At 39.9% G+C, this 144,179-nt stretch overlaps 1 protein-coding gene across 3 annotated transcripts; it reads right to left on the bottom strand.

The window, feature by feature from the left end:
• Window positions 1-3,832: 3,832 nt before the first annotated feature.
• Window positions 3,833-86,118, bottom strand: ST18 (ST18 C2H2C-type zinc finger transcription factor; the record flags this gene model as incomplete). Of its 3 annotated transcripts, XM_080938506.1 has the most annotated exons (20): window positions 3,833-3,973; window positions 6,424-6,567; window positions 8,459-8,562; window positions 14,526-14,614; window positions 17,679-17,900; window positions 18,967-19,047; window positions 19,154-19,216; window positions 21,015-21,083; window positions 21,751-21,813; window positions 26,948-27,063; window positions 31,802-32,047; window positions 39,126-39,337; window positions 40,357-40,544; window positions 46,146-46,250; window positions 47,359-47,449; window positions 48,835-48,969; window positions 53,561-54,346; window positions 60,837-61,027; window positions 84,131-84,161; window positions 86,064-86,118. In XM_080938506.1, 20 exons carry the CDS (start codon window positions 86,116-86,118, stop codon window positions 3,833-3,835), a joined length of 3,132 nt encoding a protein of 1,043 aa, XP_080794632.1. The 3 variants fall into 3 exon arrangements, with proteins under 3 accessions (XP_080794632.1, XP_080794633.1, XP_080794634.1); XM_080938507.1 differs by lacking the exon at window positions 31,802-32,047; XM_080938508.1 differs by lacking the exons at window positions 31,802-32,047; window positions 53,561-54,346.
• Window positions 86,119-144,179: the final 58,061 nt, after the last annotated feature.

Genomic DNA, 144,179 nt, shown 5'->3' on the forward strand with positions numbered 1-144,179 from the left:
TTCAGAGAAGGTGGCAGGGACAGGAAATGAGGTTTCAGAAATGCAATGTAGAAACTCTATAGAAGCAGGGGATGGGGGATGGGATAGGAGGTCTATGGAGGGGAAACCGGGAAAGGGGATAACATTTAAAATGTAAATAAGATATATCTAATATAAAAATTAAAAAAAAAACCCTCTACTATCTAATCACACCTAGACTTTAAATCCAGTCGTTCTTTGCACTGGGAATTTGAACCCCAAGGCCTGGCATGTTACACTGAATCCTTGTCCCACCTTCCTGGACTTTCTGCCTCCAGTCATCTGCTTTCTTCTTATACTTTCATGGCCATCCATGGGTTTTCCCTTCATACTATGTACTTGTGGTTCCTCTGCCTACCATGACATTTACCAAAGTGTCTCAGCAAATCTGGAACACCCACTTTTCCAGGAAATCAGAGTTGCCTAGCAAACCCTCACATTGTTTCCACAGGAGTTTGTAAATTTACATATCATAATACCTGTCATTTTCTTCACTATCCCCTCTAAATTGAAGAACTCTAAAAAGAGTGTTCTGATCAGAATTCTGTGATGGGCACCCATGGTCACTTGATCTTTGACAAAGGAGCTTAAACCATGCAGTACAAAACAGACAGCATTTCCAACAAATGATGCTGGTCCAACTGGTGGTCAGCATGTAGAAGAATGCTAATAGATCCATTCTCATCATCCTGTACGAAGATCAAGTCCAAAAAGATCAAGGACCTCCACATAAAACCAAATACACTCAAATTAACAGAAAGGAAAGTGAGAAAGAGCCTCTAACACATGGGCATAGGGCAAAATTTCCTAAGTTCCAGTAGAATTAAGACAATTCTATGACAAATTTGTTGCTCAAACTGTAGACAGTAAATAGCCAAGGTAGGATGTAAAGCTTACTAAATAAAGTGGAAACTAAGATTCCAGCCGAGCAGCTCTGCGTTTTCCCAGAACATATCACAGGAACATTTTGTGTAAGCTTAGTGACTGAAGGTATGTGATACTCTGTGAAAGCAAACCCAAGTTAAGCCCACCTCCCTCTTCAAACCAGACTTCTCTTCAGTGAACTTGATTGGCTATGAGGGACAATTAGATTTAAGATCTGTGTAAGTCTGGCTAGAAACTCAACAGCAGAGAATCCTGATGACTTAGATAAGAAGAGAGAGGCAGGCAGCCTAGAGTTATCTACATTTTCCCCACCTACCTTGCGTACATATAAGCTATATGCAGGACCTCCACCAGTTTGGTATCAGAAAGGACTTCTTGGGTGCTGTTCATTAGACCTGGGCAAAATAAGTTCTGGCAAAGGCACATCCCATTTTGGAGATGTGTTCTACACCAAGGTGCCAAGCAATCATCAAGTGGCCAAGAATCCTCTCAACCAAGGGTAAAAGTGTTTAGCTCAAACTGCTCTGTGTTGGAGGGTTTCTACCGTATCAGGAGCTGTGGGTCATAGGGATGGTGACATCTATCTTGATAAAGTAAATATCACAGCAAAATTCATTATCAATTTTTATTTTCCTACCATACACCAAATGTACAGCACTGAACACAATTTTGTTGCATTGATGTAAGAAATATTAATCATTTGGAGAAACAGTATACAAACAAACTACTTCAAATAAAAACGCATACATCACTGCCTTTGATTTTGTTTACAAAAGACCCAATTTACAATATTAATCATTAACATGGTTGAAAAGAAAATAATTCAGTGCATGTTACAAAACACAAGTACCAAGGAGGCAAATAAATACAGACACACTTCATAAAACTATGTCAACACAAATAAATTAACCAGAGCCATGTAAATTATAGTAATAAATATGTAGGATTGTAAGGGATCTCTTTAAATAAAATATATAACAAACTTGTTAAAATATTTAGCAAAGTAAACTTCCGTCTTTGTAATAAGTGAGTCCGTTTGTGTGCTTCTTTGAAGAATTGTATAGCAAAATGTTCAAAGACATACGTTAATAGGAAACCTTGTGTCCCGTTTGTAGTAGACACTACTTGTGGTAGCTGCTTATTTTAAAATTGAGCTTTAAATAAACACCTTTCCTACCTAAGAAACAGACATCTCATTCTCACTAAACTAAGATTCAAGAGTTCAAATGAACCCCAAGCCAAAGATGAGCGCCACTTGATGCCCAACAGTACCCACAGTTCCACGAGAGTGGAGTGACGGCCACTCTTCATGTGTCTGAGCAAGTGACAGTAGTAACAGTGAAGTCAAGCCTGCGATGCCACCACACTAAATCTAAATCTTCATGAGGCTAATAAAAAATAAACACTTTTATTAGAGCACAGAAAATTAAGCCCACACTAAAGTTCATGTGTACTTTTACATAGAGGCACATCTGCACATGAAATGTGTGTGCACACCAAAAAGGCAGTTTAGCTGGTTGTCTATACCTTTTCCTTTATAAAAAAAATAAATATAAAAAAACCTTTGAAACAATGCTTAACTACTTTACAATCCCTGAAATAGACATTGCCTTTACTACAGCAACTTCTAAACTCTGATCCAGTTGAGACTGTAGGTTGAGTTTCATGTGTGAATAAATGTGTGTGCATATGTGTGTGTGTGTATGTGCGCATGTGTGTGTATGTTTGTGTGTGTGGGTAGCATACTTTGTGTCACTTGTATTTCAAGAGTTTTATCGAATTGAAAACTGTCTTATTTCCTAGGGAAGCAAAGACTAATACTGCCAATATTCAAGGTAACCACTCAGATTGGAATAACATTCTTTTTTTTTTTTTTTTTTTTTTTTTTTTTAGGCCTTCTGTTTTCCGTCCTTTTCCAGTCAACCCAGTAAGAAAAATGCTATTTCAGGGGATATGATATCTACAGAATTTCCATTTGGATGTGTCTGTATTTGTAAGTACAAATCTACACCAATATTGTCACTTGTGTATTGTACTAACGTGTAGCAGGAGAAGCCTGGCTGGTCACATCGAAGCTTATTTCTCGTCTTGGGAAAGGGTTGCCAAGTAGCCAACATGACTTGAAAAACAAAAAGACAAATCTGACTCACTTAAAATGTATGCTTTAAATAGTCCAGATAAATAATTCATATTAATTAAATCCGTGCAGCCATGTGGACTACTATGTTTTTCTATTTTATTTAATTATTGCTATCAAGTTCTGAGTGCGCTGTTTGCTAACATCCTGTGCTTTTGTGAGTGTGGATTTCCCACTAGTGGGCGCCATTTATCTTCATAATCCTTCACAAGCTCACATTACCAAAAACCATTTGTAGAAACAAAACCAGTTAAGAGGAAATGGAAGTGCACAGTAGAAACCAAGCTTGACCAGAGTGTAGTCCTGACACTGGGATTTCCTTCACACATTTGTTTTGTTTTGCTTTTCTCATTTAAACCCAGAAAGATATTTGATTTGAGAACAGCATTTCTATTTAAATCCTATTAGAAGATAAATTAATAAACACACCTGTAAAAATAGGGTAAACTTCAAAAATGCAGTTAAAAGATAAAAAACTCTTTGATTAGTAATAAATAAAATATAAAATGTCACATTTATTTTTTACATATACTTTACAAAATAAAGAGAGCAATGAAGAAGGAAAAGAAAAAGATATGAAAATAAATGAGATCCAATAATTGACTGCATTGCTTTCAATCCAAAGAGTTTATCATAGTTTTTCTTTCCTTTTTATGTCAGCTGGGGAAAAATTAGTGCAATGAAGCGATTATAAACACAGGGGACAGCCTCCAGGCTTCAGGGGTATCAGTCCCCTGCGGATCTGTGGGAGTTCATGGCTGTAGTGACCTCTGTTTCCTGCATTCTGTTGTCTTACACATGGATGCCCTTCACCGCCTGCTTGATGCTTTCCAGTAGAGCTTTGCATTCTGGGGAATAGTCCCGTTCCAGATTGCTGTACATGTCTGTGAGAGTATTTACATATGCTTCAAAATTCTGCTCATTGATAGGCCCCTGATGGAGACAAAGCACATGGAAACCAGTCACAGAGGTTCAGCTTCCCCAGGGAAAATCAGGAGATAGTGATGAATGTTACCAACTTACGTAAGTAGGAAGACGAGGGTTTATAGGACTGTTGTAGTTTGGGATAGGACCTAAAAATGTGTGTGTGGTTTATCTGTTCACTCTTAATTCAGGGCATTAATGAAATGTGATTAATAGTATTGGGGATTAACTTGGAACTATATAACAAATGCATCCAGCTGCCATGCTATAGGTCCCCAAACTATACGTCTTGTTTTGAGAAGAGTCTGGGCTTCATTTGCACTTGCTCAATACCAAACAAGCTGTCTGGAAGGAATGGTCAGAGGATGAAAATTTGCTTTTGCCAAGTGGTCCTTTAACAGTCCTAGGTTGGAATGACAGGGGTTGTAAATTTAAGCCAATTGTTCACTAATAGTTGTGAAGGAGATTTTTCTACTATGGCAGCTCTGTTCATTTTGCCCTCTCTGTTTCTTTAGGGGAGAGTATCAGCATTAGAAGGGTATTTCAACTTTACCCTTGAGCGTATTTTGGCATCTTCTTTGCCTAATATGATGGTCTAATTAATTAGTTTGTTTGATTTTTGGAGACAGGGTCTTGTTTTGTAATCTTGGCTGGCTGGAAACTTTTTTTATGTAGATCAGTCTGGTCTTCAACTCCCAGAGATCTGCGTGCTTCTGCCTCACAAACGTTAGGATAAAAGGGGATTCTCATGATGCTGGGACAGATAAGTAGACAGACAGACAGACACGATGTATATGGATGCTTTGTATGATGTTGATGTTTATTTGTGCAATACATATGTACTTTGTGCCTGTGGAGGCCAAGAGAGGGGGTCAGACATCCTGGAACTGGAGTGACAGCCCTGATCTGCCTCATGGGTGTTGGAAATTGAACCTGAATCCCCTGGAAGAGCAACCAGTGCTGTTAATTGCTGAACTATTTCTCCACCCCTGTAATATGTTTTATGGTGGGTACATACTAGATGTGTGTAAACTGTATGCACAAGAGGCAGGGAGTGCATGACGAAAGGGAATATTACCCTGCATGTACAGTGCTTCCGTGTTTCCACCTTTTTGAAAATTCATGGTAAATGAGTTACTTACTCCAAAAGGTACTTGGAAGAAAGGACTTAAAAATGAATAAATAGCTGAGGTATCCAGAAAATGACTATTATTACTCCCATTTAGAAAGTAAGCCTTCTAGAGCTGCAGATGATTTTGTGTGCCCAGCACAGTTCAGGTCTGGAACATATGCACTGTCTAGTTGTGATTGTTCCCTTTCAATTCCTACCTCTGCTGTACATGTGCTTCTTATGGTAACACGAAACTGGACAAAGAATCGGGTGGCAGAGTCGATAAAGACCATGTCAGGAAGTTCATTGTCCCACAGCTTCCTGACTCATGCCAGCTATTAATCTTGACCCAGTGATGGAAGCTGAGCCATGACTTTCTCCTCTATGACTGGGAATCTCAAGTTTTCAGTGACTAAGGAGCTTTCATGGGCTCTGTCCTATGGTCACTGCTATAACATCTTGGAGGGTCCCTGGGTGGTAGTTAGGCACAATTATCTTGTTTTCAGCCATTTCTGCAGCACTGACAAAGAACCAGTCTTAAGGAATATACACTTGGAGGAGCTAGAAAAACAGGAAAAAGGAAGATGACAATACCCAGTAATCTCCTAGACATTAGCTAAAGTTAAACTGATTTTTTTGTGGGGTTGGGGAAACATGTAGGATTGAGTGATATAAAGACTTTGTGTTAGAAAGTTGGATAAATTGAGAATTTTAGTATTTTGAATTATATTTTTATTACATTTCTGTTGCTTTAAACCTCTTAAGTGTTAACTAACAATTTTGGAATGAGAATACAGGCTCAGAGGAAATTAACAGAATCAGCAATCCATCTCTGTCTCCAAAGACTGATTTATATTTGTGAAAATGTAGAATAAATGTTTTGTAAATTCTAAGTAGTTGCACATTCACGAATAAGGCCTAAGTCATAAGGGATGAGGATGCCTCGGTCACACACATGCATTCTATGTTCCATGAAAAGAAGTTGAATATTACAATGAGTTTATTGGGAATGTTAGAGTTCCTGGTTTGAGTAGATGATTCTGAGGGATGTATAGAATCATCTGTTTGGAAACCTGTTTTCAGGGAGTAAGCTCTGGCATCCAGCTTTCATGTAACTTTATAAAAATAGCTCCAAGCAAACCTTCATCATTAAAGAGCTCAGGCCTTTTGGAATGTCACTGGCCTTAAATTATCTGGATATATGTATCTACCATGTTCTCAGATGGTGAAATCATTGAGTATGAGAATGAATTGGGGATAGGTGACTGTTAACAGTTCAGCCACAGGATAATGGAACATCTGAGCTAGATGAGATGATGGCATAGCAGAGCCTTGCTCCTGGTCTTACCATCTGTGGAAGCTGGATGTCAGCAAGGCTGGAGATGAGTGCCTGGCTAAGCCCTGCCAGCTCCTTCAGTAGGCTCTCGTTGCTCTGTTCTATAAGCTTGTTCTCCTCCTCTATGGTCTTCAAGTTGCTCTCCATAGATGTTATCTAAACAGAGGCAATGGCATGAGAAACAGAGACGAGTGTCCTATAAAGGCCTCTGGGGGAAACCTGAGGCTAGATGTAAGTGCCAAGGGTTGCCCCCATCGCACACTTCAGCCCTGCCCTTGCACTCCAAGTGTTAGATTCACACCTCGACACAGACTTTTCCATGAATTGCAGGTATAGCTTCTCTATATGGCTGTATATGGTGGATATCTTAGAGTCAATACACCTCAGGCTAAATCTGCTGTTTTCCCAATTCTTGCTCCAGTAGTAGGTCTCTTCTTCACAGTGAATGGCAGCCTGAATGGTGCCCAGATTCAAGGTCTTGCCCTCGAACTGTATTTCAAGTTCACCGAGAACTTCTTGTAAACTATGCAGGACGAGGCCGCTATCCACCTATCTTGTGGCCACCTCGGCCCAGTCACTTGGTGTGATGCTATCACCTTGTGTCAGCTTTGCTCTGCACATGCTTGGTTCTCATGATACACTATCAAATTTAGACTTTTCCAGGTCATGTTAGAATGTACATCGAGGATGACAGAATTAAGCCCAAATGCTAAGAAGGCTCCTTGTTCCATCAACATAAATGCCAAGGCCATCAACATCAAGTAGGTCATTCTATGTGAACAGCCCAGTGTCATCTCTGGTACCCTTCAGTAACTTGCCCGATCCAACTATATTACCTCCAGACATATTCCTCTTATTGCTTAAATCTCTACATTTCTTATGATTAGGGCTTTGGCTCTAGTCTGTCCGAAACAGTCTTCCCCATCAGAACTGGCAAGCACCTTCATGTCTAAAACATTGCTGACACATTTCTTTTTTCTTGTGGTTCAGCTATCCTGTTTAATATTAAATCCCCCTTTCTTATGGCAGCAGATTACACACAACATACAACACACACACACACACACACACACACACACACACACACAGTCTCTCTCTCTCTCTCTCTCTCTCTCTCTCCCCCTGTTTAGCTCCCCCACTGAGATCAAGATTCATGAGGAAGGGGCTTTGTATTCCTCACCAATGGTTTCAAGGGGAGCCTCAAACTTTCCAAATGGAAGCATCAAGCTCTATGCGTGGACTTGTGTGGCATTCAGAAGATGAGATGAAGAAACGAATTCAGAGGAACTGAACTGCTTAGGTGACTGAGGACCGCAGAGAGCAGTGGGGAAAAGCTTCCACGTTGGGGGTGAGGGAAGGAGAGGGAATGGGAGCAGCAGCGTGAAGGAGCCTCTCTCCTCTGCGTGGCCTTGGTTTTTTCCCCACTACTAACTTGTTGCAATGCAGCTAATTTTTGCTTTTGGAGATGCTGAGGGTCGAGCCCAGAGTCTTGCTATAGACAGGCAAACAACCTACCACCAAGCTACTTCCTCAATAACAGAATCCGTGGCAGCATCGTAAAAACCGTGGACCGAATGAACATTTATTTCCCAGTGGTCTAGATTTAGAGATCCCTTGAAGGCTTTGTATAAAATATTTGTAAGATCTGCTTTTGGCATAAACATCACTGTTCTAGAAGAACTGTATTTAAAGAGTTTAATGTCACATTTGCATTTTTAATAAAACTAAGGACTCTCAGCCTTTTTGACACATTCTACAAGGCACTGCATGCTCTACCTCAGTCAGTAAAACCATCTGCTTTATCTGCTCATGAATGGGCTGCTACAGCAGCTAGGTGGAGGGGTAACTCTTGCTGCTGAGTCAATAGCCTTGGGCATGAGCCACTCATTCAAGATTTACAGTAAGTGCCTGACAGAGAGTCACATTTCTCTATGGGACCAGCGATGCTTCGGATGCAAGATTCAGGAAGGATAATGTTCTGTACCCACTGGAGATCATAATCATTTTAGAAATAACTAATTAGTGTTTTGTTTTATTTTTTTTTAACCTGGGTCTGAAGTTTCATCATATCTGCTTCGATTTTAAGGTTGGATTCATTCAGTTCCTTTATCTCTTCATCCAGATGCCTAATTTCTTCATCACCATCAATACCTGGGAAGAGTTTACAGTTCACATTGAAAACGGAATACAAGGGCAGCAACATGTTATTTTATGTTTAAATATGAGACCTTAGTTTAGCTTTTTTGTTTTTGTTTTTTTTTTAAACTCAAACTATATTAGGATTCTGGGGGGAAAAAGGAAACAGTTTTGGAATTTAATGCTTTCTAAGAAAATGAAGTGGGAAAGCACTAGCTTTCAGGTGTTCCCACTGCGCCCCACAAGACCCGGTGAACTCCCATTACAGCTCCTACAGCATGTCCCATTGTACTCTAAAATTAAAATAGCTTGGCAGAAGTTAAAAGAACTAACGGTGTTCAAATCCACACAACCTCTTGGACAGTGAGGGCATAAGGGATGCCCAGCAATTGAATATCTGCTTAGTTGAGGTGACCCTTAGGAGCCATGCCTACAGGCAGAGCTGGGGTGACCAGGAACACAGGTTTCTCTGCATGTGCCTGGCAGGGCAGTACTTGTAGTTTAGGAGAAAGAATACTGTTTGGCTGTTCCACTTGCATTTGATCACTTACTAATCCTTAGACTTTAATTTCTGTAAAAACCTGCATAGTATCTATGTGTGAGAATACTTGTAGTCAAATGTAGCCTGTGGAACAGTGTCTGTCTTCATCATTGTGCAGTGAGTGTGGATACATTTCACACACTTGTGATCTGGGTAAGATAGAAGTGTGCCACAACCTGGGCCGAAGTTAATCTCACCAGTCTGGAGAAGCATCTTTACACTAGTGCTGGCCACAGAAACCTGCTGCGTACTGGTCCAAGAGCAATCTCATAGGAGCATTTTCAAATATCATTTTACCAGGACTAAGCTACTGTTGTTTGCTGAGTGAATAGTCCATATCTCGTGATGGCTCAGGCATGTCCCCTGAAAGTTCATGTGATCAAAACTTAACCTCTGGTGTCATATTTAATGGCTGGAAGTAGAATCTTTAAGGAGTGACTGGAATTAGATGGAGTCCTGAGTACAGTCCCTGTGGTGGCACCAGTAATTCTTAATGAAGAGAGACTGGAACTAGCACCCCTGTCCCCCACAATCCCCTCCACTATGCAGTCAGGCATCAGAGCAGGTCTCTCCCTTACCAGATACCCAGCAGATGCTGGTGACATGTTCTTGGTCTTCCCACCCTCCCAAACCAGGAACCTAAGAGACTTCTCTGTACAAATTAACAATAGCAAACATTCTTTATAACAACTGAAGATACAGTAAGCTATATGCTGAAGGTGAAGGTTCATTCCCGCTCTCTGTGACCCAGCAATTTCATTCCCAAGGGCATACCTAAAACAGGAAGTGCACACAGGTTGTACTAAAAAGATGTGCACAGCTAGACTTCACAAAAGCCTGATGCTGAAACAAGCCAGATTCCTCCCCCACAGCCAATGATGATGTGGATGACTCTTGTAAAAATGATTTATTTTAAACTCTGGGTATGTGCGTGCATGCGTGGGTGTGCAGATGTATATGTGTGCACACATACATACATACATACATGCGTGTAAGTATGGGTGCTTGTGGGGTCTTCCTTGGTACTGGAGTTTTGAGCTGCTGAATGTGGTACTGGGAACTGAGTCAGGTCCTGTGCATGACTAATAAACATTCTAAAGCACCGAGCAATCTCTTCAGCCTTTGACTAATTTGTCATAATATAATGTGAAGTAAAATCCCACAAGACCTGAACTTTTACCCACAGTGTTATAAAACAGGTGACTATTTTGTGGGCACTTAGGCTTTTGAAAAGTGGGCCAGGCAGGGGTCAAGGAGAGAACAAAACATGCCACCAACTGATTTCACACTTGATTCTGACACTCAATGAAACAAGACAACCGAGATGTTCCTAGATCAATCTGAACAGGAAGCAGCAGTCTGACATAGCTCCACAGCAGAGTGGACAGGGACAAAGGCCCATAGGAATGTAACTGTGAAGCTGCTGTGGGAAGAGGCCCACATTACCTAGAGAACTCTGCTGAATTTCCAGGCATCACACATCTGTAGGAAGATCATACACAGGATCTAGGGAAGCAGGGATTCTCATGACTCACATTTGAGGACTGTCAGCACTTGGAGGTCCTCCGATTTGAGCAAGTAAAAAGCCCCCCCCCCCCCCCCCCGCTACATTTCGCGGACACAGCATTTTTCCTTTCTCTCTTTCTCTAGTCTTACTTTGGGTATTACATTTTTTTTTTCAAATAGTGGGTGAGGTGAGTTAGGCAAATGTATGAAGATTTTTAAAAAGTATGTTGTACAAGCTGAGTGTTACAAGGCCCCTCCCTGGAGAATATTCTCACTCTGACTTCAAAGCTAAGAAGGCAGGCCGTTGACATGAACAAGATGAACAACCCAGTGGGGAACAGAAAGCTCATGGATGCAGGCAGGAGAGAAATAGGTCTTCCCAGCTCTGTAAGAAAGTATACTAGGAGAATAGGTCATGGGGACCTCATAGGCCTTGGACCAGGATCCATGGAATGAATTTAAGACAGAGCGTTGCTATGATCCCTCCCCCCTCTATCTGTATTCCCCATCACCCTTCCAGCCTTCCTCCTTCCCTCCTTTCACAAATTGCTGAAAATCAAATGTAGGGCCCTGTACACGCAATGCAAGTGCCTCCAAGTTGAGCTGCATCTACAACGGTCTGGCTGGTCTTAAAAACACATCTGGATTTTTGTGGAGCAGGAACAGATGGTGGGACAAGGCAGAGGCTGGAAGATGCAGAAATATTATTCCTGGAGTCCTGGTTAGGTGTCAGTGCCTGACCATGTGATAGGAAGTAAGGGAAAGAGATGGATCCAAAATGAAACGTGTTAGGTTAGATTAGGAGGCATTGTGAGGAAGGAGCTAGGATGAGTATTTTGCTATAACAAGTGGTATAGTTTTAATGAGACACCTTCACAAGGAGAAGGAAAAGGGGGCCAGAGGTTTGCAGTAGGACGTTTATATGTTCAATTTGACTACGTTGTGGGATGCTAACGTCCAAGCGAGAGCTCGATACTGGGATTCAGTTACGATTGTGTTTCCCTGATACTCACTGTTGATAAAGGTGGCTGCTACAGTTCGGTTCTTGTCTGAAGTCCGAGGGCCCTAAGGCACAGTCTCTAGGGCAAGTACTCTGGAGAGACTGTGTGGATGTTAAGAGGTTAGGCCCTGTAGGAGGGCATGCCCTCACAGGGGTCATGAAATACTAGCCACCTCTTTCCTGCATTCATGGTTATAAAGCACTTGAGTAGCTTTGCTCTGGCACATTTTGTTACCATGATATGCTGCCATATCAGTGGCCATGGCTGAGACCTCCAAGGTTGTGAGCCCACCCAAATCTCAGTTCTTTTAACTTCGAGATTTCAGACCATTTAAAATCACATTGGAAAGCTGACTAGCAAGCACACAGCTCCTTAATCAATGGTGTGTGATCTGGAAGATTCCCGATAACAAATGTTTTCTAGAGCTTCTTGGGAAGTCTGAGTGTGGGAAGAGAACTTGAAAAAGATTATCAGAGTGAGAAGCATGACTCAGCAGGTATGAAGTGCTTGTGGAGCAAGCCAGACAACCTGAGTTTGATTCCTAGAGTCCACATGAAAAAATAAGACACCATAGTACCCAGTAGTAATTAATGGCAGTATTCCTATGGGGGTGGAGAGGCTGCGACAACTCGCTTGGAGTATGTAGGAGAGCAGCATTAACTAGAGGGGAGACTGACTCGTAGACTTCCATGGATTTGAAAGAGTAGGGAGAGGCATGTGAAGGGTTTCAAGGGAGGGGAGGGGAGGGGGAGGCGTATGTATGCATACATACACAGATGATAGACAAATCAACTGTTCCTACAGGACCTGCTATGATTCTGGCTCTATAATTTTTATCAAATTAATACAAGAAGGGGCTAGTATATTATCAATTCTGAGATCTAGTATGTATTTTAGCAACCGTGTTGAATTTGGCTCAGAATCTCTACTTTTCTCAGTAAGTACATCACTTACATCCACAGAGATGTTGAACCTCTCCACACAGGGCCAGAAGAACCTTCTTTCCTCACTGGACCTCACAGAGTGGGGCTGAGAAGAGGACTCCCATCTTGAATTTCACTTTGAACTACCAGGCAGTAACTCATATGTTTCATGAGACTCCCACTCTCTCATTCTATAGATGAGATCTAAACATCAGAGCTGGGATTCAAACATGAGTCCTCTGCTTCCAGAACAACCTCTCACAACCTTCCTCGGGGCCTCTGCTCTCTGTGATGTACCAATAGCTAAGTTCTTAAAGACCTGGATCTATAGCAAGTGGCTGTGACTGTTCTATTTTATCATTATTTGTTGCTAATCTCTTACGGTGCCTGCTTTATAAGTAAGCCGCAGCACAGCTGTGTAGATATAGGACTAACCCTAGCTGTGGTTTAGAATCCACTGGTAGGGGTTTTGTAATGTCACCTCTAGTCACAGATGTCTAATGTGGTTTTTAGAAGCATAAGAAGATACACACCCATGGTGCTCCTTTAAGTTCATTGTTGGTACAATGTTGGACTAGCTAGGTATTGTTATAGATCATAGAAAATGTACAAACACCTTATTACATGTTTCTTCAGTGAGGTTGCTGAGGTTTGTGCACTTTACCCTCCCCCAACACCACACATATATACTATTTCTTTCTTTCTTTCTATCTATCTATCTATCTATCTATCTATCTATCTATCTATCTATCTATCATCTGTCTGTCTGTCTGTCTGTCTGTCTATCTATCTATCTATCGCGCTAAGGTGATATATAGACAAAAGCACATTAAAGTGTCCTAATTTCACTGATGGAGTGGTATGGGGGAGAAACATGCTTCTAAGAAATAGCCAGAGCACTAGGCAAAGCTCAGCTGCTTAGCATTTGGAGCTAGAAATGGTGGAGGTAGCTTGTCTGTTGCTGACATCTAGGGGCTTAGGCGTTGGCTTTCTGGAGGTCGTAACAGTGGGCAGCCTGGGAGCGGAGAAGCACCTAAAGGATGCTGTAGGTAATGCAGAGGAAGGCCTCCCTAATTAGGAAGTAACAGGCAGCTGAAGAGAGCTCTACTTTCCACACATCTCCTACACAAAGCCCATATTCGCATCAAATAAGCAAAAACGACTTTCAGAAAAGCAATGTGAGAACAATTAAAGGGCCCCAGCTTGAGCACAGCAGGAGAGTGAACACTCAACATGCAACAGACCTGGGCTTCCATCCCCTGCAGCAAAAGTGAAAAGAAAATGGTTCAGCTCTAATCATGCACCAAAGGCAACAGCAGATATAATTCAGAAGCACAGTACCGCTTTGCCATGGTGTATTTGATGCTTTAGGAAGCTCCTTGAGGGGGAAGAAGTAGGCCTGAGAGAACCTGAAACAATGCTGAGAGAAACACTTGGGAACTACTCAAAGACGAGCTAACAATGGGAGTCTCCTAGGGAACTCTGGATGAATACATCCTAATAACACTGACAAGGAACTGACTCTAAGGACTAGGTAGAGAAACAGATATAGATACTTGGGTACCCACGCTCACCGTAAACCATCTGTTTTTAAACAGAAAACAACTTAAAGGCTCAAATATTCAGCTGCTAGAAACTTTTTTTTGAGTATTTATGGGCAATGTACACTGGGAACACATACGAATGCACATAAACATGCACACGAACACGCATGTACACGCAGGTACACATAACCTTGGGAGAAAAAACTGTCATTGGAAAGACTGAGTTCATGTGTCTCTCAATTTGTCTGTGTGGCCTTTCATGCCTTTTCTTGCAGGAAAGTCTTATTGAATAGTAGAGGAGACATAGGGAAGTTGTTTCTGAGATAGGTTATGGTTTTGGCTCAAAGCTGAGGAACCCTCCCTGTTTTTGCACACATACTTTGTGCTTTGACACAGTGCCTCCTTCCATTTTCAGAGGCCTGTGGGACCTAGTGCCCAGACCTTGACTGAGATGGTGACTTACCCCCAGTTGCTTTGAGCTTGATGGTCATTAGTTCCTCAGAGACCTTGACTTTTTTGATAGCTTGTGCATTAAGAGGGCATCCTGATAAGCTGTGGGAAGAGGGTGTATACCAATGTGTAAAATGGATGTCATTTCTCATTAAATGAATTTCTTGCTGCTTACTCTCGATAGTTTTGCCTGCTCATTAATTATATATATCATAACCCATAGTCTATTTATAGGAAGGAACCAATAGATTATATAGTAAATAAAATCCACAATAATGTAAGGCATTTTGCATTTTTTTCTCTTAAAGGGCAGGTTGTCACCACTGACACCAGCGGTCTTATTCACTTGGCAGAACACTGGTCTTGCACACTCACAAATGCATGGTGAGTGGTACAAACTTTATTTTCTGTAGATTCAAAACTGCCCACAAAAGTCATGAATACAGACTGCTGTCACCTGGCCAAAGTCCATGAAAAACACGACAGAACCTGGTTCTTCCTGTTTTCATGCAAGTTACAGTCTGATCTTTATAGAGTGACTCAGTTTTAATAACAGTCAGCAACACATCTTCTCTCACTACAGACGATTCAGTCTGCTCATGGGAAGTTTCTAAATTTGTTCTTAAACCGTTAAAAGTATTATTTTTCATTTTAAAAATCTCTCCACTGAAATGGAAATAAAGTCAGCTACGGAGGCGCAGCCAGGGCAAGGAGATCTATTATCTGATCTGGTGCACATGACCCTGCCCATTGAATCTCTGCTCTGTGCTGTGGGCTTCCTTCCTTTAATGCCACTTGATTATTTAAATAGCACCAGCGTGACAATGACAGCCCTGAACAAAACATGGTTTCCATTGTTCATTAACAAATAATTTTCTTGTTCTAAGTGGTCATGAATCCTCTTATGGCTTTGTTGTCTTTGTAGAAACCATTTTTAGATTCAAACAAAAACGAGAATCATCAACCATTTAAAGTATTTTTTCCCCCACAGAAATACGGCTCTTCAATTCGTCAATCAAACAAATCATTTCAACCTGAAGTTCAAGATGTTGTGCCAAGTAGAAGAAAGGTTTCCTGGAGTAATGTGCTTTCATAAATGTGAGCCATTGCATGCTTTAAGAATAAGGAAACCATTCGACATTAATATTCTATAAAGTAAAGGAACTGATATCACAGTTTAATGGTCATATAGAATGGGTAACATTATAAAAATGTTATATGGTTAGGTCATCTTGGATAAGTGATAAATTATGTATGAAGAAAAGGACAGTGAGAGGCAGAACTTGAGGTCAAACCCACTTTGGAGCCTCATTCTGACTTTCATGGCCCGTGTAAGAGTCATAAAGACTAGTTCTCACTCTGTGGAGTGTGTATGAGTTTGTTTTACTGTCACATGCTGTGGTCTAAGACATGAGAAGGGGATAAATACTTAACTGGTGAAGGCAAATGCTGACAGTGTCTTTTTTTTTTTTAAGCATAGTATCATTTCATTTGAAGCTTCACATCTTCTTCCTTCTAACACCCGCTTTACACTTTACAGTGCATTTCTGACAGTCAGTTACAAAACTGCTAAGGAACCATTAGCCATCACCACATGGCTTAAAAACAGTATGTGCAGACATGAAAATGAGGCTTTGGAAGGTAGAGGCCTGAGAGTGGGTCCTTGGAGCTCATCAGCCCATTAGCTTAGAATACTTGTTGAAGTTTCAGGCCAATGAAAGACCCTCTGTAGAATGAAAGAGAGAGTCCAGAGAAGAGACTTCTGAGGTTGTCCTCTGGCCTCTACACGTGTGTGCAGATCACACGTCACTCCTAGGTATCTTTCATCAGCCCTTCACAGGCATGCGCACACATGTATCACCCTACCCCTATCTTCCATGAAGACCTTTATGGATCTGGAGGTAAAGTGTGGCAGGTCTGGAAGCAGGCCTATGGGGTGTGGATTCCATTCCAGAAAAACAAAACAAAACCAACCTAAAACACAAGTCTTCTATCATTTCCATAAATTAATAATCAGTTAAGGCATATTAAAGCCAAGGTAAGCTCTTTCTTCCTTTCTTCTCATATTAGATTATGTATATTCTGGGCAGTGTGACCACAGACTAGTTTGCCTTTTTAAAACAAAATGGTAGGTGACTCAATTTAGGCAATTTTTGGTTTGTGACTTCTGCTCCTAGATAAGAAATCACGATACGGGAGCTTGTACTGAAAGCCATGATTTTTCCCAAGCAGGTTTTACTGACAATTTGAAGACAAGCAATCGCTGGAAAGATAATTTTCTGGTATCAATGTTAAGGGTTTTCTCTGACCTCCTCTCAGAAAATTCAAATTTCTCCATAAACTGGTTTTACTGGCAGCTTGAAAGTGTTCATTTCCTCTAGGGATTATTTTCTGTTAAGACTGATTTGTTCCTTTAAAACTGAAAAAGTTTCCAAATGTCCTAACTTTGCTTAGTTTGTATAGTGAGAATAAGGGAATCAATGTTTCCCTAAGACTGTAAGCAGTAGCCTACAAGATTTACAAGGGGGTGGGACACTCACTGAGTGGAGAAATATATCGAGTTTTCTAGCTTTTTTATTTTAGGTGGAATGTGAGCCACATAGCTGGGCTAAGATCATCCTGTGCAGCAGAATTCCCTTGAGAGTTGGTGGTTCAGTGATGAGGTAGTGACGTCATTGCAGAGCTCCAGGTCCATTCACCCAGCAGCACCCACGCATGCTGCTATGATCCAGGCTGCTGCGGGTGAATCACATCTTCCCAGAAGCAGAGCACTGTTGCACTGGCTTGGGCGGATGCAAGAGAGGGAGGATGATGGAAATACATAAGTAAAAGCTCACAAGTGCCTGACGTAGTTAGTAGTGGTAGAGTGGATGGTAGCACTTGGAAATGGAGCGAAGCATTAAAAGACCGAGCCACTTAAAAATAGCAACATAAGCAATATTTTAGGATGTAGGGAACAAATGGAGTTTCTAGAGCACTTGAAATCTGTGCAGTGTATTTTCAGAAACAGAGAAAGTGCATTTTTCATTCTTCAGGCTCGTCAAATATCTACTTAGCAAGACTCGGTGTTATGTATCTAAAGCGTTATAAATAATACGTTTAGAGTTTTGACCTTCCCATAAGTAACTCACATCACAACAACAGAAAGACAGAAAACAAGCATTACCTTCTGTGGGTGACAAAAACGTTGTTTACATGACCCAGACCGTTGCATCCTGGCAGAGGACAGTGGGGAAGTTCTTGCTTGTTCAGTTTCCAGGAGAGAGGAGCCCCATTGAGGGGATTCTCCTTCTGTCTCTTGGCAGCCAGAGGACAGCCAGAAGCTGTGCGGTGTGATGTGTATTTGCCTGATATGTGACCTTGGCCATCACACCCTATTACAGGACATCTACAGAAACACAATAGAGCCATTATCAGGAAGTAACAGCTTCATATGACATTGAAACAACCAACAGCAGAGAGTTTCAAAGGACACCACCATATGCTGGTAGTTTTATGTAAACTCAACAGGCTATAGTCATTAAGAGGACAGAACCTCAATTAGTGATTGATGTGGGGGGCCCAACCCAGTGGAGGTCCTGAGTTCTGTAAGAATCCATAGAGAGCAAGCAAGTAAGCAACACCCATCTATGGCATCAGGTTCCTGTTTGAGTTCCTGTCTTGACTTCTTTCAATGATTGACCATGATCTGAAATTGTAAGCCCAATTAACCCCTTTTCTTCCTAACTTGCTTTTGGTCTTGGTGTTTCATTGCAGCAATAAAAACCCTAAGACCACAAGTAATAAAACAGCTTTGTGTTGGCAGTAAGAGTTGGCAAGCGCTAGGGTGAGAAATTTCCACCAATCACCTCTTTTAATGTTCACCGCAGACTCTTGGAGGAGAATATTATTCCATTTTGCAGGCGGGGAAAAATGAGATTTGTATAAGAGCTTAGGTTGATTGCCACCCAGTTATCAGGAGATGTAACCAAGCTCTTACCCACTCTTTTTTTCAAAATTGAAAATAGATTTAATATACAGTATATTTTGATAGATTATCATTTTCCTTCCCCCAAGTTCTTCCATATTCTTCCCAGTATCCTATCCTATCCACACAAACTCACACCCCTTCTCTCTATTATTATTTTTGATGCATGTTTATATTCTAATAATAAAATAGATAAAATAAACCAGAATTGGACAAAACAGAGAAGGCTCAAGAAACACATATAGACACCAAGAGAAATACTATAATAAAACAACTTCTACATGCTTAAATCACACATTTCTCTCACTTCATGCGGTTATGAATGAGAATCTAGTTTTGAACTTCTGAGCAGTTTTGAGTCTTTAGCCATAACTCCTGATTCTTAATGATTTATATCCTCCAGGACTCAGTGTGTGGCATTTCAAGGCTCCTCCCAGTTAGACAAGATACAGCCCAACACAGATCTCGGTCACCTGTGATTACTTACCTAAGTTCAGAGTCTTCTTTTTCTTCTTTTGTTGGAGTCATTTTGATGCCACCTTTCCTTGCACGAGGGCAACCGGACAAGCTAAGAGGAATAACCAAGAACAGTACAAGCCCTGTGATTAAGAGATTATGACTGGGTGTCACTGACAACACATCAGTTCCCTTTTGAGGAATGGGGGTAGCCTTACCTTCTGTGGGAGGCATAGTTTCCAGTCACGTGACCAGATCCATCGCAACCTGGGGTTGGACACCTAGAAAACACAGGAACACAGTGGGGTGCCTAGTTATGGGAGAGATGGGCATCACGACACATGCATGTTGAAAAGGATGAGCTGGTACTCTTTTGGTTTAAGCATTTGGCTTTCAGCTAAGGATTCATGTTGAAAACAAATACTTAACATATAAAACTGCTATGTGACTTTTGGTGGACAATATATTGTTATTTATTTATACAATCATTTCTTGAGATGAAGTATTACTATGTAGCGCTGGCTAATCTGAAACTGTATATAGATCAAGCTGGCCTTGTACTTACAGACATTTGTGCTGGGAAAAAAGGCATGTGCTACCACAGCAGGTAGATTTTCTTAAATTCTATCTCAATGACTATTCATAGGATGTTTTTATATCATAGGATACCATTCCTGAGACACAAAGTAGGAAATACTACATTTTTTTTCAGATAAAATAATTAGCAAGCATCCAGTTACTCAGAGAAGCAGTCATAACTTTAATCAATAACACACAAATGTATCATTAGACATGCTTGCTTTGCACCCTTTTCTAATAATTTTAGTTATTTTAAATTACGTATACATGTTTGTGTGTGTGAGTCTGTGAAGGCAAGGGCAGTGCTGCTAAGAGACCAGGAAAGGCTGTTGGAATTGGAGTTACACGTGGTCATGAGCTGCCTCACATGGGTGTTAGCAACTGAACCTGGGTCTTCTGCACGATCCGTAGGAGCTCTTAATCACAGAGCCATCTCTCCAGCTATTTATTAATATTTTCTTTTAGGGCTTTAGAAGTCTATACATCTTCTTAAATATGAAACACACATGTTTATATGTCTTCTATTATGTCAAGATGTATTTTTTTTAGAAAGTTTTTTCTTGAGTATATAAACAAGAGATTAGTGAAAAATATTTTTTTCTTGAATGGATAAAACAGATAAGTTATTTGTTGACATTGCAATAGGTCTTCTCAATCTATGCGCTTCCAGTGTCTGTATGATTTTTTTTTGTAACATTAATTTTATAGGAAGTACGTAAAGTGACGGCTATGATTGTGATGTGACAATGGAAAAGTTAGACTGAGGATGGAGTTATGTTGTACCTTACAGTTCAGTCCATTAATTACTAAACCCAAAACATCTTTATATTTCAATCTAAAAAATGACAGTTAATATTCAAGACTGTACCTTGACATGATAAATTGTACTTTAACATTTGAAAATGAGAAAAATATTTGCGTATTTCCAAATTCTTGTTTCTCGATTAAAAAGACTTCAGGGTTTTATGTTGTACATTACTAAGCCTATAAGATGTAGTATAATGTGAAATTCTTTTATATTTACTATAAATATATTTATATAAAATATCAAATGTCAGGATAATAAAACATCGATAACTAGATATTAATCTATATGCAACCTAGAGACCTTGTAAACAAAGAAGTTCACAAAAGTGAAAGGCAGGTGGGAGATCTCAAATTCTCATCATTTCTTGAAATTTATGGTGAATATTTTTGCTACACCTTCATTATTAGTCTGACTGAGAAAATATGTTCTGAAAGTAACAGCAAAAAGATTGTATTTTTATGCCATTCGGTACAAATCACTATAAAACATAAGCACCACCCCCTTTCCTTCCAATTCCCGGCAAGTCAGTCTGGGCAAGATATACAGGCTCAGCTTCAGTTCTTTCAAAGCTTTTACACCCGTTCTTTTCTGTTACTAAGTTTATGCTCTTTCACAAGGCAGCATGGGCACTGAACAAGGAGGGCTCCACCAGGGTGAAGAAGGGCACAGAGGTCACGTCTCCCAGCACTTACTTAAGCTCTTGAGAGTTTGCAGCCATGAGGGACTTCAGAGTCTTATCTGCTAGAGGACATCCAGAGACACTACAGAGGGAACAGGAAGGAAAGAACAGCAGTGACAAGGACGAATCGGATACAAAGTGGGCCCAGCATTTGTGATATACGTTAAGTTATGGTGGCCAGGGGTGGAAACGAATTAACTGGGGTTGAATCTCGTCTTCCTATTAATGAACATGGCCTTAAGGCGGTTTCAGTTATTTGTCGTAAACTAGGTTTGGTATTTATCTCAAGAAGGGCGTTCATTTAATGAGAACTCGGTGGTCAGTAGTGGCCCAGCCTTCCATTCACACTGCCGCACCAGCCACTGCCCACAGGAGAGGAGATGCCCCCCCAGGAAGACAACAGAGATCCTTTCATTGTTCAGTCTCACAACACCTGTATTTATCTGCTCAGGACCAGAAATGCCGCCCGCACAGTGAGAGGCCCCGGTGCTTTCTTTGTTTAATGTGAGGTAGGCTGTATCCTGACATGAGCCCCCAGTTGGTCTGTAACCAGGACCAGATCACTCTTTTGAACGAGAATCATCATTTCCATGTGCCATATCTAAACCTATGAAAAGATAAAATAACCTCCACTGCTTACTAACTCACTCATCATTTCCTAGTCTAGAGAGCAGCTTGAACTTGCTAGAATGAGCAAGATGCAACAGACCAAGATGATGAGCCCCGAGCACACGCAGGGCGTTTGGTACCTGCGGTGAGATGCATAGTTGCCTGTGACGTGGCCGCTCCCGTCACATCCTGGCGTTGGGCAGCTGTGGAAGCAGAAAAACACATCATGGGCACTTCATAGATTATTTTCTTCCAGACAAATTACAAAACATCTTCTCCTTTCAAGACTGTACTGTTTAGGAGATGCAGAAGCTAAAACATTAAGAATTTAGAGGAAGGAAACGAAGTAAGCATAGCATGTCCAGCTACTTCCTGAGTGTTTTTCTCTTTTCAGTGTTTTGCCCGGATTTCGGGCTCACACAGTGTGGGAAGCAGTGCTAACACGAAGCTGAGGTGGTTTGTGAGTCAACACTCAGTGCTGTTCTTATTCTTTGAAAAGATAACTATACGTTTCTATAACCCCAAAAATATGAGAACAGAAACCATGGCAGCAGCTGTATGCGTTATTGAAAGGAATCTTCCTATAGGCTCTCCTAGCATCTCTGACCTTTTAGAAACTACAAAAAAGAAAATCTTAGACTAGAATGTAGATTGTTGTTTACATGGGAAAGTTACTAGTAACAGAGAAATAACTGAGATTCAGCTACTAAAACTCTTGAGCGCTTTCACTCAGAGCTGTAACAACACAGTAACCCCTAATTCACAGCTAGCCCCAAATCAGATCCAGGACATCTGTTAAAGGTGGCCCACCGTGATTTGTGTCTCTTCACATTTCCCAGAAACTTCTTAGACTTCTGTATTTTTAAAAAATATCACAAGAGGTTTGCTATCCTCAAGAGGTACCTTTCCAATTAGAGTACCTTGGTTTCCTAAACACTTAAGCCTTTAGATACTGTTGACATTGCTCCCGTGGAGTGTCCAGATGGACTATAACCGGAAGTGCTATCTGTGGTCAGGTTAAGGATCTGAGAAAAGGCAGCTCTATCCTTCAGACATTGGGTTTTCACTGATATCCTGCCCAGAGCGAAGTCCTTTCTGTTTGTGCATATTAAATTCAAAATAATTTTTTTTTCAAGAACTTGGGACTAACATGATACTTTCCTCCTCTAAGTAGCTTTCCCTCTAGGCATTTACCAATTGCTTTAGGTAAAGAAGATAGGAACACTAGGGATCTCAGAAGGATGCTTGCTTTTCAGGGACTGACCTAAATCGGAGCCATTTAATTCTTCTTTTATCCCTGACTCAGGATGAAGTATCAGAAAGTACAGACAATAAAATATATGTTTAAAAGGACTAAAAACTAATGGAGACTTAACCTTTGGTAAACATTTACCCATTAAGTAAAGAAAAAAAATTTCTAAACTCCGTTTAACCAGAAAGTTCAGGGCTGTCAGGTGCTTGGGAATTCACATGCCCAGTGGTGTCCTAAAAGCATTGTGCTCATTTTCTGTTCTGTTTTCAACAATGCTCATTAAGACTGCCAAAAGATGCGAATAAGTTATACTGATCTTGGACCAATTATCTGCAAGTTACCCATGAAAATAGGATGAACATATGAATGTGATTAGATGGAAAATTAAGGCTTTGTAGTATAAGAAGGTAAAAGGATAAATACCCAATGGCAATATTATTTCTGACAGGTGGATAGTGGTCTTAATTGAGTTCCTGAAAGGTTTCTGAAATTAGGTGTAAATCCAAATCTATAATGAAAAATATTATGTAATATTACATAATATTGGCTGGGTGATACATTCTTGGGGAGATTTCTGAAAAAAAATTAACAAAATTAAAGGAAGGAAATGAGCTAATTCTCTTGGTAACTGATGTTCAAATCTATTCAAGGCAGCGGGGGAGTGGACAGAGTTTAAATTCTTGTTTTGACCAGTTTTGGGTGTGCAATTATGGCGCAATTGTCTCTTTAAAGACAGGACAGAAATCAGCACACTAATATAGACACATACAAATCTGAAGCTCCCATCCAAATGTTTAGCCTGGGACTTGGAAAGTCTGTTGACTTCCAGGGAATTAACAATAAACTGAAAAGCATGGCTCAAGGTCTTAGGAGCCGCCTTTTGTATATTTATCTTCATAGTCAGGAGTGTTAGCCATTATAAAATAATACCACTTTATTTTTCTCTGTCCCAGGATGCTCAGTTGTCATTCACACAGCAAATAATTTGTTTTGACTTTTTGGCAATTTCTTAAAACCCGCCTTCAAAAGATAGAATTTTGCCATTTTGGAAGCATTGAAATAAAATCACATGGAAAAGAAGTTTTAGAAAGCTGATGGATGCAGAAGCTCATGTAGCAGATCCAAGTGAGAATAAGTTCTGGGCTCTCTTGGAAAGAAAATGTTCTGAGGAATCTGAGCTCTGATGTGTCTGGTCCCCTTCATCATGCTGTGGAGACCAGTAAAATCCAGGTGAAGCTTCACCTTAGCAACTAAATGTTCATGCTTGACCACAGGCTCTGTAGAGAATGCCAATGTGTAAGCTTCTTTACAAGCTAGTTGCAGATGGGATCCAGCATTACTGTCTTCTGAGAGGCTTCATCCATCAGCTGATGGAGACAGATGTAGATCCCCACAGGCAGATATTAGGCAGATATTAGGCAGAGCTCACTGGGTCTTGTGGAATAGTCAGGGGAAGAACTGAGAGAACCAGAGGGGTCAAGGACACCACAAAATGGCCAACAGAGCCAACTATCCTGGGCCCATGGGGGCTCAAAGAATATGCATGTACTAGGCTTCCTACACACCAGTAGCAGATGTGCATCTTGGACTTCATGTGGGTTCCCTATAAAGTGGAGCTGTCTCTGACTTGGACTCTGATGTCTGCCTTTGTTTCCCCTTTCCCCTAGCTAGGGTAACTTGTCTGGCCTTAGTGGAAGAAGATGTGCTTAGTCCTAATGCAACTTAATGTGGCCAGGGTAGGTTGGTACTCTGGGAGAGAATTCCCTTCTCTAAGAAGAGGGGAGTCAGGGATGGAGGAAGGGGTGGGAGGTGGGACTAGGAGGAGAGGGGGCACAGGGAGCTGCAATGTGGATGTAAAGAAAAGAAAAAGCTACTTGCATGTCAGATAGTAAAATGATCCTCTCCAAGCAATGATCTATGGATGTCTGTTCTGTACAAAACCCATATTTACTACTGGCCAGCATCTGAAATGCACACTGTATTGCAGGCTATTGTACATGTAGCTTGAGTATCTAAGAAGCACACGATACATACTATGAACTAATTATATGGCCAGGAAGACCACAACACGAGGAAAGAAGAGCATGCATGCCTGCTGGGCCTCCTTCTCAGGGAGGTAGGTGGGCAGGCAGTAGAGAGCAGAAAGGAAGGAATTATATACACTGGTAAGTTGGTGATACTGGTATGTACTTGTAAAGAAAGGATGGGGAACTGGGGTAAAAGTATCAGCACTGGGAGTGAGAAATGGATGTGATGATGTATGGGAGGACTAAGAGTCAAGAGTATGACTCCTTTCAGAGACCATGGGGAGAGGTTACAGCAGTGGTAAGGCCCTGGGACAAGTGTGCCCCTTATGCACACAGGAAATAAAAGATAAGGTTGCCTAATGAGTAGGGTCTAGGAGGAGGACATGCTCTGTCCTGTGAGCTAGTGGATAAGACTCAGAGGATAAATCCAGAGATGGTAGCTCCCATACATGCAGGAAGGGGAGAAAAGACGTCCCAGGTATTTCAGTCACCAGAGATCTATCCTGAGTCTAGGAAACAATCACTGTGAGGAAAACAAAGTCTTCAGGTAAGGGGGTCCCTGGAGCCAAGGGCGGCAGATGGGTCTCAGCACACGGAGGAGGTAATGGTCACCAAACCTGCTGTCTGTCAGGTACACAAAGGTCAAGGACCCACCTTCAAACTGGAGGAGGAAGGGTTGTGGAGAAACCATCCCAAGGTTTAGATGGAGCTGGAAGAATGGAACCAATTCAGGGGAAAAACAGGGTCGTGTGCCACTAACAATTTTCCTGAGAAGCTTAACTCTAAGAAGAGGGGATGGGAGAGTCTACTTTGAAGCTGCTCCCGGGGAGTTTTTAATGGAAAGAATGTATTTATGGAGAATATTACAGAAGGCAAGATGTGGTGCCCAAGCAGAAAGGTCACTCTTTTCAAGAAACTCTAATTGGAAGTCAACATAGTTACACATCATTCTAAATTTTCCTGATGGAAGCTTATTCCTATAATGTCCCTCTCTCACTCACCCACCCAGCTACTAACTCACTCACCTACCCACCCACCCACCCACTCACCCACCCACTCACCTACCCACCCACCCACTCCCCCACCCACCCAACTACTAACTCACTTACTCACCTACCTACCCACCCACCCACTCACCCACCCACTCACCTACCCACCCACCCATTCACTTACCAACTCACTCACTCACCTACCTACCCACCCACTCACTCACCCACCCACTCACAATGTTCATTTGTATTCTATTTTGCTTTTATATACATATTGCCATATTTATGGGGCTGCCATGAAGTATATCTTAAATGTCTCTCAAAGGCCATGTCACGTGTTGAAGGCCATGTCACCAGGCTATGTTAGTATTGACAGGTGGTAAACCTCAAGGAATGTGGTCCAGTGGGTGATCACTGTAAGTAAACCCCCAAAAGGGTACATTAGGACCCCTCGTTACCATACACAACATAAGCTCCTGTCACGAAGTTCTTTCTGCTTCAATACAAGGGCAAACAGAGAAAAGTGGCTATGGATCAAAACTTCCAAATCCACAAGCCAGAATAAACCTCTTTTTTTTTGTTTTTCCTTATCAAAGGATGAAGTCTAGTACTTTGTAGCAGTGACCAAAGGCTGAATAACACAGGGGTACAATGTGATGGTTTGATTCATGGATACTTTGTATCAATCAGGACAATTCTTCATTGAACTCTTCTGAGGTTAAAAAAAAAAAAACCCAAAGAGGAATGAAAACCATCCTTTTCCAAAGTGGAGCTTTTTAGAGCATTACAAGGTTAGCTGACTTTTAGATACTGTGAGTCAACAACTGGAAATCTCAGACCACAGGTATGTGTCTCCATCTTGTTTTTAAACAACAGAGGTTCCTACTTCTTCCATACGTACATTTGGAAGCTCACTTATTGCAGTATGCTGAGAGTTAGGTTTATGTTAACTAGTTCCGTTATCCTAAAGTAGTTAGGACTTGCACATATAAACCATTTCACTTGAAGTTGTAAACTTATGTCTCTTAATTGCAGAATCTCTCAGGGCAGGTGGCTGAGCGTGACTTACGTGATTAATTCTTTCTTGAGATCTCTTGTGTGGAGCTTGGGCTTTGGGCTTGGGATAGAGGCCTCTCCAGCAAACTTTTTTTCCTCTAAATTTTCTAGGGAGTTCACAGGGTCTTTCTGGAAAACAAACAACAGCCCAAACAAAAAAACAGAAAGAGGTAAGTGTGAAGAGAATAAGGCAGAAGACATTAGGAAACTCTGAAAAGGCAAGTGGATTTGAAACTACTGGTGTTAGGTTTGAGTTTGGCTTGAATACTTGGCTAGAGCACTGTGATTGATTTATATGAAGAATAAACACATCATAAATAAAAGGATATATTTTGATTGTTATAGACCTTTATCCAAAGAGCGAGGGGTTATAATCGAGAAGGAGCCCTTTTTAAAGGTTCACATTTTTGTGAATATAGAGACATCTCTTTAACTATATGGTTGTTAGTATATTAGTATGATTCAAGTTTTTTTCATTAAATAAACACGTCCTAATGAGCCCAGGCATCATTTGTTACATGTCCAGCTGTCAGAGCAGCAGCAGAACAGAAGAACATTGTACCACAGAATGGGAATTGGTAGACATACCTCAACTGACGCCATTTTGTGCCCAATTAACAGACACCGTATGGAACAATACCACCCTTCATACTGTGTGTGCTGCTGAAGTATTCTGTGTTACTTTACTGATAAAAATCAGTCGATACCGACCTGTACCGGAAGGGAAATGTGTACCTGTATGAACTGCAGCAGATGGATGTCTCAATGTCTCCCTCCCCCATCTACAGCAAGGTAGGCCAGGGAAGTGGGAAAGCTTGTTTTTAAAGCCTTTCTGTGAAAATGGCTAAGAGAAAGGATTCCTGATCATGGAGATTTAAACCTGCCCATTCTCCCACTCACTCTGATATGGATTTGGCTTAGGAGCTGTTCCAGTCTAGCTTAGCCTCTCCTTAGCATGTCCATTTAAAGCCAAGCATGGGAAGGTTTCTGGTTGAGGGTTAAATGTGTGTTTTATGGAATGTGGGATTATGGAGGGATTTTAAAGGAAATGATCAATATTAAAGCTCAAACTATTATACAGCAGAAATGCATATAAAACAATGTTGGTAAGATGTATGTTATTTAATTTGGCATGATAAAGTGTTGTAAAGAGTTTATCCAAGATGGCTTTGTTTGTGATGACCTTTTAAATATTTCATAACTTTTAAAACTACAGACGCTTATACTTCCAACTGTTTGTATTTTCTGCTTTTGCTTAACCTTGAACTCTGCAAACCTGTAGAAAAAGTAAAGACACGTAGCCACAGCTAAAAGAATTGTCAGGCTTAGTTCTGTTACAGAAACATATAATACTAGATTAATTTTCAAAATAACATCCAGTGTAGGATTAATATTTTTGAGACTCTTATTTAACACTTAAAAAAAAAGTCTGGTTTTGAAAACAGTAATTTTGTTCTGTGTGTGATGTGCTAGCAAGGCATGTGTGTGTGTGTGTGTGTGTGTGTGTGTGTGTGTGTGTGTGTGTGTGTATGTATTTAGAGAGAACACGTGTGCACCCAGATCCTTCAATGTACAGATGGGAGGTTATACTGATTTCAGTAAAGACCAGAACATAATGGTAAGATGAATAACAGATAATAGCATCTGGCACTTTTAAAATTTTAAGCCCTGAAATCTTTGGAGAACTGACAGTTGAATAAAGCTGACAGCCCTAGTTATTTCTCAGTGCTTTCCTTTTGAGATATTTTGAATTTTTTCCAGATTCAGGATATTTTTTTAAGGGGGCATCTGGACAGGCTATTTCGCTGAGAGGGATAGACAATATTTTCTGAAAATTATCACAAAAATTAAGCAACTGTTGTGCATATGAACTAGATAACAATGAATTAGAAACAATCACCCAATTTCCGATAGTTTGAGGGCCATGAGGTAAGGGCAAATGGGAAGAAATACTTCCAGGTCTTCATGATGAATGGCCGAGGTGCACACAGTGTCCCTAAGCAGGCACAGCACAGGGACCCTTCCTCAGTCACATCCTGCAGATCTGCCAGGTCTTTCCTCCTCATCCTTGGAGCTCCCAAGGCAGTGACAACTTCCACACACCTTACCCAAACAACTGTTTCCTCTTCCTATTGTTTCCTCCTCTGCCACGACTTCCTTTTCCCTTTGAAATGTTTCTTAATATTCCCTAACAATCTCTGTTGTGATGTTTTCTTCCTTCCTTCCTAAATACATTTGCTCCAATTTGCTTTTTCTGTTTTTATCCAAGCTAAGCACTTAATTTGTGTAACACAAGGACCAACACCCACACCTTTCTGTGTATCAATTCTCTCCTCTGGAAATGTCAGTAAACTGTTTCACAGAATGGTTGGGATAATGTGAGATGCATCAGATGGAGCCCTTGTCTTTTTTCTTACTGTATGCGATGTTCCTTTGATGTCTTCTAAACAAGAATTCTGAATACAAATTACTTAATCCAGGTTTCTTTTCAAAAATGTTCTTTATCAGGCCTCACAGTTGTTATCTTCAAGATTCAATACAGTATGTGAAAAAATACTCTTTTCCTAGAACACCTTGGCACATAATTGTACCAGGGAGTTTCAATGGTTGAATATCACTTTTGTGTGAGTCTCTATCAACTGTGAATATCTACGAAAGGAGTATTTTGCTCACTCAGGAAATCCTGGTGTGTCTACACACACACAGCATCCTCACAGTCTTCCTGGACTGTGTCAGTGGGACAGAATTCCAACGTGTCTTCTAAATCCCATTTCCGAATACTCAGGTTGAAAACTGTAAAGCCAGACTCCCCTTAAGACCTGAAGTAAGCCGTTCTGAGAACTGGATTAACAAACCCTTTCCTTTCTCCCTCTTTCTCTCCCTCTCTCCTGCGTATATGTGTGTGACCCTGCACGTACACAGAGAAATGAAATACAATCCCAAATACGTGGTGGTGTAGGGCAAAGCATAAGACATTTGGATCCATACAACTACCAAGATGAATCCAAATGTTTCTTTTTAAAAATATTTATAAAAAATATTGGAAAGCAAAGATAAAACGTTATTAGTAGACTCATTTTTTTGACACACTGGATTTTAAGTGTGATACACAAGAAGCTAGTGGCAGAAGGCACAGACATATAGTGACAGCCATACTGTCCTGGATACCCTATGTGAAAGAAACACACATTCAAGGGCTCGTTTTCTTCATTATAACTCAGGATCACATCCTCCTGGCTGACACAAGGTACCGGGATGGTAGGAAGGTTTCTAGGACATAAAGTGACCAAGGACGGGTCAACACAGACATGTAGTCAAGGGAAGAATGTTTTAAAGCCTTTCATCACATGATGCTGAGCTATGAGAACATGTTTGAATTCATATTTCATATAAGAATGAGATGCCGTTATAGCTACTCTGAACTACATACACCGTTTCCTTTGAAATGGAATGAATTCTCTTCTGCCCACATCAGCTCCCAGCACACTGACGGCTGCCTCTCCACCTGCACTAGCAGGGGGTAGTGGGCTGTAACTTTGGTTCTTCTGCATACTGAGATAGCAGCGGGAGAAGTTTGTAGTTAGCACAGCAGAACAATAAACTGCCTATCACAGTGAAAGTATTTGGGGTTTTGGAGCATATCAGAAATTTCAAGTTAGACATCATTAGTTAAATGTCCCTATGTAAAGATCTAAAAAATAACTCCAGCTAGTTGGGTCCAGTAGTGTCAGTCTAGCTGAATGCTGCTGCTGCATGAGTGTGTTCGTCCTCCCAGTGATGGCACAGATGAGGCTAGGTATGCACCATGGTAGAGATGAGACCTTTTGTCCAGTACGTCTCCTGGACCTCACTGCTTATCCCCAGAGATGCTGGAGGGAATGTGTAGAAGAGGGGAGAAAGAAATGGAGAACCCCCTAACCTGTGGTCACTTCTCTAGATGGTGACTCTAATTCCTGAGACGGTAAACAAAAGTCAAAATCGATTCCCCATCCTGCCCCAACCCAAGTCTCTGAAACTCAAATAGCTGAGTAAGATCGTAAGTATTTCAGCAGCAAATGGATGAGTCAGTCCCTTACACACACCACCCGGGAAGCCCATCATCAACAATCCTGATCAATATCACAACAGGGCCACTTGCATTCATCAACAGGTTACCTTTGGAATTATGTAGGACCTCGGCATCTGCTCAGGCCCAGTGAGTGGGTCACTCATCCTGTCACAAGTCTGGCCCATGAGTATGTCACCTAGATGTGACTTTCCAGTTACTCAGATAACTTTCCATGGATGTGCCCACACTTAAGACAAATGGCTTTGGCATTTCAAGATACTTACTGTCCCTGGTTTGGTTTCACTCTGATTTAAACTGTGTGATTGGGGTAACCTTTTAGTGTTGAGTGTTGCATTGTTCCTTACAGGCTGCTGTGAGGACAATCACCACCACTGTGTGACTAAAACACACCTTAAGGCTGTTTATCTAGACAAATGACCCAAACAGTTGACTCCATCAGTAAGTTTCATCTGAACTTTGAAAGTGTTATTTTATCATTATGGAAAACAAGGCACAGGAGCTGAAGAAATGGTTCTTGCTGCTCACGCAGAGGCCCCCCGGGTTCAGTTTGCAGCCCTCACATCACATGGTGGCTCATAATCATCTATAACTCCTGTTCCATGGGATCTGACCCCTTCTTGTGATGTTCATAATAGGCCTCAGGCATGCAAGTAGTATACATAAGTAAGTGGAGGCAAACCATTCATGCTCATAAAAATAAAATGGAAATAAGTCTGAAGCAAGGCTTTGCTTTTTGTGAAGAAAGGAATGTGAAAGAAAATTTAGGGTGGAAATCTCATTGATAGATAGACATGATACCTCTTTCTCCTCTTCTGTCTTCCCATGGGATTTGCTATAGTTGATGGGCACATTCCAGCCTTCTTGGTCACAGAGGGCCTGATAAAAGGCAGCATTGACCAGAAGGCTGCTGGCTTTGAATGGGGACGAGGATGGGGTTGTCACTGTGCTGTGTGAGGAAGTCGGGGGTATGGACTTGTCGAGGCCGCGGTGTTTTTTCATGCTTAAGTCCAACGTGCCGTTTTCGTCTACTTCTATCTCGGCTCCCTGATGGAGAACAGAAACAGAAACGGAAAACATCTCAGCAGTTTGCACATAGAGTCTGGCCATGCAGGGCTTTTAAGGGATAATTTTAAATGTAAGCCTTTATGGAAGAATATCTCCTGTTAAATCCAGCTTTCTGATTTGCATGGGGTAACATTCAATTCTTAGGCAGACTTTAAAGAACAGCCCCATTAGTGTGTGTCATATTTCTGGGTTTAAACAAAGTGAGCTTTATATAAATAAGATACATCGGCTAAACAGTTTTACATACTTGCATGTTTTTAAAGTTCAGCTTCAGAAATCCTTCCTACATGACAGAGTATTACTACAGGCTTACCATTTCAACATATTTGTACTGAGCAAAAATGATGTATAACTTCCCAACTCCCTGGATCATTATCTTAATCTAATATCATGAATATGCAAATGTAAGCATCTAGAAGAGGGAAAGCAACACGCACCCTGGACCACCTGAACTGAAGATGCTTGGGTACATTGGGATGGGGGGATGGAAGCAGTGCTCTGTGCAGACCGACTTCACCCTGGGGACTTGGGGTTTCAGTTTGATAATGAAGATTTAGGATGAAGGCATTTGTTTTCTAGTGTTTCATGCGTCTGAATAGTGAGGAGGCTTGGCAGGCCCACGTCCTCCAGGAAGCCTGCTCGTTGTTTCTGAGGAGTAGCATCTCATTCTGTTTGGGACTAAGTCTGTGGGCCTGTATTTTTTTTTTTTCTTCAAGATTTGCACTGTAGGTGACTTTTGTTAGCATTACCAGAGCTCCCCAAAGCTAGAAGAATATGTCTGTTAACTTTCCAAATGGATCAATAATCTTGCTACATCAACCATCCATTTAGTTAACTTCTTGACACATTCTTTTTTTTTTTTTTTTGTAAATGTCCATAGCAGCTTTATTCATAATAGCCAGAAAATGGAAACAGGCTACATATTCCGTTGCAAATCTGTGAAATGGGGCTGGAGAGATGGTAAAGGAGAAGTCCTTTTGACTATGTTAGCAGGATGCATAACTCCTGCAGTCAGCAGATCCTGTCCAGGGCATGTGCTTTATAAAGCCTCTCCCATGCCCCTCTTTGAAGCAGTCACCATGATACCCTTGCTGCACAGGCTGGGATTGCTGTTGGTGCTTGATCAGAAAGAACAGTCTCTCTTCTTTTTGTTTGTTTTACCTGCAAAGTTCCCATCTAGTCTCTTAGCCCATCAGCATTTACGGGAGGTAAATACACTTCTAACATGGCAGACTAAGATGCTTTGACCGTATCTTTCTGTCCCCCTTTTAGCAAATAGTTTAATCTCCTGTGATAGTTTTAAGCCCTGAATTTGACATTACAGCTTATCCAGGATAATAACATAGTAACCACAGCGTCTTATGCCATCTGTATAAAATCAAATACATTTTTATACCAGCATTAATAAACCTCGGCTACAAAAAGAATCCAAGATATTAACTGCATCGGTGCCACCAGACCCTTTCTTACATGAGCTCACAATACATTCTGCCAATTGGGCATCAAAGCAATTTTCTTTCTTTTTTTTTTTTTTTTTTTTTTTTTTGCTTTGTAGCTGATGTGTAACTATAGCAATGAAACGGAGCAATAGTAATCAAGTTTGATGGCCAACGTAAAGTAAAATGCTAAATATTGTAGTTGCTGACATTTTTCATAAAAAATTAAAAAAAAAAAAACTTGGGTTAAGGCTGCACAACCAACGTTCACATAAAATTCCAGACCTCTGTGACAGATGGCTTAGGAAAAAAGAGCCATGTGACTGGGCTGCAGAGTTTTATAGTGCAAAACCCATAAATAGTGCAGATTCAGGCTTTGAAAAATATCAACTATTCCAAGAATAAAGTCTCTCATATGTGTATATGTATCTATTAGTTTTTACAGAAGTATTCCAGATACTTTTTTTTTTTTAATTTATAGATTCTAGGAGCCATTATAATGATTTGTCTTGCATAATTAGGGTTGATTAGAAGAATCTCACTCTCAGTGTTTGGAAGAGGTGTCCCAACTGGCTGCTCAGGGCACCTGACTTGGGGTAAGGGGGTGCTGCTTGCTGGGGAACAGGAGTGCAGATGGGTTTTAAGTAAGTGCGCAGATGCATCCGACAATTACACTGTAGCAGGAGAGGCCCTTTCTACCCATGATGCAGATCACACATTCACAGCATGCATTTTTATTCAGAGTGATACCACCAGGCATCATATTTCCATGCTTTGAGCTCCAAATGTCAGCACAGAAATCTGGGCGGTGGGAGAGGCAAGGCCAGAGATGGCATTTCTCACTCCTCTTAACACTTATTCTAAGGACTTATGTTTTAAGTTTCTTGGGGCTGGCGTTCAGCTTAGGAGGGACAACCCAGGCCATCCATTGATGTTGCCTTTGAGTTACTATGATAGGCACGCACAATATGATCATAACACTATAGTGTGGAGAACAGCGAAACTGAAAAAGATTGTTCTGGCTTTCAAGGGCTTACTTTATGGACAATGACCTGTAATAGAGGTAACATATTTATTATCAATGATTTTACAGACCCAGCGAATGTCATCTTCACCTCTCCTAATAGATACAAGGTGACCAAGATGTCCGAGAGCAGGGGCACAATTAATATTACTATGGCACCTCTGATAACCGTTACATTACCTGGTCAGTAAAACAGTAATTTTGAGGACCAAAGAGCAGATAGAAAGTTCTTATATAACTGAGGACAGAAACCAAGCTCACCCTCTATCTATTCTTACCCAGCAGTGAATACTACCCCTGTCAAGATGGAAAAAAAAAAAGTGAAACATGTTTATAACACATGCAGAGAGGAGATGATTAACCCAAGGTGTGAAAGTGAAATAAAGTTTAGAAACACTTCCCCAAATTTCCAGGCCTTGTTCAAGCAAGATAGACATTTTAAATTTGAAATCATCATCTACTGAGTTCCTGGTGGTTTGACAGTATATGAGCCATAAGGTATTTTAGAAAACAACCAAGGGTATGTGTAAATTCAAGTTCAAATTTGTTTTCTAGACATTAAAGCTGTGCCACTCAGAGAAAATTATTCAATATTTCTGTACCACTGTTTCTTCCACTGGAAAATTATTGTCCATGGTATAGTCTTTAGAAAGATTTAAAGGAATTCACATGGTCAGAGAGTTTATGAATAGTACATAGCACATAGTAGGTACTCTGTAAATCACAATGCCCCGAAGAGACATAGCCCTAGGCTATTGTTTACAGGATAAAGAGTCAATCCTTTATGTATTTACTTATTTTGAGACAGGATCTTGCTACATAGCCCAGGATGGCCTCAGGCTAACAATACCCTGTCTCAGTCTCTCTGGTGCTGAGATTACAGGCTGAACCACCACGACCAGGTAGGAGCCAGTTATAATATATGTATGCAGTTGGTTCCTTAAGATTTCTACTTTGAGACCCTCATCCTTGCTCACTAATAATGTATCTGCTTGGGTTCTAACCACCCAGGGTCCACTGTGGTATTCCTATGAGCAGGCAGCGCCGATGGCATGTTGTTTCTAGGCCTTGTTCAAGCAAAAACAGACTCTGAACTTTAAACATTTCAAGTAAGTGTCATTCTTTTGTTTTCTTTTAAGGCGCACTCTGCATATGTCATTCTGTCTAAACAGGTGGGGAAAACACCACAACAAACAACAGAATGCTTGGCGCGTAGCTGAGGATAAAGATAGATTTGAAGCATGTTCCTCCACCTCTGTGGTTAGAATGGCAGGCGGGAAAGTGGGCTGCATCTGCCACAGGCTGGTCCAGCTCTCAGGGCACTGACAAGTCAGGATGCTCTCTCTTTGTTCTTGGACACTCATGGCTCGACTTCCACCTGGACTCACAGTGTCCAGGCAACAGGACCTTAAGGTATGTGACACTGTGGCCCATTTATGTCTCCAAACTCATATTTATGTAAAATAAAAATGGAGAGCATTCTCTGTGTCTTAGAACCAACTGGAATAAAAAGACTAGTGTTTCAGACAAAATTACCCCCTGAGGATGCTCATTAAGGACTAAACACACAAATTATTCTCTCCTTTCTTAATCCCTAAACCATGTATACGAGATCTGGCAGTATGAATGTGTCATTCAGAGACAAGATGGCACTTTAACACAAACAGTTCCTTCTATAATTGAAAATGTAGTGGACTCTGGTTTGAAAAGTGACCAGTCATGCTAGACATGGCCTCATGCTCTCTGCAGGTATGGTATGTGCTGGTGTGTAGAAGACACTGCTTACGTAGGTGGAAAATGGTGTGCACTGCATGGTAAATTATCTATGGTCCCTGGAGACTCATAGAAAGGGGCATTAGAGGGGGTGTGGCTTTGTTGGAAGAAGGGTGTCACCAGGAGCCTTTGAGGTTTCCAATGCTCAAGCTAGGTTTGGGGTCTTTCTTCCCCCATTGATCCAGATGTAGAACTCTCAGCTACTTCTCCATTGATAGGTCTGCCTGTGTGCCATCATGCTTCCCACCGTGATAACAGACTAAACCTCTTTATAAGAGTTGCCAAGGCCATGGTGTCTTTTAACAGCAATACAAACCCTAAGATACCATATGTCATTCTTTTGTATTTATATAGGGATTCAGTACCTTGCACCTCTGAAAACAGTCCGAGTGTTTATTTAGATCACTGATCCAGAACCCTATTTAATGTGGAGTTAGTTATATGCTTGCAGGAAAAAAATAATCTGTATGTGCCCAAGGTGGTGTTTTAGCACTTTTAAGGTTTTGGAGTTTTAGTCTATAGGTGACAGTGTGTTCCTTAGTTCATATGATTGGTGCTTTCATCAGCTAAAGAGAAGCTCACAGCAAATGTTTCTAGATGGGACCAAAAGAAGAAATTAGCCCTCTTTGGTTTAGGTGGAAGGCACTGTGAAGCTACCTGTGAATGACCCAGCCTCCACACACTCACCTCTACCTCAGATGTCCGAGCAGACCTGGTGCTTAGACCTGCTTGTCTGCATTTGCTTCTAAATATGACATTTAGGAGAACTTATGGGCATAACAACAATAAAACTCAAATCTACTGAAGGAAGAATTAGGCTGACATGGAATTAGGTGCCATGTTCCCATGAGCAATACGTGTTAGCAAAGCCCACACCTCCAGCATGGTTTGCTTAGATATAGGTCTGAAGAGTTAATTGAGGCTTTTTTTTTTTCACCTAAAAGAGTTGTCTCAGTAAATTTGTGAGACTCAGTTCTATTTTCGGAACACAGACTCTAATGAAAACAGAGTTCTACAAATTGGTTCTGTTGTGTGTTGTATAAGCCAGTTTATACAATTCAGCAGCACCGTTCACAGTGATACTGGAGGGAGGCATGGTTATCCCACGATCAAACCTACTGTGTGAAGAGAGGGCACTTCACATGAGAAAACGTTTTTATTTCCCCTGTCCTCATCTTGGCATTAGCACAGAATGGGAGGAGCTGTGTTGAGGACATTCTATTGGGGATACTAGGTCTGCTGCATAGAGCCTCAATGACAGAAGGAGCGGACGGACAGACATTAGAAAAGGATTATCTGGATTTTTTTGAAATGTGGGGATTAAACAGATGTTTTCCTGATCAGGAATGTGTTTTTAAAAGGGAACAGACTGACAAGGAGGCGCCACTGAATGGTTAGTCATCTGTGTGTGACTTACTTGATGGAACGTGGAGGGTTTTAGGGGGTAAGGAGCACTTTGAGGAGCAGGAAAATATGGGCATGTGCAAATGGGCATTCTTCCTAGCATTGCCAGCAAGCTGCTTCAGGGTGAATAGCTGTAGTGGCAGACCCCACTTTCTATAAGACAGCAATTTAGTCAATCAGAAAGCACTAGGAAGAATGTTTTCAGAACAAGGTACCTGTGTAATATTCTTAAAATAGAAAAATAGATCTTTAAAAAAACACGATATTTTAAAATCTTCTCCTGTATTAGTAATTTGGCATTAACAGATTCGGAGGTATTTCTCTGTACTTTTTTTACAGGATATATTTTTCTTTGTTTAAGAACCTCATTTGTTTAAAGATCATTTTTTGAGTGAATTTTGGCCACCACCGCTTCCTGGGGTTTACTTGGCTCTGCTTTTTCTAGAAGCTAATTCTGATTCTTCTGTCAAATGCTCGGTGGCACCGTGTTACCTGCTCTCCTGAAGGCCTGGCACGGCACAGGCAAGCAGCTGACCACACAAGAATGGGGCTGCCCTTAAAGGGAAATGCCTCCGTTTATGCTGCACAGGTTTCAGGGTCCAGTATTGCCGAAGGGGTTCCCCCATTTCAAGCAGGAGTAAAATTTGTAACAGAGAATGTCTGTGAACTCTCTGTCAGCAGGTTTCTAGACTTGTTATCACAGTAGGAGATGTGTTCTTTAAGTGAGGCCTTATGTGTAGACAGGGACTACTGCCTTCCCGTGTGAGACACACTGAGCTCTTACAGCCTCCTCTGTGGCCCACTGGGCCTCAAGCACAATATGCTTCTGTGATGAAAAGGAAGACGTGTAGAGTCATGTGTATGAATACCTATTTCCCACAGATGGGAAGGAGAGGCTGTGGGGGAAAAATTATCTTATGGGAATCACTGTGTTCACAAAGGTCCTAGAATTTGGGATTTGATTTAGGGTTCGAGTCCTCTAGTCTCCTCATTCTGGGGAGTCACTGTATCTGTACATACAACCTAGATGTCCTCATGCTATGAAGTGTGACATGTACCACCCAACATCACCATCAGTTTCAAAACTGTTCTACCAGCCACTGCGCTGAATAGCTCTGCTCTGCACACAGCAAACAGCGTCCACAGTAGAGACACATTTTAACAGCAACTCTCATTCCTTGTTCACCAACGCCCTGGAACAGAAACAATGATGAAATTCTCTTCAAGCAGCTTAAGTCACTGCTCCCCGAATTACTCTATCACCAAGATAAGTGTGCATCCTTTCTTGAACCCGTTGAGAGTGCATTCCTGCCTGGGTAGGGAGTTGGGGCAGTGAACAGACACAGTTGAGAACATGAAAGGCAGTTGATTCTCTCTGCTTGTTTGCTGGCCCATCTTCTAGGCTCTTGGCCTGGCTTACCTTGGCACGCAGGCTTTGTGGTTTGTTGGAGAGGATGTCTGTGGCTTCCCTGCAGCGGGTGGAAAGGTTCAGGATGGCAGCAGCTGCTGCTATGTGGGTGTCTTCACTGTACTGACCATGGCCGTAAGAGCTGGCATGGACTGTGCTCTGTGTGTGGGCGCCAGCACCAGGCAGCCCATTAGGAAATTTCACTGGATTTGAAAAATGCTTTGCTGTTGAAGAGAGATTTGATTAGCAATTGCATGTATGTGGTGGCTTCAGTTATCAAAGACTGTTTTTTTTTTTTTTTTTTAAAGACAGAACTTCTTTGATTAGAATACTCAAAGAATAAATTAAAGCAGAACCATTATCTGGAGGTTACTTAGCTGGGTTTCAGCGAGGTTCACTAAGTAGATGATGTGAACCTTGAAAGGTGCCTATTCTTAAGAATTCTTGTAGTTTCAGTATAGGTGACAGAAACTCCATTACCTATGCTACAGGGCATTGTACCCTGCAACAGCTCAGGGAAAGTATGTGAATGAACTAAACAAGCTGAGGAGTGGGGCTGCTTTCATTGCGGTTTCTACTAAACACAGGGTGCGTTTTTGTTACTCAGAATTCACGCTTGTACATTAGCTGTACTTAACTGGGCCAGAGGCCTCAGTGAGCTGAGCACAGTACATAGAGGGTCTGCTCTCACTGTGAGAACCGTGCCTGATGCTCTGTATAACCACTCGGTACAGCTTCTCCATGGATGTATCAGAATGAATGAGAATACTGTTCCACCTACTTGAAAAGTTTCTGTATTAATAATTCTTAAGTTAATGTATTTTTATCTTAGTAAGTTTCCGATTCCGAAGCTCAGTTTCTTGGATTTTTCAGCTTTTCATCAGACGTTCTGTCTGATGGCTTTGTTGACGTCAGTAATATTTTTAAACAGTATGACATATTTTATCTTACTGGATTGCTATGATACCAACATGAATCAAAATAATGTAATAGTTGTCATAGCCTTCAATATATTAACCACAATTTTAATTATCTTTTCAGCAGCATTACAGTTAGATAAAATACAGGATATTGTAAGTTATTAGTTATAACTTTGATATCAATTTAGTGATACAGGCTCACTGACTCTTTTCACTATTATTTCCTGTCATTTCTAAGGAGGACATATGTATTTGTGTAAATAAACAACTATACAAAATGCACTTTGGGGTAATGAGTGTTAGGATTCAACTTTGAAGCTTACATTCAGGAAATGGTGGTACTTTGTGTCCTGTTTGTAGAAGAGGGCGTTTACCAAACACTTGTGCATCAAAACTGGCATAATCAAATGGTACTTTCCCAAACTTCTCTTGTTCTTTTGATGCAGAGGCGCGTGGAGAAGTGATGGCTTGTGAGCGGAAGTTAAATTCAATTTGCTTCACCAAATTCACCCTGGTGGGAGTAAAGAAGTAGTTTGAAGAAAATCGAAAGAAACTGTTGGTCAGAATTTACAGTAGATGGAATTAGCCCTGCCTGCCAGTTCACAGAGACAACATCCAGCTATTTAGTCCCTATTCAGAGATATTTAATGTATTAACATTATGTATTAAATTGTCATTATTTCAAGATGCATCTCAATTACCATATTATTATACTCATCATAGTTTTACTATACTTGTTTTATTCCAAGTGTGATTTAGACAGTCCTGTGGATTTTTTATGTCTAGACTAAATAAGAACATGGTACCTATGTAGCCAGCTCTGGCCAAGGAAATTAGACTTCTACTTAGCTGTGATCTATGTGTCAGAGATCACAAGCAAACATACCTTTCAGAATAAAAAATATTTTCCTTTTATTTTTACAAAATATAAATGCTAAAATGTTGATATTTTGTGGACTGGGTAAAACTTCTCAAAGGTACACTAAACATACTTTAGGGATTCAGTCTCTTGATATAGAGCTAGTCATCCCCTAGTTTGTTCACCTTTCCCTCTCTTGCTTTATGACTCTGCTGACCTCAGCTACAACACTAGGCTGTGATTCAGGCAGGTAACTTACGACTTCTTCTTTGTTCTCTGCCCCAATCTCTTTAGACTTAATCTTATTCCTGATGCTGCTACCAACAAACCCCAATAGCCCACATCCAATCTTATAGGGAATGGACCTCCTACGGTTATCTCAGGGTTCCCCTAGTTCTTCCCCAACACCACTCTTAGCCTGTTCTAACTCAACTCTGTTCCGTTGTGATTCTGGCCATCCACAGAGCATCTATCTACCGAGGATTCCAGAGCCATCACACTTGGCATGGATTAAGCAACAGAATCCAAGGGATGTAACACTCACTCCAAAAAGATGAGAGAAGATATCTGCACCAACAAACACACAAAAGTTGCAAGTCCAGATGATTAGATCCCAGGACAAGAAGACAAACAACCAAGACAGTATCACTCTTCCGTATTGTAATAGGCTCACCCAAAAGCAATTTAGCTGAAGAATAAGACATGAACTTCAAAATAGCAATTCTAAATACATTTAAGGGCCTTAAAAAGGACATGAATAAATGCCACAATGAAGATTGTAAAAACTCAAACAGTTGAACGAGATAATGAAAACTGTTTGAGATATGCGCGCAGAATTTAGCAAAGTAACAAAATCACTAAAGAAAATTTAAATGAATGTAATACTGAAACTGAGACACTTAGGATATCAAAACAAAGTGAACCACTACCTTCAGAGCTATCCTCACCGACAGATTAAAAACACGAAAAAGGGAATTAATTTCATATCTTGAAGACAAGGTGGTAGAAAGGGTATCTCAGTTAAATAAAATGTTAATTCTTGAAGGGAGAGAGAGGAAACTAGACACAAATATTCAGGAAGTCTGAGAAACCATGAAAAGATCAAACCCATGAATAATGGGTATAAAGGAGGGAGAATAAACCAAAGTCTTTAAAGGAAAAAAATGACAATAAAGGCATACAAACACCAAGGAGATCAAATAAGAAAAAGGAAATCCCCATAACACATATTAATAAAAATACATAATGATGAAAGGGTATCACATGTTTCAAGAAAAAAGAAAAAAAACAAAGTAACGTATAAAGACAAATATATCATCTGCCTTCTCAGTGGAGGGTCTGAAAGCTAGAAGGATCTGGATGAGCTCTGAGAGATCACAGATAACAGTCCAGATACCCAACAAACTTAATACACAAATAGAAAGAAAAGCACTTCATAATTAAAACAAATTCAAACAATATCTCTCTGACTATCCAGCAGTGTACAGAAGGCACAAAGAGAAAAGTTAACCATACACACAGAGGACATAAGGGCTAAATGTAACCAGAACAGTTAATTCAAAAAGGAGAAAAATCCCCACACAGCAGAATAATGGTGGTGAATAAACATTACTCACTAATACCTCTCAGCATTGATGGTCTCTATTCCCTACCCAATAAAAAGACACAGACTAATAGGCTGGATTAGAAAGCAGGATTCATCATTTTCCTGTATCCAAGAAACATATCTCATCTTCAAAGACAGACACAACCTTAAAGTATTCCAAGAGAGTAAAACTGAGACATAGAGGTGTAGCTATTTTAATATCAGACAAAACTGATCAACTAATAAGTAGATATAGGAAAGAACACTGCTTATGCATCAAATAAAATTTAACCAAGTATATTATAATCCTAAACAGTTATGCACTGAACACAAGGGCACCACAAAATCATAAAAGAAACACATGTGATGCTCACACAGTGATGGAGGGTGGGTGACTTAAATACCCCACTCTCAACCAATCTGATTATGCACAGAAAAGCTAAATAAGGAAACTCTGGTGCTAATAAACACCATAAATTTACCTAACAGACCTATAGACCATTTCATCCAAACACAAAGATTATCCTTTCTTCTCAGAATCTCATGTAACTTTCTCCAAAAATGACCTTTGCATATTAAGACACAAATAAAATCTGAAAAGATAGAAGAAAACTGAAATAGCACCCTGCATCTGACTATCATGGATTAAAGCTGAATATCTACAACAACAAATAGCATACAATTTCATGGAAACAAAACAGCCTAGTATTGAATGAAAACTGGATGAGGACAGAAATCCATAAGGAAATGAAAACTGTTTTATAAGTGAATGAAAATAACAACATACCCAAACTTATGGGGCCAAGTAATGGCAGCCCTAAGAAGCAAGTTTATATCACTAAGTGTCCACATAAAAAAATTGGAGAGATTTCATATTACTTAGTGACATACCTCAGAGCTCTAGAAAAACACAAAGAACTATCACCCCAAAAGTGTAAGTGGGGAGAAGTAATCAAACTCAAATATCAAACTAAAATTAATAAAATAAAAATAACAAATCAGTATAAAGAATCAAGGAAACAAGGAGCTGATTTGAAAAAAAAATCAGTTGGGTTAATAAACCCATAGCAAAATTAACTAAAAGACAGGAGAAAAGATAAAAATTAATAAAATAAGAAATAAAAGGGGAGTCATTACAATAGACACTGAAGAAACTCAGAGAATCATAAAAATGCATTTTAATAGTTATATTCCACCAAACTAAAACCTAAAAGAAACTAGTTTCTTGGTATATATGACCTACTAAAATTAAGATGAGATAAACAATTTAAACACATCCATATCTCCTAGTGAAATAGAATCAGCAACTAAATTTCTGACCCCTACCCTTATTTCCCAACTTGTCAAAAAGCCCAGGGCCAGATAGATTCAGCACAGAATTCTCCCACACCATCACAGAAAAACTAATGTCAATAACCCTCAAATTACCCTGCAAAATAGAAACCGATGAAACTTTTCCCACGTTACAAAGTCACCATCACCATAGAAAATTCCAACAAGAAGAAAATTACAAACCAATATCCATTATGAATATAAATGCAAAAACTCTCACTAAAATACTTACAGACTAAATTCAGCAACACCAAAATGACTACCCACCGTGATCAAGTTTGCTTCATCCCCAGATTGTAGGGCCAGTTCAATGTAGGTAAACCAATCACCAGGATCCGATACGTAAATGGAACAGAAACAGTATCTACCGGATACAACGTGACTGATGACACACAGGAATTCATAGGAAGCGTGACAAGCATGTACAAGACTGCACGAGTTCAAACTACACAAGTTCCCAGCACAGGGGAAGGAGAAGTGGACAGAGTCCCAACTCCAATGCAGATGCTATTGGCAATTGATTCTTGCTGGGGAAGGAAAAAATCAATTTCCTTTACTGGAGTGGTACTGGGCATATATATCACCCACTTACGGCAGGTAGTTGGTCAACACAGACTCCATGCTGTGTGAGTGTGCACATGAGTACACACGCATGCTTCCTGTTTCATTTTTTTGTTTTGTTTTGGTAGTTTCTTGTTTCATCAGGGTTTTTGTTTGATGTTTATTCTTTTGTTTGTTTGTTTGTTTTAGAATAGGGATAGTGAGTAAGCACATATAGGAAGCTAGATAGGAAAGGAGGTGGGAGTGCCTGAGAGAAGTTTGGGGAGGGGAAATAGTATGATAAAAATGTATTGCATGCAAATTTTGTTTGGAATAAAGAAATAAATGAGGGATGAATGAACCGTATGGGAGGCTGGCTTAATACACTGAGGTTGCAGAACTACTGTCATCTAAAATGACATTAGCTTCTAAAGCAATGAGTGATCAAGAAACTCAATTTTAGTTCTCCATAAATGCACTAAGGGAGACTCAAGAGAGCATTCTAATACTAATGAAAACTCCACGTTAAAATTTCTTGTTGCCTCATATTTAATAATTTGAAATTTTTAACTCCACATGTTTTTCACTCATGTGCCTTGAGTGCTGGCTTTGATTCTTTTAAGCGAATGAGTAGAAGAAAATATCAAGGGAATCCATATCCTGTGGTCTTTTTAAAATTTTAATTGTTAATTTGATGCTGTCTGGAGCTAACTTAACTGAGAGACTGTTCAGTTAAGAGAGACACACTGGCCTGTGGCCATGTGTGAGCCATTTTCTTGGTTGACGATTGACACTAGGGCCCTGAGCTGAGCTACCCAAGCAGCACCCATTTGGAGACAGGTTGGCCTGGGCTGTTCAGCAAAGCTAGCTTAGCAGCCAAAGAGTGAGCCAGTAAGTAGTGCCAAGCCTTGTTTCTTCTTCAGTCCCGAATTGAATGTATTACTTTTTTTTTTCCTACATGAATAGTGTGCTGGATCTTTAGAAACTGGAGCTAAGGATGGTTGTTCCTGTGTAACCACATGGATGCTGGGAACTGATCCCCCCTGCACCCCAGCCCTGTTTAAGAGTGGCCAGTGCTCTTAACCACTACCTTCGGCACTTTGCTTAGTCAGAGTGTTTCAGCACAAAAACAGAAAGCAAACTAAACACTGCAGAAATATCGATGCATGCTAATAGTTATATTTGCACTTTAGTGGCTCATTAGCAACAGTTATTTGATAATCTTATCCTCAAGTAACTTTTTACTACATGCATAATGTTACAAAATGTACTTGTCATTGCCTTAAGTATCAACAATCATTTTCTATAACCTATCTCCCAAACTACTAGATATTCTGAGGAACTTGGGCACCTGGGGGGCCATAGGAGACTTTGTTAACAGCGACGCATGGCAGCTCTGTTCATATGTAGACCTATAGAGAGCACATAACATTACATACTTACACAAATGTTTCTGATTTAGTTTCTTCAAGTCACACATAGGAGCCTACCTGGTATTATGTTAGCGAGTGAGAAATTTTATTAACGTATGTGATTTCACACTTCATTCCTTTAGTTCACCCATATCATGCTAGTCTTGTAGAGATATGGACTTCAGGTTAGACATTGAAGATGTCCCCTAGATCGTTCAATGATGCCATTATTCCTTAGCCTTGCGAACTGCCTGCCCACATCAGTGTACTGGTGACTGAACATGACATGCAGACCAGGGTGAAGTGACACAGAAGGAGCAGAAGCTCTTCTGGGTGGCATCCAACATGAACTGAGGCGATCGGCCAAGTCCTGAAGATTCATACCTGTTAGCCTGCTCGGGGCACTGCCCAGTCTGGGAAGAATCAAGTTGACTTTTGTCCTGGGTCATTGCCAACTTTTCAGCTGCAGCGATTGGACAACCAGAAAGACTGTTTCAAGAAAGAAGAGTTGGGGGACGTGAGTGAGCGTGACCATGTGGCCTGTGTTGGCACAGGCCTGCAACGCCCTTGGTACACAGCAAATGTTAAGTCATATTAATCGTTCACTTAGCCGTATTGTCACACCAAAGATCCCAGAGGGTTTGCAAACTGCAGTGTCTGTCCTGTGAGTACAGTGTGCTCCTCCCTATACACATTTGTCTGACTGTATCGGTCAGCCTGATAATTCTGTAATTTATCTTAGGAGCTTTAGCAAAATTTTAGAGGCAAGATTTTATATGAAAAGCACAAATATAAAATTATTTTGGCAATCTTCTTATAAGCCAAATAGTAGCTCATAACCACACATTCCACATGTAAAATAAAATGTACACATAACATTTCCAGAGCTAGAGAGATGGCTCTGTGGTGACAAACACTGGTTGTTCTTCTAGAGGACCGGGGTTTGATTCCAAGGACCCACCTGGTAGCTCATAACCATCTATAACTCTAGTTCCAGGAGACCCCACACCCTCTTCAAGCCTCTGCTGGCATTGCAAACATGTGGTTCAGATATACATACGTGTGTGTGCATGTGTACACATATATGCAAAACACCTATACACATTAAAATACATATTAAAAAATAAAGTTTAAAGTATCTATATATACAAACCATATATTTGTATGTAAATGCACACAGAGGTGTTTTATTTTAGTTTCAAAATTAATAAAATTAGCATCTGTTCCTTGCATGGTTTACTGTCAAAAAAACCATGAAGCCTTGCGAAGGCCTACTGTGTGGGTTCATAACTAGTAAGGAATACTGATGCTGGTCTGATATCCATGTGTATGGTGAGATATGGGGCTGTAAAGAATGTGTCCTGTGTGTGTGGCTGTATGGACACAGAGCCTGAGTATCTTCAAATACAACTTTCATTGTTTTAGTTGATCACTAATCTAAAATCCCCTGACACTGAGACTACTTGCTAGCTACTTCAAAAGATAGCACTAAATGGTGACATCACACTTGCCTCAGCAGATGGCCTACGTACTTTGTTTGTGGAAAGTTTCACTTGAGCTTTTGCAATGTTAACGATTGTCAAGTCACCAGACTTACCTTCTGTGAGTGTTGCGGTTGCTGTTCACGTGTCCTCTTCCTGTGCATCCTGGGGTGGGGCACTTGAGCACATTCTCATGCATGGCAAGAACTAAGCACAGAATATCGTGTTAAAGGTAAGGGTGATTTACCAAACCTACGTAACACACCGTCACATTTACTTCTCCGTTCTGCGTTCAAATGACGTCAGGCAAGCATTCACCATGTGACATATTCATACTGAATAAAAGCCAGTATGAAGTTCAGAAGTGAAACCCGGAAAGCTAGTTCATGTCTAAACAGTCCCGACTGTCAAACAGTGTTAGCCCTAGTCCCTTCCCCATGGTTCTGCTCTCATTCAAAGGAGGAAAAAGTCTTTGTCGTTCTGGGGCCACATGCATGCTAGGATAGACCTTGCTGTTCTCCAGTCTGAACCATGCAGCTCCTGACCCCCACCTTACCTCCTAAGTACATTTCTGTACAGCAGCAGAGAACTTATTTCCCACACATCTCTTTCGCTGTAACTTGGAGGGCTGTGCATGTAGCCTGTTTTATTTCCGAAGTGGTAACATTTTGCATCTGTCCATCTACCATCCCTTACCAAGAGTTAGGCTGAATGAGGCATCAGATGGTCATGGGTGGGGGAAAGCTAGTGACTTGCCAAGTTCTGACACCCAGCTGGGGATGTTGAGGTATCCCCACTTTTACCAATGGACTGATCTCATTACAGATGGTTGTGAACCACCATGTGGTTACTGGGATTTGAACTCAGGACCTCTGGAAGAGCAGTCAGTGCTCTTCACCACTGAGCCATCTCTCCAGCCCCTGACTTATCTTCTGTATCCATGTTCCAACTTAGTATTCACGTAGTTGCCCTTCTCAGGTACAGCCAAGTCACAGAGAGTGTGCAAGTTGTCTACAAGTGTCCTCTTGAGACCCCAATCGACAACGTTGCAGCTTACACCTCAGCTGACTCACATTCTGGGGCATTCTCCTTTTGTACAATAATCTCAGAGTCAGGCATGAGAGGAATGGGGCCATCCCTATGCTACAGATAGACCTGGCTTTGCTGAATCTCCCACAGAGGGCCACTGGGGCTCTTGTACAGTGTCTTCCTGACTTTACCTCCTGGATACCCTTTGTAATGATAAGATCTTACTTCCTTAGAACTATTGGTACTGAGCTATCAATAACAAATGTCTCTTCAACTGAAATTACTATTCCTGAATTTTTTTAACACACACAGCTAAGCTGTGCACACGAGAGGGAAGAGAGGCAATCACCATTGTGTGTGAGGCCAGACCTTATCTCAAAATCAGAAAAACGATGACTACAAAAAAAAAAAAAAATCCTCGACTTGTTACATGGAAATTACTTGACATACGGAGGTGAGATTATATTCCCATCCCTGATTCAAACCGGAAAGGACAGAGGACCTCTGTGTGATGCTGGATATAGGGATACACGGGTGTGTCCTCAGGCAAAAGGAGTACTCACTTTCCAGAGGAACTCGCACTTTGTGGGGGCACCCCGAAAGGCTCCGGTGGTGGGGGTAGAGTCCCGTTACGTGCCCTGTGCCGTCACAGCCAGGGATGGGGCACTTGGCCTCCCTCCTTTCAGGCCTTGGTGAATCTATAGAGAAATTGAATTGAGACACTCACATGCTTCTGCGTCCCCAGCGTTCAATAGTGTGGCCTTGCGGGTGTCACCCACACTCTATTCACTCGTGCCACCATAAACATTCTTCTTGCGCTGCCTTGAATAAAACCCTCAACTAAGACCCGTGCAAAGCAAAACACATTTTCAGTTTCCTTGGATTCCTAAGCAAAGGCTGAGACAGGGCAAGGGCCTGCTAAAATCCAGAGATGGTTTTAGGCTGCCATGTCACACATTGTAGTTAAGTTTTTATTATGAAACGTCACCTTGTGCTAGGAGGTGAACATGCTCCTGAAAAGAAGAAAAGCAAGAAAGGAGAATTTATTTAACCCTGAACCATACTCTATTGAAAGAGTTTAGAAATGGCAGATGTACAATTACAAGACAAAGAGCCCACCATATTGGCAGAAGGCCTCTGCGGCTTTGTCCTCCTCGGTCCCTGGCGGCAGGTAAGGTGGGAGGGGACTAGTTACTCACATAATACTTGAGCTTGGTTCTTGCAAAGCAGCTGATTTGGGGGGTAGGGGGGTCAGAAGGCTGATGCAGGGTGGGGAAGACAAGCTTCACAGCCAAGTGCTACAAAAGATGGTTTTCCCCTTCAGAGGTAGGTGTGGTGACCATGGTGGGGAAACTGTGGTCACTGCTGCAGAGACTCGGGGCTGAGGCGATAGGAGACACCTTCAGGGAGAGAGATTCTGGTACTGTCTGGAGAGAGGGAAGGATGAAGACTGGGGCTCCCAGAGCCTGTGTCGGTGGGACTCTCGGTACCAGTTGCCATGGGATAAAAACCTCAAGATGGAGGGCTGAAGATTCTAGGAGTTTGATTTCCTGGTATGTATGATTTCAGATGAGAGAGGCTTATAAATGTGTAACATGAATGATACAGAATAGGAATTTGGATGAGGCTGGCACTAACATATATAAACACACACGAACATATGTACACACATGTGCCTGTATATATGTACATTACATGCATGCACGTGTATATACACATACATGGACATGCATCCTCATATACATGTTAACACTCTGTCTAAGCTCTGCCCTACAGTTATATGCCTGACACTAGAAAAGGGACTGCTTGCCCCCTCCTCTCTCCCTTACTCTCTTGCTCTTGACTTCTTGCTCCCACTCTCCCCCATAACCTTCTCCTCTACATACTCATGGCTGACCTCTACTTCTCTACTCTTTCTCTCTCTACTACCCTCTTGACTCCCCTCCCCATGCCCTGAATAAATTCTATTCTATACTATACATTCATGTGGCTGGTCCCTCAGGGGGAAGGGATGCCTCAGCAAGGGCTCACTGAGGCATTGCCTTCCCCTATACCTGACTATACCTTCATAGAACATACCCCCCTCTCTTTATAAACACATCAATACATGCACACATGAACATTTATATTAACACACACACACACACACACGTACACGTACACGTACATATAACGAATATAGAAACTAAATTTGATGCAGAAATGCAATGTTGTGGTCCAAACTGCCCTGATGTGTACTTAGGATGATGCTCATTAGGAGACACTGTGTGTTTCTGGTCGTCAGCAAGGGAGAGGGAGTATGTGAGTCCTCGGAGGAAGAAGCAAAACAGCCTTCAGAAGGGATGTGGACTCTTAACATGGATCAACAAGAATACTGAGCAGGCTTGAAGGCCTGTGGTGACAATAATCTGCATGACCACTGACATGGGAAGGGTCAGACATCTCCATGGCACAACATTCCATGAGCAGACATGTCTCTGATACCACGTCACTCCAGTTGTTGGATGACAAGCAGTCGTGGGCTGATGGGGCACAGCAGGCTGTGTGTAATCCAATTACACGGGGGCATGGTTTCAGTAAAGAACGAGGGGCTGAGGATCCTCTGAGTTGTAGCTAGCACCGACAGTTCTGGACCAGTTAGGAGGCTGAAAGCAGATTGCTGCAAAGACAGGATGTCCCTGGAAAAGCATGGTTAACTAGAGAAAAGGTTTAAATACAACAATGGATGTGGGGGGGGATGCTCTTTCCTCTACTCTGTAATGAATAAAAAGCTGTATTAAGATTGCGACGTTCTATAACTCTGTACATACAAGTTTTACTTAATGAAAATATATTGCCAAGTTTCAAGTCCATTTTGGGCCTGTAAAGCCTATATGACACTGGTCAGAAGTTTGGTGGCAGTGAGTGAACTGAGGGCCTTGATAGCACTGTAAAGAGCCATTCATAGAGAAGAGGACAGTGTCTGTTTTGATAGGCTTCCTCCCTTGGACCTTGTCCATGTGACACATTTCTAAGCACTGACAGGGTTGGCGCTGAGCACTTCCCTCCTCGGCACACTGTGTCTGAGGGAAGCCAGAAAGGGTGTTGGAGACAACAGGCTGGCACCTGCCCAGGGGGGGGCACTGACAGTCCACCACACACTTTTGTCTGCAGCTCTCTCCTGGGCCTCCCAAAACAAAGCTGCAGATGAAATGCTCTGGAGGGCAGAACCTGTTTGCATGATAAGAAACCAGAGCAGAGGCTCAGGGCAGCCTCACCAGCCCCAGCCCGCCTCTTCTTTCATTTTCTTTGTATAGCTCTACACAATGAGGGGACTTCATACTCTACCACTGTGTCCCTGTTAGCCTGGGACCATCCTCCTTCATACTAGGCCGACTTGCCCCATTGTCCCTGTTGCTGCTCTTACTTGACAAGTGCCACAGACGGCCAGCACAGTGCCTACACCACAGCCTCATCTCCAAATGTTCAGTGGCAGAATTTAACAAACTCACTGTAGACTCCGGTAGAACAGCAAGCTAAAATCCTAATGTCCCGTCCTTAACCGAGGGGTCGACAGCTAAGGCATCTGCCAAATGCGAATGGCATTTTGGGGAAGAGAGCAAGCGATGGCCTGAATGGTCTCCTGTAAATACAGAATGCAGGTCTAACGACAATGTCCCGGGACTTGTGGGTGTGTGCATGCAGGGTCGGAACTCTGCAGGTATCAACGCCCATGCACACACAGCAACATGGATCGCACCTTCCACATTTTCCTCAGCTGAGCCTGGTCACCTTCCAGGGGCTTTGAACCAGAAAGCAATGCCAGGCCTGTGCCATGGGGGCATTCCATCAGTTCTTCCATTCCCTCCAGTAGTGCCCCAAGCCTCTAAATTGCCAAGGGTTGCTATTATACCCTATTTAAAAACACAGATGGCTTAAAAAAAAAAACTTATAAAATAACCAAACATCATCAAGTACTTAAAGTGAAAATAAAGTTTCTTCTACAAACATGGAGTAACACTTCCTGTAAAACCTCATGCATAGCAAGCTAAAACACTATTTTGTATGTAATTGAAAACAAAAAAGAAATCGAAGATTAAATTGTCCCATGTCCTTCAGATTTCTAGGATTTTAAGTGGGGGGAATACAGATCTTAAAACCAATAAAATATGACAGAGTGAATGTCATCTGTCATCTTTTTTTTTTTTTCAGATTTTGTAATTTATCTTTAAAAAAAAAAAAGGTAAGTAAGGAAAAGTTAACCAACTACATACTGATAGAAGTGCACAGAGCTATCTCTAGCCGCACAGCTCACACTTAAACCCTGAAGGATGTGCAGGAGCAGCAGCCTCACTAAGCCGTACATAGTCTATTTCCTCAGAGTTACAAGGAAACATTTCCTAAATGGGAGGGGATGGATTTAAAATTACCAAATAATACACTTCTGGGTTACTTTCCCCAATCAGAACTTCTAAGGAAGCAGATGCCGGTCCTCTGAGACCTCAGACTTATGACCCAACATTCCATTAGATCTTTCCCTGATTCTGTGACTATTAGATTCTGGGGGGGGGGGGGGTAGGGAATCTCCAAAAAATTTTGCTGAAACAAAAACCAATTTTTGGAGGTTTGAATCTGACTGGACCCTGAACATGCCCATGGTAAATGTGTTCTCTGGGCACCAGTGGACTGTTGGGAATATCACTCACCAATGGTGTAGGCTTTGAGTGTAAGAACAGGCACAGTCTTCCATCAGGGAAGATGCATCATTTCCCTGATGCTGGCAGAGCAATCTAAGGTCTTCTCCAAGCACAACATCTCTGTAAGCTTAAGTCTCATCCAGGTATCTGTGGGCTCTCACTGGTGAGCTAGGAAAAACATCATCTTACACGTCTATTAACCCCCAGTTTTGCCCTAAGAAGGCCAAACACAGACCTGCCTTACCAGTCTCTAACTCCTGGTTTTGAAGCTTTTAAGTAATCCCCTAAGCCCAGAACAAGGGGTAGAATAATTTGTCTAATAAAATGTTAAAAATCACATAAAAACGTCCAGTCAAGCGCTGTTAGAAGGAACGATGTGCTTCTAAAGAGTTAATTCAATCAGAAAATCAGATGGGACACATGCTTTTCAGACCCTGAGCTGACAGCAACCAAAAGGGTGGCTGCAAAGGAAGGAATGGTCTGTCTCACAATTATGAATTTATTTTAAATTACATTAAGTTGTCAACAGGCTAATCTAGAAAGAATAAGCGCATTTAACATTTTCAAACTGTAAACCAGCATCCTTCCTGTGACGAATGTTAAGTGTGCTTACGTTTATTGTTAAAGGTTTGTCTTCCGCTGGCATCAGACACCTTGGGTTGCCTCCGTTCCCTCGCCAGGTGGTCCAGGAGAAACCGGTCCAGCTCCTTGTAGGTGTGCTGGAAGACGGAACCCCGTTCAGCCTGTAGGGCGATAGCCTGTTCCAGCAAACTCAGGTTCCCCTTTGCTTTCTCCACCTCAGCAGACTCTTCTGTGACTGCGGCCAGGCTCTCGACCTCTTCAACCTCTGGGAAGGAAGGCTGGGCTTTCGCAGCCAAGGGCTCCGAGTGAGATTTCTGTGGGTCTCTCCCATCTGTGTCAGAATCACACCTGTTCTCACAAGGGACAAACTGGTCGCCTTCGGCTTTTATCTCGGGAACTTCCAACAGATCTTTTCTGTTGTATGTCAGCTTGCGTTTGAGGCCTTTGTGGGTGTCAGTGTCTTCTGAGGAGTTGGGGCCGCTGTCCCACCCATTCTCCGCACTGTCAGAGTCACTTTCACTGTCACCAGAGGAGCAGAAAGGTGGCCGGGAACCGTGGACTCTGTCCCTTCCATCATCGGAATGAACCATGAAGCATTCCTCTGCTCCATTACTCTCTGCTTTCAGAGACTGGCCGCTGCTGCCATTCAAATCCCCCGCTACGGTCTGCACTGACTCACGTTCTTCAAATTGACCTAAGTGCATCAGGGATTTGACCATGAGCTCTGGATAACCCTTGTATTGATCTTCCTTCTCAGGTGAGCTTTCTTGTGCAGGTAAATGAAGAGACTTATCTATGGGTTTTACCATGATACCATCTTTAAAAACAAAACAAAACAAAACAAAACAGACATTGGAAAAAAAACAGAACAAAATATTTAAAGTTTTTTTAATATATATATAATATATTTATTTATATATATTTATATTTTATATTTTTATATATATGGGCATAGTGGCAGGGGCCTATAATCCCAATACTTAGGAAAGAGAGGCAGGAGGCTGTCAAGCTAAAGGCTAGTCAAGACCTCAAGGGAGTCCTACCTCTAAAAAGTAGATCACCAAAAAAAAAAAAAAAAAAAAAAAAAAAAAAAAAAAAATCTTAAGGTGCTCACATAACTATTCACATACATGTACTGACACATACATATGCCTACATGTATAAGTACATGTATACTGCTATTCCTACAAAATATGCATAATGTGTAGGATCTATTTATTTTAAAAACAATATTGAGAAACAATACTGTGGAATAAAATGAACTCAGTGCTTCGGTAACCTCCTGTAAATGAAGAGCTACGTCCTTTTAGAGAACAGTCACAACAGGACTTGCTACTCTGACAGCACAGTTCCACAACGAGCTTCCTGCTGTGACACCCTCTTATATTTCAACATCTTAGCAACCAGGAGGAACTTGAATCTGTGTGGTACATAGTCTGCATTGTGGCATTGTATCTTTGAAGAATATTTGGGTTAAATTCTCTATAAAGAATAGTCTCAGCTTTTATGTGGTGTTAACTAAGATGCAAACAGCTCTACACAGAGGTTGTGACTGAGGCTCTCTGAAGCTCTCAGGTAAGTAAGGATCATGCTTACTCAGTGCCATGTTACAGTGCTGTGTTCATGGAAACACGAATGGGATGATCACCAGGCTTAGATATTTTAAACGGCAGTATGTTTTCTTGTCTTACCTGTGCGTGTGTCTGTGTGATAAAGTAAGGAGGATGAATGGCAGAGGTGGTTGGAGGATCTCAAATGTCAACAACTTGGGTGCTGTGACCAAGAGCCAATCACTAAGTGCCCAGGCCAGCCCAAAATAGCTGTCAGGACTCTTCCTTCACTTGTCTTGTTGTATGTATGTACGTATGTATGTATTACTACGTATGTACGTATGTTAAGTATGGTCAGTTCTCTAAAGCTGCCCCAGTGGAAACTATCCAACTGAGCATGTGGATTCTCAGTGCACAGCAGGCTGTGAAATCTACCAGACAGCCCACCAAGAGTCCTCTGACACCAACCAAGACAACAACAACCAAAATCAAACAAAAAGACAAGCATTTCTGCATTTCAAAGGAAAGTGGGGGATGGGAAGCATAAGATGATCAGCCCCCTTGCAGACTGTTAAAGACACCAAGTGAAGCTCATTCTTTGTTAATAGACATCTTTGGAGGGAAGAAAGTACAGCGTTCAGCATGAAGCCGTGGCAGAGTGTGTCTGCCTGGGAGACAATGTGCAGTTTTTTTTTTCTCATTCAATTTTTTTTTTTTTTTTTTTTTTTTTTTTACAAACGTTGTCTCTGACAAGGACACTCAAAAATACATCGCCATCATCTTCCTTTCTGGTAATTATCTCCCTAAATCAACACTGGACTGCCAGGATCAAGTAAATATTGCCATAGTAACTAAAAGCATTTTTGGATGCGGAGAAGAATTCAGTCACAACACTAGTCCCTGTAAATAATGCTGATTATAGGGTGCAGTCTTTTGTTGGGATCTATTCAACACAAACTGAAAAATTTAACATTTCAGTTCCTAGAAAAGAGGCTGGATAAACAAGCACATAACGCTGATAGGGTGGGCCTATCCTCCGCTGCATCCGTACCGGAGCAACCCCAGCTTTAAATAATATATTAAACATAGTCTAAAATGCAAATGAAGTTTTTCTCAATATCACAGTTGGCTATTAGGAGAAGTGTAAAGGGTTATGATAATTTTAAAGTATTATGAACTACAGAAAACAAATAAAAAGCATTTTCAGTGAATATGCTCAATTCATTGAACTATTCTCTCACTCCACTTAACTACCCACATGTGTACAATAATGATTTATAGACATTATACCTAATTATGCATATTTGGGCTGTGGTAGAGTGCTAACAAAAGCTCTAGAAAGCAACAATTACCTCTGTTGCTTAGCTACATAGTTTAAAATATTCCTATTAAGTGCAGATCACCCGAGAGGCGGGGAGACAAACTCGCACATGTGCGTGACAATGCACTTCACTGAGCGACTGCCAAGTGCTTGCATTTTGGGTCATTTCCAGTTTACATCATTGTTTGGTTCAACTGTTTGTTATATGCTAAGAGAAAATATTTATTAATTATTCTTCAGAAAGAGAGAAGCCTCACAGCTAGGGGTGCTTCCATGTGTCACACACATTGGTGTCTAGGGATAGAGAGATAAGCCCCAAACCCACTTTCCTTGTTCTGCAAACCCAGTTTTCACTATGGGCATGAGGGAAAAAAATGTAAGTTAGCATTTAAACATGACAGCTCTGTGACAAGGTACTGGCTTCTCGTGGGTCTGCCATGGGCCCCTTGGTTTCTCGACTCTGCAGTATTATTTTTCCGGGGAGTAGTATGGTCTTTCACAGAGGGTTGGAGCTTAAGCTCTGTTGTTAGTGTCTATGCTTGCTGGTCAGGCTGTTTAGCCTGCCTGAGTCTGAAGTCTGAATTTGCAACTGGGGACAGCAGCACAGCCTGTGAAGTCGCTACGGAGGTCATAGAGATATACAACAGGCACTCAGTAATACATGGCTTTCCTTCCCTTCCTCAGATGCTATTTTCAAAGGCTCTAACATCAGGGGACTAGTAGGCTCCTCAACATGAATAAGATTGGCCTGCTTTCATCACTATAAGTCATTCCTAAGACAATTCAGAAGTCACAGAGAAGAAGGCCATTAAAGACTGCACCGAAGGCCAGCATCTGCCCCTCTGAGCTAGAAGCTAACACATAAAGTCTAGAGAACATGACTGTCACTGGCTAGGCAGCATTTGCTTGTATGATCTTAGTCCCCTCTTGGTCTCTGATGCCTGGGTTTTTATCTTCAGAATGAGGATGCGCCAGTGACTAGATGGTTCAGCAACCATCTAGGACAATGAACTGGGGTGTTTAGCATAGTGCCCCGTTTTCTATTTTCCTGTCCACAAGTTGCTTCCTAGTCTATCTCACAGAGAAACTACACTTTCAGGTCTGTCATGGCTCAAGACCACACAGCTATTCAGTAGAGGGCTGAGACCAAACCAAGGGCCACATGGTTTAAAGTTTGGGACTGTTTCTATTACATACTACAAGTCTCCTGAAGCCTAGAAATGCCTTAAGAGATGGCTCATGTAACACAGCTATTAGGAGAAAGTACTAAGAATATTAATAGCAGAATACTTTTCTAAATTGAGATTTTTTCCCCATAATATATTTATAGGAAGACACTTTCAGTTAACTTGGACTGGAAAGAACAATGTTCCTTAAGTTATTAGTCAAAATATGAAAATACAAACAACACAAAACTTATGCAACCCAGAACTTAATTTTGTTAATGCCGCATAGATGGGAAATTTTGGGGGCCCATTCCCAGCAGGGAATAGGTTGACAGCTTCAGAAATGGCCTAAGGCTCTTGCAGGGTGAATTTCCAAGCATTTTGGTGGGCAGGAGGCTTGGGCTTGGGAACTTTCTTGTGTACAGATTTAAAAAAATAGGCTTTTGACTGGTATATTGCAGCTCACATTTATTTTCTGACTATAAACCAAGGTTTCTGTGATGAGTGATTTATAATCTTATATATAGTTAATAAACTCTCCTTCCTCCCTCCCCCCTTTCATTCATATTTACTCTGAATCAAAACAACTTTAATATTCTTCACTAATTTTAGAATAAGCTCCTTAGTGTAACTATTTTTTTTATGACTATTGGGTTCAGATCCGCTCCTGTATGCAGAGCGCACAACAGGCAATGCATTTATTAGAACTTTATAATATAAAATGTTGTCAGAAATTAGAGCCATAGAAAAATGAATTGGTCTTCTAAGGTTCAGAGTCATTTGTTCTTTTTTTTTATTGAGGGTGATATATTAAAATATGATTTCAGTCCCTAGAAACTTCTGTGTTTTTGGAAGGCATTTCGAGGTCCCAAGCATATGGCCATACTACTGGGAACTCCACAATGTACTTTGAGCCCATGATGGCTCTTTTTTTCCGTGTGTTCTAGGAGTTTGAGCTTGTCTTGTTTCCTGGTGTCCATCTCTCCAGGGTGCACGAATCCTAACTACCCGCAGGAGTAACCACATGCAGGTGTTTTGAGTCAGGTTAGAGTGTGGGGTACAGCCATAAAGATCAAAACACTTTGAGGATGCAAGAGCCAGGCCTTAGCATTCACAAGTGCTTTATAGTCTCAATATCTGACCTGTACAGCTAAAGATTCAACTACACACTCCTGTTATAAGGCAAAGGCCTGGGGTTCCTGGAGTCAAGGAGCCCTTCCTTTTGTGCTCAAAAATGCCTCAAAAGCTGGAGGCAACTTAAAATCTTTTCTCTGTTGACCTGGGGTAAGAACATTTATGACCTGCCATCTTTAGGAACTGCAACTTCATTTGGACCTAGTGAAAACTCTTCCTAGCATCCATTCTGAAGGACTGAGCTTACAGAGCACAATTAACTGAGAGTTACTTTACTTGGTATCCCTGTGTCTGCAAACTGCGCTGCCTTTCAAATTTAACTCCTTAGTCTCCAGTGATTTCCTCTGTAATGTTAAGACCAGGTTTCTATATACATGTGACACTGGAAAGTGGACTAAATGGTATTACTTATATGTCTGAAATATATAAGGAGCTGAAAGTTAATAGTCACTAAGGTAATTTCAGCATCACTACTAGTAGTAGTTCTAATATTAAATGCAACCATTAGCCTTTGTAAGCCTGCGGATAGATGTCTCTAAGTTCTCGTGACTGAACAGTTTACTGAGTACATTGGAACAATATTTTCACTTATCTGACATGAAGTATTTATGATAATGAAAGAAAGTGTGAGGTCTGCAAACTTCTTTGGCTTCATAGACTGGCTCTAAGAACTTCCTCTAGGATCAGACGGCATCTGCTGTGTCCATGATTCAACACATACAAGTGACCAGGTCAAGGAAATTAGAAAAGTTAAAGAGGAGTATAATTTAAATCTGAACCACGAGGCTTTAAAATCATATACTAAAATAAACTAAAAAATTGTTCTTAGCCGTGTACAAATCAGAAGACATGGTTTTGACCATGGAATCTTTAATACTTTGCCAAGATAAAGAAGATTCTGTGACCTGAGACTTATCCTCAGTCCATATGTTTTTATATCTTTAAAAATAATACCCAGTGTAATTTCTGGTATTCGATTTATAAAAATATGATCTATAAATATTCTTACCTTTTATTTGTTAAGTTTTAAATATGCCAGCTATTATTGTTTTACGTTGCTCACCTAAACAGTCACATTCAGTAGAAGTCTATATTTAATAGGACAAGTACATCTCAAATTTCTATTAGTCAGGCCTTATACCTTAAAGGTTTGATAGGTTTTGAGATTTTTTTTTTTTTGCAGTCTGACACCTGAGTATCATGTATAAATCAATGACAAGTGATTTCTAGCAACTGAGAACTGAAAATAAACAAACTCTAAGCCATTAAAGTTTTAGCTACATCTCACTCATCCACAAAAGGATACCTGGAGAGTGTGCAAAGGATTGAACTAATGTGTTATAAAGATAAACTTAAATTACTTATTGTAGAAATATAGGCACAGGGGTATCCTTTTTTTAATCTTGTTCTCCTATTAAATGAGCCTCAAGTATAACAGCTTAGCTCACCTCTAGAACTGATTACTCTAAGTATTGTTTTAAGTATATAAAAAATAGTAAGGTCATAACAACATCTATATTGAGTCATGTTATTATATTTTGGGAATGAAATAATATTGAACGTATTGGTGGAAATTATGTATTTCTGTTTTAGCTATATACATAGACAATACATCTCTCTCTCTCTCTTCTCTCTCTCTCTCTCTCTCTCTGTGTGTGTGTGTGTGTGTGTGTGAGAGAGAGAGAGAGAGAGAGAGAGAGAGAGAGAGAGAGAGAGAAAGAGAGAGAGAGAGAGAGAGAGAGAGAGAGAGAACGAGCTGTGAACATTGACCTTTATCATTGGAGAGTTATTTTAAAGCTTACATCTGTCCTGTAGTTTGGAGCATTCTTTTGGAATTGAGCATTTATTCAGACTGACTCTTCAGCTTTAAGGCTTCTTTCTCCACAAAGAAGTATAACTTAGTCATGACTGGAAGTGAGTCTGGGACACATTCAGGCTGAAATTACAGACCCTAAATAAAATCTCACCAAAATAAATGGAGCCTTCATAAGTGAATATTGACGGACACAACTGTTAGGATTTTGTTTCCAAACCCCAAATATAGCTTAACAGCCACAGGACCTGTGCCTTCTCCATGGACTCGGAGTGACATTTGGTGACAGGAGTATGTAAAGCTTGGGCCATGCCTTTTGCTACCTGCAGTGGAGTGGTCATTCGTTTCTAGGAGGCCATCGTCCTCATTCCTGGCGTCTGGGTTCTCCTTGCAGTCCATGTCTGGGCTGTAGTGCCGGGGCTTCATCAACAGAGATTTCCTTTTGTTAACTGGCACACCCAATGCCTGCTCTTCAGCCCTCCTTTTCTTCGCCATGGAGCAATCATATGCAACCCTGGGGCAAGCAGAGCAGGGCAGATTAAGAACACAGTAAAATAGCATTCGTTGCTGCCTGGCATTTGGTTTTCACCAAGTATCACTCAAGGCGCCTGGACACTCAGGACCTGGAGTGTAGGCTTTATCATCAGTGCTAATGGTCTCTCTCAATAGTCTACTTCACAGTCCATCAGAAGCACTTAGAAACACATGTTACTTCTGAGTAACACATGCCAATCCCTGCTTTACTTCACTACCAGTTTGCAAGCCTCTAGGAACAGATAATGTGAAAACTACACCACCAGGTACAAGAAATATGCCGGTACAGAAAAACTGTAGGTTCTCCAATAGTGAGGTGACACCAAAGTTGCTTATCTTTCCCACGTGTTTGCTTCAGATTTGAGGCACCACAGGTTTTCGGCACTGACTTGACTGAAAGATCCACTGAGCTACAGAACAAGCTATGGACGTTCAACCCACCTCCAGTGACTCAAAAAAAGTGAAAAGTCGTCACACAGAAATGTGCCTTTGGATTTGTCACCCATTTGGCACACATAACAAATGAAAGGCAGAAGCATAACATTGGATTTCACAAAAAATGACCAATAGCCTATCCTTGTTCCTGTTCTCACATGGTGCCATTTGGAAGTGCTCCCAAGGGAGGTCCTTTCCAACATTCACTTCACTCAAAATTAATGGAGATCTACTGTGGGAAGTTAAGAGAAACGCTCTCCTGGAAAGATCTGTGAAGATCATAGAATTTCAATAGTGACTCTGTGAAAGACTCCTGGAAGCAGAGAAACAATTTATTGACTCCAGCTCAAAAGATAAACCAACAACAATTCTTGGGAATAGCAGCCATCAGTCAGAAGGTCTCACATGAACACCATGCAAAGATGGTGATATGTTCAGGAAATCTAGTCTGTAAAGTCAGATGCACATTCTTAAATATCTAAAAAGTAGGTGCAAAGACATCTAAGGGAGGAAACAGGACAAAAAGAAGAAAAAAAGGAACCTAGAAAGATCTTCCTAAACCATCTTACTTTTAGAAAAGGAAGGCTCTTCCTTTTAAATTGAAGTTTGAAAAAAATCTCACAAAAGGTGGAGATTAGAGAACTAAAAATCATCAAGATAGGAATTTCAATGATTGAATTTCTGAACAAAACTAATAGGTTTTCACAGATATGAACCCAGGTTTAAAGTGAACACATAAAGAAACTGCAGGACAAGCAAAGGTGACCAATGCAACGGGAGCCCCAGACCCCTGGGTAAGAGGACCTCTAGAAGGTAGGGAAGTATGTGGACTGAAGTTGCTGCTGAGAAGAAAGCACAAGTCTGCACACCAGGGTGATGTAGAGACAAAAATACTCTTCTAGACACCCAGCATCCTAATACGGAGCTCATTTCTGAGTGACAGGTCAAACATATGAAGATGGGGTAAGGGATAACAGATGAAGAGAGTTCTCAATATTCCAAAATCAAATGAACTTCCACAGCCCTGCACCCCCCAAATCTCAGAAAATATTCATGTCAAGTTGCTTGGCCATTTTCAGAAACCAGTATAGTTTGTAGAAAGTAGGAGAGGCTCTTACGCCATTGAGATATTAATGGCAGAAACAGAAAGTAGATTTTGAGAATTGGAGTGATTTAAATTGGTATTGGGAAAGAGGGAAACAAAAAAATTAAAATGCAGATTTAATAGACTCTTAATTCTTTTGCAGAAATAGACGGAAGGGGGATCGGTGAAGCAGTCATAGCTCTATTTTTGAGGAATTGTAATATTGATTTGAATATCATTTGAGTGTAGCAATATTAACAGTGGCCAATATGTAGAAACACCTCAACCTCCATGGACAGATGAATGGACAATGTGTGTATGCACAGTGGGCACAATTAAACTTTAAACAAGAGAGAAATATGGTCACACTTATCATATGTATAAACCTTGGAGATATTATACTATACAAAATAACTCACCGATACACTGAGAAAATGTGCATTATTTCTCTTACAAATGAGAAACATAAGAACATTAAACTAAAAGAATTAATGAAATAGTGGTGGTCCTGACAGAGCATGGAATTATTTCCCACTGGCTAGCTTTTATAATGTCAAAATATTCTATGCTGCCTTCTGGGGAAGAAGAGGCATCAGTGGTCTGTTGTAGTCCTGGCAAGATAAGACATGCCCAGTGTTGCAATGCCCGCATGAATGTTATAGGAATAACTACCTCCTTTCTGTTTTGACATGGGTTCTGGTCCACAGGGGAGATTTCATGCCTGATAATATAAATCTGGTCAAAATCTCATGACCGGGGAGATCAAATGTCCTAGTGTGTAAACTATTGTTGTTACACCAAACTGTTATGCTGTCAACCTGCCTTCTGAATATGTGATTACACCCATGCATTCATACTGTACGCAACCTTGGTCAGGTTATAAGTAACTGTGGGAGCTCAGCTGTGTCTGAGTCATTATTAACCTCAGCTAACCAAGGTCTAGGGAGCATCACAGAAGAATGAATGACTTGCATGTGAGAACTGGTGGATGAGGAGGAGGCTGGTGAAAAATTGACTTCTAGATAGGCCATGGCTGTTGCACACACCTACTATAAAGGCAATGCTGGCTACTTGCACAAAACCTGCACAATACTAAGTCAGTCAAAGTTCCAATTTGAATGTGGACAGGTGTCACAGGCATTTCATCCCCTGAGAGCAGCCATTAGAGGCAAATGGTTCCTGAGGAAGGTCACTCTCCTTTGGAGACATGTTAGTAGGTAGATCATACATGGACCTACTCATACACACTTGGGAACCACTAGCTGGCTTTGGTATCATCAATAACAACGAAAATGTGAGGACTTGAGGTTGATGGCTCAGGGAGGATGCTGAGAGAAGAAGTGGTAGATGTGCATGCTGATGGAAATTTCAAAGAAGAAATAAAAAAAATATTGTTTCTTTTATGCGGAAGGACAGAGTGGGGAGTTACTAACAGACATACAAAATTTTAATTGAGCAAAATTAAAAAAGCTCCAGAGATTTGTTACACAATTCCCTCAGGTCAGCAATGTGTATCACATACTCAAAATGCTTTCAAAAGGTGAATTTCATGTCAGATAGCATCACTATCATAACCTTGAAAAAGATGAAGGTGACAGAGGACAAGAATTTGTTGGCACCAGAGGCCGTTCATCGTGGGGTTAGTTGGTGAGGTTAATCAGCCTGGAAGTACAATGTCCTTCTTTAAAGATTGAGGCTGAACACATGTTGGATGGTCCTTCAGACTACCGTTTTTAATATTATCACGTATGATTACTCATTTATGAAGAAAGTAGCATTCCACAAACAAGCAAGCAAAACTACTGAACGGTGGGATTAACAGTTGAACCCAGTGTGTAGGGTCTCAAGGCTTGTTTTGTCCCCCATATTACCAGACCAGAACAACAGCTTTGGACAAATTCTGCCTGCATTTGACAGTATGTAGAAACAGATCTCTAGTTGAAGGGAAGGTGCTTATTGTAGGACTTTAGCTAGTGATGTTCATGTGCGTTTACATGGCAAAACTTTGTCTAGAGGTCATAGTGAGTCGCGGTAATTTAAAAAAAAGGGTGGTAAGGGCTGGAAGACAGTGCCTCAACTATGAGTAGGTGCCACTGAAGACCCAAATTCAGATGCTAGTACCCACATCAGACAGCTTATAGTTGCATATAATTCCAGTTCCACGAGATTGAAGACCTGCTTCTGGTTTCCACGGACACTTGCTTTCCCATGTGCATACACTCCCCACAGACATACAGATATAAACATAATTAAGTTAAAAAACATATTTAAACCAGTAAGACCTTATTATGACCTCAAATGAAGAAGCAGCTTGGCCCTTATGTGACAGCTGTTGATGGTGAAGCAAATCAAGGTCAATAATTGCATCAAATAACTTGCCGAGGGTAAGATGAATAGGTATGTACGTGTTTCTAAAATCAAAAGTACAAATTCATGCTTTCTAAATAATGCTGATGCCCACTGACAGATGCTAGTCTTAATTTTTGTTAGAGAAGCTTCTCTTCAAACACTGGCAAATTACAAAGACTCAAAGCTGTCCAAAGTGCAGAGAGTGTGTGCTCACTTCTAAAACAGGACATTTATATACCCCACCGCCACCCCGAGCTCATCGAACACTATAGTAGATGTGGGTGGAAAGAGCACAAGAGCTAGGTCAAAAGGAGAAGGGCTGTGAAGTATCACCTTCTGGGCATGACAGCTATTTGAAACTGTTCTCACAACCACAGAATGTGCCTACACTGGGCCTGCACAAGACTGGCCTGTCAATAGTTAGCCGATTACGGGGCCATATCCACCACTGTGGAATTACTGGCTATTTATAGACATTGGGGGAGGAGTAGACCCTTGTCTTCAATTGTGTTCCCACAGAGGGGACTGCCAGGCTTTACCGTACAGTTCTATACCCATGGTGGATGGGCCTGCTTAAATTCGGAGGGTCACAAAACAAAAAGAGGTGAACTTGGAAGAGACTTATGGGCAAGGCTGGAATTACAGAGGTAGGAGGGAGAGATGGGAAGGCAGAGTAAGCGTGATCAGAATACATATATACAAGCATGATACTACTGAAGGGCACATTCAACTTATCCAAAGTACAGGTTTAGATTTTTTTCTTCTATTAACGGTACTAAAACAGATTCAGCAATCCTGGCTGTGTAAACTGCCACGAACTGCCGGATTGTCTGAAACATTAAATCTCGCATCTAGAAGATGGCGAGGATGATTTCTATATTACAAGTGGTAAGGACTAAAGAGAGGTTCTGTGATGACAAACCAGGCCAAGAAAGATTGGGGTGGCCCCGGTTAGGCCCCCGTTGGGCTCAAGCAGCAGCAGCTGATTCAAGCACTTGCCAGCACTCTGCAGACTAAATGCACACACGTCCATGAGAGCATTCCATTTTTTACTTTTTATTTACATTTACATAAATGAGGTTTACACATAACATTTGCTTTAAATCTCACATTCTGTGCATTTCTCTCCTGCAAAGTACTCACAGCCCAGACAGCATTTGGAGCTAAAATGAAAGGCTTTATAATAAATATTACCCTTTGTGTGTGCATGGAAAATGGTCCCTTTCTAGTTTTCCCTGAGGGCACACTATTTTGGCTTTATTGTGACACTTCACTGTGACACTGCAATGAGGGAAAGCCATGCTTTACATGTCTCTGAGAGAAATGCCACAGAATGCTAACATATCTTCTCAAGGTTGCCAGAAATCATTTCCACTGGGCTGTGTTTTCCCATCTGCAGAGCTCCGAAATGTAAAGAAAATAAATGAGCTCTATTATCTATATTTTTCTAGCAGATGAGAAAGAAAGAGAAAAATACAGTCAGCTCTGCATTTATTGTTCTGTTCAATCAAACTGTTGCTTTAAACACCCAGAGTCCCCCTCCCCCCTGGGACTTAATCAATGAACCAAACACTTTAAACATCATATTTTGGGATAGTGATTTTTATTAAACCGGCTTCATAGCATCTGTATTTACCCATGAGAACTTTTGGGGTTACGTTCCTGAGAAAAGACTTCATTTAGATACTGGAATTCTAATTTAAAATGCTATTACTATTGTGAGACATGTACCTGAGTTAACTCACTCACATAAGCCACACAGAAAGAGCATTCACAAGAGAATCACCACAGGATGTTTTTATAAGTTAAACTTGTGAAAACTTCAGGCTCTAGAAAAAAAATACAACACAATGGAAACCCCGGGTTCACACTATATGTTTTCTAGTCTGTTTTCAATAGTAGTCCATTCTCTGTGCAAGCCAGAAGATATTAAACCAATTAAATTATAGATCCAAAAAGGTCAGAACACTATAAATCAATTGGCAAGGGCCAAGAAATATGAAACTGTAGTAGGAAGATAGATTTAGAAACAAAGGCATCATGATTGAAAAACAGAACATTTTCTCACAGAAACAGGACTGTAATGTTAAAAGTGAGTGTGTGTGTATGTGTGAGAGAGATTTGTATAATATATGTGCATATTTATGTTCTCGTGCATGTGTGGGTGTAAATGTATTATAGGAAATATGTGTGGGTCAGTGATATTAACCCTTGTCTTCCAACTTATTCGAGAGGCAGGCTCTCTTACTTGCCAATGTCCATGTCAGGCTGGCAGGCCTGTGAGTCTCCCAGGAGTCTCTAGTCTCTGGCTCTCGTTTCAACTTAGGGGCATTGAGCTTATAGATGCTGTTGTGACTGGTTTTCCATGGATCGCTTCTGGGATTTCAATTCAGGTCTTTACACTGAAGGCAAGCACTTTTCACATGGAGCCATCTCCCCAGCCTTGGGATTATATCTGAAGAAAATCCACCCCCAAAAAGGAACTGTATATTCAGAGTGTGATGTGAAGGAAGTGAATATGGTAAGGTTGTGATCAAAAGATAGCAACACATCTATAAACCAATAGTAAACGGGGCCATTTCGAAAAGCATCAGAACAAGAAAAATGCCAAAGAACAGATCTAACAGACAGGGTGCAAAGCTTCCATGAAACCAACACCTTTTTTGAGATTACAGAAGATCTAAGTGAAGGAGAGACTATACAATGTTCATTAGTAAAAGACTCCACAAAAAGATCCCACCTTTCTGTAAATTTACCATATCAATGTAATAATCCCCATCAAAGCACCAAGAGGGTTCTAAAGAGAAACAGAGAACTTTCACAGTCTACAGAAATAAAAAGAACCAAGAAGAGCAAAGACTACTTGTAATAAGAGCAAAAACAAAGTTGGAGAGCTTGGCTCCAAAGTCTTGTCATACAACTTGGGACTCTCCTGCTCTGGCCTTATCAGTACCAACACAAATGCAGGGAGGGAACCGTCCGTGTAGATGTTCCACCGTGAGGGGACAGAAACAGACCTACTCCATGGCTACCTCACTGTGGAGACATGTGTCCCTGGGGAAACAGTTGTTCTTTTGGTACAGTGGGTGTTTATGTGAAACAAGCAAACAAGCAAAGCCCCAAATGCCTGTCCAGCATACTGTATGCTTGCTCCTCATCATTACAGCCTTCATTTTTCAGTTTCTTTATCCACCATTAGTCACAAATCAGAAAATATCGAATAAAAAATTTGGAAATAAATAATTCGTGTTTTAAACTGTGCCATTCCGAGATTCAGGATAGAGTATGTTCCTATCCTGCTCTGTTCTTGGCCCAGAGTACCCGTGTAATCTAAGCCACACTCCCCTTAGACATTCAGCCGCCATCTTGGTTGTTAGAACAGAATACTGAGGAACTGTAGTGGCAGTCCTACATGTCCCATGCTTAACTTAATGGTAGCAGTGACCTTCAATGTTGGAATGGCAAAGATACACATTTCTCTAAGAGGAAAGTAAGGAGTCTATCAACTGAGGAAAGTACAGCTCAAACTAGGTTGATGTTCTCCATGTGGGTCATGACAGATGACTATACCAAAATAATTCTTTAAGGGTTATAGGTTTAAAGCTTACACTGTAAAAAAGAAAATCTGAGGCAACAGTTTCATAACCTTAGGAGAAGCAAAGTTTTTCCAACCAGTTAAAAATGCAAATTTAAAGGACAAAACTAGTAAATTATATAACATTTAAATGTAAAGCTTCAGGTGTCAGAAGGTCCCAGCTAGGATGTAGACCTTCACTGGGTTTCCATCAGTTTTTATGGCACACTCTGGTGGAAAAGGTCCAGTGAGATCAGCTTTCTGAATGTGACCATCCTACCATGCATCACACTCCTCAAAAGACTTTTCCTTTTCCTTTTTAAAAATTGGATATTTTGTGTATTTACATTTCAAATGTTATTTCAATCCCCTAGGTGACCCCCATCTTCCATCCTTCCTCCCTCTGCTTCTATGAGGATGCTTCCCTTCCTACACAAACCACCCCACCTTGCTGCCCTGGAATTCCCCTACACTAGGTAAATCAAGCCTTCACAGGACCCAGGGCTTCTTTTCCTATTGATTCCAGAAAATGCCATCCTCTGCTACATATGTGGCTGGAGCCAAGGGTCCCTCCATGTATATATACTCTTTGGTTGGTGGTTTAGTCCCTGGGAGCTCTGGGGTGTCTGGTCAGTTGATATTGTTGTTCATCCTATGGGACTGCAACCCCCTTCAGCTCCTTCAGTCCTTTCTCTAACATCTCCTTTGGGGTCCACGTGCTTAGTCTGATGGTTGGCTGTGAGCCTCTGACTATTTGTCAGGCTCTGGCAAAGACTTTTCAAAAGACAAAAATGGAAAAGAAAACCACAGAGCAGGGGAAGGTATTGGAAACATGTGTCTTATAAAGCATGATGTAGACTATGTGAAGAATTCTTCCCAATAAAAAAGATAGGCCATCAGTTTTAAAAAATGGCAGTTGCTGAACATATGGCTTGTGGACTGGGATGGCCAAGTGGTTAGAGTACACACTGCTGTCCCAGTGGAAGTGAGTTCAGTTTCTTGAAGCTGGAATTACAGGAAGTTGTGAGCTTCCTAGCATTGGTGCTGTGATTTAATAAACAGACAAGACTTAATCCAGTGAAAGGAGACAGCCAATCATGGGAGACCCCAGGAAGCTTTCCAAATGTCAGGCTTCCTGTGTAGGCGAGAAATAAAGCCAACTGACAAAACCTATTTGGCTTACATTTATAAAACTCAACTTTTCCTTAAAGGATGGCACACAAATACTTTGAGCTACTTGTGGAGAACATTTTCTTTGATCCAATAAAGGAAGTCAATTTTCATGGACTCAGAACAGAGATTAGCAATACTACAGGGAGGTTTGTTTTGTAAATATTTCCACGTGCTATCAGAGTGTACATTATTCTGTTTATCCAGTGTAAATTATCCAAAGTGAGAAGCTATGTATGAGTCCATTTGCATTCCACACCACAATTATAAGACAAATTCATTCTATACTTAGAACAATAACCAGTAATTAGTACAGTTGATTTCTGGGACTTTTAAATGCTTCTTGGAATAAAATGCAACTCAATGATTTCCAACAATATTAATGCTCATGGACAATACTATAGCTCAGTTTGTAGTCATAAATATTCATATATATGTGTATATATATGTATATATATATGTGTGTATATATCAACATGACAATAAAGATATATCATTGAATGAAGCTGAAGATAAATCTTTCTTCCTAGAGTTTTTACACTTGATTTTAGCCAAGAGGCTGAGAAATAATCTTCCTAGAATTTTTATTATAAAGAGAAATAAAAATTTCCAGTAAAGTTATCTACACCAGGTACATAGAATGTGAGAGGATAAATACTTTGGAAAAATGATAAATGAGAATCAGAAATTTATTTAGATAATAAATTTAGATAATATGTCAGCTTCATGTTACTGCAACAAAAAGTCTGTTATAATCAGCTTAGACAGAGAAACACTTTCATTGTGACTCAGAGTTGTGGAGGTTTCACATGAGCGGCTTGTCCTATTGCCCACGTTGCAGTCGTAAAATATATAAAAATGTTTTACTTTATGGATGGGTGCAAGAGGAGGATGTGGACAGTGCCACACGATCCCTTCCAGGGTACATCCTAATGTCCCTTCCACCTTCTAAAGGAGCCGGGCAGTGCACCAAGCCTTTAACATTTGAGTCTTTGGAAGATGCTCCAGATCAATTCTCCAGCATACTGGGAAATCAAGAAAGTCTCCATTAAGAAAATTCAGTTTTCCTACTCAGCTAGAGGAAAATCACGCCTGGTACTGGAACCCTAGTGTACAGTCATGGGAACTGGAGGAGCACTTAGAACTAAACAAGCATAACACATAACTACATCCATAGTATTTGTCTTTCTGTACACAGATAAGATACCTCACCTCTCATCAAGGACATTTGGAATTATGAGACCATCACAGAACACAACCAAAATGCAGCCACAAAAGATCTCAGCAAGTAAGTCTTGGGGATCATTGTGAGAAGGACTTCCCACACAGGCAATCATTGGACTTGGTTTCTGAGAAGTGTCTCAGGCTTACACGCTTGGCAAGGGATAAGAGATGTTTACAGGGTGGGTTTTCTGGCTTATGCATCTATCTATTCCAGGAATGGTCATGTCTCTCTCTCCTCTCTTCTATTGTTTGTAGTGGCAGTTCTAGATTTTCTAAATTAAGAGTATGATGTTGCTTCTCTAGCCTTCCAAAAGCCAATTTATCAGCATGCTAGTACCATCCCCCAGGCTCCTTGACAGGGTATTAAATCCTGCAACACAAGAAATGGCTTCCACACTAACTTCTCCTTATCCAAGTTGATGTTCCATACCTTTGATCCAGCACCCCTGGGATCCAGCCCATATGTACTCCTCCAGCTCCTGCCATGAATAGTAGCTAGATCCTGCAGCTCACTTGGCATAAGAGCCTTTTCTACTCTTAACAGGCCAGATGATTTTGTATATTGACCTTGGTTTTTGTCCAGGATGCAAAGAGGGAAGAAAGAAGCATGCTCTCTCTTACAAAATAAAAAATATTTGAACCATCTTTAGTGTGGTACAAGGAGGGGGGGGGGATTTCATGAGATCAAAGAACCAAGACACTCTTTGGATATGATGTTTCTCAGTGCATCCTATTTCTATAGCCAGTAAATATGTCGATTTAACATGCTACAGATTATGCAGCCCTCAAATCTTGCTTCTCAGTCACGTAGATAACATAGTTAAAAGTCTTAAACAGTCTTCACTCCATTGTGTATCCAAATCTGCTCTCACAGTATTGTGAACTAGCTTCCTCTTCCATCACCCTGTAGTCCAAGTCACCCACCATTTCTCATTGGTATGATTAGTAAACTTCTCACTACTCTACATGCTTCTCAACACATGATCTACAGCCTCTTTTGTCCAGACCAGGATATTACTGACATGAAAATCATTGTGTCATCTTTCAAAACACTACAGAATCTTCATATCTCAGTAAAGTCAGAAGTCCTGAAATGGCATACGATTCTCAGTACAACCTGATGCATTGATTTTCTGAGTTAATTTCCAATTATGGCCCCTCTACTTTTTTTTACATGGGTCTCTGTGCTGTCTTGGGACATTGCACACACAATACTGACTCTAATCTTTTAGGTTTTTCCACCTGCTGTTCCCCTGACTAAAATTCTGGCTACTGTCTTTCTGTATTTGTCCCTTATCCACTTAAATTATTTACTTCAATTGTGCACCTTGTGAGCGCCAATAATGACTATCCTGCAAGACACTGGTACAATAGTGGCAAAAATGTTATGGAAGCATCAAATTACATTCTCATTAGACTTAAGACCTGCTTCATACCTCTCACCATCATAGTATCAAGAGCCTATGACTAGAAAGGTTATAGGCTCTAGGGAAGAACCTCCTGTTAATATTCTACCAAATAGACATAGTATTAAAACTGTCCCTGATTACTTACTGTTACACCCATGGATTAGTGCATATCTCAACTCTGATCAGGAACACTTCTGATGATAAATAACATTTGTACACACAACTGCTTAATCTTCAGAGAATAAAAGACGATAGAGCCCTAAATGGGACTTCTATATCAAATTCTTTATCCCAGGGCTTGGGTATTATATTAGAAGAAGGTCTGAAAGAGTATAAGAGACAGAGATGGTAGATAACAACAAAGAAACAGTGTTTTAAAGATACAATGGGATATAAGCACATGTGAACCTACAATTAAGACAGTATGCAAAAAGAAAAAAAACAAAAAACAAACAAACAAAAACCAAAACTTGTGCAAACCTAGGCCAGGAAGAAAACCATGGCATGGTAGTGACGAGATGAGCACATGTGTGTTTTACTCTCTGTTGTAGAGATATTGACATCTGATAATGACTAGGATAAAGGAGACAATTGGTGTACATTAACGGCGTGACTCCTGAGAGGGTTGACCAGGGCAGGCCACATATTTAAGAATATTTGGGAAGCACCAGTTGAATCTCAAGGGGGTAAACACAACAAAGGAAACAGAATAGGACACAAAGTTGGATGGATGTTGGAGGAGTTGGTGTGAATGAGATCAAACTATAATGTATGGAACTCTCAAATGAATTAATAAACTGTCTTAAAATATTCAAATCATTAAAAAAGAATCACATTAAATTTTCCTGTGTGTGTCCGGGAGACAGATACCCCCTTATTTTTAAGATGGTCCCACTTCTACACAAAGCAAAAGTCAACATGCTCTAAACAGTTCACCAGCTGTTGACTTTTGCTTTGTGAAGAAGTGATAACTCCAGAAACACTCAAACTCAATGGGTTAACGTAGAAGGACTTCAGGCCTAGGAAACACTAGAGTTAGCAGTGATCAGTGTAATACAAAGATGTCCTTCTGTTCTCTAGAGAAAACACTAGGAACAGAAAGGAACGGGGATGTAAAATGTGAGGTGGAGGGGGAAGGACCATTAACCAGTGTGCACATGCATGTATATGACACGGTAAGCCAAAGACTGGTAGAAACAAAGCCACAGCAACGCAGGGAGAGAAAGTGAGGCAGAACAAACTTCACCCACGATGGTGAACTTCTTCCATTAATGTGTGTAATTTAGAAACTAAGACAGACCAAAGTCTTTCTTCCAAGACCATGCGACTACACCTGCAACAGAAACACCAATTTATTTGCTACATTTATCTGAATGTAGAGATTTGGTCCACAAATCTGTCCTTTCCCCATTATTCTTGAACTAAAAGTTTGGAACCTAGAGAAGAACACAATGTATTTTTAAAGGGAAGTTTCTCACTTGTAATGTCCCCATCTATCCTCATATTCACCTAGGCCCATTTTAAATTATTAGACAAAACTCGCCATCACACCTGAGTGGAATTTCAGAGGAGGAATGTGCTCTGACACGGGTGACTGCTCAGTCAGTAGGGATCACCATCTCTGATACATTGCTATGAATGTGTGTATAGAACGGTGGGTGTGTACACATATATGTACACATGCCAAACTGTGAAGTGTGGTAGCAGCCAAGTATCCTAGTAAATCAGAAACAACTTGCCTCTAGAGACTGTCTCTGAACCAAGTTTTATAAATTGTTCCTATCATCCTAGCACTTCTGTGGCTGAGGTAGGGGTATTGCCCCCAGTTTGAGACTAGTTTGGACTGCATAGGTAATTCCTGCCCATCCTTGGGTATGAAGTAAGACTTTGTTTAAAAAACAAACAAAATTAATAAGTAAATAACAAATGAATTAAAAAAGAATAAAGACTGTTTCTTACTTAGAAGGACACAAATAAAAACAATGTCTGCACGTGATGTCTGTACATGTCAACTGCTGCTACTTTCTTTGGATGTCTGGACTTGCCTTCACATCCTATACATGAAGTGCCGCTCCTTTGATACCTCCTTCTTTTTCTGGAGACCCAAAGCATCCCAATGCAAGTTATGCCAATTTTCCACCTCCTTTTCTGGATACCCACAACGTCCCAATACAAGTTATACTGACTGTCCACCTTCTGGCCTCAGAACTCAGCATGTACCTTACCATTTCTACTTATCCGTGCCAGCAAAAGAAAAAATCATTTTAATATGTTATTTTTCTATAAGAAGACCACTTTTATATCTTCATTTAGATCATTCTACAACTGCTCTTCCCTGCTACTGTTTCAACTCTACTTCAAGGCTCATATAAAAAGTGAACTATTCTTGTAAAATGTGGGACCTGTAAGGGGCAACTGAGACCAGAGTCTCTGTTCACTATCTAGAGTAAGGACATTAGCTCAGAAGTGACAGTTACAAACGGAATTCTTGGCATGGGACACCTTCTGCCCAGGTATGATGAAGTATGTTGTTACTGGTGCACTGATGTAACCCCTAGCCTTTGAATTTTCACATACATAATACATGTATTTATTATTACCTCAAGTTTGCAGTCTTCTGTTATAGCCACAAAGCAAGGGACTAGGAAACCCCGAAGAACACTGTGACTACTTCCCCATCTGGTTCTGAGCTGAAGCTTTAAAAATCATCTAAATAGCATGGGTAGCGGCACCCACTTTACAGTGCCCAGGATCCAGGAAAACGTGCAGATGCACCGTCACAGTCCTGGAGACACTGTGAGCCAGGCAGAGTTCCAGATCCTCCTTCGACCCTCTGGTTTACACAGTCATTGTGTACACTTTTGAAAGATAGTCTGCAAATTACCATTGATGAAGGTACTTGGATCTCAAAACAGGGATGATAAGATTGGAACTTTCCTAACCTTGGTCTACTAGGCTACCCAGAAGCTGCTAACCCCTGTTTTAGACAAGGCAATGAGCTGAACATCATCAAGTCTAAAGTCATAAAACCACAAAGTTACAAAAGGCAGACACAGCCTTTAGAGAGCATGCACTTTGACAAAATCTTATTTTTTTGTGTGCGTGCGCATGCATGTGCCATGACTCATGTGTAGCGGTGACTTCTCTCCTTCCACTATGAGATTTGGGGATTGAATTGAGGTCACCAGACTTGGCTGCATGTACCTTTGCCCTCGGGGCCTTTCTCTTGACACAGTACTTACCCATTTCTCTTAAACACTGCCACTGTCATGTCATGCATGGCCAGTAGAACGATCCCAGCAATGGCAAGATCTGTGCTTCACAGGAACTCAAGAGACCACCTCTGTTTTTACCCTATCCTTTCTCTTTGACCAGCTTTCACGTATCCAACACGTATAAGTCAAGGAACAGGCTGCTGAGGCATGGGATTTTCAGTCTAACTTAGTACATAACTAAGGAGGGCCTGCTCTGGGTTCTTAACGTGTGGACTTCTCACACTCTGTAAAGAATGAGTTTCAGAAGCCACCATGTTCCTTGCAGCAGCCAGTTTTACAGGAATCCTGAACCACTTCTATACCTATAGTATTTTCTGGAATTCCCAGAATCCATTCATTCCGTGTTTTTATTAGTACCTAGTGTATATGGCAGACACTATACTGAATGTGGTAGATATTATCACTGAGGTAAGAGATGAAAATTTCCACGGACACAAAACAAATGCTGTCATAAAGATAGACATATCAGAACTAAATACAGCCAGACTGCAAGTCGGAAAGTGACTTTTTTTTTCCACTAAGAGAAACAAATAGAGAAGAATAGAGAAAGCTGTGGAGTGAGGGTTTGTAGTTGCAAGGGTTAAATCAGGAACAGTCTTGTCAACAGGGAGACAGAGTTAGAAGCTGGAGTAAGTAAGGGAGGGACCACATGGCCAAGTAGGAAACAACATTCCAGGCATGGGGGCAGGAAGAACACATACTGGCCTGACAGGGGCACCAAGCAGGCCAGGAATACAAGTGCAGGGAGAAGGGTGAGAGCAGAGACTAGACACAGTTTTGGAGACATTGGATACATGGTAAGACACAGGCCAAGGAAGAACTCATAGATTTCATTCTTTCCCCTTGATGAACATCAGGAAGGCTGGAGGAGTTTCTGATTTATGACAGAGGATCTGCTTACAAGTTTGTATATGAAGTCATCTCCCAGGGAACTCATGTTGGAGATGACTGTGGAGCTGAAGTTCAAAGAAGGGACAGCTGGAGACGTAGATTCCTTTTTTCACGTAAATGTATTTAAAGAGTTGAGAACATCAGAGAATTATGGCTATAGAGAAAGATAGACCTTGAGGAGCCTAGTGTCAAGAAATTATGGAATCTGTGAATTTTAGTAGATTTTTTTCAATTTGTGAAAAATGTTTTTACTTAATAGTGAATGTATTGTATCTAAAAATTGTTTTGAGAGTAACATATATGGCATGGGTTGGGATTATTTTTCATTTGATTAATTTTTTAAACATCATTTAATTGTTCAACTATGTTATATAGTGTTTCACATATAAGACTTTTGTGTGATTTGTTAAATTTATCCTTTAGTATTTTATTCTTTTGTATAGTATTATAAATGGAATTGGGTTTTTTTTTCTAAAAAAATATGAAATTATGGAATCAAAGAAAACCTGGCCACAAGTGGTAGAAGGAATTCAAGATGGCTGCCAAGTTAGAAGAACATGTGTTTCTTAGAATGCCCAGAGGAGACTGGCCTTCCTGCTCTTATCTTAAGCTCAGTGATCCTCCCCAACACAGACCTCTGGCTATGTTGTATCCTCATCCAAAGGGGGCTCAGGAACCTTGGGAGGGGCTGTGGGGAGCTCTGTATCTATTACAGTGGACACTGAAAATTTTGCAAGGCTTACCTAGTTGTTCCCACTGATCAACCTGGGAGGCCAGTTGGCTCCATGGTTGTCACATCAGGAAGGTGCAGAGAATCAGGTGGGGTTCTGTCCCTACAGTTTTTAGCACTGGCTGGCCTGAGCCTTTGACTTCTAACTACTCACAGGTCCTGCTAGACTGCTGGCTTGTTCATAAGCCCTCTCCTTAGATTCTTCTGCTCAGGACTGGTGGTATCTATTTCTGTCTCCCAGTGTTGTCTTCTCTTCTTGACTGCAAGTGACTAAATCCAGCCATAGTAGACACTGATAAGAACAGAAGCAACTCACTTTTACAGTTACACTTCTTATTTGTTTGTTTGTCTTGTTTTGTATAGAATCAACAGATAACACAACCACTGGGCTCGGAATCTAGCCTCCTAAATTTACCGACTATTCTGGGTTAGAAATATTTCCATGGTGGATCCTGGTGGATCCCGCCACCCCAACTAACAGCTCCCGGCCTACATCTGGTCTGCCTTGCTCACACTGTCCAAAAGGACATTTAGCATTTCAATACAGTACTTAATAGAGGAAATACAACAACTGGATGACTTGCAAATGAGAGGCCAGTAGAAGCACTCATGATTTTGAAGGAGGCATGCCTATATTAAAAATCGTACATCTTCATCACAATTTAATAAAACTTTTTTTTAAAAAATAAGGGAAGGTGCAGGTCAGTGGAAAGACTCGAAGAATCTGGAAGAGGAGGCATGGCTGGCACCTTTTAAAATTAAACAAAATTTGAAAGTTTAATACATGTTCCATACTTACATTACCTCCAAACTTTTTCTCTGTCCAAACTCTCTCAAATCCATGACTTCTTTTTAAATCCGTGTGTGTGTGTGTGTGTGTGTGTGTGTGTGTGTGTGTGTGTGTGTGTGTGAGTAAACCACTGATGAGATAGCAGGGAGTTTGTTTTTAGAGAATACTGACTCTTCCCCTCTCAGCAACGATTAACTTATTAGCTGTTCATCTAGGGTAGGGTCTTGGGTGATTTCTTCCATTCATGTTGGCACTTTTAAGACAGTTATTAAAAAATAAAAGGCTAGATAGAAATGTTTCATATAATATATCTTTTACCATGATTTATTCTAAAAGAAAAACTATAGAGGTTAATGACGTACAGGTATTTTATTTCTAAAGTAACACGGAGATACAAAGAAGAATGAAATAAATTTTTTATACTTAAAGAAGAAGTTGTTATATAAAAAGACAAAATGATATCTAATCGATTAGATTTAATTTGTTTTCTTTCTCTTGTCTTTCCAATGTAGCTGCACATCTGAAAGCTAAGACTCTGCTACCTTTTGAGTGAATAGACAAATGGAAGAACAGCAGCAAAAGGGCGGTGGGGTGAGCGTAGCTGGTGTTTTAAAAGAGAGAAGCACAGAAGCTTTGGAAACACAAAGAAGAAAGTATTAGTTTGTCTAAGAGGGCATGGGACACTTCAGAGAAGAAACATTGTGACCCTTAAGCTGGAAAGAATGAGCACATTTTCCACATAGAAGAAATAAAGGAAGAGAGTTTGGTCAGCTAGAGCCTATAACGAAATTGAGATGCAAAAGCAATTGTCTTATTTTGTATTCACATAGGCACTTTCACTCGGTGTTTTTTTTTTTTTTTTTTTTTTTTTTTTTTTTTTTTTTTTTTTTTTTTTTTTTTTTCAGCATTGCTTCACAGTTAAGAGTCTCAAAAATAAGCAAAAAATATAAATATTACCTCTATTTTCATCCATTTCCCTGCAAATTGTTTTTATAATAGCCGAAGAGAAAATGACACGAAGAGAAGGGTTTTTATAGAAGGAAGAATAGAAATGAGACTGAAATGAAAAATTGGGGGAATCCTTAGAGCAGAGACCTGAATGTTTGTATTACATACGTGCCGTAGAGTGGCTTAGGAATTAGACATGACCTCTCCCACTGCCTGCGAGACTGCTTTGCTTGTATTTCTTCTGAGAGGTTGTTATCTGACTCCATGGCTTTACCATGGAAGCAGTCTGTCATGTGTCTGCGGTGTCAACACTGCCCAGGTGCAGACGAAGCCCCGAGACGGTAAATATCAGAGCACTCTCATCCTTCGGTAGGAGCAGAAGATTGAAACATGCTTTGAAAAACATCCTAACAAACAACTAATGAATCCTCGTGGCTCAACCAAATCCAGTCTGGGGTAAGAGAACTCTGCCACTGTCTGGGTTTCTAGTGACACTGGCTCCTCACCTGTATAACAATGAGTTGACAGAGGCCACCAATTTCCTTGTGAGAGTGTTTGAGTGTAGAAGTAAGACAATGAAATTTTTTGTTTGCAACTTGTTTTAGAGCTTTTGAATATCTGTATTTATTTCTTAGCTCTATAGTATTTTCTGGTACAAGATGTAATGTCACATAGAAAGTACAGAACTAGGCTAAAAAAATACCATGGCTATCAACATAATCAACACACACACAAAATTCCTCAGTACCCTTGGTAATTTCCATAACTTCTCCTCAGAGACCAAAACCTGAAACGTTCAAGACCTATTTCTAAAATGGCACAGTAATCAACATGTCCTGAATATACCCCCCTGGATAGTTTACATGATGCCTTGATTACTCCTAACACCTACAACTATGAATGATAAGTGACTAGTTGTCATATGGCTCTGAATGAATTTTCTAAATGATATTTGTAGAGGTTCAGTACCTCTGGCTTGAAGAATACTTTGTAAACATGGATGGTTGAATTGAAGACATGAAGATATGAGGGCCATTCAGTATTCTGATTTAAGGGTATTAGACAGCCTAGGACTTAGTGGTTAGCCCAACAGCTCTCTCACAATGCAAAACAAAAGTTTAAGGCCTTTGATAGTCCCCAATGAAAAAATAAAAATTATGTAAGACAGGGACTTGTGTCACTTGACATTTTCATGTAGACTTAAAATCAGAGTCAATGTATGGAACCCAAGTTGGAAGAAGAAGACAGTGCTCACTTTTTAACTGGCATTTCAGGAAAAAGAGAGCATAGTAGAGTTTGTTTTTACTCAAGGACATGTTTTTCTGTGATTTATTAATTTGTTGATAAAGTTTAAGTCAAAACAGGTAGGACACAGGACCACAAACATAGTGGACAGCACAGATCGGAGGGAGGCAGACGAAACAGGAAGCTACAGAGAAGCCGCAGGAAGTAGTAGGCACACAGAAACCAAACTCTTCCTTCTGAGCCTCCTACTCAGACACACTGCCCTTTAAGGACTTCCTGAGCCTGGCCCCAGCTCCTGAGTTAAAATGCAGCTAATGTCATTTGTCCTGACTGCTTTACTGCCTTATTATGTGGATCCAATTAGATGTTGTGGATATTGTTTCAAGAACTAATTCAATGTGAATTGGTTCAGGGGCTAATAAGCAACAAGTTCAGTGCTAAGTGCTATCAGATTTTATGCAAATTTACAAGTACATGATAGTATTATAATAGTTCACTGAGTTTTCTTGCAAAACAGCAAACTTCCTTTTGTTTTCATTTCTGCAAAAGGCTTCCCTGATAGATTTTTAAATGCTTACTTTTTCTACCAAGTAAATTTTTGTTAATATTTTCTTTAGTTTTTACCTAGTTGTTAAAAATATTCATGCAGTTTTAATATCACTATGACCTAAATGGAAGCTTTATTTTATTAAAATTGAATGCATAAAGTATTAAAATGAGGCCGTTAGAAAAAAATAAGAAGGGCTGGAGAGATGGCTCAGTGGTTAAGAGCACTGACTGTTCTTCTAGAGGTCTTGCTCACAACTATCTGTGAAGAGATGCCCTCTTCTGGTGTGTCTAAAGAGAGTGACAGTGTACTCACATACATAAAATAAATAAATACATCTTTAAAAAAAAGAAAACATAAGAAAAACCAGGTACTATATAACTTTGTAAGTTAGAAAAATTTTTCATTTATGGTCAAAGCATTAGATTTTTAACAGATTGATTAGAGTTGATAAAGGATTTGTCAGTTTAATACTTAAAATGTCAAAGGCGGGGTTAAAAGTGAAATAAAATATTCAAGAAAATAAAGTAAGAAGAGGCATCAAAGTAGACATTTTATTATAACACTTGAGTTGACAAACTGGTAACAGCAATAGACCACTGAAGGCACAATAATGTACCTGAGGGCCTTGTGTGTATTTGTCTCTCTACGGAGTCACAGAACAAAGTCACTTCCGAGGTAAGAATGTGTTTTCCTAATTAGAAGAAGGGGGCAGACTGACTGCCAACACACGAGCCGATCGCCAGGATTAGTAGATCCAATAGCATGGGGTTCAGATGTTGGGGAGCGGTAATAAGAAGCGAGCAGAGATGTGGCCCTGGCTGTGACTGAGGAACACATTGGAGCTTTCTCTGCACTACCTGTAACCTGAACTCGACAGCGGCCAAAGTGGAAATGCTAATAAGGAAGACGATTAAAGGTGGGCCTGTGGTTATAAATTGCTTTTTTAATGGTGATGATAGGAGCTGGCATACGGAATAATAAGGAGATGGGAATGTCAGTACCAATTTTTATTAGTGCCACGAACAATATACAGTGCATTGAAATTAGCTCCATTTGTATTGGTACCTTTTGGAAGTAGCCACTCTGAAAGCAGTTACATGCCCAGTTCATTTTCAAGCAAGCTGTATATAAAGTTACCATCCTTCTCTACACAATAATCATAACTCCTATGTTGGGAAAGCATTCCACATTTCTCAGTGGCACTCAGAATCCAGACGCATAGCTGTGACGCTTAGTCACAAAAAGCCAGTAGAGTCAGTTAGAAGTGAATCTGGGGAAGTGGGCAGGAAAACTAAAAAGGACACTAATAGATGTTTTCATAGAAATCACTACTTTAGTTTCTCTACACAGGATATTATGCAGAATGGTAGGTAGGTTCTATGCCTCAGTCAAGGCAAACTGTAGGAAACAGTTTGGGATCAAGAAAGTGTAAGCACGGTCATCTTGTTGAACACTGAGACTTACAAAGTTTCAGTAAGTGCTTTTTAGAACTCACTCAAGAGGCCGGAAAAACTTGTGGATTTTTTTTCAGCCACTGGAATTTTTAATAATTTGAATTATTCTGTGATATTGGATATGAATAATTTCTACAGAATTAGAAGACTAGCATTCTTTTGTCCATAACCAGACTGGTGAAGGTCAGCCCCTGGACAGACTGCAGTACTCTGAGGTCTAGCCTCTTGAGGTCCCAGGAGATGGGATAACACCTCTGTGACATACACCTTGCATTGGACTCCTTGAGAATGAGAGGAAGGCCGGCCCAGGAGAGAAACAGGAGTTGGGACAGTTTGCCTGTGCATCTGTGGGATACTGGCATTAGCTACTGATTTTCATGTATGTTTTGAAATTTTCAGCCATGATATGTAGGATCTTAACAATACTAGTTTTACTGTAGTCATTAGCGCCAATAGCATACTTATTTTATTTTTTTTTACAAAAAGTTACACAACACATTTCCACACATTTCCTTCCGTGTTTAATTCTATTGGTATTTCATCTGAGGTAGGCACTCCATCTAGGGCCGTGCATGTCCATTATTAATTCACACTTGTATCTTTTAACATCACTTTCATAAACACCAATCATTTAAAAAGACCTTTTCTTTCTGTAAATGACTTGGCTTCTAAAAAGACTATGGTTACAGCCACAAGTAAACCATCCCTGTGGTCACAGCAAGCCTCCAGAAATCAATATATGGTACTACAAACATCAAGGTTCTCTCCCCCCCTTCATCATTTAAATGTCAGCCCCCCTATGCCCTCCCCCCAAGAACAGGAATTTTAAATGAGAATAGGTTTAAAAGGTAAAATTGGAAATAAAAAAAGTAATTTCATATTTCACATGTGATCAGTTCCATACTTTTCATGTGGCCCAAATATATTTGCCTATCATATGCACTGTTCTGTATGCTCAAGATTAAACTTTTAAATTCTTGATGGTAACATCATTAACCCAGGCAAACATAGATTTCTTGATAGTAATTTTCTTTTGCACGAAAAGCAAATGAATGGATACTCAGACAAATCAACTTACTTACAAGAGGAAGTAACTAAGAGCCCACGGTCCAGGGAATCACCAAGCGCAGTGCCTGGGATGAGGCATAACCTGTTAGTATGGCCCTCTGTGGGGTAAGTAGGTGAGACTCTAGAACACCCTTTGTCACACATTCCCTGCTGAGGCCTATAAACAGCAGTTGCTGAGTTCAGAAGTCAGGCTAAGTCTTAGACTGGGGCATAGTGGGCTTGCAAGAGCAACTGTGTTACTCAAGGAAAGTGTATCTCAAGGCTGTGCTCTTTCCCACCAGAAGTCCTTGTTTTTCTCTTGGACTTTACTTCTAAAGCTTATACTTTGACAATAATTCTATGAAAGCAGATGTAATGAACTTCTGTATTGCTCAGTAAGGTAGAATTTTCAAAACATTGTCTAAGCTATAATACCCAACACAGAAATGGATAGACATGCTTTAAAGGGTCACATTATTTTCTATTGTGTAGGCTAAAATTGGAAGCAACTAGCTGATAGAATTAACTAATTATTTACAACAAAAAATGGATAGCTTAGAATCTAGGCAATTCCTTATTTGAGTTAATGGGCCATCAGCCCAAAATCTAGCCACACAAGGTATACAAGCATATAGAAAATAGGTGACCAGTGAAGAAAGGCAGGTAGTAATAGACATTATACAAAAGCTGTTTTTTAAAACTAGAATATTAGATCAAATATTTTTCAGCCTCATTGTCAACACAACTGCTGCCCTTCTCTGCTTCCCTGAGGGTTAGAAAGAGCCAAGTGAAGGTACTCTTTGGTTTAGTCCTCATTCTGAAACAAGGGTTCTGAGCTGTGAAAACAACTTATTCTAAACAAATCAGATCAACCAATATTTGAACGTGTCACAAAGGGGAGATCTTACCTGAGCTCTGGGATCAGAGAATCCATTGGAACTGTTCACAACAAAAGGAAAGAAAGGAAGGAAGGAAGAAAGGAAGGAAGAAAAAAGAAAGTCTCAATTGAGTTTATTTTTAAAACTGTTTGACTGAAACCTTAACACTAATGAATGGCTAGGACAGACCCCACTTGGCTTTTCTTTCTTTCACTCTGGGTTTTTGGAAATAAGAGGGTAGAAAATATGGCCCCAATAGAATCATTCTAGGCTTGACACATTGGGAAGCCTTGGCTCCTTATAGATTAGTACGTTAGACTTTCTAATGGCATTAGATGCATTCTGAAAAAAAATTCAGAAACAAGAAAAACTTGATTTTCTTTGGGATGGAAAACTACTCAAAAGACTACTAAGATTATTGCTTTTCTTTATTTTTGTGGTGCTTATAAATGTACTAGGTCATAGATTTTATGCAAGCATCTACCTATGTGTTAGATTATATCTGGGTACACATATTTAATGGCAGTAAGAAAGTTCTTAGAGAGATTTGCAAGCTTTGCCAATAAGCACCACAAGTTGATCCCAAACAGTTCCTACATATGGGAGACAAGAACAGCCTTCAGCACTGTTACCATCAACAGCCTTTCAAAAGAAGGGACTTTTTCAAAGAGCTTTGAATTTTTGCCTGAAACTCTGGGAACTGAAGGAATTCATGTTGGTAAATACCTGCCTACACAAGGACAAGCAACATATGGAGGGAGACAACAGGTGGTTTCCAAAATTACTCACGCGCCACAAGAGACAGTAGTACACTTCTAAAAGAACATGTTGGCTCTATTTAAGGCTGTGTGTCTATTGCCAAAAAAGAAAAAAATAAAGTCCAAAAATAATTGCAAATTAAAAGAGCCACGTCTTGAAACTGTGGTGGAGTGGTGTGCTTTGAGACATCAAAATAAGGGACAAACAGTCTAATCTCTAGAATTCTGCTATTTAGAACAAGCATGCACATATTCTCAATAATAAAAGAGACTCCTGTTCTTAAGCATTATATCCGATTGAGAGGTTTGCTGCATGGAAATTAAAGCCCCCAAAACATATTATTTCAACTTTAAAGATAAAGGATATGATTCTTCCAAAGCCATTTAAACTGAAACTACATAATAAAGGGGGGCACAGGTTCTGTCTCGGGAGAGGAAAGTTCACACTACAGGCAGGATCACTTTGCACTTGGGACGCCAGGGTCAAGGACAACTACACACATTTAAAATAAAAAGCATTGGGACTCTGGATTTCATTTAAATGGGAATTAACCACCTGGACTACATATGTAGATGTATAGCTAACATATGCATTACGTTTACTTAGTTGTTCTCAAATTAAAGTGACAAACCCTCCCAGGAAGGTAGGGTGACAGTGGCTCAGCTCTCCCCAATCAGCATCAACACTATATGTTTCCAGAGCCATGGTGAAACTGGTTTTCCACTTAAAATCCAGGGTCACAAAATATACCTAATTATAATAAAAGTTATTTTCCTTGAGGGGTATAATTGCCAGTCAATCCTGTTTTCCAGCTGTTTAGATCATCAAGGGCCTGTTTATATTTCAATATTACATTACCATCTGTTGGTTACAAAAAAAAAAAAAAAATAAGGGTAGCCAACAAGTTGAACCTTCCAAACATTACTTTCAGGAGCTGCCTGGGACTCCCAGTAGGAACAGTGAACAAAGCAAATGTTATCATTTCACTTGAACTAGGTAGAGACAGGGACTATTAAGCCAGAGAGCATAAACATAAAAACCAGCCCTGGTAATAAGCTGTCGATCTGGTTGTAGTCCCAGTCACCAGAGAACATCACTCCTGCTACCCAAAGGTTTCCTCGATTACTGCGCACAAGGGACAAGCATAGACACGCCCATCTTTCCTGGTATGGCTGTGACAGTGTCAGGGAGCCTGCTAACTCACCTTCAGTTTCTTTTGAGAGAGTATGCAACGTTTTATCTTCAACCCCTGCATCCATCTGCAATGCGAACACAAGTACTGAGATCATTACGTTTATATTGACCAGTCAATGAAAACACGTGATTAGAAATTCTGAAGGTTGTTATGAAAACATGCAGCCTTCCATGTTCCTGAATTTCCTTTTGGCTCTGTGGGATCTGGCTGACAGTTCTTGAGGACCACTGATTTTAGAGACCCATCTACAGATGTTGGAAAGCAGAGATGATAACAGCGAGAGGGCAGATGGCCTTCTTTCTCCACAAGTGTTTGCTAATGATTTGTATGCTTCTAGAATTCCAAAGATGGAAAAGGGGTTGTCTCATCCACAATGCTGTGAGAGCGAGAAGATCCCTACTACCAAGCCAAAGGATGCAGGCTGACCGCCTGATTTTTAAGTGCCTCCTTCCTTCTGCATGCTTTCTTATTATAACTCTCTGTAAGTTAGAAAAAACAATTGCCTATGTAAAAAATGCAACCAGAAGACAAACCCTTGCAGTGCCCCATCAAAATACCATCGGGAGTGTTAACTATCAACCGAAAACTACATTTTCTCGCTGAGTGTCAGGAAAACTACAGTCACGAGATCACACAAATGTAGAAGAGACGCAAACTCCGAGTGTGGCACATGGAAGTATCAATTCCTGTCATTATTGAAGGTTTTAAGTGTAATCAAATAAATTATCAAAGGAATACAGGCTTTCAAAGCCTTCTGTTTTCCTATACTCTGACCCCATGGGCATCTATCCATTTTGCAAGAATCTAGTAATATAACCTCTTAGTTTAATTCACTTCTGCACATTTTTAGAATTCTTAAATATAAAGAAGGTACTTTGCTGGTGGAAAAATAAGAGACGGAGAGCAGGAAGGCTTCGTGGCTCCAGTCCTGAAATCCTGACGTGCAGCGGCCGTGTGACTGCCGTGGTAATGGAAGCTAGACTCCGCTCTCAGAGGCTAGGTTGTGATTGAAGGCACTGACCTGCCATGGACTTATAATAGGGGAGCAGGTGTGGCAATGATGGACTTTAATTTCCTTTAATAAACCTTTTATGTGCCACACTTTTACTGCCATTCGACGCTCTCCAAGGTCCTGCACATAATAGGTTCATTACTTTTGATTACTATAGTCTATTGAGACAAACAACTCCAGAACACACTATATATTATGTTCAGTTAAACCAATATAGACTATTTATCCATTGTGCATTTTTTTCACCTGCAACACTACAGATGAAATTAACAACAGCTCTCGTAAGCTAAAACTATTAAACCCACCAGAACTCTTTTGTCATTGCTTCATAATAAGCACCGCACCAATCATTGAACTGCTTTTTAAATTAGCAAACAAAAAGTGTTCACGGCTTTGGCTGAACAGCAGCCACTTTAGTCTAAATAAAATGGTTCATTGTTATAAATATTTTAAAAGTACACAATAAGAGAAAAACAACAATAAAACTGAGGTGATTTTTTTTTTCCTGTAGATTTTCTTTCTTTCGAAGCCATATGAGTTATTGACAGATGCTACACTGCCTGGGATTAAAAGGGCTTGGTTTACTCAGGATAGCATGGGCTGCACTGTGAAATTCCCTCCTCCCAGGAGGATCTCCACTGCATACAAAGTGGCTCTGCTCATGCAGACATCGCTCTGCGTGCCGCACAAATAACTAGATTAAGAGAGATCAGTAGCATGTGAGGGTTAAAATGATGAAACACGTCACATGCTTCTGAGGAGGCTACTCCCGTGGGCAAGCGCTCACATAGTGTGAGTCTGGTATTCTCCAACACGGGAGCTATTAACTTTCCCTAGCCAGTCTGAAAAAAAATGCCGTCAACATGAAAGAAGGGTAAACTCCATGAGTTCCTTTACCAAAACTGAAATGTAGAGTGCTAGGAGTTCCAGGGCTGTAGACCAAAGTTTTGGAAACATATTAAAAGACAGTTTTCTTCATAGCAGCATTAAGAAGGCAGCCATGGGTCTGGGCTGCAACCACCTGACATATCCATCTCTCCATCAGTACCACCCAGGGGAGGTGCAGAAATCACAAAACTCCTTGGTTAATCTGGGAATCTCACCTCATAACTGTTTTTTGTTGAGCTATTTTTTTTTCTTTTCTTTTGGTGTAACATATATATCCTATATAAGTGTTAGTAGGTTTTGAAGTTTAACTTGGGCCAATTCATAGGCTGTAACTTAAGGGTGTCAGCCTCACTGGCCACTCTGACTAGCAGTGGTAAGTTCAGTGTTTATCACATGGCGGGCAATAATTCAGAAACATAAAATAGATATGCATTTTTGGTGGGAATTTTAAAAACTATGAGATGTCTTTTCTTCCATTCTAATTCAAAGAAAGATCTTCTTGGACCATGGTACAGCTCAGTAATAGGGGTGACACACACCCCTCAGGTCTTTGCTCTTTAGAATTTTATACTTGAGAGCAATAACTTCTAAATGATCTTCATTTTAATTACTCCATGGGTCTGGATAAACTGCAAAGGAACATGGGTCATTTTTCTATAGACAAACCTCTTACTAAAGTGGATGTCTTACTTTATTGTAATGCTCATCAAGGCACAGAGACCACTGTCCTGTGCATGCTTGAAGACATGGGATAGGAGATGTTCCTACCCTTCCCAATTCCTCGTGACTATAAAGAAGGCACATGACTTTTACTGAGACAAAATGATCTAAATAATATGCAATGCTATCTTGAAAATTACAGTTCTTAGAAACTATTTTTTTTGCCTACTGGCAAGTGATATTTGGTATCTTGTGGCGTAGGCACCAAAATGTTATTAAAAAGATTGCTGTTAACATTATGAGTTCTTTTCCAAACAGAAACTTAACTTTTTAAAACTCGTCATGTGGGTTTTGTAGAGCTTTGTCTACCTCACTTCATTAGTTATGCAGAAAAGAGAAGATATTTCTGAGATGCCTACAGCAGTTCTTCTAATTAGTCACTGCAATTATTATCTTGCTGTGAAACCATATTAATATGAATCACACATGGTAGTGCACAACTTTAATCCCAGTACATGGGAGGAAGAGGCAGGCAGATCCTGTGAGTTTGAGGCTAACCAGACTCTTTCACATAGAAAGTGCCATGACAGCCATGGCTGCACAGTGAGACCCTGTTTCAATAAACCAACACACAAACAATCTGGGAAGGGCTCAGTGTAATGTGTAGTTCACATGTGCACTATTAGAGCAGAAAAAAGAAAAGGTAGTTCGACTTCAGAATCTAACTCATAAAGCAACGTTTTGCAAAGGTTTCCTGGGGTGTAAGGACTTCTGGAGAGCTGAGCAAACATAAGAGAAAAAGGCCAGTATGGAAGACAGTAATAAAGACTGTTAATGAGCAGCGCTGTAGAGATGATATAGAAGAGTCAGAGGGAGAAATAAGCTGGTACCCAATGAAGCTAAAGAAGCGATGAAGTCTATTTAGTTGACTGCTGAAAGATGCTGTTTAGCATCTTTGCTTTCTTACAGGCCTATACAAGGATGTATGGACAATGTCCTAGCTACTGTACTTGACTACCTTTTGTTTTCATTGGAACTTACTATATCACAAGCAAAGAAAAAGAAAAAAAAAAAAAAAAAAAAGAGAGAGAGAGAGAGACCTCTACCTGTACACTCTGGTGCAGAAATCTGAGCCCTCCTATGGAATTGAAAGCAAGTCCCAGGCCATCTCTCTGAGAAGACAGGGCTCAAGGAACATCATGCAGAATTTATAAACTCAATTGTGCTTACATTTTTCTTTTTCTTCAACAGAGATTTCTGCAGCAGGTTCAGGATACATGGAAAGTCATTCTAAGAACTTTGGTTTGAGGTAATTTCTGAGAACGCTCACACAGTTAACATTGTGCCAACAGCTACTTCAAACGGACTTTTAATTGAAAGAAATTTCCTCATATGTCCAATGTTCATTTTCCTTCTTTTAAAGTTTTTGTTTTCTTTTTTAATTTGCTCGTTTTGTTTATTGCGAATTCTTGCATGTGGATAAGTGTACAGGAGTATGTGGATGTGTACGTACAGTTGTGTGTGTGTTTGTGTGTGTGTGTGTGTGTGTGTGTGTGTGTGAAGGCCTGACATCAACCTTATGTGTCATTCATCAGTAGCTTTCCATCTTAGTTTTCGAGACAGTGACTTGGGGCTCCCAGATACAGACAGAATGGCAGACCAGTGAGTTTTAGGGACCTTCTTGTCTTTATCTCTCCAGTACTATGTTTAAGAGTGCATACTGCTAGGCGTGGTATTTTACTGGGGATCAAATTCTTGACCCCATACTTGTGCAAAAAACATGTTTTATCAATCAAGCTGTGTTTGCACTTCTTTTACTTCTTAAGCAAGGCTAACTATGTTTCTTTCCTGGCATGTGTTAAGTGACAATAGTTTACTATATCATGGAATATACTACACTTTATTGTGGGACGCCCTCTCTAATTTTTTTATTTGCAGTGGTAGTAGGAATTGCATTCTGGGCCTTGCAATTGCCAGGCATGTGCCTTTCTTCTGACCTACAGCCCCAGCTCACAGCAGGTCCTTCCAACCCCCGAGAAACTTGATGCCATGCTGGGCAGCATGGTCCTTGGTCCTCTCCCTGAGATGGTGTGTATCCCTGGTGGATACTTTCTCATCAGAGGTGAAATTTAGAAGAACCAAAAAAAAAAAAAAAAAAAATGAAAACCTAGGGGACTGGAAAAGGCTTGGAACTCAAGAAAATAAAATGCCTAGATGATGGCAGTTCATCGGAATAAAGTTTGTCTAGCGTGAGGACAAAGAGGCCAGTATTAACTGTCCTTTCTTTGAAACGATGCTAGTTGCTCTAAAGGCACCCCTGGGCCAGTATAAAATGGTGGCCTAGAAGTTTACTATACAGAAGGAGAGTTGTGAAGAGGTGAACTGCTCCATCAAACAGAGGGAAGTGCTGACGTGTGGGAGAAACCACGCTAGACTATTCCTCCATTGTTCTCTGTTCCCACCTTCTTTTTAGTCCACGATTTTTATGCATTTATTGATTGCTCAGGACAAACAGAAGCATGTCGAGTGTCAACCCTTTAGAAATGTAAGCTTCAACAAAATGATTTCCCATAGCACTTCATGGGGACATATTTATTAGTGTCCCCCCCCCCCCAATCTGCACTAATTGAAGGCACCCAATTCTTGATTCTAGTTCTTTGGATCTGCACGTAGATTATTGTATGGTCTTTGATTCTGTATGGAAAGCTGAGGGGTTGAAGAGCATGTCTGGTTTAGAGTTACGAGTTGTCTTTTCTCTCTTAGCTCTTCTTAATTCTCTTACAAACAGCAAACCTGAAGAAGTAGATTCAGCCTGCTATCAGACAGTATGGCTTATTAGACTGTTCTCTTGGCAATAGCTCTCCTCAAGAACTGCATTAGTGCATGCCACTCACAGGTGAGATAATTTGCAGAGGGAATTTTCTAGAATCCCCAAGAATTTCAGCAGCAAGGGGAAATACTGTATCGCAGAGACTTTAGTCATATTGATTTTCTGATTTCCAGTTCCTGCCACCATCTCAGAGTCTGTCCAGAAACTTCTACTACTGGCAACATTGAATGTAAACCGAAGCCATATGCTTATAGCCTTTGCCAAATATCTGCAGCAAATAGTTCTATTTTCCCCACAGGTAACAAGTGTACGCTACAGATTTTTATCAGTTGCAGCAACATGGCCTCAAAGTCACAGTTTTGTGTCATGGGATGGGCGTGGATGCCCTGCCAGCTTTATGTTTTGGGAGTTTGTGTGTATTTTAAGAATATGCCTCATTTAGATCATTAGATTATATGCCTCATTAGTAACTTAAGGCAGCTAACATATGAAGGGCCTATGACCTTTTCCCTTCCGCATATTTCAAGATTTGTCTGCTACAAAACAGGCAAATATTTAGGAAATAATTTCTTCATAAGACATACAATATTTTAAATTCGTCTCATGGACAATCAAATTTCTCACTTTTTGGAGTTTTTTAGGAATGAGCCCTGCAAGTGATCTAGGATACTTCTAAAACAAAAAAACGTATGTTTTTTTGGTATCTTTAACCTAACTAATTTTAATACACATGAACATACGTTATATTTTTAAATCTATTCAACCATGAACCATTCTGTAAGGGTAGACACCAGTAACTTGATACACAACATTCGGCAGCCCTAGAGGACGTCAGATGCATAACAGTTTAAAACAGTAAGTTGAGCGTTACACTGAAAAACAAACAAACAAAAACCATCATTCTAAACTCAGCAGCAACAATGAATTCCAAAGCAAACGTACAGATGTGACCACTGGGGACTAGGAAAGCCTTTATATAAATTCTTCGATTAAATGAGTTTTCTCTCCATCTACTCTAATTTTTAGTAACAAAAGTGAGACCACACTGTTCTTTCTGCAGTTAACCTGTGTATGCCAACTGCTTTCTCTGGCCACTCAGAGTGACTCAATTCTTTTGTTCAATTCAGTGGAAAATCTTGAAATTCGTCCTAGTAAGAGAAAAAGTAAGAGAAAGGAAGCATATGAGGCTGGACCAGGAAAAAATGCTCATGTAAAAGAACCTTAGTGAACGGCAGAGGACAGGTTGGCATCTTTTACCTATAATTTGGTCGGCCACGTTACAAACAGAGTGAACCTGCTATATAGTACAAATTGTATTATTAATAATGTTATGATTCATTTTTGTAGTATTAGGGACTGAAGCCAGAAGCTTAGGCCTGGTAGGCAAGCGTTTTACCACTGAGTTCTAACCTTAGACCTATTATGACTATTATAATTACTATCAGTCATCAAAAAGAAGTCAGTGCGTGGCTTTCAATAAGTGTTAGTGAAGAATCTGCCAGAGACAGGATGTTCCCGTTTCACCTGAGCTGTTCTGAAAGAGGCCAGCAGAAGATGTTACTAGTCCCACGGCTAGCGTTTGAATTCACTTTTCAAGGAAACAACCTGTTTTTCATTTATTTTAACATCAAGTAACAATGCACAAGGCTGCATCCCCTCTCTTTGGTTCCAGTGGGGGGGCACTGAAAGCCAGTGTAGTGCGCTCGGGATTCTAGAGGGGGCCCTGCTATACTAATGCCACCATATGCACACATGCCCATGGTTACATGTTTCAGTTGGCAGTGCTGACATTTTAAGTCACAAGCCTCCGACGCTCCTTGCAGGAGACTTCTGTTCACTGGCCTTTTACCCTGTGCAGTGTCCTGAGGCAGCAGCCTCTGGGCCCCAAATGCCTGTTCCTTGCAAGCTTTGACCAAACACAGAGCAGATGCTTTTTCAACTCAAGTCAGCTACTGTGGCTGTGTAGAAGAAGCAGGAGGCAAATTCTCACACAGTTGCCCAAGTAGAAGAATGGAAAAAGTAGTGCCACAGCCAGGGAATTCTTACTTTGCGTTTGATCGCAACTTAAAAAAAAAAAATTTTTTTTTTTGGCCCATTCTCCTGTGCTCTTGATAAAGAGTTCTGGAGCTTTCCACCTGCCTGGTTCCCTTTGTTTGCCACACACCAACCTAAAACAAAAGATCCTGGAAGCAGTCATACTTGGTGAACAAAGCTCTTTCTAAACCCCAAAAGTAATGGCTTTCTGTCTAATGCCCTATCGTGTTATGTATTTATTAGCAATACATTTTCCATTTATTTTCTCAAAGATTGCCAATAAAGAACAGAATCACATAAGGGAGTAGCTGTAAAGCCTCTGAGTTCCCTAATGTCAAACTCATTAGCATCCGAATAAGCACACAGTGGCACGTCATCTGCACAATCGCAATCTTTTACTACTTTTAATAGCGGTTCTCAAAGGGCTCATTTTCAACTTTCTTCGGTGGTTAGTTGGGTCTCCTGGGAGAAGGAGCTTCCTAACGCTCACAGCTTCTACTCTGCAGCATAGCCGTTTGCTGTCAGATGCGTCAGCCCTCTGCCCTAACCCCATCTGCTGTGGCTTCCCTCCCAGGAGACCTGGGTAGAGGCAGCGCAGCTGAGATCTGCTTGAGAAGTGTGCAGAGGGTGCCGAGGAAAGAGAAGTTTAGGAACATGATTTGACAGGAAAGACCCAGGATGGGGAAGCCGTGAAAGAGAAATGGGAAGCAGGGCCTCTGCAGGGGCCCAGTGGGTCTGTCACTCCACACACCCAACTCCTCTGTGGAAACCCACCATAGTCAGACAGGAGTCTCCCACGGCAACTGTGTTCCTCTTCTACATACTCATGACACCTTTAAACCCTCACTTTTATTAAATGTCATCCTTAGGTTTTAAAATTATTATTTGTCACTCTTTAGTTGTTTTGTATGTTCTGTTAAAAAAATTCCCAACATAAATGCATAATAGCCCATGGGGAGGGCACATTGTTAAGACAGTTACCCTCAGGCCTGGAGGCCTTACCAAGGACCAAGGCCTTCCAGAGGTGCTACCTTCATCTGCTAACATGCACTCACTTTCATGGAAGTCCCTACTTTCTTGAAACAGCAACCTTAAAAGGTATAACCACATGGCAACCAAGGTGTGGCCTACACAGTGTCTTTCCAATTAATGACTTAAATGTTCAGATATCCTAGCTCCATGAAGTCATCGGCAACTACTCCATGTGATGAGTTCCCTTTATAGAAATAATTAGAGGATGTCAGGCCTTAATAACTGCTTCATGGATACATGATTCTGCATACCTATGATGCAGTGTGATGAACCGATTCCATTATTTCAAAGAAAAGAAACACACAACATTTGGGATGGTATTTCGTTCTTATAAATGAATGGATCAAGTGTTATCATCAATACATCAACTCTGTTCCCCCAACAGAAAGTCATTGTCGTACTTATAGTTCCAAGGGAAGTAATATTTATTAAATCTCCCAAACGAAATGAAAAGCTTGGTAAAGGGTCAAATGAATTTCTCAAGCTGTGTGTGTACTACACACAACACCATTTGCCAATGTGTTGTAACTGACATGACCTTACCACCACTATCCATGTAGTATAACATTAACTCACCAATACCATCAGCATGTTCTAACATGAGCTCACTACCACCATCGATGGGGTATAGCATAAAATAACCATCACTGGCAATGTGTTCTAATTACCATGACCTCACCCCCACCATCCCTGTGGTCTAACTAACATGAGCTCACCATCACTGCCAATGATCTGTGGCGTTGGCCTACTAGTGAAAGCAGCCTGCTCTGTCTAGCCAGGAAGTGCCAGCCCAACAGTCCCCCAGAAGCCTGGAAGGTTCAAGTATAGTCTGCAAAGATTCCAAAGTTTGGAAATATTTATTTCCTTAACAAGTCCACATAAAAATACCAGCATATTTTCTTTTCTGTCACTGTTTCTGAGGTCCTGTTTGAATGGCTTCTATCAGTTGTATGATCCAACCCACTGTTCCAACTCCACAGCTTCACACATTATTACTAGTCTTTGGAATGGTCATACAAGTTCTTTGCAGTTCTAAATATCAAGATATATTTTATATTCATCAATATGATGATCTAAGTTACAGCTAAAACTTCTCTAATGATATACTATTATATACATATAAATACTTGCATTGTTAATATTGCAAATGCGCATACTTGTGTGTATATTAATAATGTGTACATAATGCTGAAGGCTACCTGAAAACACAAGGTGACTGTCATTTCACATCTCATATTCCTGTTAACATTTGGATTTACCTCTCTATGTTCTTCACCTCTAGTCAATAAGCCTCAGAGTAGATTTTTTTCCCCCATTACAGCACACAATTCTCTATTTAGGAGATGATGCATCCAATTTTTGTGTCTCTTGCTATGTAATAGTTATGTTGTTGAAAACAAATTTCTTCTGCTGAGCTCTCTGGGTTGGTACTGGATAATACACTTTGTGTTCCAGAACAAATGAATGCAAGTATGAGTTTAATTCAAGATTTTTGGGCAGATAAAAGTGCTTCTTGCTGTCCATATGCTTTGCTTTCTATAAGCAGTCTGCAGTCAGGTGTCTGACCTGGGTGGGAGTGGGAGAAGGAGCGTTGATGAACCTGGCAAGGTCCACATGGAGAGGCCACCCTACTGCAATGTGAGACGGCGGGATTGCTTAGTTTTACAGAGGATGTCTCCAAAGCTAAGCTAGTGGGGATTCAGCTTGCTTTTGTATTATTTTCCCAAATGCCTTTGCTTCATCTACATTTAGTACTGTATTCTTCCCTGACTTATCACTAAAATGCAGAGAGAATACAAAGTTTAGGACAGTTGGCCATTTTAAAAGTGTAAAATAGTATTTATCAACCAACATACTAATTATCACTGAGGGACTTGGTTGATTTCTATGGTCCGGCTTTTGAATCTCTATCCTATGGAACATTGCAAGAAATCTTGAGTGGAAGGACTTGGACAGGCACTTTGACTTGCTTGCAGAAGAGGTCATTATTGCTCAGAGGCTGAGGTCATGTAGAGGAATGAAATGACTGTGGCTTCCACTGTCCAGCCACAGGAGGAAAGCTTAAACCTACACAAGTAGCTATTCTGCTATAGACAGATGTCCTTTCAGTCCCTTTAAAAGTAACATACCCTTCTCCTTAAAGTCTGACACAATCCCACTACCTTACAGAAGACCTCTACTTCTCCCTCAAGACGATTTAACTGTTTACCTGATTTAGGCAACAAAAATTGCCCTGAAAGATACTTAAAGCCATGTGGTAATTAACATAACTGCATTTTGATGCTATTCATGACTGATAATTCCAACACCTTGTGGGGGGAAAAAAGTTGCATGCTGTAAACATTATAAACATATTCAAATAAGCTTAACACAATCTGCCATACTTATTTCTGCCTGGATCATGGACCAGCGAAATGGTTAATGCAAATGGATTTATAATTTGCTTTGGGGGGCCAGTTTCTTCTCCTTATTTATTAGCCCAGCTGATGGGGCAGATTTGATGAGGCACTTCTGGAATAATTGAGTCATCACACAAAGAAGGCTGCTAGCATTCAGAGTGGTTTTATCAGCAGCAAGCAGGCCTGATTACTGACAATTACACTCTGATCCGGTGATGGAGGAGAAAGAGCCAACGAGTGGGAAATGTCCGTGTTTCTATCCAGGAATAATTTCTACATTCATTTTACATGCTAAGTGTTTCCTATCTCTGCATAATAAACTGTAAACAGGAATAGATGGCACAATGTCCCTTAATATTTCCTGGTAATGAAGACACAAATGTACAGTGAATGCTGATAAATATAGATGAAACATAAGCTCTTCTCCCAGCCTCTATTGTTACCTTTAAAACAAATGCATTTTTGTGGTAAAAGCATAATCATAGCTAATGCAAAAAAATGACAGAAGATTGAAACTGTCCTTGTAACTACACAGAAACTTTGCAAAAGTCCTGTTAATCACGACTGCTTTAATGACTGGCGAGCTGAAGGTTGAGAGTCTAGAAACCCGACCATCCGGAGTCTCAACCGGAAACTGAAAAACTCCTTGCAGCAGAGGACAGTGTGACAGTGACCCCATCCACACTCAGAGAAAAAAAAAAAACTGTAACAGCAGCACTGAGGACATATTCACTAGCATGGATCTCAAGTTCCCTTCCGAAATGCATGCTATCAAGGTGAACCTGACTGTGAATAGTAAAGTTGCCTGTGGCCCCTGATCTGCTGTGAACAATGAACTACCACCTTCCTCAAGCAGCTTTTAACCAACTTGTTTGTGACATAGCTCATCAACAAGGTGCCATAGACAAAATGTGTCTGACAGCTGCCTGTTAAGCCAGTCTTTTTTCTGACTCAGAATTGAGTCTGAAATGCCCAGAGTACAGGATGGTTGATATTTCTTAATGTGCTGCCTTAGATTTTAGTGGAAATGCTCTAATTTCTTATAATATTAAGAGCTTATTCTTTTAAGCAGCCAATCAGATGTGAACCATAAATAATGAACCTGCCTGGGTCTGTTTGCTTAATGTTTTCTTTAAAGCCCCTTCCTGGCTGCCAAAGAAATAAAGTTATTCTCTGTTCTCCTGTGGTAACTATGGAAACCATGTTTTGTTACACTAAGCACTTCACTTCAAAGCTTGTATTACAACTAAATATGCTATTTTGAGTAAATCTATACTAAACATCCTTACAATGTCAAAACACTTTTAATGGAGTTCAAAGAACACTTGTTGATTAAAAAACAAGGCTTTTCATTATGCAAAGAGAATTTTATTTCTTTAGAGTATTTCATTGTATATATGGCTACACATTATTTTTGATATCCTTGGACATTTTCCACTTTCCTTACTACATTCAAGATGTTCTTTAGAATATTTTTAGCATGTCTGATATTTTTATCAATAGTAAATGTTTGGTTTGCATTAACATCTTCATAATAGTCTTTAAGTGTGAATTAAAATGAAAAACTATAGTCATTTGCCTTCATTGTCTGATGATGAAAATGGAATGGAAGAATCTACTGAAGTCTAAAAGGAAAATGGCATGACTCCCCATTGTCCAGGCCAATAAACTAATGGACTTTGGAGAAATAATCCTTGGATTTTTATTATCATTATAAAGTATAATCTTTAATATTGATTATTTTCACATAAATATCTTTCTCTTAAAACATACTACCAATGGTTCAAAATATAGTTACTGAGCAGCAATATACATATTGCCCCATGAGAAACAAAGGGTATAAAACATTATTTAAGGTACAACTCTTGTCCTCAACAGTACAAGCCAGCAAGTCAAGGATCCTGATGTGATGTGGCCTGTCTTAAGAGAGAAGGGGGCAGAAGTATCAGTGGCTATGGGAGTAGCTCAGACAAGTTCTAATGACTGTGATTCCTGAGACATTTGGAGAACCCTCAAGAAAATAAGAAAAAAAATGTTCTCAAGGATCCATGAAAGGACGCCAGTGGTCAAACTGGTCTGGCCAATGGCTTAAATATACATTTATGCAGTAGAAAAAGGGTTGAAGACAATAGATGGTTAAACTAACTAGCTAAAATTAATGTCTTGAATTTGCTGATTTTGTTTGTAATGTTCCAAGAAACTTCTTCCTTCAGGATGAGAACTGCAAAATCTGCCCCTAGTCATGATCTAGCATCCCCCAGATTCTTGTACTGGAAGAGAGGGTTGATGGCCTGCCCTCATAATGAGGTTCTGTCTTGCATCCTACTTACTCATGACTTTCTGCTTTTACTTAGGCTTGGGTAGGCCCATGGAAGAAGTGATATGTCACCTAGGAACAATTTTAAGGCTATAGTATGTGCTCAGTACATTACTGCTGAAGGAAGCTCAAAGTAATCATTTTCAGATTCTTGATAATATAGCTTATGAATTGATTTAAATAAATCTCAGGCACCCAGAGTCTGGTATATTATAGGTTTGGTCAGTTTGGTTGCTTTCCCCGCTACAAAAAATTGACAGCGTTTGCTTGTTTGTCATGAGATAAGGTCTTACTGTATATCTCAGAAGACTGCAGATTCAGAGCTACTGAGAGTAGAGTTCAAAGCCGCCACACCCAGCAATCTCTTCCTCTTATGTATTAAGATGAAAGAAGACACCTTGCGAATTGTAACAGATCTATGCCAGATTTTTAACCCAGTGATTTTTGGGAAATAAAAGTCAAATCTGAAATGAAACACAATTAGCCAGGTTTTGGAAAATGACACCCAGGAGAGCTGCAGACCCATTTCATCTCTACGAGAACCTCATCTTAGAGTCACCTTTTTCGTGTTCGAAATTTGCCAGAAGGTCCTGACCACTGGGCACCTATATTTTTCTTTAAGCAAGATATGGTCATGTACTCAAAACTGAGTTTGATATTTCAGAGGAAAAACAACAACAACAACTAACCATTGCTAGGAGGAGAGAAAACATACTTAGCAATTTTACCAACAGTGAAAGGAGATAGATTTTACGAAGCAAATGCCTATCGTCTTCACTGGATTCTTCTCAGGAAGCATGCAGTGTCATAGACACTCTAGTATGTAACATCCCTCCATCACGATGTGCCCATGGGCGGTCCATGTCACCAGTTCACACTCAGAGACAGGGCAGTTCAGTGTGATTACTACCAGCTTCTTTATCTCACGGTTGACAAGTTGATGCCATAGGAGACTCTGCTTGTTCTATAGGTTGCTCTTTCTGCAGCAGAGATCCAGGCTACTGCCCTCTCTGACAGCCCATTATTCCCACCCTACCACATGTTCACTCTGGCTCACTGAGGGGTCGATGAAACACATATTTCTTTGGTTTTTTTAAGTGACATAAATACAATATTTGTAGAAATATGATATGCTGCATTTTTGAAAAAAGTGTTATAAATTGGAAGATAAAGTCACTGTGTATCACTAGTCATCATTCATATCCCCAAATTAATAATACTACCTTATCAAGTTTTGGCCTCCCAAAAATTTGTTTCATTCAGAAATAGAATAGTCTTCCTAGGACTTATATTACTAGCTGTAAAATATATCCTACCTATTGATTGGCTCACTCTATTCCTTTTTCTATTATTTCTTTTAACAAATATTAATAAGTTTAATAGCTTTAAAGAAAGACCTACTATTATTCTATACCTGTGGAGGCCCCAGGGTGTTTCTATGTTCTTATCAGGGATAATCAATTTCCTCACCAACCTGGCTTGATAGAGCCCAGAACCTTATTCTTGACAACATGGAACTGCAAGATGACAATGAATATCATTCCTGCCTCCAGGGATGCCTTCCTTACCCATGCCTCCTTCATCTTCAAAGCTGGCAATGTGGATTGACTGAACATCATCCAACTCTAGCTCTCTTAGTAAGTCTACTGCCCTTTCCTCTCTTCCGTAATCGAAGTTCTCAACTCAAGTTCATATCTCTTTTGTTACACAAGGAGACACGTTTACTGATTTCAGTGCTTCTCTGGGAGTGACAATTCCTAGCCACTTGCATGAATTCTTAATATTTTTGTGCTGGTGGACCTCATTATTATACATGTGATTCCACAGATCTTGGTACTAATGGTAATAAATACCAACATCTCTACTGGTTCTCTAAAATCAACTTTCTTAACTTCTCACATAATTTGGAAGGGCGCTGAAGTTGGAGGCATTTTGGAGGGGGAAGTCTTATTTTAAATAGGATCACTTACCTTTCCTAGTAGCTATTGAATCTCAACAGAAGAGCTGCCATTGCTACAGAGGGTGCATCATCAGAGAAAACATGGAAAGAAGAAGAGAGAAAAGTTAGTTAGAAAGCAATTATGAACCATTTCTTTATTGCATAAAAACAATGCTTTAGAGCAGTGGTCCTCAACCTGTGAGTTGCCACTCTTCTGGCAAACCTCTATCTCCAAAAAATTTACATTATTAATTACAGTAGCAAAATTGCAGTTATGAAGTAACAGTAAAAACAATTTTATGTGGGGGGGCATCAGCACAACATGAGGAGCTGGAGAAAAGAGTAGCAGCCTTGGGAAGTTGAGAAACACGGCTTCAGAGTAATTTGGAAGCTGAGTATCAGAATATGAGGCTGGGTAGTATCACAGACAATAACCAGACAGCAATTTAAAGACTACCCTACACCAAGAAAAACGGGTGCCCGCTATTAAGAGAAAACATTGTTTATATCCGAGCCCTTTGTACATAAGCACTTTTGAGAACCTTTTCTAGGAGTGCACCTGAGAGGGGAAATGAATTATCAACGATAGTCTTTTAAAAAAGAATCACTGGTTTAACACTAATTTCTAATCAGATCCTACAGAAAGGAACAGCCCGCATGGCAGCTGTACTTTTCCCAGGGTTAATTACCTTTCACTGCTCTCTACTAATGAGTCAGCTGTTCCTGCCACCACACACTACCCTGGTTCATCTGGAGCTGGAGCTGTGGACAAACACAGGAGTGACAGACCTATTTACATACGGGGGGGGTGTTGTAAAGATTTCAAAAGGGCTTTTTTAAAAAATAAATTCTTTACTGCTCATATGTTTCCATGATAAAATTATTTTTGACAGATAAGGTTTTATTTGATCAGTGACTTTTCTGCCTGGGAACAGGGTTCATCCCCAGTAGATGTGTAACAGGAAGAGCCTTGGGAGGAGGTGAACTCCATTGCTTCCCTCTGAAGCTTTCTGCCATTTGTTCCTTAGACCACAGCATGGCAAAACTGCCACTGCCATGTGAGACAAATGACCTCTGATTTTTCCAGCTTTCTTCACTTTTGAAACAATTTCTTTAGAACAGTTATGGTACTGAGAATTAAATTCAAAGGTAGAAAAGGGACTAAGAGAGAAGGACGCCCAGCATAGTTTTGACACTGCAAAGTAAATTAGAAAATCAAGAGACTTGAAAATTAGGTCTGTGTCAAGAATACTGCTAGATACTATATCATCCCTAGACAGAACACATGTACACCGTGTATATATATATATGTAAATCTAGGTATACATGTACCTACAGCATATAGATGATTTACTACTTATATTACTGGTCTTTTATCCAAATAACTGTTTTCTTTTTATTATATAATATTGACACAGTGAGCTCTTATATAATTTGAACGGTTTAGTGAAAAAAAGTTATAAATCTCTTTTGCCTCTTTAATCCAGAGGTAGCTGAGGGGCTAGCAAACAGTAAGGTAGAATAAGTAAGCTCTATTTAAACATACCCCAACTGCCTCTGAATAAAAGACCCTCTTCTACGGGAAACTTCCAGGCTCTACCTCCCTAAACTCTTAGACTTTTGTACACACAGAGGCCACCAACGGATCTTGCTTATAGGCAGGGTCTTTTCTCATCTCTTGTGGACTCTGTAAGGCCTGGCTTGACATTGTACAGTGCTCACAAAGTGCCATTGCTCCTTGTTAGTCCAGAGGCTGCTCTGATAGCAAAGTAATAAAGCAGTGATTTTTTTAACAAACATTTTTTTTACTTACTTGCTTTACATCCCATTCACTGTCCCTGTCTCCTTCATCTCTCCCACAATCCTTTCCCCATTCCCCCTCCCCTTCTCTTCTGAGTGGATGGGGGCCCCCCCGGCTATCTCCCCACCCTGGCACTTCAAGTCTCTGCGAGGCTAGGCACTTCCTCTCCCACTGAGGGCAGACAAGGCAGCCCAGCTAGAAGAACACATCCCACAGACAGGAACTCCACAGGAAGACCAACAGCATCAACTAACCTGGACCTTTGGGGCTCTCAGAGACTAAACCACGAACCAAAGAACATACATGGGCTGGACCTAGGCCTCCCACACATATGTAGCTGATGTGCAGACTGGTGTTCATGTGGATCCCAAGCAACTGGAGTGGGAGCCATGGGTTTTAATCATTAGCCAGCATCAGAGTTTTGTAGAGGCTTGATTCAGGCCGGAGGACTGATTCCAGGTACAGAGGGGACCTGACCCGAGAATCTGTATTTCTCAAAACTTCTTGGATGTTGGGAATACTGATCACTGGAGCCTGCACTTCGTGAACCACTGCCCTAACTAGTATTATTAAAGACAGCAAAAGTCCCCAAATTCAAAAGCTAACAAATGTCCACATGGATCACATAAGCATGTCCTCTTTACTTCAGAGCCCTTTGTTTGCTTTAGCACTAATCCATCGTGACAGAGAGGCATAGATAAAAACTGAATGTTCTGTCCCAACACTGAAGAACATCCTGAAAACCACTTTATAAATTACTGAACTTGCTCTTACCTTCAGATGAAGCCATTCAGACTAAGAAAGACATAGTAATTATGTGCTTCATTACAGGTGTGATTATCAAATATAAGCACACAAATTAGAAATAGAAGATTTTGCACAACATTTAAATTTTCAAAAAGCAAATAAAATATGTGAATAAATTAATTACAAATTATAAAACAAAGACAAATGAAAATGTCAAGCAATGATACAGATTCCTCGAAACATTCAGTATCAGCAGCCTAGTAAATTCTCCTAAATGGCACAGTACATTTCTGATACACACTCATACGAGCAGTGTTCTGTACTGATTATTGCTGTTTTGAAGGGACACATCATACTAGAGACTTCTTGGAGAATGGGAGAACTTATTTTTAATAATAAAAAAAAGTTTGATTTCCCTTCATGTAGACAGCATAGTGTCAGAGCTCTGACCATGGGATTCTGCAACACTGTTAGAGAGAGAAAGGCAATGAGATAGATTAGTGAAATACCTTCCTGGCGTGTTTTATTAAGGAAATGGAGAATGACTCTCTAAGCAGTAGACCACGACTAAAGCCAAAGCAAACGCTTCAGCACTGACCTCTCCAGGACTGGGAAGGTTTTTCTGGATGTGAAGTCATATATGAGCACTTCAATAAGCTCAGAGATTAGGGCTCCATACATGCAGGCTCAGTGAACACATGGTAATGATCTAAAGGTATCAATATCACTTCTGAGTCATTGGGGGCTGGTGTCCCACAGAGAGCACAGAGAATGCCATCTCATATAAATATGAAGACAATAATATCACAAATGAGGGAATCACTTAGTATCCGCATAACTGATGCATAGAACTGCATTATCTAGGTAAGCCATTGACTTATATGTCAAAGTCTTTTGGCTCTTACTCTCCAGTAGAAGATAAGCCAGTCAAAGCTCAAGTCCTCTGCAAATGGCATGCTTACAGGCTCTGCTGCCACTGGGTTAGGAAAGATACTGCTGTCCTACAGATCAAAGAGACAATCTAATAAAGCTCTTTCAGATACAGGTCCTGGATTCACTTATTGATGACTTAGAAGAACAACTTGACTGGTTTGATTAAAAAAAAAAAATAGGTCCCAGAAGTACAAATGTAATGTTTGAGAGAAAACACGAATGGACAGATATTTTTTTGGCCATTTTATCTTTTTCTGAAAAGAAAGTGCAAGAATAAAATTCTCTAAACCTATGGAAACCCTAACCTTAAAATATAATGCATGTGTTGTTTTCTTCATAGTTCTACAAATTTTGAAGGCAGGTAAACAATTGCCATGGGCTGAGAGTGCAAAGAAATCCTAACTGATACCTCTTCTTATATAGATTACAAGAGTTATAATAGATCTGAGGATACGCGTGTGGTCATGTGAACCACCATGTTTGCCGCTTTGTGTGATGGCTCAGAGGTCAGTTAACTCAGTTCAGCTTCTGTCATTTATTCATTTATCCCGTCTCATCATCAACCAGTGGACTTTGGTCAAGCACTGTGAGTGCCAGTAGTTACTGATGGGATCTGATTTCTCCATTTCAAAAAAAAAAATGTTTATTGTATATTGATAAATGAGAATTATACACATTGTGGGTATAAAGTTTAATTTTTGAATCAACCTAATTAACATGTCGATACCACTTCAAATATTTATCAGTTATTCATCTACTCTGAGATCTTGGATGGCTGGCCATCTCCCCTTCTATCCCATCTTCAACATAACCAATATTCAGGTCTCCCCTTCTATCCCATCTTCAACATAACCGATATTCAGGTGTCTGACTCTATGTCTTTAATTCTTCTTGCTCTTCTATCACACGAAGTTCTGCAAACAAGTATACAGAAGGAAAATGCCTCCAAACAACAGAATCCCTGCTCATAAAGACCTAATCCATCTGATTCTTTTACTAATTTGGCAAGAATGCTCATGAAAATAACACCTTACTACAATTAGCCAGAAAAGTTTCCTTTCATCTCCTTAATTGTTCCTTCCCCTTCCTACTCATTGTTCTTTGTCCCTGTGAGAATTCTCACCTGCCCTCCTCTAGCCCCACCTTTTTAGACTGTTCTCTTTAGACTGCAAGCTCCTGTGACTAAGGACAAGCAACTCCACCTCCTTTCCAGGAGCAAGTGTTCAGCCAGAGTGATGTGATTTGAATGACTGTTGGGCAGCCATATTAAACTGGAAGAGGGACTACATGTTTGAATGCTTCAGAAAACTAAACTGGGTACTTCTAGAAAATAAGGTGTAAAATAAACGGACCATAGAAAAAGACAACTATCATTCCCTAAGCATACAAACAGACTTATTTCGGAACACTGATTCTAAATGAGATAATAGTGGCTCATGAATGATAGATAACTCAGACACTGGACCAAATTCTTCAGGAATTTACACTGTTCAGTTTATGGTGAATGTAAGACCTCTTTCCTATACTGTAAGAGGTCTTATAGAAAACTTTCCTGGTTGTAACCATTCTTCATTCTGGATTTTTTTTTTTTTTCTGGCTAAGAAGCTGTTGGAATCTATCCCCGACATGTCTTTAATCAAATCCCAGACCCAGGATGGGGCTACTCAGGGAAAGTGGACTTTTATGGTTCACTGAGAATAGCTTGGATGGGATATAACACCACCAATAGTAAATAGCACCCTGGAATTGTAGTAGGAGCCACAAACCCAGTATGCGGGAGAAGACTTGGAAAGTGAGCTGGGGCTGCTTCTTGGTGACTGGGTACCATGAACCCTGGCCTGGGGCCGCAGAGGTAGGATGAGGATGCTGTTTGCTGACAACAGCAGCCTGACATGATCTGATTCTGGCATATGTACTGTGTGGTCTCTGAAATGCTCTGAAGTCTTTCACATTTTATGTGGGAGAAGAACAAGAGCTTGCTCTAGACTGGTGAGCTATACAGCACACAAAACAAATCCACAGATATGTATTCCAGGTTGCCACAGTGTGGGTAAGAGGGAAATTCATTAAGACACATGTAAAATTATTTATGGACTGTTGTTATTTTGTCTTAGAACTTGATATAAATACATTATGCATATTTATTATACATACTCGGTGATGTCAATCAGAAATTAGTCATTATTTTCCCCGCTAAAGTGAAACTGAAGCACAGGAAACCTACAAAGTTGATGCGTCAGTCAGGATCTCTTGCTCCAAGATCCAGGCTCTCCACCCTGGCAGTCATTAGCATTGTGAGATGGAAGATAGAGATACAGTGGTGAGAATTTCTGAAACAATGTTCCCAATGAGGGTGACATCCAAAGCCATAGGAAATTAACACATAGCCCAGATTAAATTAGGTAATAAGTGCTATAGAAAAATAATCAGTCTGATGGTTCCTCAGAAAATTGTACATAGTACTACCTGAGGACCCAGCTACACCTCTCCTGGGCATATACCCAAAAGATGCTCCAACATATAACAAGGACACGTTCTATGTTCATAGAAGCCATAATTATAATAGCCAGGAGCAGGAAACAACCCAGATGTTCCTCAACAGAAGGATGGATACAAAAATGTGGTATATTTACACAATAGAATACTATCCATCTATTCAAAATGGCGAGTTCATGAAATTCACAGGCAAATAGATGGATCTAGAAAATATCATTCTGAGTTAGGTAACTCAGTCACAAAAGAACACACATGGTATGTAATCACTGATATATGAATTTTATGAAAAGAGCTTGGAATACCCATAATACAACTCACGGATCACATGAAGCTCAGGAAGGAACACCAAAGAGTGGATGCTTCGAGTCTATTTAAAAGGGGAAACAAAATAATCCAGGGAAATATAAAGTTGGGGGGGGGAGTAGGGAGGAAGAGAGCAGGGAAAGAGGAAAAAGAGGGGTAAAATCAGGTGTGGGAGAAGATTGAGGAGATGTACAGAGGGTCAAGAAATTGAACAGAGGTGTGTAGAAATGGGGATGGGGAACTTGGAATAGCCACCAGAAAGCCCCAGATGCCAGGAGGGCAAGAGCCTCCTAGGACCCCACAGGGATGATATTAACTGAAATAACTCACACAAGGGAGGGAGAACTTGGCAAGGTTATATCTAGAGGTTAAGCATGGCCCCCCGGTTGTGAAATGGGGCCACCCATCCATCTCCAAAATTTTAACCCAGAATTGCTCCTGTCTAAAGAGTAAACATGGACAAAGAGTGGAGCAGAGACTGAAGGAAAAGCCATTCAGAGATTGACCCACCCGAGGCTCCATCCCAGAGGCACACACCAAACCCAGTCACTATTGCTGATGTCAAGAAGTGCTTGCTGACAGGAGCCTGATATAGCTGTCTGCTGAGAGACTGTCAGATCCTGACCAGTACAGATGTGGATGCTCGAAGCCAGCCACTGGACTGACCCCAGGCTCCCCAGTGGAGGAGTTAGAAGGACTGAACTAGCTGAAGGGGCCTTATCTGGCATCCATGGGAGGGAGGCCCTTGGTCCTGTGAAGGCTTGATGCCCCAGTGTAGAGCAATACTAGGGTGCTGAGGCAGGAGTGGGTGGGTGGGGGAGCATCCTCATAGGGTAGTGGGGGATGGGATAGGGAGTTTGCAGAAGGGAAACTGGGAAAGGGGATAACATTTGAAATGTAAATAAATAAAATATACAATTAAAAAAAGAAAAATAATGACAGTTAGAGGGTAGAAGGAGCTGCTAAGTCAAGAAATCAAATCAAGCTTTGTTGATATGAGAGAGTAAAGAGCCACATGTGTCAATGATGGGGATATGGCTCAGTCAGTAAAATGTTTGCTTTTCAAGCATGTGATCCTGAAATCAAACTTGAGAATCCATGTTTCAAAACAGACAGACAGACAGGGTGTGATAGAATGTTTGCTATCCCAATGCTGGTGAAGTTGAAGCAGGCAGTATATCTGTGCTAGCCTACATATTGAGCACCAGGTCTACAAGAGATCCTGTTTCAAGAGTAAGGTCAATGGTACCTTAGGGATGGCACCCAAGTTTTCATCTGGACCCTTGAGAGGAGTACATGCACATGATCCAACACACGCTTGCGTTGCCACACACATGTATACACATGTACACACAGAGGGAGAGAGCAAGAGAAAGACAGGGTAGAGAGAGAGATGACAGAGAGTAAGATCCCTGTGTCAGTGTATAAATATCTACAGTCCATGTATTTATAATATATTGTAAACTACAACCCAATACCAAAATCAGTCCAATTACAGTTAGTGAAAGGAGGGCAAGAAAGAGTAAACTTATGAATAATCAAGGAAGAGTAAGTTATTAGAAATATCATGATGTACAGTTAAAATGTAATAGTTATAATAAAAAATGTTTGAAAATGCATCTAAAACTTTTAAGTGGAGAAAAGGATTGTACAAACATTTCCCTAAAAATAATATACCTGTGACACTTATACAGAGTGAGACTCAGTATCATTAGCTGCAGAGACAATACAACTTGGAAACAAAAAAGAGATGATGTCGCTTTACAATCATGTGGACTAAAAAGAATCCAAGAGAAAGTAAGAAGTGCTGGCAAAGATGGAAAAAAGTTTGTACATTGCTGGTAAGAATGTAAAATGGTTCATGCATACCTAGTATTATCTCAAGTAGCCAAGCACATAGTAACCCCCAATTCTGCGATATAACTATGAGCTACATACATGAGAATAAAATGCATATCCATACAAATTATACCGGATTGTTCTTAGCAGCATGTAGACACAATCCAAGATGCTATTAATTCATAAATGAACTAGGCAAGCAGTATATTTATCAGTGGAATCACTTTTATTTGCCAATAAAAGTAAGTAAATATTGATATATGCTGAAATCCAGACAATCCTTGAAAATGTTGGTAAGACTGGCAAACGAAAGAAGTCATACATGAAACCCACACATGGTGTGATTTTAGTTACATGGAATGTTCTGAAGAGCTATCCCGACAGACATACAGAGTAGATGACTGGCTGTGTAGACCTGGAGGGAAAGGTTTGGAAGGATGTCAAGTAAGAAGTACAGAAGGCTTCTGGGAAAAATTTAAATGTTCTAAAATAATCACTGATGCTGTGCAACTGAGCACAAACTAAAGGTGACCTAAGTCACTACACAAGAGTAAAGTGCACAGGATATGAGTTAGGTCCCACCCGTGTGTCTGTTTAAAGCCATACACACCGTTTTAAAAGTTTCCATTCTTAAAAAAGCATGACAAGAAGTTGCTAAACTGTTTTAAACAGGGGTATGGATCGGGGAAGCCAGCTTGTAGACAAGACATAAACACAGCACAAGGAGATAAACTGGAGGGGATGTGAACTATGAAGAGAAAACTAGGAAAGCTTTTGTTTTGCCTCTAGTAGCAGATAAAAGTATGAGGTGAAATGTTTTTTTGAAATTTTTATTAGATACTCTCTGTATTTACATTTGAAATGCTATCCCCTTTTCCCACTTGCTTCCATCCCTCTCCCCCCTACCTGTCTGTGCACTAACTCCTAATCACCCTCTCCACCTCAGTGCCTTGGCTTCTCCTATATTGGGAAAACGTGCCCTCCCTGGACCAAAGGCCGCTTCTCACATTGATGCCAGACCAGATACTGCTATTCTCCACTGCATATACAACTGGGGCCATGGGCCTCTCAATGCATGTTCAGTGGTTGGTCATCTAGTCCATGGGAACTGTGGAGAATTTGGTTGGCTGACAATGTTGTTCTTCCTATGAGGTTGCAACCCTGTCCAACTCATTCAGAAATGTTTTGAAGAAGAGGCACATGTCTGCTGCCTGCTAGGGTCTAGGTTCTCTCTGGTTACTTCCCTCTACAGATGTGAACTCTGGAGAGAAGCCAGTCTTATCATTTTTCCACACCTTCCTACAAAGGGCTGTAGCTGAATGCACATCTTCCATCTTCCTTTAACCCACATAACCACCTCCATCTTTCAGGATAGTTTGCTTTTCAGAGGACGTTCACAACTTCTTCTAGGTGTCTTTGTCTCTCATATTAGGTGGATGCCTTAATTTTAATCTCATTCTATAGATGGAATAAGCAACAGAAGCTGGCATGCTAAAGGGACTCATAGCTGACGACTTAACATTTATACTGGGTCAACAAAATTGCGCAGGCAGCTCTGCCTTGGTCAAGACTGAATGTGCTATACATCACCTGAATCTGCACCTTCTTCTGGTTGGAAGTAGAGGAGGAGACATCTTCCTTCTGCATAAGAGTGGGTTCTCCAAGGTACTTCCTTGCATTTGTGCCCTGCCTCATCATGTATCCTTTCAAATTCTTCCCACTCCGCTGCATTTCCACATACACTCCTTTCTCCTGTCTATATTGCTGTCTCTGCTCCATGGAGTCAAACCTGCTGAAATATCACCAAACTTTCTTTTTCTTACCCAACATTTCCTAAACATGGACATCTGGCTTCCATTGATGATGCTTTGGTTGTTGGCATCAGCGGTCTCTCCGACAGAGCTAACTGGGTTTTCAGTCATTTTGATGAGTAGTCAACATCATTGTCCAGCTGACCGAAACATGTCTATCTATTTCCTCCTAATACCCCAGTTTTTCTGTGTCATTCTTTAAGTTCTTCCCCTGGTAAGCCCCCTTTCTCTATCTTTCTATTCGTAGTTGGTCCTCCAGTTTCAGTCTGGTCTCTTACTGTCGATGTTCTCTTTAAGAACCACATTCAAACATCCATTCTCCCTCCTGAATTTCACTCTTGATCCTTCACATACATACCAACAGCACCAGTTGTCTAAAACTCAATAATCCTCAAAGAGGCCAACGTTGATCTGTCTGAACACTCTTCTGAATATCGTGTCTTGATTCATCATTCACATGGTTGTCCAAGGCTGTCATTTCTACTTGGGATCAAACCCCCAGTTTCCAGATACTGGGTATGTAGTATACATTGACCTATATCTGTAGTACTCACTTATTAATCTTTTCTAGTTCTGAAGTCCTGGGCTTCTTGTGTCTTCCACATAAGTCCCACTATACTCTACTCACATTGGAGCTTCATCTCTTATCTCACTGTTGAACAGATTAGTGGAACACAGCAGATTCCCAATGAGTCTGTTGAATGTGTAGATTCAATGTTGCTTCAGTGCTTTCTCTGTAAGATTTCCCATGATGCCATCTCTAAGCAGGAGCATGGCCTCTGCTCAGAGCGATCTGTTATTTAGGCTGCAGCTTCATCTTTTGAAGGCTGGGTAGAACAGGCTACTCTTGGGTCCCCATTTTAAGGCTGAGAGCTTGAGTGGAACTGCACCTGGACACAACCTGTTTTGACAAACCTATTTTGATCTGAGTTCTGATCTCTTTGTTTTACTTTCTCTTATGCTGACTCATGTGCGCTCAGAGCCATGTACACAGGCTTCTGTTACTTCTCTATACTTTATAAACCCAGGTACAAAAAATATTTCACATTCAATCAATTGTATATAAAATCCAAGCAACCTTTTACCTTGATATTTACACTGTAACATCTCTGCCTAGGCATTATAGTAAATAACTTGAACAAATTACTTAAAATCTTATCCAGTTGAAATAATATCTTTTACCTCTGGGGCACTTAATGGGCATTGACCTAAGAAGATTTACAATACTGAAATTGGAACAATTCATTCTGAAACCATTCTCTTAACCAACACTTCAGTCATTCTTAGGAATGTTCTAAGTTTCTCTGCTAGTCAGTAAGAAGATCAAATAGTTTTAAAGATAGTTTATCAACTAAAGGATTTTGGTTAAACCGTATTAATTGCCTTTAGGTTTGTTCTTATAATTTTCACTTGGCATTGGCAAAAGATTAAAAAGTACCTTCAGGTTAATTCTGTAATAATTTAAGGAAAGTATATGATTATTTTAACAATTACCAGCTAATTGAGATTAGTATAAAAGCAAAGACTGTGATGTGTCCAAGCATGCTGTAGGCTGTAGTATATAAATGCTTTCAAGCATTTATCTAGAGCAGTGGGACTTTCTTTCAAGTGAAGCTTAAGGACAGGCAACAGAAAACACTTTAAAGCAGAGAACACACTCAGTTGTACATTTCTTCACAGGGTCACTACGCCTGACCTCAGCCGGGCTCTGCCCTTCCGTCAATCCATGGAATCATGACAGCAGTGCAGCTTCCCACCTCCAGGTATGGGAGGAGAACTGACTTTATGCTATTGGCTGGTGACATGTATGGTAGTTGTAAAAATTTATGGATATAAAATACTGTGCTTCGTAGTTAGATTTATGTCAGTGTGATATTATAACTATCAAAATATACAGAGATGTAATTTAATTATCAGATGCTTCTGAGTGTTTATGTTTTTACTCAGAGAACAGGACTTTTTCAGTGTGAAACCAAATGTTTAAAGTCTTAATCTACTATTTAGGGTGGACCTAGAGTTCATGTGGTTCTTAGATAAGCTATGTCTGCTATCAGGGTTAATTGGCATGGTAAATATCTAACTGAAAGGTATCATGAGTATTTATGTTATCCTTAAGTTATTTTTCAAATTCATGTTTTAATTGTAAAAAGTTCAAAGTTGCAGAATTTGTGAGACCGAAGAGACTCCGGAGGTCACCTTTAAAAGGACAGATGCTGATGATAAGGAGAAAAACAACAACCAGTGTGTCAGGTCATTCCATCAGATTTGTTCATTGTCTTAATGATATTTAACTAGAATTGAACGCAGATGTACCTGGGCCCCAGGATCAACTGACCATTGCACAGCTGACACCGTAATATCAGAACCGCTCTGTTCTGATACTGTGTCAGAGACCCTACTACTTGGGAAAGATTAAGAGCATGGGCTCAAGTTTTCATCCCTCTGATCACACAAGAAACACACTCATGATCCAGTCTCCGCTGTTTCCTCTGTAAAAACAGACATGTTTATTCTGAATAATAAATAAAACCAGCCATTAAAGAATTTAAAACAGAATTTGGCTTAGAGAAGGCATCTGGTGGATGGAGAGGGTTATTCTTGTTAAGTACAGTCAAGTTGAACACTTCACGGTCACCAAGAAAAACTTGACCTGTGCAATGTTAGTACTGAAAATTCTCTTCCTTATTCTCAAAATTCTAGGAATAATTTTCTGGACGAGAGAGAGAATCTGGGAAACATGCTGGCTGTGTATGTGCATGCTCCTGATATCTGATGAAGCCAAATCCTGGACTCCAGTGACTTCTCCAAGGTCCCTAAAGCTGGCTGGCACTCTGCTCAGATCTGTCTGTATACAGAGTCATACCACTAGGGTATTAAGGATGATAAAGTCAGATTATGAAAGGAATATTCCCGTAGAAGTAAGAGATTCAGGCACGGACACTCCCCAAGCTTCAAATGTTTATAGTTACAGAAAGGGGTCACATAAGACTCCCACTGTGGGAAATCTAACCGGGGCACAGTTTCACACCAAAACAACATAGTCAAAGTACTTGAGAATGTGGTCTTTCAACCAAAGGACTGCCATCAAAATGTGTAAGCTATTTTACAACCAAAATCTTAGGCTGTAAGGTTATTTAACTGAATATTTAGAGGAAAAATAAAAACAAACACTCTGTAGTTTAGAAAGACTAGGGGTAATGTACTGAATTTATCTGTTAAGAGCAACATAAGAAATGTGTGGAAGGATTGTTGGCATGTTCTTTTCGGTTAGGCTTGAAACCTGCCTTTTGGGAGGGTTATGACCGAGCTTTAATCCCTAAGAAAAAAATTACAAAATTCATCACAGAAACTAGGATCATCTTTCATGAAGTCAGGAAAAGGGGTGGGAGTATCTTCCCCTACCTTATCAATATAAGAACCACCATAGCCACTCAATCCCCATTCTTGCATTTCCCCAGGTCTGACATTCTGCAGATGACCGCCCTTATTTGTCCCTACATGTTTTCCAAAATATAAAAGTGAAATAGAGTCCCAAGGGCACTGTACTTGAAAGGTTATGAGAGTTAGAGAATTTTAACCATGCCTGCCAAATCAGCAGATGGCTTGTGATTATAATTATATGCATCAATAAAACGAATAATCTTTACAAAATTTGAATTTCTGCTAAAGGAAGGGATTTAGAAAGCAGATGCAACAGAATGCATTTCCTTAACCCTTTTGGGAGACACTGGTATCTTTAACCCACACAAAAGCACCAAGGGCTCTGTGTGGTGCAGGTTTTTTGCACAAATTCGTGTCCCCTTTCTGGAGCAGTCTCATTGTCGGTCTCAATCTCTTCCTGGTTTGATTTTCTTCGGGGCGTATTTCATCCTCACCTCTTCTTCACCCCTCAGAATAGAAATATTAAGACTAATTCTCCACAACTGTTTGATATCTGGAGGAGAAAAATATGTAAACGAGGCAAATACTTTCATTCCCATTCACAGCAAGGCTCGCAGGGAAACAGGCAGTGTGCCTCTCCAACTGATGCTCGTTTACAAATCAGCTTTTCAAAAGCACAGCTCTTCTTTTGCTGTTTTCATATTCTCTTTCATTTATATTCTAGGAAGGAAAATGCTGTTTATTGGTTTAAAGCAATTAACCATTTCATTTTTTGGTCTGGAAACCATGGAAGCTAAGTTTTGCTCGGGCCAGGAATTAATTCACTCATATAGATACTAAGCATGCATGTGACACATTAAAAAAAAAGATAGGTTTTCCAAACTAGCATTTAGCCATGCTTTCTACATGAGGAAACCCCTTATAACTTAGGAAATTAAATTAAATTCTGTAAGTTTAGATTTTTCAGAGGGTCTAGAAAATATGAGAGAAAATTCATATTTTGTGTTCATCAAATTGTAGTGTCTGTGTTCTTCATAGAATTAGCAACTGCAGACCCTCATTAGACAAGTATCAATGAACATATTCCTCATCAGAAAACTAGGAGTGTACTAAAGAGGTTTCAGCAAACATGGGCATACATCTCTAGCAACTCTACATTTATACATTATCAATCAAACAAACTAAAATACTCCAGTTTGTAAAGCTACTCTATTATTATATTTTATTATATATAAAGTATGAATAGTAACTAAAACTTTAAGATATTACTTTTTATAGTATTTTTTTGTGAATCAACAATATTCTCCCATATGCATAGGATATATGAAATCAGAAAATTCCCCGATAGGTATAGGATATTTGGAATTGGAAAAAATTCCTTAGCAACAACATTCTCCTCAAAAAGGAAACTTTATTAATTTTTTGAAAAACTCATTGATTTGTTTCAAGAGTTGACAAAATAATATTCAAATACTGTAATGCAATCTAGTATATCCTACAAGTTACTAGTATGAAATTTTATCTGTTATTATAAAGTACCCAACAATAAGTGAGGCTCAGGTATCATTATATAGATACAAAATAATATACAGTACTTAAAAAATATAGCATGAAGAAAATGTATACTTAAGGGTTAAATGTTAAGAAGGAGTAAAAGCTAAAAACTAAATAAATCCCAGTGGTACAAGAAATTAAGCTTATTGACAAAAAATTAAGAATGAGATTAAACTACTATCTTTAGAGTTAAGAAACTTAGCTATAATTATTTAAATTCTAGAAGTTTCACTATGCATGTAAATGTCAGTAAATATTTCTTACAGGAAGTTTACATTGAAACACAATTTAGAATTCTAATATGCCCTTTTAAAAGTTACTAAGCAACTGTAGAAAAAGTCAGTTTGGCCACAGATAGCTGACATACACTTAGCACTCTAAACACATTACCTTAGACTGGCATGAGCACCCGGCCACATAAAATGGAACTGACACAGTCCTTCCAAGACTCTCATAGGACTGGGGCCTCTGAAAGTGAAGAGAGGACAAGGTTCCATACTGTGGGGGTGACAACACTAACTGTGATGTGGCTTAGTGTGGCACATATTTGACTTGTGAGCCTCGAGCACACATTCAAAACTGCAAGCGTGACCCAGCAGAGGCACAGCACACCTCCCCCCGTTTTCACGTCACAGTTATTTTCTACTATTGTGCTGATCCCCATTAAACAGACCAAGAGACTGAGGTTTAAAAAGTTAAAACAGAGCCAGCAGCACACGCTGAAGACCCAGGGTTCAAACCCATGATTCTCTGATGTGACGATGTATAACAGTTGCCCTCTCTCTAGCTAACATTGGTTTTCTCTCTTAGTGGATTCCTGGCTATAATAAAGACCCCACACTGCTTAGAGACTGTGCTCAAATCTTCTGACCAAACAATTTTAAGCCTCATTTATTAACTAGGTAGTTGAAGTAAAAGTTTTTTTTTTAAAACAAAGTTTCTTATTCTCAGTACAAATCAAACTCTTTAAATTTCTTTAAAGAAAGGATTCATCCAACACAACAGTCGTTCCTCAGATAAACTCTCTCTCTCTCTCTCTCTCTCTCTCTCTCTCTCTCTCTCTCTCTCTCTCACACACACACACACACACACACACACACACACACACATCAAATACAATACTGGTAGAAATTAGTTCACATAAAGTAGCAGTAATGACCTATGCCCTCTGGTTTTAATTAGAGCACAGCCCTAATTTGCTTTGATTAAGAAAAAGTACATTTATGTTAAGTAAATCTATTTATTCTCAGAGAAGCAACTTAGAGACTTCAGGTAAGTTCACCACGCTTTGCTGCAGTCGTGAGGATGGGGTGAAATAGTTAACCAACGGACGGTATGCATTCTGAAACACGCGCTCTTGTATTAACAGGACAAGCATTAGAAACTATGGAAAAAGAAATTATGACGCAGGTGGTTTAGGTGAAAAATGTTCAGCACAGAGAAAGATGTGAAGTACTTACACTGCCTGTGAGAGGAAACTATGGGCAAGACTCTGTCCCAAACTAAAAATTCTAGGAAGCAAGTGTGACCGTGTTCTGATGGCTTTCCATTTTCTATGATTCCAGTCTCATAAAAGACATGTTGAAGAATGACATTTATGATTTTTTTCCAAGTTAGCTAAGTAAAAGCACATGTTTCACTTGAAATCAATCAGATAACACTAATCCTTGTCATAAAATTTCCTTCCTTCAAATTCTGACTACTTTGAAAAACAGAATTGTAATATGTAATATATACTATGCACAGTCATGATTTAATTATTCTTAAATTATATAAGTAAAATGAAAGCTGAGGACACATTTGTAACAGGCAAAGTTCCTCAAGACAAAAATAAAGAAGCATGTAACCTCTGATCGCTCAGACCCTATTGTGCACCTATCTGACACATCTCTCATGATTATTAATGATTATCAATAATCAAAGCCTCTCTATATCCCCATACAAATAACAAATTCTCAGTGCAAGGACTGTAAGTTAGCAAACAGAAATCTACATGATGTCGTCTTAATTCATGAGTCGAAGAGTATGAGATGCCAGTCTGATATTACGTGCAGTGCCTTTAAACATTGAACCCCGACACTGATATCATGAATACATCTGCTTACAAACACAACACTGTGTTAACCAGACTTTTAAACTGTTCCTTACGAGAGCCTCAAGAGTTCCACCTGTCACTGGCAACCTACTCAGCTGACAGTTCCTAGAATAAAATACTTAATTTACCTGAATGTCTTGTAACAAAATCATCCTCTCTTGAACTAAACACCCTCAGAGTATCAACATCTAAGCCAGACAGACATCTCAGAAAGGCAAATCAGACTCTCTGACAACTCTCTGCTGCCATATTTCTTTAAAAGGATCCTGCAACGTTACCCTTCGACACTACAAATGCATTTATTTTTCCTCAAAGAGTAAGCCAGTGCTTCTTCAGTGTCAGATAGCTTTGACTGTTCCTCTCCTTTCTAACTCTAGCAAGAAAATGACTACTGTCCCCATCCAATACCACATACTACAGTCATTTTTAATTCGAGATTTCAAAAATTAGAGATGTCTGGGCAAAAGAGGAGCTTTTGTTTATTTATTTAAATTTTTTGGTTTGGCTGTGTTTGATTGATTGACTCATTTTTAAGACATTGACTATCCCATACATGATATTAAATGCATATTAAGGGTTGGAAAAAATTGTATCCCATTAAAAAGGAACTTCACTAGTTACATTCATGTCCTAGGTTTCCTTTCTGCTTTAAAAGCAGGAGGACAAACTAAAATTAAACTTGCCACATCCGTTTGAAAGTTTTCCAATCTCCACACACACCTGAGCGGTAGTTCCTCGCTAATGCCTCTCTTCTCCGACAAATACCCACCTCTCACATTTATGTTCACTTGCAATTTGGGATGCACTGCACTTCTGAGATTTGCAAACTTTTGTGAGACAGAAAAACAATGCAGCAACACCAACACAATCACAACACTGATCACTGAGGCAGTATGTCTAGAAGGAACAGCAAAAATCCCTTCATCTGGACCCACTAGTCCAGAAACGGACTTTCGGTCCCCACGGTTCGGATGAGATTTGTTCCACTTTCTCCCTAGGGCTTAATTGCCAGGCTGACTTACCGCTGCCTCCTAGCCTTTGTTCTTCTCACGCTGACATCAGGGAAGCAGTGATGTAAAATAAAGCAGGGTGGGCTAGGTTAGTCCAGTGTTTGTGTCGTTGTGTGGTGTGCGGGGACACTCTGTGATACTCTAGTGAGCTGTAAGCTTTTTTTTTTTTTTTTTTTTTGTAGGCTTTGTGTCATTTACTTAACGACCAATCTCATTAGCTGCCAGGGTACAATGGGCTGATGCATTTTCTATGTACATACTCCACACAGTGACCCTCAAGGTTGCCGAAGGTCTATTTAATCAGTCAAATGCTGAATATATTTGCAGTAAATCACTGAAAAAATAAAAAAGTATGGGACTGCCGAGGTATCTCACAGACTTCATGTTTACCGGTGCTTGTTCAGAGGTAATAAAATGCATGCATATTCAGGCAAAATGAAAGTAGATCATATGGATACAAACTGTCTGTTTTGCACTGATGACCTTAATTTTATGAAACTTTCTGAATCAAAGGTGTTTTCTCCTAATAAGGAACCCAGAGTTGAAATTTAATTTCTGTCTTAGCTTAATCATATTTATAAGCACAGCAGCAGCAGCATTAGCAACAACAACAACAACAACAACAAATCAGTTCCCTATACAGATTCCTCCTGTTCACAGCTCCCTCCTGCCTCAGTCAGACCCCTTGCCCACACAGCCTCGGAACTGGCAAAGTTGTAATCCTGCCTCTTTCGCTTCCAAGGTAAAACCCTTTTAACTCCTATGAAAAATGAAATGCTGAGAGCCCTCTGAATGACGACAGCTGTCCACAAGTATCAGGGAAAGCTCCATTGTCCATGTGTCCCTGGGTAAAATGAATACTTTACAGCAGAGGCTGTTCAGCTTGGCTGAGGAGTGTGGGGAGAAGGGGAGGAGGTCACTGGAGATTTCGCACACTAATTTAATCTGGGAAAAGGACAGGCTCCGCATCTCCCCTGAACAGACTGGCAGCAATCTGGGCCCCCACAGAACTATCTCCTTTTGCCTGTGCTCTATTTATTCCTTATCTCTGTTTACCAACCGCTAGGTCCCTTTCATTCCCACCACGAGGCAGTTTCCCTACTATCAGTCAGCAGCTGACACTGTGGAAGAGCCTCAAAGGCAAAAAGAAAAAAAAAAAAAAAGATCAAAACTAAACCAAAGCTGTTTAAACAATGCAACAGTACAAGTAAATGCATAAACCCTGATTCTTAACCCAGCCCACAGGGTACACACAGAACCTTTATAGGAAACCCAGCACACACACCACAGTGAGCCCGGGGCCTTGTTAGGAGGCTGAGCACCATTCCCGAAACCATCAACCAGAAAAAGAAAATAGCTAAAATATCCACTGGTTACTGAAACAGCCTTGGTCCTGGAGACACTCTTATCTCTCTCGCCGATCAATTAACTGGCAACCAGAAAGTATTTTCTTGCCAGAAAAGGTGAACTGTATCTAAGGGAAACCTGGCCCTTATTAAATTGTTAGCAGTTAAGAAAATCTGTTCAAGTGATTGCAGTTTGAACATAAACCACACAAACTTTCCAGTACCTGATGATGCCGGTTGGATAGGATCTGAGAAACCTGACATCAGAAGTGCATTACACTTTTACAGAATGAAACTACTATACCTTGTGTAACACATTCAATTAAGTCATATATCCATGTCTTAAAGATTTCTAACACTTATGCCAAAATGATGAGTGTCACAGAGGAGACAGGAAAGCACTTCAGGTAAACTTTCTAATCTTTTAAATCAGGCTGCTGAATATGACTAGGCAGGTTATGTTACAAGGAGAAAGTGGGTGGAAAAAAAGGTGTGTGTTGTTTGACCTTCCAATATTTGAGTAGATACAAATTTTGAACCTAAAATATAATCTGTTTATGTTCATGTCAAACACTAAATATGTTTGAACAGTTCTACAAATAGGATAGGATGTCTACCTAATATGAATGTCTTTGAAGGGAGTTATTCAGTGACACATTTATGTTTAAACCTAAATGCTTGTGTACATATGGTAGGTAGACACACACACACTGTCTCCCACAGGCACATATGCAGTATGAGAGAGCTTCTCTTTCCACTTGCCCATATTTTTCTAGATTGAAAACTGAGACTTTTAATGTCCCTGAGTGTTTTATAGCATTGAACTAATACAGAATGATTGGCTATTGTCATAAAAAATCAACATCATATTGACTCAATCATGAAGACCTTTACCAAAAATCAAAGGCAAGGTAGCTCATTATCTACAATGACAACAGGACATTTCCCTGTGTTTCCACCTATATGCGTTATGAGCAATGAAGTCTTTACTACTTGGATCCTTTTTTCCAAATGAATTAATGAATTAAATTTACCCTTTCACCAGCTGCTAGGCAGCAGATGGAACCATTTCTGAAGCCTTGTTGAATTCAATCCATAAAACTCATTTCCTAGGATTAGCAGTCCAAAGTTTCTTTTAATGTTTATATACCACTTGGGATTTTGAATTTCATGATGTTAAACTTTCAACTTAACTATTCTTTTGCATTTCATATCAAACAATTATGATCTTTTGGATTCCTATAGCAGACATGGAAGGTCACATAAGGATAAGAAATAATTTTAAGAGCAATAAATCCCTGCGAGTTGCATTTTTTATATGTTTGTCCACATTGCTGTGTGGCACAGAGACTGTGCTCATGCCTTCATGATGATGGCATGAAATTCTGTCTCTGGTAGTTGTGAGTTTTGCTTATTTCTTCTTAAATAGTTGAAACATGCAGACGGGCGCACTAGTTGAATATAGGAGAGTTTAAACTGTTTTGGGGGTTTTTAAATCAAGTTATACATAAGATTGATACATTATCCAAAAAGAAAATGCTATATCCACTAGGATTGTTTCTCTAGCAGCAATATGACCCTAACTTTCAGAAATGGGGACAAACCAATTACATGGATACAGAGAAATGCATTTTTATGATTAACTTCTCTGAAGCCCGAGACCTTGGACAGCTCCACGTTCGCCTTGTCTTTCCTCGTCACCTGTATTTGATCCACATACAAGGAAACACAAAACTTTAAATCTTCCTGGTGGGTATGATAGCAAAGAACGCAGTCACTGTAAAGGCTGTCATTTAAGCCTAACTGAACTCGACTGTCGAGAAAGGTTCCAATGTACTTTATAGCTTTCAGATGCAAACCCCATGTGCTCCAGGACATGGTGTATCCAACTTTGAAATAGTGAAGCCTCTGATGCTTTTGCTGTAATACAAATACGACTAAGAGAAGACTGAATTGCTCTTGTGGGCAACAGTGATTTCCGCTAATTTGCCATAAGAAATCTATATTAATCTAATATTGCAGTAAGGCAAGAAGGCCACATAATAATCACCACTGAGTAATTGAATATTTAGAATGAGAAAAAAGGAGACCATGGATGATCTTAGGTTACAGCTAAAACTAGGATACTGTGCTGCTGATATTGGCAAAGAAAAATTTTAAAGTCAGGGAACGTCTAATTTCAATCCTATTTTATATTCTGGATTTATATCCTGAGAAGCACTTCCTTATTGTAAGGACAGAATACAGAATTATAGCCAATATTTCTCCATCAAAGTTTCTTTTTAATTTGTTGAATTCTATAGTGTCAATTAATCTATAAGGTGATATCACACAACCCTTTCTGACGTAATTCCTAAAGTTGAAACAAGAAATGTATAAAAAGTATACATTTTATACTTTGCCTGTTAACTGCTGTGTTCTCTAAAACTGAAAGACAAGATCAGAACACCACTTCAGGAAACTTTCGTTATTCCAATGTACATCAAAGCAAGCATTCTTAACAGGTGTTTTGTTGACAACAAACATGACCTAAGGTATTGCTCAGCAAGGTTCATAAAAGTTCTCCCTTGGTAATATTTCACTGAAATCATCCTTCTGTAAAATTTTGTTTAAGGTTAGTATTGAGGCTCTGGTTCAGCTTGTAAAGCATTACTCTTTAACTTCTGTGCAGTCTTCTGACACGTCCATCTATCAAAGATGAAGTGTATCATTTTTTAAGGAGACTAGTTTTATTCAATTCTCTAAATATTCAAATAGAATATTAGATACCTAACTTACACATTCAAATATCTTACAGACCAATCACAAACTTTTTTCTTATGTGTAACTAAAACCAGGTTTCTGATTTTCACAAAGAATACACAAGCCCCCCCTTTAGATAATGTTATTAATGCAAAATTATATTAGCAACTCTTAGCACTGCAAAGATATGAGAACTCACTGATAATTTTTGTGACCTCATAATTTAGTTTTACTTTACTTTCTTTTCAGGAAAAAAGTGTACTCTCTCATATCAAGTATTTTCTGTTGCCAGTTCATGTATTTTAGAAATATATATGAACAAAGGCAGAAGCTGACACAGCTTAAGCGTAATTGCACCACGTTATTCTGAACCCCTCAGTACCCCATTCTGGGAGGAGAGTGGTAACTGGAGGTGGGTGGGTGGCGGAGAATGGATTTAAAACCATGCCAGATGTACATCACAACAGAAACCAAAGCAAACTGCAGTTAAAAGGAGGGGGGCAACTTCACCCTTTAGAAGGGACCCCCACCTGCCCACCCTTCCACCCACCCACCCAGTCAGAAAAAAAAGTCACCGTTAACAGCTAAGACCTGAAAGTTGCTCACTCTCCGAGCTCAGAGACATCAGGGTGAAGAGAATGTGGTTAAAAAGTTTTAAACTTACTTTTTTTTGTGCTTGCTTCCAAAACTATTTCTCTCCTCCCTGGGAAGCTGACAGGAGACACTAACGCTGCTGCCTTGAAAGGTAGTTTCCATGATCTGACATCCAGCGCCTTTGACTGCTCAGAGATAAGCACCTGCCTGTAGCCTTCCTTACGTCACACCTCCCTATTCAGACCTTCTCAATATGATCCACATTTGCACATCAACAGCCTCATGCGCGCACACAGATTTTTTTTTTTTCGGCTCTGGGCCCAAAACTTTCACTTTAATTCTCATCACATGATTGCTGTGGCATATGTCCTTCCAAACCGCCCATATATCAGTCATCATGCAAATGAGATGGAATATCACTCCTCTGCAGCAGATGGCCAGGGATGATAACAATGGCTTAACAGAGGAGATTCAATGTCCCTGACTTTATCACCACGGCAACAACAACCTAAAATATATGTAATGGAAGTGGTGCTTATTAATTTTGCAGGCTCGAGTGTTCTGATTTTGTGAGTGAATGGGCTGAGTTAAAAAGGGGGCTGTGTCCTCCTGCCTCTGGAAGACTATCTATAAAAGCCAGGGACCTGGAAATTATTTTCAGTGACTAAGAAGGCAACAGCCTAGCAATTATTTGAGTAATTAGGTGTAATTCCTCCCTGTAGGCCTTGTACCCTCCTGCGCTTGCTTCACAGAAGCTCACGAATTAGACAGCGCGGAGACTGAAAAGAAAAGTGCCTAAAGATACAGCAGGAGAGCTTGCAGGAGCCTGTCACTTGGCCTCCACCAGGCTTGGTAAACACAAGCCCCAAGCTATAAGTAAATAGAGGCCCCACTTCACAAACACAGACCAATTAAAATGACAAAGGCAGCCACACTTTGGGGTGGAGCTTAGCCTCCTTGTGAGTGGCACAGAGAATAGTCTCCGGGTTCAGGCACAGAGCCTGTTTCCATGACTGGCTGTCAGGATTGGACAGGAACATACACATCTCTCCCTCGGCAGGTTGTGCCTTTCTCATTAGGGCTCTCTCCCCCTCAAGGGGCACTTTTATTCCAGACTCCAAGGGGACATTCCAGAGACTTTCCATTCCTAACTGCATTAAAAAAAAGGCACATCTCAGAAAAAAAAAAAAAAAAAAAAAAAAAAAAAAAAGAAGAAGAAGAAGAATCAATTCTTCAAAATCTGCAACAAGCCCACTTCATCTTAAAGGAATTGACTAACCAATGGCCAGGCCCACTGGGGGCATTTTCAGAACACACAGGATTAAAGGAGATGGAAGAGCTCTTAGTATTATCCTGCAAACTTTCAAAAGCATTTCTTACATTTCATGTTGAGCAATAAAACCACCTTTCCCCTTATAGGGCTGAAGCATACATCAAAACTCTTGAAGCTAGAGTTTACTTTTCTCATTGCTTTTAAGAAAAAGGCATTATAGAGATATAGCACACAGGAAAACTAGACCCTGCTGCTAATTACAGACAGACATTTTATAAAGAATGTGGACTGCCCTGGACAAGGGTAGCTGAAGAAAGTAAAGAAAGAACTGAAACTTCACATCTTACAACTCAGCAAACCTCAGACACAGTCCTGGGTCCCAGTGCCTCGAATTCACTCTCCCATGAGCACACCTGCTGCCCACCCTTGAAATGTTAGAATCCACAATTCAATTTTAGGTAAAAGAAAATGGGGGGGGGGAGCTAGTCACAAAGCTAGTCACATATATAGAGATATGTCTATATCATATACAGAAATACTTGACAATCTAATTTTCAAAGTAGTTTCATTTCCTATGTGTGCAGGTGCTCTGAGATCCACCTTCCTTTCCAGGATGAAGTCTAGTGTCAATTCAGTGATATTCCGGAACACATTTGGTGCTTGACATATTCAGTTGCCTAGTGCACAGTTTCACTGTGCTATTTAAAGGCAACTGTCCACGGTGAGAGCTTGCTAGGAGAAGTTCCTATCCAGTGCAAGACTTCCTACACTGGGAATGTATAGAAAACAGCTTTACTCTAAGGAATTCTTCTTCAGAGCCCCCCCCCCAGCTATATCATGGGCAGCACATGACACACAGGGTGGCACCCCAGGTATAACACAACAAGGAGAATTTCTAGTGAACTCCAGTGACCTGACCAAATTTAAGTAACATCAGTACAGATACATGACTGAAACAAGTCATATCCTATCAGGAATTTAAAAAATAACCTTATTGATTAAGGTATGTAGCATATCTTATTTTTCATCCATTCTTAGAAGACAGTTTAATTATCACAATTCAGCTATAATAATTACAATGCAAGATATTTTCATCATCCTCCAGACATTTGCCATACATAGCTCCTGTCACTCACTCTTTATCCCCTGCCCTCCAACTCTCTCCCTCAGGATCACACAAACCCTCACTTTTGAAATACTAAGATCGTAACATTGCTATTCTGTTCTTTACTACTGATCAATATCACTTGTGATGGTTATGTTTAAGCTCTATGCCCCTTTTTTCGTGTATCAGTTCTTTATTAATTTTGACATGTATTCATGTCATTTAAATGCTCTACTGACCACGTGATAAACATTTGTTCCCATTTCACTTGCATGTGTCCCTCGGAGTAGAACCGTGAGATCATTTAGTTATTCCCATAGCTACCTGAAAACTGAGGAGTCGTTTCAGTTCATGATTCATAGTTGCCAGCAGTATATGGGAGTTCCACATCCCAACACGCGCCAGCACTTTCTGTTACCTGGCTTGTCTATGGGGGAGCTCTTAGGGATGCAGAGTACCACCTTGTGTGCTGTTGATTGACATTCTAGAACAGCTGATGGCTGAGCATCTTTCCATGCTCTTACCAGTCTTCTATACAGTGGAGTTTTAAAACTCTCTAGACAGATATTTTTCTGATTTTTAAAACCCTGATGTTTTCTTTTCATTATTGAATTAGATAGCTTTTTCATTTGTGTTTTTTAATATAAGTTTCTTATTGGGTATAAAATTCATCAAACATTTCTCCTACTGTATGGGTTTCTTTTCACATCCTTGATGTTTTCTTTTGAAAGCAAAGGTTTCTATTTTGGCAGAAGTTCAATTTGTTGATGTTTCATTGTTCACTTGCTTTTTGATGTGACATCTAAAAGTTATCATCAAGTTCAGGTTAGTAACAATTACTTCTACATTTCCTCTTTAAGGGTTCTACATTCATTGCTGTTTCACTTTGATCCGTTATTCATTCTGAGTCATTATTCTGTACATGGGATGAGGTGGAGAATCAACAGCCTCTATGTGTATGAATCTGCTTATCCCAGTATCATGTGTAGAGTTTCCTCATGGGACTGTTTTGTCAACTTTCCTGAAATCCAATAGATCATACACATTAGGAATTATATTTGGACTCTCATCTGTACCTCATAAGTCTGTGCAATTCCATTCCAGTACCACATTTAATTATATTAGCTTTGGAAATTGAGAAGCATGGATTATCCAAAGTCTTTACTCTTTCTCAAGATTTTTTTAGTAATTGTGGGTCCCTCAAAAGTTTCACCAAAATTTGCAAATCATCTGGGTTTGAATAGGGAATACACAGACCCTACAGATCTCTCTACAGTGTTACACAACATGCCGGCCAGTCTACGGATGGAGCCATACCTCCTTTCAGAAGTGACTGTAGTACTTACAGTACGTTTTGGACCTAGCTTGTCAAGTTTATTCCTATGTATCATATTCTTTTAGAACTTTTAGAAAACGGATTTAGTGTTCACCTTCATGTCTTGTTTTTCCCTTGTTCCTGTATAGAAAGACAACTTACGCCTGCACTTTGACTTTATGAGTTGCTATCTTACTATACTTTTCAGCTCAAATACCATTTTGGGTGATTTTTCTTCAATTTTTAAGTATAAATCTCTATAAAAGGTAATCTTCCTACAAGCAGAAGACATACTATTGCCTTTGTGAGCAGATGAATTTTGCTTTTGCTTTCTTGCTGACCTACCCCGTATAAGCCCTCCAACATAGAAATGGCAAAAACAGACGTCATTTTGTTTGTGATTTTAGGGAGGAAGTATGTCAGTCTTGTACCACCATGCACGATGTTAGTTAATCTGTGGATTTTAAAGTGGCGTGGAAAAGTATGGTTTCTTTGGAAAGTCAGTTGTGCTGGATGGTGTGTTGATGGAGCAGAGACATAAAAGAATGTTCTCCTGAGGCAGACACAGGTGAAAGGACATCTTGTTAAAGCAGACAGACATATGACGGCATGTTTCCCTGAGGCAGACACAGGTAAAGGATGTTTTGCTAAAACAGACATGTGAAAGGATGCGCAATGTTAAGAAGGACCCAACAAATAGTGAACAGTCCTCAGTGGTACTGGTATGCCTTTTTATTCCTTAATGGTCATCGTTTGTCATGACTTTATAGAAAGACAAGAGTGTGTGTGTGTGTGTGTGTGTGCATGTGTGTGTGTGTGTGTGTGTGTGTTTGTGTGCATGTGTGTGCTGTTGACTTGGCCAATTAGGCGGAGGCCTGGCTGTTTCTGCTGGGTTGTGTCACTGGTGCTGCTTCATGTTTACTATCCTGACACTACTGAACTGGACTGCTGGTAAATATTCTGACAATGCAGACTGGATTTAGGTCCACTTCCCATATACCCTAATAACCTCTTTCCCCCACTACTTTTGATAGATGGAGGGCTAAAAGGTAGGTTAAAGGATTTAAGAATCCATATTAAAAGTAGGGTTTGAAAATTAAAAATTAAAGCCTACCCTAAAGTTCACACACTGGAGTAACCCCTAAGGGGACGAAAACTCTTCCCCTGCTCTTTTAAATTTCAAAAATGCCTGGGGTGTCTTCTGTGATGGTGTTGGCCAGATTTCATCCCTTTCTCTCCCTCTAAAGCCTGCTGAGATGCAGCTGGAATGGTTGGAGAAAGGGAATTCATTCTCTCCGGGTTTGGAAGCCATGTGGCTCAAAGCATCCTTGAGGAAATCACAGCCTATATAAATCGAGTGTAGCGAGAACAACTAAATTTCGCCTGCAGGTGAGATTAAGCCAAATGCACTCAAGATGTAAAGGTGTTGCTCATCCTGTTCACACTTTTATTATTTAATTCCCATACAGGACCCCCAGAGATTACCTAGATCTATGTATTAAATGTAGGTGTATTTAGATCCACCATGATATAGAAAATTAAATAATATATTAGGAAAAGTATAAAATCAAACATTTTGATAGTCAACAAAGATGAGACACATTGCATGCAGGCACATTAAAGAGCCACCGTTTCTGACAATGACGACGATGGAAAGAGTGGTGGCTATATGGTCTGCAGCTCTGTTCACCAGCAATGATTTTAGTGTTACTCTTGTGGCAGACACTGGTCTCAGAGCTTTGCAAAGAGTATTATGTAAGTGGAGGTACAAAAGCCTACATTTCCCAAGTTTACTATCAGTAGTAAAGTTACCAAACTAGTAATCAAGCTCAGGCTCTGCCTTCGAAGTCCCTGTTCCTGTTTCTACACAATACTATGGCAGTCAACCTTGCCTGACCTTACCTGCACCCTCATACTGATCAGTGAAAACTTCTACGAGCTGATGATTATGAGAAAACTCTCCAGTGAAGTATTTTCTTTTACTGCTTCTTATTTTAAGGAGACATTGTTAGCATTAACTATATATTTTGTTTGTTTCCTATTTGACTTGTTTTAATTGGATGTTTTATGTATTTATACTTCAAATGTTATCTCCTTTCCTGGTTTCCCCTTCTTCCATCCTCCTTCTCCTGCTTGTATGAGAATGGCCTATCTCCCTCCCACCCACCTCCACTTCACCACCCTGGCATTCCCCTACACTGGACAATCAAGTCTCCACAGGACCAAGGGATTTTTCTCCTATTGATGCCAGACAATGCCATCCACTGCTACTTATATGGCTGGAGACATAGGTTCCTCAATGTGTACTCTTTGGTTGATGGTTTAGTCCGTGGGAGCTCTAGGAAGTCTGGTTGGTTGATACTGTTTTTCCTATGTGGTTGCAAACTTCTTCTGCTCCTTCAGTCCTTTCTCTAATTCCCCCATTGTGGTCCTTATGCTCAGTCTGATGGTTAGCTGCAAGCATCCTAATCTGTATCGATAATGCTCTCGAAGAACCTCTCCAGAGACATCCATATCAGACTCCTGTTAGCAATTATTTCTTGGCATCAGCAATAGTGATTGGGTTTGGTGAGTGAAAATGGGATGGATCCCCAGGTGGTTCAGTCTCAAGTTAACCTTTCCTTCAGTCTCTGCTCCACTCTTTGTCCCTGTATTTCCTTTAGACAGGAGCAATTTTGGGTTAAAATTTTGGGCATGAGTGGGTGACCCCATCCCACAACCTCTGAACATGGTCTTGACAAGTTCTTCTTCCACTTCATGGAATATTTCAACTCATGTCATCCCTGAGGGGTCCTGTGAGGCTCTTGCTTTCCTGGCATTTGGAATTTTCTGGTTGCTACCCCCACTTCCCCATCTCCCATTGCTACATACTTCTGTTCAATTACCTGACCTTCAGCACATCTCCTCCATCTCCTCCCATACCTCATTCTGGCCTCTTTCCCCTTCCTCCTCCCCCTACTCTCTTCTTCCCAAGTTCCTACAATTATCTACTTCCCTTAATTATTTTGTTCCCACTTCTAGGAAGAACTGAAGAATCACATTTTTGTATTACTTCTTGAGTTTCATGTGGTCTGTGGATTGTATCTTGGGTATTCCGAGCTTTGGGGCTAATATCTAATTACCTAATGAGTGCGTACCATTTGTGTTCCATTGTGGATGGGTGACAACACTCAGGGTAATATTTTCTAGTTTTATCCATTTGCCTAAAAATTTCATAAAGTCATTTTTTTAATAGCTGAGTAGTTCTCTAGTATGGAAATCTACCACATTTTCTGTATCCACTCCTCTGTTGAAGGACATCTGGGTTCTTTCCAGCTTCTGGCTATTATAAATAAGGCTGCTCTGAACATAGTGGAGCATCTGTCCTTGTTATATATTTGGAACATCTTTAGAGTATATGTCTAGAAATGGTATAGCTGGGTCCTCAGATAGCATTATGCCCAATTTTCTAAAGAACTGCCAGACACATTTCCAAAGTGGTTGTACCAGCTTTCAATCTCACCAAAAATGGAGGAGTGTTCCTATTTCTCCACATCCTTGCCAGCATCTGCTGGCACCTGAGTTTTTTTATCTTTGCCATTTTGAATGGTGTGAAGTGGAATCGCAGGGTTGTTTTGATTTTCATTTCCCTGATGACTAAGGATGTTGAACATTTCTTTGGTGCTTCTCAGATGCCCAATATTCCTCAGTAGAGAATTCCTTGTTTAGCTCTGTATCCCATTTTTAATATGGTTATTTGATTCTCTGGAGTCTAATATCTTGAGTTTTTTGTATATATTGGATATTAGCCCTTTATCAGGTGCAGGGTAGGCAAAGATATTTTCCCATTCCATTGGTTGCCATTTTGTCCTAATGATAGTGTCCTTTGCCTTACAGAGGCTTTGTAATTTCATAAGGTCCCATTTGCCAATTTTTGATCTTAGAGCATAAGCCATTGGTGTCCTGTTCAGTGAATTTTCCCCAGTTCCCATGTGTTTGAGGCTCTTAACCATTTTCTCTTATATTAGTTTGAGTGTATCTGGTTTTATATGGTGGTCCTTGATCCACCTGAACTTGAGCTATGTACAGGGTGAATGAATGGATCATTTGCATTCTTCTACATGCTGACTTCCCTTTGAATTAGAACCATTTGTTGAAAATGCTGTCTTTTATACACTGCTTGGTTTTAGCTCTTTTGTCAAAGTTCAAGTGACCATAGGTGTATGGGTTCATTTCTGGGTTTTCAGTTCCATTCCTTTGATCTACTTGCCTGTCTCTGTACCAAAACCAAGCAGGTTTTATCACAATTGCCCTGTAATACAGCCTGAGACCAGTGAAGGTGATGTACTCAGAAATTGTTTCATTGTTGAGAATAGTTTTCACTATCCTTGTTTCATTTTTTTGTTGTTGTTATTCCAAATGAATTTGAAAATTGCTTTTTCTAACTATGAAAAATTGAGTTAGAATTTTGGTGGGGATTTCATGGAATCTCAAGATTGCTTTTGTTAAGATGGTCATATTTACTATATTAATGCTGCCAATCCATGAGCATGTAAGATCTTTCCATCTTCTGAGGTCTTCCTCGATTTCTTTCTTCAGAGACCTGAAGTTCTTGTTGTATAGATCTCTCCCTTGCTTCGTTAAGGTCACACTAAGTTATATTGTGGTATTTGTGACTATTGTGAAGACTGTTCTTTCTCTAATTTTTTTCTCAGTCTGTTTATTCATTGAGGAGAGGAAGGTTAATGATTTGAGTTCATTTTAGATCCAGCCATCTTGCTGAAGTTGTTTATCAGGTGTGTGGGCTGGAAAGATGGCTTGGTGCTTAAAAGCACTGACTGCTATTCCAGAGGTCCTGAGTTCAATTCCCAGCAACCACTTGGTGGTTCATAACCATCTGTAATGGGACCCAACACCCTCTTCTGGTGTGTCTGAAGACAGCTACAGTGTACTCATATACATAAAGTAAATAGACATTTTTAAAAAAAGAGTTCTCTGGTGGAAATTTTGGGGTCAATAAACTATACTATTATGTAATCTACAAAGAGTGATATTTTGACTTATTCCTTTCCAATTTGACCTTTAATTATCTATCTAGCTATCTAGCTATCATCTATCTATAATCTATATATCTATAATCTGTCTATCTATCTATCTATCTAGCTAGCTTGCTATCTATCTATCTTGTCTAAATCCTATGAATAAAACTTCAAATACTATATTCAGTAAGTAGGGAGAGAGTGGTCATCCTTGTCTAGTCCCTGATTTTAGTAGGATTGCTTCAAGTTTTTCTCCATTTAGTTTGATGTTGACCATTGATTTGCAGTATATTGCTTTAATTATGTTTCGGTATGGACCTTGAATTCCTGATCTTTCCAAGACTTTTAACATGAAGAAGTGTTGAATTTTGTCAAATACTTTCTCAGCATTTAATGAGATAGTCATGTGGGTTTTTTTCTTTGAGTTTTTTTTATATAGTAAATTACTTGGATAGGTTTCTGTATATTGAACCATCCTTGCATCCCTGAGATGAAGCCTATTGTTCATGGTGAATGATCATTTTGATGTGCTCTTTTATTTGGTTTTCAAAATTTTTATTGGATATTTTTGCATTGATATTCATAAGAAAGATTGGTATGAAGTTTTCTTTATTTGTAGAATCTTTGTGTAGCTTAGGCACAAGAATAATTGTGGCTTCACAGAACAAATTGGATGGTGTTCCTTCTATTTCTATTTTGGGAAACAGTCTAAAGACTATTGGTATTAGGTTTTCTTTGAATGTCTGATAGAACTTTGAACTAAAACCATCTGGTTCAGGTTTTTTCTTTTTCTTTTTTGATTGGGAGACTTTTAAGGCCTGCTTCTATTTTTAGGGGTTATGGAACTGTTTAGATGGCTTATCTGATCCTAATTTAACTTTGGTACCTGGTATCTGTCTAGAAAATTTTCGATTTCATCCACATTTTTCATTTTTGAGTATAGGCTTTTGTTGTAGGATCTGATGATTTTTCAAATTTCCTTGGTTTCTGTTGTTATGTCTTCATTTTCCTTTCAGGTATTTGTTAGTTTGAATAAGCTCCTTTTTTTGCTGTCTGGCTAAGGGTTTATCCATCTTGCTGATTTTCTCAAAGAACCAGATCCTGATTTTGTTGATTCTTTGTATAGTTCTTTTTATTTCTACTTGGTTGATTTCAGTCCTGGGTTTGAATATTTCTGGCAATCTATTCCTCTCAGCTCTGTTTGCTTCTTTTTGTTTTAGACCTTTCAGGTGTGCTAGTGTATGCTCTCTCAAGTTTCTTTTAGGAAGCAATCAGAGTTTTCCTCTTAGCATTGCTTTATTTGTGTTCCTTAAGTTCAGGTATGTTGTGCCCTCATATTCACTCAACTGTAAAAAGTCTTTAATTTCTTTCTTTATTTCATCCGTGAACAAGTTATCATTGAGTAGAACATTGTTCAGCTTCCATGTGTATGTGGGCTTTCTGTTGCTTTTGTTCTTATTGAAGACCAGCCATAGTCAGTGGTAGTCTGATAGGATGCATGGAATTATTTAAATCTTCTTTTATCTGTTGAATCCTGTTTTGTTACCAATTGTATGATCAGGTTTGGAGAAGGTACTGTGAGGTGCTGAGAAGAAGGTATATTCTTTTGTTTTGGTGTGAAATGTTCTGTGAATGTCTGTCAAATCCATTTGGTTCATAAATTCTGTTAGTTATCCCATGTCTCTGTTTAGTTTCTGCTTCCATGATTCTGTGAGGTGCCCTTGCATTTGGAGCATAGATGTTCAGCATTGAGAGTTCATCTTGGTAGATATGTCTTTTGATGTGTGTTAAGTGTTATCTTTTTTATAACTTTTGGTTTAAAGTAAATTTTATTCAATATTAGAATGGCTACTTCAGCTTGTTTCATGAGACCATTTGCTTGGAAAAAAAATTCCAGCCTTTTATTCTGAGGTAGTATCTGTCTTTGTCACTGAGGTACGTTTCCTGTATGCAGAAAATCCTGGGTCCTCTTTATGTAGCCAATCTGTTAGTCTATGTCTTTTTATTGGGGAAACGAGTCTTTTAATGTTAAGACGTATTAAAGAATAGTGATTGTTGTTTCCTGTTATCTTTGTTGTTAGAGGTGGGCTTATATTTGTGTTGCTATCTTCTTTTGAGTTTGTTAAAAGAAGACTACTTTCTTGCTTATTCTAGGGTTTAGTTTCCCTTCTTTTGTTGGAGTTTTTCCATCTATCATCCTTTATAGGGCTGGGTTTGTGGGGAAAATGTGTAAATTAGGTTTTGTCATGGAATATCTTGGTTTCTCTGTCTATAATAATTTAGAGTTTTCCTGGATATAGTAACCTGGGTTGGCATTGGTGTTTTCTTAGGGTCTGTATAATATCTGCCCAGCTTTCATAGTCTGTGGAGAAGTCTGATATAATTCTGATAGGTATGCCTTCATATGTTACTTATTTGATCTTTTTCCCTTACCTATTTTAATATCCTTTGTTTTGTGCATTTTGTTTTTTGAAAATGTGTGACAGGAGGAGTTTCTTTTCTGGTCCAGTCTATTTGGAGTTCTGTAGACTTCTTATATGTTTATGGCCATCTCTTTCTTTAGGTTAAGGAAGTTTTCTTCTATAATTTTGTGAAGATATTTATTGGCCCTTTAAGTTGGGAATCTTTGCTCTATTCTAAACCTATTATCCTTAGATTTGTTCTTCTCATTGTCTCCTGGATTTCCTGGATGTTTTAGTTTAGGAGCTTTTTGCATTTGCACTTTCTTTGACGATTGTGTCAATGTTTCTATGGTATCTTCTGCCCCTGAGATTTTCTCTTCTTTCTCCTGTATTCTGTTGGTGATGCTTGCATCTATGACTCCTCGTCTCTTTCCTAGGGTTTCTCTGTCCAGGGTTGCCTTTCTTTGTGATTTGTTTACTGTTTCAACTTCCATTTTTAGATCTTGAATGGTTTTGTTCACGTCCTTTCCCTGTTGGGATATGTTTTCATGTAATTCTTTAAGTGATTTTAGTGTTTCCTCCTAAAGGGCTTCCACTTGTTTACCTGTGTTTTCCTGTATTTCTTTAAGGGGGTTATTTATGTCCTTCTTATAGTACTCTATAAGCATTATGACATGTGATTTTAAATACAAATCTTGAATTTCTGGTGTGTTCGGGTATCTGAACTGGGTGGAAGAACTGGGTTCTGATGTTTAGGTTCTTGTGTTTGTTGTGTATTAGTTGGGCTTGCTGTCTCTGACTGGAGTTTGTCCATCCTGTAGGCCTGTGAGCCTGTGATCTTAGGAGTGAGCACTCCTGGGAGACCAGCTACCTCTGGGCAGGATTTGGGTATGGAGGACTGTGGTACAGCCTTAGCTCTGGGCACAGATGGTGACTGTAAGTAACATTCTTCTTCAATAGCTATATTTCTAATGTTGCCTCAAGTCAGAGTCTACAAGATTTCAAGTGTTATCAGACAATACTGTAAAGTTTAATTCAATATAACAATATTGGGAAGATTTTTTAAGTCCTTTTATTCTCTCAGATGATTCTTCTGGGGGCATCTAAATACTAAGTCATGTTTATGTTGAAGTAAGGGATAAAATATTTACAGAGGTGCTTGAGTACCAGTTCATGTACGCGTTTGCACATATGAATTTATGCATGCTTCTATATTTCTTACATTTATTTCTCTCTTCAATATGCCATTGATGTCACATAAAGCAAGCTTTTGTCTTTCATCATGCAACTAAATTGCATATGGTCAATGCACTGTTGATGCCTAATTACTCCACCAGCCTTGCCCTCATTTACCAGCAGCATAAAACCTGGATTCTGATTCCTCTTTATCTTTGTTTGCATGGGGGAACTGGAGGCTTTGGATCATGAATGGGAGATGATCTAAAAGGAAAACCAAGTGATATTGCTCTGTCCATCCCTCAGCACTTTTCTGCATTACATTCCCACAACTTAAAGTCTAGCTCTGGGTAGGAGTGAGAGGAGTGAGGCCATCTGCACAACTCAGGACCTTACTTTTCCATTTCTCTGTACACTACCTTCTTATATCACACACACACACACACACACACAGAGAGAGAGAGAGAGAGAGAGAGAGAGAGAGAGAGAGAGAGAGAGAGAGAGAGACAGAGAGACAGAGAGACAGAGACAGAGACAGAGACAGAGACAGACAGACAGACAGACAGAAAGACAGAGAGAAAAATAAATCTTAAGTTAGCTTTCTCCTGCCTTCAGAGACCACATGGGCCTACTATGATACCATTTAGGAAATTCACCACATTTTTTAATGCATTCCCTGTGTAATTTGAGTTCCGGTTGCCTTCTAGCCATAATTTGACAGGCCACAGATTCTCACAGACAGTTTGTACTAGTTTCCTTAATGTGTTTTCAATAAGTGTCTCCAGGGCTGAATTGTTAGCATTTGGAACAACAGTGGATTCAGGATGGATGATAAAGGGCAGCATCAAGGCAGCCTGAGCAGAGCGTGTAAGCTTGTTGGCCAACGCTGTCTATCCGGGGATGAAAAGTGACGACAAAACAGTGTTCTGTGTGCTTGATGCTGCCTCTGACTTTTAAAGAGGTGAGAAAAAGACAAACCGTCTAAACTACTCGAGCCCTGTAAAGCAGGCAGCATGATTCCAGAGATCACACAATATTTTCCTTACACTTTGCTGAACAGAGAACATGACCAGAGGCTATATTGGAACAACTCCCGGGAAATGAGGCAAGGAGAAGAAATGGTATAATTGAGGGTGTCTTGGATGTGGCTGTGAACCATAATTCAGTGCTCATCTTGGGTCTCTACACAGTTCAGCATGTGCTGTCTCTTGTCTATTTTAGGTTGTCACAAGTAGCAGTTTAAAGAAGGCACTGGTTTCCATATCTTACAGATACCCAGGCAGGGTGTCTGATTAGGAACTTACAATATAACTGCCAGAAAAGGTTCTAAAAGGTTTTTCCTCCCACATCAAGGGGGAACTATGGCTTTTGCTGCTCTGCCTTTTAGATTATCGCTCAGGTGGATAACCAAGAAGCTAAAAATATTTCATGTTGTGCAGAAAAGGCACATCAAATACAAATGTTGCTAAAGTTACAGTAGAGTTACAATTCAGTAAATCCACAAAACCACTGAAATAGAACTTTGTGAAAAACATACCACTCACGAAACAATGGTGTACAACATGTGTATTTTCATAGCAACTTTTTCCCTTCACAGCCCTATGGCCAACTGAATGCTAAGGCTTGCAGCTGCCCCACACTGAGGCAGCCATGACTTTACATGCCAGACATGAACTGAAGAGAACAGAAGCAACGGGATGCAGTCAAATGCCAATCAAGGGAAGCCATTCTACTGCTGAGCTCAGAAAAGCAAACTTAATGTCAATATTTTCCCCACCATATGACATCTAATAACTGGTAAAAAGATATATGATTTTATAAGGACAGTTTCTCTGAGTTCACTTTAAAATATTAGACTCCTTAAAGCAGTGGAGCTTTCTAACTGAATTTTTGTTTAAGTGGTTTAAAATAAGGACATCTGATTCCCTTAACACTCAGAAAAAGGTCAAGGTATTAAGGACAGTAATAGCATTATCCAAATGCTAACTGGTGGATATCATCATATGCACGCTCTCCTTAACCTCAGGAGGAGATCTTAGTGTTAGTCCTATTAGAACAATGCTCAAAAGCTGGAAAGTGGGCGTATTATAAGATAGTAACACATCCTCAGCTGCCAATGGAAAAATCATTTAAAAATTTTATATGAGTCTTAATTTTTGAAATTTTTGAAATCCTATTTGGAGGAAGGTGTGGAGATTGGCCACATACCTCCTGCCCGGGTGTGCACAATTTCACACATACATATCCAAATGTTTCCACCAGCACAGTACCCAGTTTGCAGCTGCTGAGCCTTCGTGGAGACACTGTCACCTGTCGCACAGTTTATATTGTGTACACCATTGTAGTGCACATTCCATAATCTCAGGCAGATGTATGAAGGCACATGTACACCACACTAGTGTCAACCTAGTTTCACAGCCCTAGCATATCCTGTGTCCCACATAATCATCCCCCACAACCCTGTGAGCCCTGACAAAGACTAATCTTTTCATTGTCTCTGGGCTTTGCTTTTCCCAGACTGTCATGTAGTTGGGACAACAAGGTATGGAAGCCTTTTCAAATCGGCCTCTTTGACACAGCAATGTGCCCATGTCACGGCAGCTTATTACAGTCTCATAGTGAACAATGTCAGGGTCAGGATTGCCAGTTCACTGCTTATCCATTCACATCTTGGTTCCTTCTAAGTTTTAGCAACTATGAATAGAACTGTTACCAACAAACAAAAGACCCTGTCATAATGCTATGTGAGTATGTGTGTGAGTGTGTATGTATGTGTATATGTGTGTGTGCACATGTTTTAGTGTCATTAAGTAAATTCCAAGTAATATAATGGCTAGATCATAGGATAAAAGGTATGTTTAATTTCATAAGAAACTGCCAAACTGTGTCCTAAGCTGACTGTACTATAGGAACCAGTTGTTTGACACCTTCCCTAGCATTTAATACCATCAGCATTCTACACATTTAAAGCTTTTGTTAACCTTTTACTTGTTTATAATTATCTAATTTATAAGAATCTTCATGTCTTTGACCTGATATTCCTAAATATTTAGAGACTTATACACATATGCACATGGAAATATAGTCTACTTTATGATTTGTTCTATAAGCTATGATGTTGAGATGTCATAAAGTAAGAGTATGAGGCTATTGTAGTGTTACTATAATGCCACAACTTATAAGTAAACAGTACAATATTTTTCTAGACAAATAATCTTATTTATGCTAATAATATCAAATATTTATATAATGCCTACTGATCCAGTCACTTGCTTCCTATTAAGCTACATATCAAAAAAAAAAAAAAAAAAAACTTAGGAAACACATGTAGTCTTACCAGTACGTAAAGAAACTGATGCTTAGACTAGATAAGCAAAGGTTTGTTTAAAGAAATTAGTCTCTTCACTAACATACCGAGTCAAAAGATGGGGATCCAACTTTAGAAATAAACACATCATAAACTTATACCATGCACTGTGCCTTAATTTTGAATCCTGTAATTAAGGCAAACAAATGTCAAATATAAGGTAAAGATGAGTCAAAACAAGACCAGCAACAAATCTGAAGATCATGAAGAAACATCAGGCTCTAAGGCCAATTAGATGGAGCCAAATTTTCTTTGCCCTTCTCACATAACTTTTTTTAAGATTTTTTTTTTGTGTCCGAGTGTTTTGCCTACATGATGTATGTGCACCATATGCATGTTTTGTGCCCACAGAAGCCAAAAGCGATATTTGATTCTATGGAACTAGAGTTACAGATGGTTGTGAGCCATTGTATGTGTGCTGGAAAGGAAACCCATGTTCACTACAAAAACAACAATAAACAGTGGTCATCCAGCCAGCCAGATTTCACTTACTACTGAAATGAACTTCAAGAGGAAGAGCAAAATGTACATGATTTATCAAAAGTCTAAAATATGTACAATCTACAGCCTAGTAATGATAAGGGTTTCTCTAGCACACAGGTCTTCATTGTCACCTCAGACTTCAACTAGAGTTAAAGCAATGCCAGAGACAAGCACAAACCTCTACCAAGTACAGATGTTCAAATATGGTCAGTCTCATCTGCCTATAATGACAGGCATTCTTTGGAGGAAATTTCTTTTTGCACCATAGAAATGCCTTTATATGAATGGGTCTACTGTGAAAATCAATGTGGAAAACTAACATAAAAAAAAAACACAACTAGACAATGTAGAGGGAGTGAGAGAGTTTAGAAACAGTCCTAAATGGGATGTCTTCCTCAAAACAATCTCTCCAAGATAAATGACAGAAAGCCCATATAGACATGGAAGCTGAACAGTGCTCTACTCAATGATAACTTAGTCAAGGAAAAAATAAAGAAGAAATTAAAGACTTCTTAGAATTTAATGAAAATGAAGGCACAGCATACCCAAACTTATAGAACACAAAGAAAGCTGTGCTAAGAGGAAAACTCATAGCTCTGAGTGTCTCCAAAAAGATACTGGAGAGAGCATACACTAGCAGCTTGATAGCACACCTAAAATTTCTAGAACAGAAAGAAGCAAATATACCCAAGAGAAGTAAAAGACAGCAGGAGATAATCAGACTCAGTGCTGAAATCAACCAAATAGAAACAAAAAGAACTATACAAGGAATCAACAAAACCAGGAGCTGTTTCCTTGAGAAAATTGACCAAATAAATAGCCAGGCTAACCAGAGGGCACAGAGAAAGTATCCAAATTAACAAAATCAGAAATGAAAAGGGAGAGATAGCATCAGAAACTGAGAAAATTCAAGAAATCATCAGATCCTAAAACAAAAGTCTATACTCAATAAAACTGGAAAATCTTGATGAAATGGACAATTTTCTAGATATATACTAGGTACCAAAGTTAAATCAGAATCAGATAAACCATCTAAACAGTCCTATAACCCCTAAAGAAATAGATGTAGTCATTAAAAGTATCACAACTAAAGCAAACAAACAAACAAGCCCATGACCAGATGGGTTTAGTGCAGAATTCATTCAGACCTTCATAGAAGACCTAATACAAATACTATCCAAATGATTTCACAACATAGAAACAGAAGGTATAATACCCAATTACTCCTATAAAGGCACAATTACACTTATATCTAAACCACACAAAGACCCAACAAAGAAAACTTCAGACCAGTTCCCCCCCTAAAATTCCATGCAAAAACACTCAAAAAATTCTCCCAAACCAAATCCAGTAACACATCAGAACAATCATCTATCATGATGAAGCAGGCTTCATCTCAAGCATGCAGGGATGGTTCAATATATGGAAATCCATCAATGGAATCCACTATATGAACAAACTCAAAGAAAAAGCACTACATGATTTGTAGGTTTATGTTAAGTCCATATATGGATTATCTCATTACATGCTGAGAAAGCATTTGACAAAATTCAGCACCCCTTCATCTTAAAAGTCTTGGAAAGATCAGGAATTCAAGGCTCATACCTAAACGTAGTAAAATCAATATACAGCAAATGAGTAGCCAACATTGAACTAAATAGTGAGAGACTTGAAGCAATCCCACTAAAATCATTGACTAGACAAGGCTGCCCTTCCAATAATCTTAACAAGTGAGTGAGAGGGAGATTGTATTTGTCCTGTTGTCTTTAATTCTTATCTGTGTATTCCATCCTGACCTGTTTCCATGCCCACAGGGAGCCATGGTGGTGCTTTTTGAAAATTAACATAATTTGAAAATTCATGTAAAAAACACATTTTTCAGGTGTGGGGCTGTAGTTTAGTTTTAGAACATGTGTGAGGCTCAAGATTCAACTTCTCGACCTGCTCTTGACATTATTCTAAAAATCATAATCAATTTTCAAGAAACCAGAACATTTATGAATATAAATACATATACATTAAAAGTCTAGATCTTCTCATATCACCACCACAGAATGTGAGTTATGCTATAAAAAAAAACAGCATGACACTGTAATAAAAAACAGCTATATTGACCAGTGGAAAAGAATCGAGGACATAGGTGGGTCTCTTATATTTTGACAAAGAAACCAATAGCACCCATTGAAGGAAAGACAGCATGAATGATACTGGCCAAACTGAACAGCTAATATTGAAAAATGAAACTGTAGCCATATTTCACTCTGTAAAACTGAATGTGAATAAACTAATAGTGTCTAACAAGATCTGATACCTGGAAAGTGATACAGAAGAAAGTAGGGAATACACTTGAGCTCAACAGCATAGGAAAGGACTTTCTGAATAAGACCCCATTAGTGTATGCATTAAGACCAAAAATTAATAAATGGGACCTCATGAAACTAAAATTCTCTATATGTCAAAGGACCCCCTTATTTTAGAGAAGAAATATCCTAAATAAAGGGAAATATTTATCAAGTATCCATCTGGGAGAGATATCAATAATATATAAAAGGGGGGGGTATGCTAAACATCAAGAAATCAACCCAGCCCACAAAAGGGTATGAAGTAAAGGCAAAGTTCACAAATAATGAAATGTAAATGGCTGAGAAACATTAAAAGAAATCATTGTTCAATATCCTTAGTTATTTTAGAAATGTAAATTAAAATGACTTACAAGAGCCAGGAAACAGAAATAGCCTAGCTATACCTCAGCTGACAAATCGTAATGAAATTTTTGTATATGTACACAAAGAAATATTATTCAGTACTTAAGAAATATGGAATTTATAGATAAATTGATGTGGGTGGAAAAATAATTCAGAGTAAGGTAATCCAGATCCAGAAAATAAACATCACATGAACAACAATGAAATTAGGTCCATATATATCAGCTCTAATAAAAATTAACTCTAAATAGATCAAAGACCTCAGTTTAAAACCTGGAGCACTACAACAGCTAGAGGAATACACAGGCTAGGAGAATAAAAGATAAAAGCATAGAAAAGATTTTTGTGAATAAGACTACATTTGTTCAGAAAAAGGCCAAAAACTGACCAGTGGGAATTCATAAAACTAAAAAGCTTCTCTACAGCTAAGCAAACAATCAAGTGAAAAAGAAACCTAGCATAGGAAATAACATTTGCCAGCTACACACCTGATAAAGGACTAATATCCAGGATATATAAAGAACTAAAAATTAAAGAGTCAAGAAAACAAATGGCCTGATTTGGGCTGTGGATCTGAACAGAGAGTTCTCAAGAGAGAAATCAAAATGTTAAGAAATATTTCAAAAATTATTCATCAACTTTAGCAGTTATGGGAATGCGAAAGAAGACAACTTTGAGAGTCCATCTTCCCTCAGTCAAAATGGCTGAGACCAACCAAAAAGCTGAGAACAATTGCTGGTGGAGATATAGGCAAAGGAGAACACTCATCCACTGTGTGCAGGAATGCAAACTTGTGAGGCCACTCTGCCAACAAGTGTAGAAAAGCCTCAAAAAGCTAAAATAGAAATTACCATATGACCCAGCTATACCACACACTGACCTTGGAATATGCTCAAGTAACTCAACATTCTTATTCAACAGAGACTTGCTTAGCCTTGTTCACTGCTGACAATATAATAACTATTGTACTCAATAACTAGGAATGGTAACACTAGAAATAGTAACTGACAAACGAGTGGGTAATGAAAATGTGGTACATATTCACAGTAGAATTCTATTCAGCTATAAAGAAAAATTAAGCATGAATTTTTCAATTGAATAGATTTAGTAGGGAATCTTATAGTGAGTGCTCAGATCCAGAAGACAAACACTACATGCTGTCTCTCATGTGTGGTTCCAAGCTTCAAATCTTCAGATGAGAATATATAATATGGAGTAATTACAGACTTCAGGAAAGTAAACTGGAAACATGAAGGGGAGCTGGGAGGGAAATAGCAGGATATGGGTGATATAAACGTGGAAAAGAGGAGGAAATGTACAGAAAGACAGGGCAGGCAGGAGTGTCAAATAGCAACAGTTCCATTCCTCTGGCAAACCTTGACACACATGTGCATATGCATACATACACCATGCTGACTAGTTTTATATCAACTTGACACAAGTAGAGAGTCATGTAAGAAGAAAAAAACCTCAATTGGCAAAATGTCTCTGTAAGATCAGGCCTGTAGGGCATTTTCT

Source organism: Micromys minutus (genome assembly GCF_963924665.1).
Source record: "Micromys minutus genome assembly, chromosome: 26".
NCBI classification, from domain to species: domain Eukaryota; kingdom Metazoa; phylum Chordata; class Mammalia; order Rodentia; family Muridae; genus Micromys; species Micromys minutus.